The following is a 101935-nucleotide window of genomic DNA, read 5'->3' on the forward strand; positions in this document are numbered from 1 at the left end:
CTGATATTAAAAGATTAACATGTCCAAATGCCCTGTGTATTTTGTGTCCTACTGAGTTTATAAATAAATGCCTGTAGGACATAAAAAGCATAAGACATTTGGAGATATTCATTTTTTAATGTGACTTTAAATATTTTTTTTAGCTTTTTGTGACCCTTGTGGATCCTTTGAGTGCCTATAAGCCTATGTTATTGCTGTTCTTGAATGTCCGCTAAGCTGAGGGTCTGGGGCTGAAGCACATCACCACCTTTTTACTCAGTGTGTGCCTTAACGGCTCTGGCACACGGGGAGATTAGTCGCCCGCGACAAAACTCCCTGTTCGCGGGCGACTAATCTCCCCAGATTGCCATCCCACGGGTGAAAATTTAAATCGGCGGTGGGATGGCATACGCGGCGGCGCGATTTCACTAAAATCGCGCAAGTTTCCTCTCGAGGCAAACAGGGAGTTTTGTCGCGGGCGACTAATCTCCCCAAGTGCCAGAGCCCTTACAGTTGGTCCTTTATGTGCCCATTGTTTCTTTGGGTGATGCTTGACGCAACAACAGCTCTTTTGATGCAACCGGTGTTGCAGTGATGAAAAAATTTGCCAATGGCGAAATGTGGAACTTTGCTGCAAACATACACATGAAACGCATCAGGTTTTTTCATAAATAAAGCTTTTTGAACTTTTTAACTGCTGTCCCGGTGTCCGATGAGTGAGTGTTCAATTGTTTCTTGAGTTGGGATTCTCTATGTTGTGGTTCAGGGCATGGACACCAGAGCCTATAAGTCAATCCGGTGAGCTTGGCGTTTAACTCCGGAACAGTTAAATGGTGTGACAAATAGGCAATTAATATATGTTAAAATGAAAGTGGGTTAGACTGTGAGCCTCCAAAGTAACTGTAGTAGTGCAAATATGTAATCTTTGCCCAGGTCTAGTTGCCTTTGGTAAGAGATGCTCGATATTGATCGCTATAGCCCAGCAAAACTGGAACAAAACTTCGCACTTTGTACGTCAAAACCACCTTATTATTATACAATTTTGGTCGTCTGTCATTTAAATGTATTTGGGACTTTTCATAGGGACAGGGACCCGGGTCTTAGCTTTACATTTGGTACGACTTAACTTTGCCATTGTAACATTTAATATACCTTTGAGTTTTTCACATTCGTACTGCTGCATTTAGACTATTGCAGTATTTAATACACATTTGAGTCCTTTATTTTGTTCTAGTGCGGGTTTTCTTCTAACCGTTTTTGAACAGGTGGGAATGAGTCAAAATAAATGACAGCCCCTGGGAAGCAGAGGTAACAACAGAAGAGACGCTTCCAATGCACATTGACATTCAGATATATAACCATTGTATTTGTCACTTCAAAGCTAAACTTTCAGTATAGCAATTCCCACGCCACAGAACACACACTCCAACGAAAGCGAGCAACACACACACAGAGCGTTTCCTCCACAATATGGGCGGGGCGACAAATGAGGAACTCCACTCAGTTCGCTAAGCGCCGACGCGCTGCTACCTGGACCAATGGAAGTGAGCACTGTCACTTGCCGCCCAATCCGCAGCAAGCGGCTGTACGGGTAGAGGGCGGTGCCCCGGTGGCTGGTATAGTGTTTTCGGCAGAGAAGATGGCGATCCTCCGGGTTTGGGTATTCGTGTTCTGCGTGCTGTGGCCGTGGTTTCATGTGGCTTTAGCTTCACTTGGTTTCCTCAACCTGGAGGAGTTATCGGAAATGAAGTATGGCATCGAAATCCTCTCGGAACCTGTTATAAGAGGACAGGTAATAGGGCAGTGACTGGGGAACAGCTGTTGCCTTAGTACCTCTGTGGGGCATCCCTTGCTCACTTCTTATGTGATATTTCACTAAAGCATAATAGCTAACCTGAACATGATTTCCTAGACACTTGCCTGCTGGGAAGATTGAATGAGCCTAAATGGGAGCAGTTGCTTCCCAGCTGCATGCATGGCCAATTGGCTGGGGCTTTGCGCCCTTTTCATGGTTTTAGGATGGCCAGAGACAGTGTTTGACCTGGGGCCCACAATTAACCCTCTTCGAGCTGATGCTGATAGAAACACAAAGCGCTTAGGTTCTTATGTAATAACGGGTACAAAGTTTGATGCAGGTCTGCTCACCTACAGCAACCAATTAGCAAGTGGCAAGCCTGCTTATCTGCTTAAAAGCAGACATCTTAGTGTTATGTAACCTCAGTGGTTTATTGTATAAAAGTTAAATGTTAATATTATGTTTAAATATTAAGTACCAGGGCGGTCCAACCTTATGCCATCCAGCTGTGGAACTGCTGAAAAGTCACAGGTCCTCCTCACCATCTAATTATGTAGCCAGTGCATAGGGCCTGGGCATCAGGTCCCCCATTCTGGCACATACACAAGATTTTGGGGCGATACAAAGTTTGCCTTAACAGTGCCCTGTACGCAGCGCTGTACAGTAGAATACATTAATACAAACAGGGGGTTAATAAGATAATAGATAAATACAAAGTATAACAATAAATACAAATAAATACAAGATACAGTTACAGTTGCAATAAGTTAAGAGTCAAAGACACAAGAGGATGGAGGTCCCTGCCCCGTAGAGCTTACAATCTATATGGGAGGGTAACTTACAGATACAAATAGGCAAATATAAGTGCTGTAGGTCACAGTGGGTGACACTACAATATAAGTGCTAGTTCCCAGATCAGGTGCTGGGTGAGTGCTCCAAAAGGTAGTCTTTTAGTTTGGTTTTAAAAAGACTGAGGGAGGATTCTCTCCGGAGGAAATCAGGGAGGGCATTCCAAATGTAAAGGGGCAGCAAGGCAGAAGGGTTTAAGGCGGGACTCTTACCCAAAAAGACTGAGTGCTGTAAGAAAATCAAAAGGTGCTTCTACTAAGTATTAGTAGCGTGTGCACACTAATGCAACCAGGTTTTTATGTTTTTATATGATTTTTTCCCATATTTTTTTTGCTAAACTACTTATGATTAGTTTTCAACCTCTATGTTTAGATTGCATGTTAAGGTATTCTTCTGATTCTTTTAATTAAAATCAATGTTTTAAAATGTTTCCTATTTTTAAGCACATATTGGAAAATATTTAATTTTCCCACAACTTGCTTGCCTCTTCCCATGTCAGCAAGGTAATTTGTTTAAAAAGTCCTAATGAGCTCTGCGTAAACAAGCCCTAAGCTGCAGCCTTTATTAAGGTAATGTCACATCTGTCATTGAGCCAAAAATGCACTCTGTCTGTGACTTCTCTGCTATCATATTTTGTGAAGAAAACAATATACAGTCATTGCCCAAATTGTTGGCACCCCAGAATTTTTTCCACAAAATTAAGTATTTCTCACAGAAAAGTATTGCAGTAACACATGTTTTGCTATACACATGATTATTCCCTTTGTGTGTATTGGAACAGAACAAAAAAGGGAGGGAAAAAAAGCAAATTGGACATGTCACACAAAACTCCAAAAATGGGCTGGACAAAATTATTGGCACCCTTAACCCTTTGGAAAAAATAACTGAAATCAGTTGCTTCCTATAACCATCAATAAGCTTCTTACACCTATCACCGGGAATTTTGGACCACTCTTCCTTTGCAAACTGCTCCAGGTCTCTCTTATTGGAAGGGCGCCTTTTCCCAACAGCAATTTTAAGATCTCTCCACAGATGTTCAATGGGATTTGCCACTTGAGAACTCTCCAGCGCTTTGTTGCCATCCATTTCTGGGTGCTTTTTGACGTATGTTTGGGGTCATTGTCCTGCTGGAAGACCCAAGATCTCAGAAGTAAACCCAGCTTTCTGACACTGGGCTCTATACAGTGCAACCCAAAATCCTTTGGTAATACTCAGATTTCATGATGCCTTGCACACGTTCAAGGCATCCTGTGCCAGAGGCAGCAAAACAACCCCAAAACATCATTGAACCTCCACCATATTTCACTGTATGTACTGTGTTCTTTTCTTTTGTAGGCCTCATTCCATTTTCGGTAAACAGTAGAATGATGTGCTTTACCATTTTGGCAAACTGTAGTCTTGCTTTTTTTATGTCTCTGTGTCAGCAATGGGGTCCTCCTGGGTCTCCTGCAATAGTGTTTCATTTAAATGTCGACGCATAGTTTGCACTGACAATGATGCTCCCTGAACCTGCAGGATAGCTTGAATTTCTTTGGAACTTGTTTGGGGCTGCTTATCCACCATCAGGACTATCCTGCGTTGCAACCTTTCATCAATTTTTCTCTTCCGTCCATGACCAGGAAGATTAGTTACAGTGCCATGGGTTGCAAACTTCATGAAAATGTTGCGCACTGTGGACAAAGGTTTTGTGTGACATTATGTCCAATTTTGATTTTCTGGAAAAATTTCTGGGGTGCCAACAATTTTGGCCATGACTGTATGTAACATTAGCCTTAGGCCTATTTTTGGCCTGGTAATTTTGCTTTACTCATTTCTTTTCTGCAAACACGTGGCAGAACGTGAACGTGACTTTAATTTCTTTTTTTAGTGCAAGAAGAACCAAAACGGTTTCGGTATAAATTTAAGGGGAATGTATGGGTGTATGATTTGTCATCTATGGCAAATCTGCGACATTTCCAAAAAATGCCTTGCAATTGCATAACAGTATGATTGATGCAAGTAAGGCTGCTGGCACAAGGGGAGATTATTTGCCGTGATAAATCATTCTTACCGCGGTCAACTAATCTCCCTGGAATGCTTTCCCACTGGCAAAGTAAAGTAAATAGCCAGTGGGAAAACATATGCTGCCTAAGCTAAGTTGCTTTGCAAGAAAACTTCAGGTGACATTGGAAAAAAAAAAACAAAGCCCAAGGTATGTTTGATTTACTTTACTGCTGGTGGGTGAGCATTTTGGGGGGACAAGTCACCCACTGTAGTGAAGGTTTGTCATGGGCAACTAATCTCTCTCTGCCTGCCATGGCCCTAAAACATTACTTTCAGTGATCCGGCTTAACCATGAGGAATAGCCTCTTTTTGTCTTTACCTAGCAGTTCAGGGCACAGAATAGCAACGTTTCTAACCTGTTTGTCTTTATCATAGCTTAACAAAGAGCCATATTTTAAACATTGCAATTCTGTGCCCTGAACTGCTAAACAAAAAGTTTTTTATCTGTTTATTGGAGTGCTATAACTTGGACTGTTAATTTGTATGGGCATCGTTCACTGTAAATGAACTGGAATATGTACATAATTAAGTGCAGCTTTTATTTTTCTTCAGCCCCTGTTCTTTTTGTTGGATTTTCAAGAGACATGTACAAATGTAAATACTACATATAGTATGTGGCTCATATATTCACTGGAATATCTGCGGCATAACATGATTTACTACTTGCTATACTTTTTCATGCAGAGCAAGTCTGACAACATAGTGACCGTATCCTCAAAGTACAAGCAAAATTATGAGTGCAAACTCCCTGCTGTGGCAGTAAAGTTCCACCAAGACAGGGAGGAAGATCAGCAGACATACTCTGGACTTGGGATATCAGACCTTCTGCGACCAATGGAGGCAGCACCATGCCTTATAAAGGTAACCTTCACATTCAAATGGTGCTACATTCATCTCTGTTGTCATCTTGCTGCTCAAACACTTGCCTTCTGTGCTCTGCTTTTGGCCATCTCTTGTTCTTTTTTTACAATCTATGACCTATCATCCTCCTGCTTTCAAAAGGGAAAATAAAACGTTATTTATAAGTATCCATTAAACAAAAAATATACACTAAAAGGGTTGCATGTTCAATTGTTTTTGAATTTTTTGTCTCCTTCTGCATCTTTCTAACTTTCAAATGGGTTTTACTGGCCCTGACAGGCAAAAAAAATTGGTTTATCTAGGCTTCAGTTTACCAACACTGGGAACTACCCAAGCTAAGAAGAAGGGAGGGACACTGCTTAATAATTTATTACATAACATTCAGTGAATGACTCAAGAATCTTCCTCCCAAATCTCGCCTCTTGGGAATGTAACACATCCAGATTAGAGAGGCAGAATATTTAGTATTGCTTGGCTGTACAGAGGCCAGTATTCAACATATACATCTGTAAAACTGCATCTTTCATGCATATACTGAACTTTTCTGTTTATACCTAGGAAAAATGCCTTTTGCTCTGCTTGCTAGCGTTCCACTTTTGCTATCAGGCATTGGTTTGATTGAAGGACTGTGAGGGAGATAGAAGAGGGCTTAAACATAAGGGTCTTTTAAACATAAAGGTTGCTGGTCAAGCAGTTTGTTTTTTGTTTTTTTATACCTGGCTGATCAGCCCCTGGATCGATGTCACATGCTGGCCAGGGTAAGGCCCATAACGGGGTGGCGAGTGCGGCTCGAGCTGCGGGCCTGGGTTGGGCATGGGTCTGACCAACCAAATATGTGCAGCTCACAACCAAATAGCTTTTTCGATTTTAGGTTAAAGGCAATTAATTAAATACAAAAAACATTAAACATTATGACATGTAGATTGCCACTGTATCAATATCCATGTCTGCAGATATAGAAGCAATACTAGGGGGTACAGCAAGACCTGCCTGCAGTACTGCTTGGCCATGCTGACGCCAGCATTTTACATTGTATATATACATCAAGCTACTGTGCTCTTCTGTTGATACATATGAAATATGACTTTACATTGGCAAAGTTGTATTGCATTTCCTACTACTAAATTTAAATTTCTTCACTGAAGTGATTTTTATGAACAAAATAAGCTCTTCTTTGCACAGTGCAAGTGTAGTCCACACTTACTGCATGTCACCTGTTTTATGAAGGAAAGGGAAAAAATCAAATGCAAAGTAGATTGATGTATAAAATATGACAAAAAACATTTTTGGTTTTACCCTTTTGATTTTCAATGTGAGCATTTGCCACTGTAAATGGCATTTTCTTAACTGTTTATTATTGTTACAGTGCTGTGTTAAAGTATTCACCCCCTTGGCATTTTTCATGTTTTGTTACATTCCAACCTGTAATTTAAATGTTTCTTAATCTTATTTTATGTGATGGATGTGCACAAAATTGTCTAAGTTGGTGAAGTGAAATTAAATATATATATATATAAAAAAAAAAGAATTAAAAAAAAAACAAAAAAAAAAACTGAAAATTGGGATTCCCCCAGAGCACCATCAAATGCATCATCTTGAAATGGAAAAAACATGGTACCACAACAAACCTGCCAAGAGAGGGAGGGCCACCCACCAAAACTCACAGACCTGGCAAGGAGGGCATTAATCAGTAAGGCAGCATAGAGACCAAAGGTAACCCTGAAGGAGTTGCAGAGTTTCACAGCAGAGACTGGAGTATCTGTCCATAGGACCACAATAAGCTGTACACTCCATAGAGATGGTCTTTATAGAACAGTGGCCAGAAAAAAAGCCATTACTTAATGTTAAAAATAATAAGGCACGTTTTGAGTTTGCCAAAAGCCATGTGGGCGATTCCCGAAATGTGTGGAGGAAAGTGCTCTGGTCAGATGAGACTAAAAGGAAGATGCTATGTTTGGTGCAAACCCAACACAGCCCCTCACCCCAAGAACACCATCAGCATCATGCTGTGGGGATGTTTTTCAGCAGCAGGGACTGGGAAACTGGTCCGAGGGAAAGATGAATGGTGCTAAATACATCCTTGAGCAAAACCTGTGACAGTCTTTAAAGTTTATAGTGAATTCTTTAGCAAAGCACTGTATATGTTGGAAAAGGGATTAAATATTTAAAATCTGTTTACAAGCTTCTACTCTTTCATAGTAATTTCTTCTATATGTCTCAGTAGTTTTGCAGTAGCATCACAAGGGCATCTTCCTGGCTCTTGATACTACATTTACTTGTATCATGTTGTATTGTTTCATGTATATTTAAAAACCCATATGAGGAACTGAGAATCAGATACTGCATATAATATCTGTACTTGTATTTCAAAATCATTTTTTTGCAGACTAAAGACTGGTGGACCTATGAGTTCTGTTATGGAAAGCACATTCAACAGTATCACATTGAAGGTATGCTACAATTAAAATCTGCCTATGTATACTCATTAGGAATTATATTAACTGTTTGCACTTGATTAAAAATAAGATCATTTTTTAATAGAGTCTCAATTTTAATGGAAATAAGCATTGTTTTTTGTTTTTTTTACATTTTTATTTGTTTATACATTACAAATACATTTTGTAACTTCACTTTGTCATTGATATTTTTTTAATCCTGCAGAAGGGAATTTTTTTTTGTTTTTGTCCATTGGTGAATGGTGCTACTGCCTTGGCTAGAGCATCCACCAAATAAGAAGTTATAATGGGTTCATTTTGTATGTAAGATTGTATGTTCATAGAAAAAAAAATTTCTTCTTTGAAACACACATATGTATATATTTGCTAAAATATTTATGGATGGGTCACACAGGAAACCTTGCAGAGTTTATTCAGTTCTAATAATACATGCCACTGAATGATGGGAGGAGCATTAGTTAGATGAGTGACACACACACTTGGGGGTAGATTTATCAAATTTTGAAATTATAGCTTCCCACAGTATAATTCCCCCCCAGCACGCTCTTTATTCATATGGGAATATTTGAGGTGTATTTATCAAATGATTGAAAGTTAGAGTTCACCATTTGAAATATACGCCTCTAAAAATCCCGTAGGAATAAATGAAGAGTGGGGGAATTTTACTGTAGTGAGCTCCAATTTCACACTTTGAGAAACCTCCCCCTTTATTCCCAGGTTCAGTCTGGCAGAGTTAACCTTCCCCTAATATCAGAAATGTTGTGTGGAAGTCCCACAGTATGATGCAAGCATACTTCACTGTAAGTATAACATTTTTTAAGTTGTGGGCAGCATAAAATTAGTTCCACAAGTATTGCTTGAAGTTGGATACATTATTTAAAGAAGTATTGCTTTAGAACTGTTTGATAAATCCTGTTGTACCATGCCTCCTTTAAAGGACATGTAAAGCCTACATTTTGCTACAATTTATATCAGTTGGGCACATCTTCTCCACCTAAAGGTCATAATTTCTACTGCATAGATCCCCTCCGTTTGCCAGCACCACCACATTTTCCTAAAACAAATGGCAGCTTTCACCCAGCAGCCATTTTCTCTCTGACACACCATCAGTGACATTTCCGTCTACAAACAGCACATGTGCACTGTAAAGTTCACACAATGAAGAATGCAGGTTTTCATAGGCAGTACGTACTTTGATAAAATGTTCTTCTTGAATTGTGCACTGTAACAGTAAAGCTGAGCTCAGAGGAGATTAGGAAAAAAATTAGGAGCACACAACAAGAGCAAAGTGAAGAGATAGCAATGCTATCTCTTCATTGGCTGCTAGACTGGATGGGATGTTTAGTAATCTGAGAACTGAGCATGCTCAGTAGCCAAAGTAAATTCCTGAGGGAGGGGGTCAAGTGGGTTAAAGGAGGATAAGTAATTTCTAAAGAGGCTGTTAACTATTTTTATGGGGGCATGGGTTACTTGTCCACTTTGTGACACCCTCTTATAACAGCCCATTGTTATGCAGAGCACATAAGATAGTTGACGTATGCATACAAGGAGGTATGGTTAGGGCGACCAGATGTCCTGCTTTAGGCATGGCAGTCCTGCTTTTAAGCCCTTTGTTGTCCACCTCAAGCTGGACATTACATTTCTATAAGGAACTCTGTAAATTAACTTATTTATTCTAAAACTTAAACTTCATAAAAGTGCAACCAGCCATGTACTAAATATACCAGGCCATCATAAAACACTTGGAGATGGTAAGTACAGAAATACAAGAAATAATCATCAGTGGTTAAAAGGCCATTTCCCTTAGTTTGTGAAGTAAGTTAATTGGTTAGCATATGCAAAAGTAAAAATAATTATTACAACTCATTTTATTTAGGCTAAATCTTATGAATTACGAATTAGGTAATTAATTTATAATTGGTAATTTGTGTATTTTGGTTGCAAATTATCATTCCCACCAGACTGCAAGTTCATGCTTACCCAAGATGATGCAATTGTATATATATTTGTTAGAAAATACATATTACTTATGAAAGTAGCTTACAGATATGGGATCTCTTTTCCAAAAAACTGAATTTTGGTAATGCCGTCTCCCATAGTATAGTGGGGCTTAATTATAAAAATTGGGCAAATTTGCACCTGGGCATTAACCATGGCAACCAATCAGTGGTTAGATTTTTCCAGCCAGCTGCAGGTTGAACACTGAAAGCAATCATTTGACTGGTTGCCAGGTGCAAATTTGCACAGTGTTTATAAATGACCCGCTATAGTAGTGTATTTTAAGCAAATGTAAGACAATTTTTCAAAGTGATTTTTTTTTCTTTCTAATAGTAAACCAGTAGTTTATACTTGATGATAACTATGCTTGTATAAAGCCATATTAGTGACAAAACAACCATATTGGATTTTTGAAATGTTTAAATGTTTTTAATTAGACTTAAAAGGCACAGAAAAAACCTTGTCCAGAAGACCCCAGGTCTAGCATTCTGGATAATAAATCCCATACCTGCATTTCATTTCAATACATTTTATGTCATATTAATAACAAGTTTTTGTTTCTAATTACAGAGAACAAACTGTCAGTGTAGGATTTTGTTATTTAGAGAAATTGGAGAATTGGGCCAGGATCTGAATACATTTAAAATCACTGTATGTTGCAAAAGTGGAAATGTTTTTCTTGATAATCATCCAAAAAACAGCAGTTGTTTAAAGAAAGACTTTAGAGGCTTACAATTTTTTTCCCCAGAGTCTGAGGTAAAAGGAGATGTCTTATTCCTTGGATACTATCAATCAGAATTTGACTGGAATGATGAAAAGGCCAAGGTACAGTATATATATATTCTAATTTTTCCTTTACAATCTTCAATGTAAGAAACTAAATGAAACTTTCTGTTTTCTCAATAGCTGGATGAAGCAACATATTTTAGTATTGTTTTGTTTCCAGTCACCTCATAAAGAGGTTTTCCACACAAAACCTGTTTTGTTTTTTTAAGCATTTTCCGATATACATTAATCAAATATTTCAGTGGTGTATAATTAAACAATTGGCAAATAATTTGTTTAATTTTTTCTGTTCTCTTGGTCATTTCATTTTGCTTATTACAGCCACACAGAGCTGATTCTTGGGATCAACCCCTGCACCCCGCACATCAGCCTTTTTCCTTGACAGCACCGGAACCATTGCTTTAGCCCAGGTGCAGGCAAACATGACTGATATTGGATCTGAAATGCAAACTCTCTTGTTTCTTTGCTGATATCCGCCGACTCAATGTATCAAGGTGCAGGCAAGGAAGAAGGCTGCTGCCAGCCTAGGGGCTGATACTCAGCCTTTGTTTTTCCATGGGCCAAGAATCAGCATGAGCCTAATAGTCAGGTCTCTTTCAGCTCTGTTAGTGACTTTTTATCTACTGCCTTGCAACATTGTTTCAGAAGTCAGAGCCAGGAGTGCAGAAAATACATTTAGGTGAACAGATACTGCTTTTGCTAGCTTGTACATTTAACATACATAACTTTAAAGCCATTGGAAATGATAACATTTCCTTTAATTGTTCAAAATATCCTTTTCAATGAATGCACTTGTGTCTCTGCTTATGCTCCCTCCAGCTTCTCTGTTAATTCCACTTAAATTTATGTGTAAATGTATTATCCATGCATGACTTTTCACTACAGCTAAGGTACAGTTCTATAAACATGAATTCTTATATATGCTTTAGTTATACAGGTATAAGACCGGTTATCCAGAATGCTTGGGACTTGGGGTTTTCCGGATAAGGGATCTTTCCATAATTTGAATCTCCATACCTTAAGTCTACATAGAAATCATTTACACATTAAATAAACCCTATAGGATTGTTCTGCCTCAAATAAGGATTAATTATATCTTAGTTGGGATCAACTACATGGTACTGTTTTATTATTACAGACAAAAAGGAAATTGTTTTTATACATTAGAATTATTTGCTTATAATGGAGTCTATGGGAGCTGGCCTTCCTGTAATTTGGAACTTTCTGGATAATGGGTTTCCCAGACAACAGATCCCATACCTGTAATATATTCATATATATATATATATATATATATATATATATATATATATATATATATATATTCCATAAATACAAAAATGCTTAGAAGCTGCACACCATACAAGGTGATAATACCTGGGTGCCTGTGCAAAAAAGTGGTTAAACAGGCATAGAAGTGACGGCACACACAGGATTTACACACAAAATTGAAGAGTTTTGCAGAAAAAATAATCAGAGGTTTATTTGAACCAACGTTTCAGTTCCACACAGGAACTTTCATCAGGGATATATATATGGAAGGGTAGAATAATGTCAAGCTTATGACTGCATACTGGATATTGACCATAACTAAAATTAATTTTATCTGGGATCCTTAACCCATAAAATTGTCCAATAACTAGACTTTCTCTAAAAAAAAAAACCACTCAATTGTTTAAAGAGATTTGTTATTCCTAGAACAAACAAATCTCTGGAAGATTGGGGTTCTTCAGACTGATTCGGCAGCTTATCTGCCTGCGTATCATATAAGCTTAATACCCAAGGCTATTGTGATACTGAAATCTACAGTAAGTATCGATGTGAGTGTATGTGTGTGTGTATAGATAGGTCAGTATGGGTTTGTGTGTGCTGGGTTATCTTTGAAGGGTTGAACTTGATGGACTTAGGTCTTTTTTCAACCCAGCTTAACTATGTTACAATCTATGGGGCCCTCCCACCTAAGGTGGGCATATTGGGGGAAAGATTTGCTCATTTTTAAACAGGAGGTAATTTATTATAATACCCAAATTTAATTGAATCATGTGACTCACGTTATATATATTTCTTTGTATATTAAAATGTTTTTTGTTTTTTTTTTGTTTTTGTTTCAGATGAACAAATAAGGGTTTAAACATGCACATTCAGTTGACAAGTTTTGTGCCCAGCTTATTAACAGAAATATGCTTGCTAAAATTAGCATCTTATATTCCATAACCTGTTGGTACTAAAAATTGTGTTTACATTTATTTCTAGGCCTCCAAACATCACAGGCTAAAACGTTACCATAGCCAAATGTATGTGAACGGGTCAAAGTGTGACCTTAATGGAAAGTCCAGGGAAACAGAAGTCAGGGTAAGAGCATATTTTCGGGGAGTACTGTTTTCTCTATTTTATCACAAGGATGTTATATGGGTAGAGACAGTTTGCCACAAATTAGTATTTATAATCTGCATAAGTTCTATCTTGAATAGAGTGGAACGATAAAAGGGAGCCACAGTTAAAAACTTGTTATAGCAGTAGAAAATTAGTCATTTTTTTGTTAACACTTCCCTTTGAAACTGCATTTTTGTTTCTTTTTATGGACTATGTTTGGTTAAAAGTTAGTAAATTAGTGATAAATGTGTCCTTGTCAATAGAGACTAATTGTAAATATATTGTTTTTATGCTGCAGTTTATGTGTGAAGAGGGCACCGGAGATTACATAGCGCGTGTGGATGAACCTCAGTCTTGCTCATATGTTCTAACCGTGCACACCACTCGAATTTGCCACCATCCCTTCTTGCGGCCTCCTTCAACTGGTACCCCTCAGTCCATAAAGTGCCACCCTGCACTCAGTCCAGAGCAGTATGTTGAATATGTTAAAGCACAAGTCTGTAAGTATTTAAACACCTTTCTTTGTCTGAACCCTCTGAGATTCTGTACTAAGGAGAATTTCATACAATAATATTAAAAACAGAAGAAAAGTTGACCTAGTGACTCATCATTGTGGCATATTATGATCTAGGCATATATATTCAGTTTAGTTTTCCCTGGATACACATGGCTCATGAGATGGGGTATTCTAGCCATGGATACTTCTGTCAGAACTGGGCTGGTAGGGCATTGGGGAAAAAAACCTGGTGCCTAACTTAAGAATAAAGTATGCACGCTTGGGGTAGGGGGTTGTGCAGGTGGCAGGGGCCCCTTGGGGGGGTGGTGGCCATGGCGGGTGTCCCATGAGGGGTTGTGGGGGCCCTGCTCCCCCCCCTAGTCTGACCCTGGGGAGCATTACTATATTCTATAAATCATTCAGTGAGTCTTTCTTAAAGCTATGTATAAGCTTACTGTATCTAAACTGCAGATCAGGGCTTTTGACTAGTTTCCTTTTCCGCTTATGGTAACGCTGAGTAGCATGAACCAGAGCAGCTTTAATTAGCTATAATTAAAATAACATAAATTTGTTCCAGGAGCCAATTTTCAACCAATAAATACCATTTTAATTGTTTTATAATGGAGCTGGTTTGTTTGTCAAGGGTAGTTCTTATATGTAGTTTTGGGATGATTTTTCTAGCTGACACAAAACGTATAGTGGAAGAATTATCAGAGGAGCTGAAAACATTAAACCTTAAAACGCTGGGGTCCAAGCATTCACCGCCTCCCCATCAAGCTTTGCACAGAAATGACATAGAGTTACCATCACAGCCCGACCACACTGAGCAACAAAGTGAAGATTCTGGTAGGTTCATATGCTGACCAATAATGTATTTATACTCAGTATGCTGCTTCTGTAACTTGCTATTCTTTGCAACAGATTGCAAATGTTTAAAGGGGACCTTACATCCTAAGAAATTCCAATTCTTTTCTGTTGTGTTTGTCAAGCAAAACAAACTGTACTTACACTATTTGAATATTATAAATCTTGTTTAATTCAGTCTTGTAATTACACAATCACAGCAAGCAGGCAGGCAGGCACCATTTTGTGGACACTTATTAAGGCAAGCTTTGCATCATGCCAGAATGTGGGACCTAATGCACATGTCCATGCACTGGCTACACAATTATATGGTGAGGAGAGAGGGGGGGAAGTAAGTGCTGGATGGAAAGTGAAAGTAATTGTCTGCCCTGCCAAGGGCATAGATTTTTAAATGCATTTTTTATAATGGGCATGGGTGTGCTGAGAAAAAAGATTTTGGGTTTCATGTTTAATTTAAAAAGGGCTTTTTGTACAACCTTTGATGTCTAATCCTGTCTTTTCAAAGATGTACACAATATCATGGCCAAATGTTCACAGTTATAATGTTAATATCCTTATTCTTATGAAAAAAATCATAGCAAATAGTCTTGGAATGATTTCTTTAAAAAGCCCTAAATACCAGGTTTGCTACTACCAATATATCCAGTCAGATAAAATGCCTATTTTATACAACTGCAAATCACCCTGGCACTTTGTGAACAATGTCAAGTTTATTCCAGTTATAAATAAAGCTTGTTAAATGATATATTTAACAGGGATGTTCACCTGGGGAAGGGAAAGGAAATGTGCAAGTGAGCCTTTGATAGGCCAAAAAAGCCTGTTTACATTAATACTTTACATAAGTACCCCACAGGAATGTGTATATTGCCCTTGCAAGAAGCAAGAGATAGACAAGGCCTGCTTGTTTGTGAAACAAAAAATTGAAAAAAAAATATAATGGTAAACAAAATTCCTTTATTATCTAATGTATTAACGTCGCTATATCACTTTATGTATTAAAGTCTCTATATCACCTTCTAATTATGTTTTAACTAAGCACGATTCACTGTTCTTGCGTAGGTTCCCAAGATTCCATGAAACAGGAGAATCTTGAAGAGGAAGACCATGTAGTAGGGAATGAAGAGGAAGACCATGTAGTAGGGAATGAAGAGGAAGACCATGTAGTAGGGAACGAAGAGGAAGACCATGTAGGGAATGAAGAGGAAGACACAGAGGCAGATTTTTGGAATAAGGTGCTCAGGCCAGAGGACCGAGAAACTGATGTAACATCGGATTCCGGGGTAAAGTTTGCCTTTATGTTTTATACCACTCTCTGGCCATCCATCAATTTTCAGACTTAAGCTGGCTGTATTTTAACTTTTATTGTTTCTGTGTACAATTGTAACACTGTATAAAATATTTAAAGCAAAAAATAAGTTGAGAAAACAGCAATATGAAATACTTTATAAAGTAGTTGTGTGAATAAAATACATAAAATGTTGCGTATATTCCATATGTAAATGTTAGCATTCCCTCTATTAGTGTTCATATGCCAGACTAATGGCATATGAACACTTATAAACAGTTTTGGCCAATTTTTGCACATGGGAACTAGGTCTGTTGAAATCAGTGGGGCTAATTTATCTGTTTAATAATTTTGATCTAAGATTTATTGCACATCTACTAACAAACTACTTGCAAACTAATAAAATAATGTTCAGGATATTGTACAGTATCAATAAATGTACATATACAGTAATAGTGAAATTTTGTTTTATGTACCATGTTTCATTTATCATTTGTATATTTTTTTCAAAGGTTTTATTTGTCTTTTACAAGAACAACAAAAAAAACAAAACAAAAAAAAAATAATAAAGAAAGGGATTAAACAGATATGTTTGGGTACAACAGTTTAGATCATATCCACAGTGATATTTCCAAGGCAGGAGGCAATATGTAGCATTGAGTTATCAGGGTGTACACAGGGTTATACCTCCGTTTCACTCATCTGGTAGGGATATATGAGGATTGGCATCTAACCATGGTTCCCATATTTTCTCAAATTTCCCAGGTGTGCTCCACGCATTGTATGTCAGTTTGATTAGGGATAACGTACCATTTACTAGCTCACCTCACCGTTGAATTGGGAATTAGGGCTTATCCATTTCATGATTACTAACTTTTTTGCATTGAACATAATAGAGTGTAAAAGGGTGACTTCTGTCCAGTATGGTGCTACCCAACTCAGGTGTTGGAATCCTGCCTCTCCCGTACCTCAGTTCACACATGTATCTCCTTCTGCCCACGGCCTTCAGCCGGTGGGGTGTAAAATAAATTTGATGGATTACCTTAAATTTGATCATTCTGTCCCTGAGTGATTTTAGAAATGTATAAAAATTATCTGTGGCTTCCTTTCATTGGTCTTTGTCTAACTAGAGGATAACGGACAGCCATTTTTGTTTTGCTTTCTCAAATAGAGGGGGTTGGGAAGATTGGATTATGCTATACAATTGTGACAGTAATTTAGTGGAACCCAAACTCTTGCTTCCCATGCCGACATTGTGGGTATAAGTCAATAGGATCTAAACTGCGCATAGAAAGGTTGCCTCATCTGAAAAAAGCAACAGTTGAATATCTGAAAAGTTAAGTTTGGTCTTAAATTGTTCAATGGATGCAAGGATGCAATGAAAGCCTGAGCAGCTCATATCAAAATCTAATACCATATGAAAGCCCACATGACCCCAACCTAAAATGCTAAATTTGGCAAGATTTACATTGGTTTCGGTAAATTACCTTTCTTAAGTAACAGAATCTGTGAAAACGGTAGGCTAATCAGTTTGGGTTAGGGTCCAAGCAGGCTTTTCTTTTCACCTTTAGGTTTTTATGAAATATTGCAAGTGTTGGTCAGGTTTATGCAATAGGCATAAAAATGACCGGATGTAGGTAAAAAAAAATGACAAAAATGTGGTCAACTACCATATTTAAAGGTTAATATCGTTGGCTTTAAGGGTCATGTTGCAAGGAATAGAGCTAATCAAATAAAAAGGTGAAGTGCACCAAAAAAAATAGAGATGTTATTTCTTTTTATTGACTTAGATTAGACTTAGATTTAGAAATGTGTGAAAGAAATAGGACGGATACAGTGGTGCTCTATATTGTGTTCATCTCATAACCAGATTTTGCTTTTTTCACCCCTTTTTTGTACAGGAGGAACTGGCTTTGAACCAGCAGGCAATTGAGGGAAATCAAGGTTTGTGTAATAAAATATTATACTGTATGTTTTTGTACCAGTTTATCCTCTAGGTGGTGCTACATGCCAATAAGCTATCGTGGGCATTTCTGAATCTCTATTAAATACTCAATTCAGCTGCTTGCTGTACATTGTAATATTTAAAACTTTTCAATTTGCCTTCATTTTTTATAGTTCTTGAATTGTTTGCCTTCATCTTTTCAACTTTTAGTTGGCGGTCACTGATCCTGGAAGCCCAAAAAAACTGTTGCTCTGTGAAGCTACAATTTTATTATTGTTACTCTTTATTACTTCTCTTTCTATACATATCCCAATGTCTCTTTCAAACCAATGTGTGGTTACTAGGTTAAATTGGACCCTAACAACCAGATAGCTGCTGAAATTCCAAGCTGGAGAGCTAATGAACAAAAAAAACTAAATAATTCAAAAATGGCAAAAATTTAAAAAATGAAGACCAATTGCAATTTGCCTCAGAATAGCATTCTTTAAATCATACTAAAAGTTAATTTAAAGGTGAACAATCCCTTTAAAATAACTGTTAACCACTGAGTAGAATTCTAGTGGTTGAATTATAAAAAAAAGGGATAGGCGGACCATATTCTCGGAACAATTCATATTTAGTATGCTAATATTAAAGTTGTATTTAGGTTAATACCGAGCATTTTAAGTATGTGTAAAAACTGCTGACATGAAATCTAAACATTTTTTATAAATTTCAAAAGTGTTTGGAAATGCACTCTGAGCAACTGGACATTGTTATTAAGTAGAGGGTATATGTCCTTTTAGTGCATCATCTTTTTTTCACTTTTCTTTGAACAACACATTCTCTCATTACAGAATTGGGTAATTTATATCCCTTATTTTTTATTATTATTTCATCCAGGTATGCATAAGGGGCTTCGTTATAAAATAATAAGGAATCCAGAAGACCTGGTGAATTTTATTGCAGATCTAAAAAAGAAAAATAAGGTATGTGACTAACTGATAGATGGGATTTTTATGCCAATTAGCCACACACAACCCTGACATCGCCAGTGTTATATGGTCTAGGTCTAGGCCAAACTCAATCACATAAGGGGACCGAAAGTCGTGGGCTGAATTTTTTTATTAAGATACTTAGTCTTAGTTACTATGTAGCTACTATGTGAGAAAAATGGAAATTGCTCAGTGTACCTGACGGTCCAGCGTGATCAAGGGCCACATAAAACAGCCAGGCGGAGCGGATTCGGCCCACAGGCCTTGTGTTTGACATATGTCGACTAGGGCTTTGTTTTATGTTTTGTAGTAATGCCCCTGGCTGTAGTGTTACACTGTACATTAACTTTCTTGACATTTTTGTTGTAAGTAATGTGGAGCTGTCTCTACAGAACCAGTACACATTTGTAGCTGTTAAGTGTGGCTTGCCTGTGGGGGCTGGCTTTGGGGCAGTTTTGTATTAAATTAACAGTGCTGTCCTAAACCTTTACTAATACTGACTTGTTATAGCTGTAGGAACATATCAGTATTGCTTTACTTAAAGTAAACAGTTGCTTTCAGCCTTTTACTTCTTTGTGCTACCTTTTCCTTTTTGCAAAATAGTAAGAATTCTCAGGGACCTAGATATTACTTTGCAAGTATTGCATTAAATAAAAGATGAGGGCAGATATTGATATTTTAACACTTCCTATTTTGTAGCAGGAAGAAGAAAAGGTTGATGCAGAGCAAAAGGATTCACAGAGCTCTCACCCTGACAAAAACTTGGCTGGTACATCTGAAACACAAACAGAAGAGGAAAAAGATGAACAGGCACTTTTACAAGAATTTGAGAAAGAGCTAGAAAACATTCTATTGCCAAAGTCTGAGATGTCGGAGATTAAGGACAATGTAAAAACTGAAATGGAGAAAGAGTTCGATAATATTATTGACGAGGTAGAATCAATGCTGCAAGAGAGTTTCTTTTAATGCATTATTGTTTTTCACACACTGATGATGACTTCTTGTACATAAAATTTAGGCTCTAAGCTTTTGTGTGTGCAATTGCTTACCGTATATACTCGAGTATAAGCCGAGTTTTTCAGCACCAATAATGTGCTGAAAAAGGCACCCTCGGCTTATACTCGAGTATGTACGCTGGCTCGCACCACCCCGCCCCCCCACTTGGAACTATGTTCTGCCCCCGAGCGTGCCATCGCTCGCACCCCTCCTCCCCCTGGCAGTTCATTCTGCGCAAAAGAAAAATAAATGCAATATCACCTCGCATCATTGTCACCAGACGCATCCTTCTCCAACCGGCGCGACACGTCTGCATGCTGGGGCAGCGCACGGGGGAAGTGGTGCGCGTGGCGCGACAAGAGGATGCGCCGGATGGGGAGTCAAGGCTTGTGCCTATGTGACGTTCGTGCTGGGGCTGCGCACACACGTCGACGGTTGGAGACTGATGCATCGGGGGTGAGGTGCGAGCGATGCCCCCCTGGCATAACGGCCAGGGTGCGGGGGGAGGTGCGAGCGATGGCACGCTCTCACATACGCCCCACCAACAATGGTGTCTCTGCTAATGCCTTCAGCACTCACTTCACCTCCTGTCAGTGGGTTCTTCTGTCTGCCAATCAGAACTGTGCCCACCCCAGCTTGGCATGTACCTACCCCTACTGCTGGCCAAATGGCTAGTAAAACAGAGCCATGGCTTATTCTGCACAGAGAGCCTTATTGTGCCCATTGTGTACTGATCAATATGACTAGGAGCTGCCATACTGCTCTGTTGTCAGTGTCGATGCCCAGGGATGTACCCAGGGGCAGACAGGACAGCAAACAGCAGTCATTTACCCCAAATCCGACCCTCCCCATATCCAGTCTGATACCCACCCAGTGGTGCTAACCCCAGAACAGAAAATGTGTTTATTAATATGGTAGTCATGTAAGCACTTGTGAGTGTCCTTTTATTAAATAATTTGATTATTGAAACTTGGCAGTAGCGGCTGTATTTCCCACCCTAGGCTTATACTCGAGTCAATACGTTTTTCCAGTTTTCTTAGGTAAAATTATGTACCTCGGCTTATACTCGGATCGGCTTATACTCGAGTATATACGGTATTCCTTTTCTCAAGTAAATTACGGTGCTTGTAGAGTCTTCACAAAGAAGAAGCTATTTAGCATCTTGTAAAATGGGTAATAATTAGAGTACCAGTATACAAACCCCCCCCTGCCTTTCAGTTGTGTTGTGACTGTTTTGATAAAAGGAGTCCATCATTTGGAGTTGGGGGGTGTTATCTGTGCACTGGAAATCTAATTAGAGCTACCGTGCAAGAACCAAATATAAAGTAAATTCAGTTACCCAGCTTGCCTTGTTCAGCCCAAAAAATAACAAAAACCATACATGTCATGTGATTGAAACAATAGCCAAAAAGTACGTTTGGCATAAGTCCTAGTCAGTGAACTCATGTTGAAAAAGGGGTGTATACTGCACCTTTAAATGACCCAATGAATAATTAGCTCTATCGTGTAGCTTTATTGGTTATGTTGTAATGTACTACAACGTAAATCAATACATTTACCTGATCAACTGAAGAGGGAAAAATATAACTTTTATCTAAGGTAGAGCTGTGTATATTTAGTAATGATAGCATGATTTTTTTTTTTAAGAGGAAAATCTGGCAACCTTGAAGTATGTATACATGCTACCATTCTCCTTTAGGAAAATGGTATGTTAACTTAACAACCCAACTTCAATTTGTCCTGCTTAGTGCAAAACATAACAAAAACCATAATATTTCTTAACAATAGACAAGTAGTACATGTTATAAAGGCAGTATACTGCTCCTTTGACATGACCTGGGCAGAACTAATACTTAGGCTGTAACTTAGCAATATAGATTTCCAGCTAAGATATATTTTTGTTTCCTTGTGCTTAAATAAACTTTCTAAAATATGATATTTATTCTGCAGGCGCAAGAGGAACTTGAGACTGAAGGACTTAAAGGAGAATTTGACAGAAAACAAGCATCTAAGTCATTAGCTACCACCCTAAACAAATTAATAGACAAACTAGAGAATACTGCGGATGAAAAGGGAGAGGGAGCAGAACCTTTGGAAAGTGATGAAGGTGTGACTAAAAGCATTTCTGAACCCACTGCTAAAGAACCCTCTGGTATGTAAAGAACAGGAACAAAAACTGAAAGTAACAATCAGCAAGTAACGTGTTTAAGTGCTACTACTGAGTGGTTGTTGTAGGTGACTAGACCTGTAGCAAACTTTGCACCTTTTATTATAGAATTTCTTGTCTTTTGTGATTGCATTATTATTAATGCCTGTTGATAAACAGGATTGATGCCAGGGCCCAGGGCAAATGCTTTCTGTGCCCCTCCCAAAATATACCATGTAAAAGGGTCTTTCTGGTGTGCCATAGTGATTAAATCCATAGCCTTTTATTATATTACTAACTTATATTATATTACCCACTTTGTCTTTTGGGGTGACTATGTAGCAGTTTTGCACACTGTTTGCAATTAGTTTTGGACCATTATTTCAGTCAAATAAAAAAAAAAAAGTGGCAAAACATTTCCCGCATATGTAATAAAATGCACTATGTTTCTCCAGGAGCAGTAACCCATAGCAACCAATAAGATGTTTACTGTTAAACAGGTGACCAGTAGATGCTACCTGCTGATTGGTTGCTATAGGTTACTGCTCCTGGCCAAACTTAGTGCCTTTTATTACATATCCCCATTAGAGATGAAACATAGCATAAAATTATGTACCAGTCCCAGAGGGGGTGACCGATCACAACTTTTTCTCTAAAAAGAGACTGAATAAATTGAGAATCTTGGGACATAAACCCTTAAGAATCTTTAATGAGAATTGTTTTTATAGTTTTTTAGTTGTTGGTTAATATTATAAATAGACAGTGGGACCCCAATGCTTTGCTGTAGTGACAGCTCAGGGATGTTAACAACCCCTACCTGTAAGCAGATTTTAAAAACTTCATTAATTCAGATTGTTGGCACCCACCTTTTTTCAGGGGCACTTTATGTGTAAAACAGATTTCATTTGTTTGATTACATGCTTATGTGCCTTGCTCTGTATTGGAGAGATGAGACAATCTTTAGGGAATAGGATGAGTTGACATAAATCTACCATACTCGCAGGGAACTTGAAAATTCCTGGTTCCTTCCTATTGCCATGAACATAGACATTTCATTTGCTTCCCTCCCTTTTCTGGTTATAGAAGCAGTCCTTTCCCTCCATTGTGGTGTAGAGGCCACAGATTTTCTCTAGAAAAGGGAAAGACGCAATCTTAATGTTTTTGTATATATATATATATTGTACATTAAGGTTCTTTCATTGTATATTTGTACATTAAGGTTCTTTCATAGAGCTATCAGTGTGGCTTGGTACTTAGAGGTTATGCATACACATTTGTTAGTTGCAGTTAATAGTATAATAATGATAGTGATATCAGCTTTGGTAAGAGCCTTTTCTTAAAAAAGGTACAGGTATGAGATCCATTATCGGGAAACCATTTTATTCAGAAAGCTCCGAAATTAGGGGAAAGTCCATCTTAATCAAATAATTCAAATTTTTTAAAAAAAATATTTCTTTTTTTTCGGAAATATAACGGTAGCTTGTACTTGATGGTAACTAAGCTACATGAATCCATATTGGTGGCAAACAGTCCTATTGCATTTAATGTGTAAATTATTTTTTTTTTAAGGTATGGAGATCTAATTTAAAGAAAGACCCCTTAGCTGGAAAACCCTAGGCCCAGAGCATTTTGGATAACTGGCCCCATTCTCTTATTGTGTAACAGCCTTCGGTTGCTGCCTCAGTAAAGGGGTGGAAATCTCTGAAATGTTTCATGTTTAACCTTTGTTGTACTGATTAAATGTTTCTTTGCATATAGCTAGATTCTGCCGTAGTATTCTAAATGTGTATAATTTGTGTGTGTGAATATTATCTGTTGGTGCTGAGATGCAAAGTTCAAATCCTATAAATCCAGTTTATACTTGTGAAAGGAGCATTAGGACAGGGGCCACTCTGCTCTAAAGGTTTAGTTACAGGGAAGGTGGATGTTTGAGAATGGGACTGATTTGACTTATTTTGTGCATCTTCCTGTATAAACTTTTTTTTATTGATTGACTAACTGAAGATCTGTTTGAATAAAAGGGTATGGATTTGACAAATAGTATAGTTGTGTTTTTATATGGAAAAAATCCCCTCTTGTGGAATAGAGATAATGTATTTTTGAGCTCCAGGCCAATGAGATCCTTAATCCAGTGCTGTCTAGAAGGGCAAAAAAGGAATTAGACTTATTATTTTGATCTCGTCCATGTCTTGTGATTCTTGCTAATTATGTTCTCAAACATAACAAGTGGGAGTATAATACAAAAATAAAATAACTTGGGAAGAAGAGTAGAAAAAATGACGTTCCCTAATAGAAAGGATTAAGTGTACAAAGAGTTAGTGCCCTATAGTTTGGCATGGATATGTTTTGTTGTCGCAGAGAAATCAACTTACTGATATTGTCTGTCAGTGATCAATGGGATGTTTGATTCATTGGCACCAAAGAGCACCTGGTTGGTTGGGGGTATACAGAAAGAAATGTGTGATCAGCTAAGATCTGGCAATAAAAATTCTATATATTCCAAAACTTAATCGGATAATCTAGTCTACTTTCCACTAAAGATGAACTGTCTAAAAAAAACAGATTCAAGCCCAACAGAATAGCTATTGGCAGACATTAGCCCAACCTCACACCACAACACTCTATTAGAGCTGGCATATTCTGCTGATAAATGCGGGACTGACTTTCACTCTATTTTCTTGGAAAATACTAATTTGTTTGCTTTTTATATATTTCTTATTGGTGCACAAACCTGAAAAGGCTGTACACTACAGTATAAACTTCCAGTACTGAGATATGCATTAGTTGTTTGGCTAGAATATAACAATTGACTGTGACTATATCACAGGATTCTAACAGCTTATGTAGAATTTTACTTTATCCTGTCCCGTTCTTCATATTAGATGGTCGTGTTAAAGTCAGGGTCACTAAGATCCGTCGGGGAAGCTTTGAGCAGAAAGAAAGAAAGGTGAGAGAGATGAGCAACGAGAATCCCCAGCTAAGACACATTGAGAATGTTGTTAAGGACCTGCTTGAGAAGGAAGGACTGAAGGCAGAAGGTATGCCCGGTGTAGAGTATAAAGCCCTCTGCTTTCTGTTTTCCTGACGTTGTAGTTACATGCAAGAACCTTGGAAAGTTTTGGTGCCATTAATATGTTCAAGTTTAATGGTTATATGGTTTTCCCTTAGATTGTTATTTTCTCTTGGCTATGTTGTACCTCTCTTTGGCTTGTGTGTGGCATTATGCATGGTTGTGAGAAGTATGTGCTCTCAAGAATTATTATTAAGGGACTTTGTAGAATCTCTCCCTGGGAAGTAAAAATAGTGGCAGCAGATCCAGCAGCTGCTGGGTTTCCATTTGTGTTATATGTTTGTAAAATATTATGCTCATATAAGGCTTGGATTTGCTGTTGGGCACACTTCTGCCACTTATTTATCCCGCTGCTTTTGCTATGTAACTAATCTATGTAATTAGGTAGCTGTCGATTTTTTTTTTTTTTTTTGCTGGGGGGCCCGGCACACGCTACTTCCGCCACTGCCTAGATCTGTTAATCAGCTGGCTTCTAATGCATTGTTTCAGGACAAACAATGCATTCAAATGCAAGTGTATTCTTAAATATCTTTATTTGTAATTGGAAAGTTGTTTAGAATTAGCGTTTCTTTTATTATGCAAAATGAAATATTTTGAGTGGTTACCAAATGAACAGATCTTTGCCTGCTTTGGCAACCCACGCGTAGGACCAAAGCAGGTTTGATCCAGTGGTTGCCCCAAAGGGTAATGATCAGATCATTAGTCAGCTGATGAAATTTTCAAACCTGCCAGTTGGATATTTAGCCAAATATCAGATTGGACAGGCACAGGCCCATCCAACTGGCCTTATACTTAGTGAAGGACTTACTGCTGATTAAAATTAACGACCTGTTAATTTTAGGCTTAACTCTCATTATTCAATTTTAATTGTTAGTATTTTGCTTGTGCTGTAGGAAATATGTCTGTCAAAATGGACATAAAGTGTACTACAAGTGACGAACTAGCTGCAGTAATATATGTATGAGACTCTCTAATATACCTGCTCTGAGAAACACCATATATGCTAACTAGGTCTGGCTTTTGCTTTATTCTAGGTAAAATAGAAATTAAGATTCTAACAACTGGAGACTTTGGTGATGAAGAATCCTTTTCAGAAGAGGACACCAAGAACCTGCAAGATATTATTTTCAACATCCTGGTAAGTCACAGTATGGAAAGAATAATTAACCTAGTTTATAGCGGGCTTAGGGCAAACTACACGGGAGACTTTGTAGGATGGCATCGAATCGTCAGAACGCATCCTGCAAGTTGAATGTAGTTGCATGAATTAAAAAATAATGGAACTGTTGGAAAAATCTGATGTGTAAACTACATGTGACATGATGCTTCTGTCAGAAGGGAACGCTGCATGCTGCATCCAACAAGGTAAAATCTCATGGTGTCCGAAAGACTTTTTCTTCTCGTTGAAATACATTGACTATTGGATGCAGATGTGGGAACAAAACCCCCACATCCGACTTTATCTGATCCGACATTACATTACAGCAGTGGGAATCAGATTTTTAGTCTTGTGCAGTTGCATGCTGCTGCTGTTTGCATCTGCACTTTATATGACCCACAGAATCTCTTGTGTAGTTTAACCCTTAGGGTAATGGCACACAGGGAAATTTGCTGAGTTTATTGCTTTGTGGGAGGAGAACAAACAGCTGCAGGTCTTCTAGGTATGGACTGGGATTCAAAATAGGCCTTGTAGTTAAAGTACACAGAGGCCCAAACAGCCCCCTCTGGAATTTGCCAGAATTTGCAGATTATCTTTAAATATAAATGGTAAACACATGGATATTGGTAGACAATCAAGCATATTATGTAGATTTACCTTGTGAATCATTACAAGTTTTATACTTGAATTTGTGATCTGATTAAAGCAGCACAATTGTCAGGGCTCATGGTTCAGCTTAAAACTCCATGTCCAGTTTAGGATGATTCATCTATACTTTGAAAACTGACCCCTATCTCTGATGCTTGAATACAGTGCAGCTTATCAACAACTCTAAAATCAATATTTAAAGTCACTTTTGGGTTGTGGTTGTTTAATATCCTATTATAGAAAGCATAGGAATAGGCCTCTAGTGAGGTCCATGATTCGAGGATTCGTTTTTTTTAATTTTTTGCAAGCATTTTCAGAGCACGTTCTGAGCGCTCTTCAGCATCTATTGCGGCCGCCATGTTGGATATTTAAATTTGTCCAACATAGCGCCACGTAAGTAAACGCGCAGTAAAAGGCATGTATGCCCCTTCATATGCAATACAGTCAGCCCTGCAGGCTCTGTAAATGATTTCCCATGATTTTCCTGTAGGTTCAAGGAACAGAAGAAGTTCACAAAGAAAGGAAACGGCAGCAGCAGCTAGAGGACAACTACCGCTTTGTCTGGAACCAAAACCAGGACGACTCCAAAAATACAAGGACTGCTGGAGATACGGATGATGTTGATTTTTAACCTAAGCTAACTGGATATCTCCCAATAAAAACTTGAATGAACTATACGATAAACTTGAGCTTTGTATCAAATTTTTAGACAAACAGAACTGGATTACGGCAATAGTAACCCAACACCCTTCTGGAGCGTAGTTTTGCCTGCACTATACAGATGTCTATAGGGGGTTTACTGAATATTGCAAAGCATAGCTAGCAGTCATTTCTCTAGCTTTCGGCAGTTTGGTGCGATTACTTTGAGAATCCTGGGGAAATTACTGCTTAAAACTGCACTATGGGAAATAAATATGTGCTATTTATGGCTCCATTCTCCATTGCTTGCTATGGGTAATGCACATGGGGCGGTTTCTTACCTCTGCAGAGAAATTCCCAAAACTGCACTTGCTGTCTACCTTCCATTTCAGTAAGATTTTCTAGAAACCACAAGTTGTATTAGTGTTGGTATCCTGAAAATGCGCATAAGGCTAATGCCGAGAATACGCTGTACCTGTGCCTACCTGTGTTTGTGTGGCATAAGGCTTAGATTGGTTCCCATTAAAGTTAGAGGGAAATGGCAGGGGCAGTTTTTATGCTTTTGAAGGCTCTCATTCATCCAGGTCATGGTATATCTGTAGTAATAAGTCAGATCAACTGGAATTGCTGTGTTTGTTATGAAGATGTTTCAGAATTGAATTTAGGGTGACTGGCAAAACGTCTTCAAGAAAAATGCAGTCCAGTTGATTTGACTTATTGTTATAGCAGTTTCTAGGAATTTCTCTGCTGGATGAAAGCGCCATGATCATTCATGTTTTTGCCTTTTACTGAAAGGTTCAGGTTTTTCCTTTTAGAAGAACCTTTTTATATTATTTATGGTGTATTGATTCCTCACTTTAGCATTAGAACATGATGAATTCTAAGTGAGTGATTTTCTGGATAAGATTGGATTCAATCAAAAACTTGGAAAAATGGTCACAAGACCATTAGTTATATATTTTTTTTTTTTCAAAAATATTAAGTCCTAAATATGTCAAAATTCCCTTTTATTCAGAGAGGGGATAATTCATTAAAAGGATATACAATATATGAAACTGTGGTATAATGTAACTCAGGAACATTTGGCTAATGTTATGGAGCATTTGCAGTCCAGCTATACACAAAGGCTTTGAAATGTTCAGTTGAAAACGCAATAAATATCGGACTATTCACGTGGATGCAAAACAGAGAAACCAGGACCTTAATATTTATCTACATGTTCCTTTATTTTAGGACAATCACATGTAATGGAAAGGGACAGCTCTTGTACCTCTAGGGGTATATTTATCATGCTGTGTAAAAAGTGGAGTGAAACATTACTGGTGATGTTGCTCATAGCCAATCAGATGCTTTGCTTTCATTTTCTAACTGTTGAAATCTAATTGCTGATTGGTTGCCCTGGGCATCATCACTGGTAATGCTTCACTCCACTTTTTACACAGCATGATAAATATACCCCTAAATGTTGTTTTTCAATGACATTTTACTGGAATCATGCTACAGATATTGTTGGTAAATGAAAAAAAAAATAGGTGGGGAGTAATTTTATTTAAAGGGGTTGTTCACCTTTAAATTCCATTTTAGAATGATGTATAAAGTTCTATTCTGAGACAGTATGCAGTTGGTCTTCAGTTTTTACTTGTGGTTTTTGAAATTAGCTTTTTGTTCAGGAATGTTGCAGTTGGGAATTTTAGCAGCTATCTGGTTGGTTGGTAGGATCCGAATTACCCTAGCAACCAGGCAGTAGTTTAAATTAGAAATTGGAGCATGAATAGGAGAGAGATTAAATATAAAGACAAGAAGTAAAAAAGAAACTAAAATTGTAGCCTCACAGGGCAATGTTTTTTTTCAACTGGCAGTCCCAGTGATCCCGTTTGAAAGCTGGAAAGAGTCAGAAGCAGGGACTAGGGATAGGCAGAAGAGACTCCTGCTGATGTTATTCCATTAAAAAGCCCTGTGTACTGTAGCAGAATATCTTTATTAAGATCCATTTTCTCAAAGTTTTCAGAGCCCAACCCGCAGCTGCACAAGAGATGGGCCTTTAGACCTGCATTAAGTTCTCTTCATACTTGCTTTTGTCTATGGTAGGATACACTGGGGAGCAATGGCTGATCATTATTACAGAATACACACAAATGCCTTTATTTTCATGTGCTGATCTATTGTGTAGGATCCACGCAGCGTATATTTTAGTATTTAGTATCTCATAAAATGAGCCCGTATTCTGTGCTGTACACATGGGCAGAGAAATGATGGAAGTACCTTTCACATGGAAAATGTGCTGTAAAGAAAGCATCAGGATATTGAATGAGGCCATAAAGCTAATAGAATAAAAGGATGTCTATATTGCATACTTCTATGTTTACCTGGTTAATGTAATTTATTTTTTAAAGTGTTTTTACAGGTGATTAAACAAAAGCTGTCATTTTTTTGTAACTGTTCAGGTTTTTCTTATACTTTTCTTCTGCGTTGAATAAAGCAATGTTTTTCAACCTGTGAGACTACCTTGACATAAAATGCTATATAATTTAACATGTCTTCTGCTTTGTGCTTCATACTTCTCTTACTGCAACCCAATCCCACTGTTTTATTCCCCTTTTGCTTTATTTGCATTTCTCTTTCCTCCCCCATTTTACAGACCTGTTGACCACTTTATTCTGTCACCCCTTTCTCTAATTTTGTATTTCTCCCTACATCTGTCTGCTCGCTGTTGGCCTGCCACCACAAACACCCCTATGCACACAACCAATGCCATGTACTACACTGCCAAAAACCCAGCCCACTGCACACATATCTACTGCCCAATGGACCTGGGGCAAAATGGATTTCTTCCTTCTGTACCCTAGTGGGTCAAAGGAACATGTTTCCCACTGTGTTGCATCACCTCTTCTTTTAATAACCCTCTGTAACCATTTGGGAACTGATCTCTTTAGCCCAGTGGATGTTGCGTCTGTGATTTCCAAGAAGAATTTCACATTTTGGTTTGTCACACCACAGGACAGTTTTTCACTTTGCCTCAGTCCATCCTAAATAAGCTTGAGCCCAGAGAAGGGAGTGGTGTTTCTGGATCATGTTTATATATGGTTTCTTCTTCGCATGGTAGAGTCTAACCTGCATTTGTGGAGGCAGTGATGAACTGAGTTCACAGACAATGGTTTTAGGAGTTGTCCCTGAGCCCATGCAGTGATTTCCACTACAGAATCATGTCTGTATTTACTGCCACCTGAGGCCACGCAATATTGGTCTTGTCGCTTGCATACAAATATTTCTTCAGATTCTCAATCTTTTTGAAATCTTTCAATTTCTTTGCAATTTTTACTTTGGGGATTGTTAAATTGTTGTAATTTATGCCCCCGTGCAGTATATCACTGAGTGGGGTACTTCTCCCTATCTGTAATTCTGAGACCCCACCTCTGTGGGATCCGCTCTTTTTAGCATTACACTACTTTTTCAGTCCTTAGTTGCCCCTCTCCCAATTTTTTTTTTTTTTTTTTTTTTTAAATGTGCTGCTGGCATTAAATTCACACTAAGGGGCTGATTTACTAACCCACGAACGGGTCGAAATGAGTCCGATTGCGTTTTTTTTTCGTAAAGATCGGTATTTTGCGATTTTTTCGTATTTTTTGCGATTTTTTCGGCGTCTTTACGAATTTTTCGTTACTAATACGATTTTTGCGTAAAAACGCGAGTTTTTCGTAGCCATTACGAAAGTTGCGTAAAATCTTGCGATTTTTCGTAGCGTTAAAACTTGCGCAAAAAGTTGCGCTTTTTTAGTAGCGTTAAAACTTACGCGAAACTTCGCACCTTTTAAGTTTTAACGCTACGAAAAAGGCGCAACTTTTCGCGTAAGTTTTAACGCTACGGAAAAATCGCAAGATTTTACGCAACTTTCGTAAAGGCTACGAAAAACTCGCGTTTTTACGCAAAAATCGTATTGGTAATGAAAAATTCGTAAAGACGCCGAAAAAATCGCAAAACATACGAAAAAGTCGCAAAATGTTCGTTTTCAAGTCGGAACTTTTCCAATTCGGGTCGGATTCGTGGGTTAGTAAATCAGCCCCTATGTGTATATTTTTCAAAAAACAATAGCAATTCTCAGTTTCAACATCTAATCTGTTGTCTTTGTACTATTTGAAATTTAATATCTGTTTTAAATGATTTGCAAATCCCATTCTTTTATTTACATTTTCAATATAGAAATCTCAATGAAGAGAAATAGGTTGAAAAGATTCAGGTTCACACAGTAGATAATAGATAAGCTCTGTAGAATACGACGGGTAAAACACACAGTTATCAGTAAATGATCAGCATTGTCTATTTTAGTAGCCATGACAAGTAGCTGCTACTAGTAGCTCTGTGTGTCTTTGCCCTAAAACCTTCCATGCTGATTTGCAGAAAGTGTGCTGTTCGGATGAAAAAACAACGCAAGAGTTTGGGAACGCTCACTTGGCTTTAGTATCTTGCATATGCCCCTTAATGCTAAATTGCCTATTTTCCTAGATGCAAAACATTTCCCTTTGTGGCTTGCTACCCCATAAACTCTATGGTTTCTCCAAATCCTGGTGAGGTTCTGTAGTGAGTGCTTTGGACACCTGTGTATAAACAATTGCAGCTTTCTCACTTTGCTGTTCCAATTCTATATGACTCTCCTTACAGCTGTTTCTTTCCCTAAACTCCCTGTCTCTTTTAAGGTCTGTAAAAGGTTAAATTGAAAAACACAAGATATCTTCTGCCTGAAACATACATCTTTCATTATTTACAGACCTTTCTGCAAAACAAGCAGCACCTGGTTCATTCATGTCTAGCTGTAACCACTCATCAATAGGATGGAAAGCTGCACTGAACCTCTACATTTGATCCTTTGCAGCATTAGCGAATCCTGGAAATACTGGCTGGGGTCTCATCACCTTGCTGTGAATAAGCCCATGGGGACATATTTAACAAATAGTGAAAACAGGTCAGAGGAAATTCCTAGCTCTCTAATTACTTGTATAGGATTTGTAGGAGATTAGTTGTCAAAGAGTTAAAATTGGCCATAGTTAGTTCTATGGCTAGCACTCTTGATTCTCTGATAAATAGTTGTAGACTATAGAGAATATATGAGGCATGCATGTCAGTACTTTGGCTACAGTGTGTCTGTTTGTGCCACCTGGGGCCCAATGGAAAGTCCTAATCCCTGTGTCTCAGAACAAACCTATTGTAATACTGTTCTTCTCTTCTTTTGTTTTATGAATCATTGAGTTCATATCTTGCTTGACTGAAATTTGACATGAGCCTGGAAGAAACTGGGCTTTCATCACTCTTCCACACTTATATGTACCACGTCCAACCTTTAAAATGCCTATATTTGCAAATCTTGTGTTTAATTTCTTGTCGCTTGATGATATATTGGATGTATCTGGCTCAAAACATGATGAATGAGTCGTTTCACAGTGGTGTTGAGCTAAGCTGCATTTTATATGATGCAATATGAGCTGATCTAGAAATGCAAATACAATGAACCAAAATGCTTTGCTATGCCCGCCTTACAAACCTTTGGAAAATACAGTGATTCCACTAAAGGAAACATCCTGAACATTGCAGGTCTTTATAGAATTATTTCACATTAATCAGTATATATAGTAATACAGTATATCTTAATACTATATTTTTCTAGTAGTACGAGGCCTCTATTAAAATTCATATTGTGTAATTTTCACATTTTTTTCCCAATTGGAATTACCTTAAGTTTTAAAAACATGAATGTTACCTTATTTATTAAAAAATCTGAATAAAAAATGCTTTTAAATAATAAAAAAAACTCAAATTCGCTTTTTACTCATTTTTAATGGGCCAACAAAGCACAAAAATATTTGAAAAACTCATATTGAATAAATAGTTTCAATTTTACCTAGAACAGGTAAATTTTACCTAGAACAGCACTCCATGGCATGTAGCTAATTGACCCGGGTGCTACCACTTAAGCATTTAGAACAGCTGCCATTGATTTCTACAAGCTGTTAAGTTTTACATTGGAGTTTTGTTTCAAGTCCATAGGTGTATTGGTGCACACCGGGAGTTTTTTAAAAAAATAACTTTTATTGATTGATTAAAATTAATACATGATAGAACAATCAATAAAAGTTTTTTTTTTAAAGGACTCCCGGTATGCACCAATACACCTATTGACTTGAAACAAAACTCCAATGTAAAACTTAACAGCTTGTAGAAATCAATGGCAGCTGATCTAAATGCTTAAGTGGTAGCACCCGGGTCAATTAGCTACATGCCATGGAGTGCTGATTTCCTTTGTTTTTCTTTTATATATATATATATATATATATATATATATTAGCATTTATTATATCATCCTGTTATTATTCTGCTGTTGGATATAACTTCCCCTTTAATTGAAGGGGAGGAGGAGGGAGTGTTGGTTGGACACGCCCAGTGGTATGGGAGTATTTATACAGACACATGTTTGTGGCCATTTGTATCTTGATAAAGGCTCTAGGCCAGAGCCGAAACGTCGATCTGATGGCAATGTGAAAATAAAGATTTTTTATTTTTTATGAAAGACCTTGGAGTGCGCCTTCTATATGTTTCATATTATGTAATATTTCCCTGGCAGCACCCGGGCACTTAGAAACCGAATGGAGAGTTTGGAGTGTGGATCGTTATGTGGCTTTATATATCTATATATATATATATATATAACTGATATATAAAACCGAAAAAAACACGAAAATTTCTCAAACGAATTTAATAAAGATTGTTATAGTTTGGCTAGGACAGCTCCCGTTGACTTTTATATGACGTATCAGCTTTTAGATGCTGTATTTTTACATTTGTGCTTTTCATAGTTTTGAGGAATTATGGCGAAAAATTTGTTTTTTTACATGAAAATTTTGATTTAGCTCAAAAAAACATGAATTTCTGAAAAAAAAATACAAATGTTTGTAAAAATTCCCACTAGCTGTCAGTAATTGTCACTTGCTGTCATTAACCTTTTTTTTTCACTGTCATCAATTTTTTATCATTAGCTGATATTAACTGTCAGTTACTTTCACTAAATGTCAATAAAGGAGAAATACTTCCCCCAGGTATAAAAGCCCCCTTAACTGGCCTGCATTGACCTGGGCGCCATCTTCTGTCCAATAGAAAATGCTTCGGGTCTCACCGCCGATACAGACCCTGCTTGAGCAGTTGGGGTTAACCGGAAATCCAGTCCGTGTTGGCGATGAGACCCAAAACATTTTCTATTGAACGGAAGATGGTGCCTAGGTACGCTGCTGCGCTGCTTTTTTAGGTTGGGTTTTTCTATAGGGCCTTTTTTTTAAAGTGATAGGCTATGCGAGAAGGAAGAGGTGAGGGGGGTCGAGGAAGGCCAGTTAAGGGGATTTTGTACTTGGGGGGGGGGGTGTAGTTCTTCTTTAACTATATTTCTGTCACTAACAAATATTTAAGTGCAGTCACTATCAGAACTCAGAATTAAGAACTGATCATTTGGAATTTAGAATTTGGAACACAATTAAGATTCTGATTTAGAATTTAAAACCAGTAACACCAAAAGGTAAAGACACTACCACATGGGGCAGATTCTCCGTCCCCCAACTGATGTGCCTGCACCTGGAGCCATTGCGTCAGCCTATGTGGTACACAGAGCAGATTTTAGCTCGAAACTGCATACTTCCACTTTTTAAATAGTCTGAAACACAACAAATCTTTCTGCATTTGTATTTTAACTTACTACAGGTATGGGATCCCTTATCCGGAATCCTGTTATCCAGAAAGCTCAGAATTACGGAAAGCCTGTCTCCCATAGACTCCATTTTAATCAAATAATTCAGAATTTTAAAACTGATTTCCTTTTTCTCTGTAGAAATAAAACAGTACCTTGTAATTGATCCCAACTAAGATATAAATAATCCTTATTGCTGTACTATGAGATAGGCCATCTGCACCTACAGATAACTCAACTTGCATATTTATTCTCTTAATAAGGGGATGAACAAACGTTGCACTGCCCTCAGCTCAGAAAGCAATACAAACACAAAGGTGTGCATGAGCATGACACATGTCCCAAATGAGAGACACATACCAATGATGGACAAATATTGCACAGAATGGAACATACAAACCCTTGCTGAAAAGAAAAATAACTTTAATGAAAGGGATAGTTAAACTTTGATCCTATGCCATCAAAGTGACATGCACAAACTTTGTGTTTCACAACAAAATCCTGGAAACATAAAGGAACATTTGCAAATCCTACGCACACTTATAAACCCTCTTGCCAAGAGACATAAGAAAACATTACATCTTATGAACAAACATGTAACTGTATGATCTCATAGAAAGACATACAATTTGAGCTTACTTGTTACTTGTAGAATAGATTTGTTACTTGTGGAATAGATCTGGTACTCATAGAATAGATCTGGTACTCATAGAATAGATCTGTTACTCATAGAAGAGATCAGTTACTGGTAGAATAGATCTGTTACTTGTAGAATAGATTTGTTACTTGTGGAATAGATCTGGTACTCATAGAATAGATCAGTTACTGGTAGAATAGATCTGTTACTCGTAGAATAAATCTGTTACTCAAAGAATAGATCAGTTACTGGTAGAATAGATCTGTTACTTGTAGAATAGATTTGTTACTTGTGGAATAGATCTGGTACTCATAGAATAGATCAGTTACTGGTAGAATACATCTGTTACTCGTAGAATAGATCTGTTACTCAAAGAATAGATCAGTTACTGGTAGAATAGATCTGGTACTCATAGAATAGATCTGGTACTCATAGAAGAGATCAGTTACTGGTAGAATAGATCTGTTACTCGTAGAATAAATCTGTTACTCAAAGAATAGATCAGTTACTGGTAGAATAGATCTGTTACTTGTAGAATAGATTTGTTACTTGTGGAATAGATCTGGTACTCATAGAATAGATCTGGTACTCATAGAATAGATCAGTTACTGGTAGAATAGATCTGTTACTCGTAGAATAGATCTGTTACTCAAAGAATAGATCAGTTACTGGTAGAATAGATCTGTTACTTGTAGAATAGATTTGTTACTTGTGGAATAGATCTGGTACTCATAGAATAGATCTGGTACTGGTAGAATAGATCTGTTACTCATAGAATAGATCTGTTATTCAAAGAATAGATCAGTTACTGGTAAAAATAGGTTTGTTACTGGTAGAATAGATCTGTTACTTGTAGAATAGGTCTGGTACTCGTAGAATAGATTTGAAATTATACCCATATGGGCTCATGTCCGAATAAGCAGTGAGCAAAGTCAGATTGCTAAGTACTGAATAGTGTGCGTATAGGCACAAGGTGTGACCACCATATAAAGGGTGGGACAGGGACATGTACCAGCTACATGCTTCTAACCTGCATACTACTGCCTAGGTGCAAAGTAAATGCTGTAAGGTGAAATGTGTTTAGGGAAAACTATACTTAACACTTGCCATAATAAATATAAGGGTGGTCAAAAATTACAGACAGAAATGATTTACTTTGAGTTTTTACACATAAGTATTTGTGATGCCAAATTAATACCTCATGTAAAAACTTTTGGCTAATTTCCAGGGTGCCATCAGGCATATCTGACTGACTGAAACCTCTGCCACTGTGCTCTTCCTTCCAACATTGTGTAGCTTAAAATTTTTCCGAAGCTGAGGGCCCCTCATTGTCCCTTTCTTCTTATGGAGACTTCAAAAGGAATTGCACTGCAGCACTCTGAAATGGTGAAGAAAAAGGTGTTTATTTGTGCCAAAAACTTGCAACATTTCAACATACTTGTGTAACACTCCCTTAAATCAGTGTAACAAGGGGAGGGGCATACTAGCTCCAGCCATTCACACAAAGATCAATTCTGTGTTGAAAATAGTGAAATAGTGTTGCATTTGTAATTAATACACAATGATGCGAATAAAATACACAATTGCTAAAGTGTTAATTCAAGGCTCCCTTTAGGGTGATAAATCTCAGCTACTGCGGGAAACTAATCTCCCCTAAATGCCTTCCCACCGGCAATAAAGTGAATCACTGGTGGGAAGGCATAAGTGACACTTCATTTTCTGAAGCCCCCCAAAGTTACCTGTACAATTCCAGCTATCTGGAAAAGGTCATGGTTTCATATGCTTCCCTAATTCTGAAGCTTTGTAAAATTTTGACATTTAATTTGCTAAATTACTTGGGAAGTATCCTTGACTATGGGGGTCGTCTATAGATATAGATATTTTCTCAATATCAACTGGCCCTGGAAGAGGGCACTACAATCGCGAGGCCAGAGGGGAGCTGTGTTGAGTCTGGGCTGATGGACTTGCCACAGAGGGACAAAAAAGAAAGGTGGCTGTGGGAGCTGCCCCAGTGATTGAGCTTACTGATCAGCTTTACTCCAGGTGCCTTTTGCCTATTGCATCTGGAACCACAGTGCTTGTCACACCTACTTTTCCTTTGGTTAGCTATTTTAACCCATTGTGGCCCATGTTGGGTGCCAAATGTAATGCTTCTTTGGACCTATGAGTTAACCCCCTTCTTTATTACTTCCAGATGGGTTACCTTAGACTTCGATGAATCTGTCACAACTCGGTGTATCTCCTGGTAGAGCATACATTATATGGGACTCAAAATAACTTAGGCTCCAGTGGTTCTTACATTATTAACTCAGAAATCCTCTATTCCTGAGCCTATACTTCTGGGTGGCACTATGGGGATACTAACCATCATTGGAGCCTTTGGCTGTTCTACTAACTACCTTGATCCTTTCACTCCTAAAACAAGATATTACAGATCATTACTTACACTGACTTCTCCTACTAAGGGGTGCCTCTGCCTCAGGCTCTTCTGGAATCAATCACCCCTGCCTGCAAGTGGGGATCCAAAGATACAAATAGCCCAGAATAGCGTAAGACCAGGGCAGAGACTTAGTACGGTCTTCTCTGCTTAGATAATGAGATAATTGGAAAAACATATCCTGTAGGAGTTGATGACTCACCCTGAGGGTCTGTAATTGTTTATTATTCCTGTTAGGCCCGGACTGGCAATCTGTGGATTCTGGTAAATGCCAGAGGGACTGCTGTAAGATGCCATAGTCACTATTTATTGGGTTGGTGGGAAGGGTGGGATCTGTTGCCCCATAGTGGTGTCCATCGTACCATACCTGTTATAGACCCTTGGCATACTTGAGGGCTTTAGGACAAGGTGTTTATCATTGCAACCAATAAATTATTGCTTCTATTCTCCCTCAAATTGCCTCCCAGATCTCGTTTGTCAGGATCACCAATTTTACCCCTTGTGTGTGCAATATAAACAGCTGATGTTACTCTATAATAAGCAGTTCATATAAGGAGTTCCATTGATTAATGTGCTAAATGTGCTAATAAGTCATTCAGTTGGAGGTCAGTGGGGTCTGCCCTAAGTTTAACCCCTTCCCATCTACCTGCCCCTGCTCTGCGCTGTCATTGCTTGATATGTGCTAAAAAGTCCATATTTTAAATCAGAAGTCAGTGGAGTTCGTATGTAAGTTACGTAAGTTTCATTAAAAATAAGTTTTTTAAGTTGTAAGTAGTTGTAATGTAAACTGCGTAAGTTTAGGGGCCCAAAGATATTACTGTGAGGCAAAATAACTAGTCAGTTATAGTTCATAAAAATAATAATTATAATGTTCTAATAGGTCAGTATTTTGATTGGGGGGGTCAGTGGAGTTTATACTTATGTTACTTTCACAGAAACTAATGTATCCTAAGTTTTTGCAAAATTTATATAAATTGCGTATTGTAGCGACCCAGTTAAGTTGCTGTGGAGCCCAATAACCAGTCATTACCCTGCTGGAAAGTTCATGGAGAATATGCTGATTTAATTCAGTATATAGATCCCAATATAAACAGCTGAAAATACTCAATAATAGGCAGTTCATATAAATAGTTAAAATGTGTAAATAATTAATGTGCTAATAAGTGAGCCAGTTCATTGGGGCAGTGAAATTTACCTTAAATAATTCATTGGGGGTCAGTGGAGTTTGTCCCAGCAAAGCTTCTCTGCATTGTCTTTTGTTTGATACACAAGTTACTTACGTTTCTAGGCAGTTTTTGCAGAAGTTACATAGATTGCATACCTTTTGCGACGCGACTAGGCCCCCTTACAGAGGAGGATTTCACAGGGTCACAACTGTACCTTCTCTCCCCCCTGATGGGGCCCTGTGTTTGGTGTGAGCACTGAGCGGCAGCCCAAGGAAGTGTGTGCAGGAAATATAGAGTATTATTGGCTAACTTAGAAGATTAAAAAATGCAAGTTATTGGGACTATTTGCTTCAGGCATGGCATACACAGAAACTGAAAAATCATGACATTTATACACACTAACAGAGTAAGAAATTATCATCTGACAAGTATGTGTAAAATCATTTCCGTACAGCAGAAAGTGTCGCATCAAGGTGTAAAACCTGCACCTAGAGCTGCCACCTGGCCAGTATTTCACTGCTCTACACAACAGGAGCAATAGGAATGGGAATATAAATTCATGCAGAAATTCAGTTCTATACAGTGCAAACTTTACAGGGACAGAAGTTTTATGGCTAGATATATATACTGTATGGTTAGTAATACCCTGATACTACTATGGGGTTGTGAGTTCTGCACCCAGTGGACATACTTCAAAAGCCTTTCTTACACCCAGCACTTACATCACCTCACAATTGGGTGTTAATTCTATTAACCTCTACAGAGGACCCTGGCTGGGGGATATTGATCAATATCTGTATGGGAATGATTTTACACATACGGTATATACTCGAGTATAAGCCTAGTTTTTCAGCACCCAAAATGTGCTGAAAAAGTCACCCTCGGCTTATACTCGAGTCGGGTGCCATGGGTCCCTCTAGAATAGCACCGTCTCTCCTTTGTGTACAAATTAGGCCACCTGCAACCAGACCCTCCAGTGCCCTGGCCTAGGCTCCCACTAGCAATACTTATTTCCCCTTACATCCCTCCGGGACTGGGTCTGCTGCCAGTTTGCCAATGTGCAATGAGCGTGGGGTAGTACTCATATTGTTTTTGTTGACCCTCTTCTCCACAGAGCTAGTTTACTGTTTTTCTTTGAAATAAATATTTAAAAATATATACCCCACTGATGCCTCAATTAATGTAATTTTATTGGTATTTATTTTGATTATTAAAACTTAGCAGTAGCGGCTGCATTTCCCACCCTAGGCTTATACTCGAGTCAATAAGTTTTTCCAGTTTTCTTAGGTAAAATTAGGTACCGCAGCTTATATTCGGATCGGCTTATACTCGAGTATATATGGTACTTGTCAGAATGAAAACACTTCTACTTAGTACTACTGTGTATAAATATCTTGACTTTTTTTTTCATGATTTTAAGTTTCTGTGTATAGCGTGCCTAAACCGGGGACCCAAGTAATTTTTTAAATCTACTTAAACAATAAAAGACATCACCTACTCTATATTTTCAGGTTTTGTTCTATGGATAACATGGTACAACACTCTGTTATGAAGTGTATGCAGACTTGAAACATGGTGGGCCAATTTCAATATAGTGTAATGTTTTAAAAAAAGAAAATAAATACAGGTATAGGACCCGTTATCCAGAATGCTCGGGACCAAGGGTATTCTGGATAAGGGGTCTTTCTGTAATTTGGATCTCCATACCTTAAGTCTACTAAAAAATCAATAAAACATTAATTAAACCCAATAGGATTGTTTTGCATCCAATAAGGATTCTTTATATCTTAGTTTGGATCAATTACAAGGTTCTGTTTTATTACTACAGAGAAAAAGGAAATCAGTTTTTCACTATTCTTATCAGTGCTGATCTTCCTATTTGGTTATTGCTAGCCAGTGTCAGCCATACCCTCCCATTCTGCTATGTCATTTCCCTTTTTGTAACCACCAGTGGAAAGTAAACTAGAGTCTTGCAGCAGGTGGGTACCCATTGGTTGCAGATACCCACTGGGTTGGGGGTCTTATCTATACTTCCTATATTATACTATATACTGTAATCTATATTTTACTCCTTTAAACATTTTTTTAAAGGTTTTTCCCACCCCCACCTACTTTTGATAATTTCACTTTCAGTTTGCAGTAACAGTAATGGTGGTCAGCGGTTCACGGATCAGTTGTGGGTCGGGTCAGGTAGTGGGTCCAAGTGAGTAGAAATTCAGGTTCGGACTTCAAAAATTGGTTCCACAGAATTCTAAAGTGAAACTTATTACAGAAGCATTTGGCCTATTAGTTAATGACCATAATAAGTTATATTTCACTATTGCATATTTCCAGAGGTAGGGTTGCCATGTTTCAGATGGTAAAAGTCTTGGCAGGGTGAAGGTCAGGTGATGTAAGTGGGTAGGGTGACAATATTTAGGTGGGCAGTATGATGATATTTAGTGGGCTGGCTTGTGGCATCAGGGGTGGGGTCATGATATGGCGGCCAATGATTGGCTGACCACCATGTTATTCATTGCAGAGTCCTGTCTTGTTTTCTGACTTTGGAAGTCTGGACAGGCAGTTTTAAACACGACAACCCTTGTGAAACCAGTTTATAAAAGATTTTAGTCACAATACTTTCCTGGTTAAATATTTGTAAATGTGTAAATAAAGCAGGCCAAGTCTACTTGATCATGCCCCAAGGAGTTAGATTTCAGGATACAATAAATTGACAATGAAGGTTTTTTTTACCTCACTATAGTAAACAGTATGACAGCTGCCTTACAGATCTGAACATTTGTATTGTACAGCTATGTGAGGCTTTTCACCAAAGTCACATAATAAATAATTAAAGCCTCACATAGCTATACATATCTTCCATATACTGTCTGTACTCACATGAAATGCATAACTATAGAGTAAGCAGTCCCTGCTACTGCTATGGGGCCCAGTGGGGAACTTAGCAGCTTTATATCAATTTCTTTTCCCCAAAATGTAAGTGATTAATTATTTTTCTGGGGCGATATAAACTACTACTATACACTACTACCTTACCATTCCAGCCTTTTATCAGTGCTCCTCTCTTTACTTAACCCATTCAGATATGCCCTTTTGCCTTTTTCCATATACTGTACCTTGCATTAGTCCCCTCCTATAGCCCAGAGGGACAGAGGCCCAAGAGAATGAATACATCTTATCCCAGCCTTTTGCATTGTAGTAATATCTTGTTATGGTGACAGTCCAGACAAGCTTAGTGCCTGTAGGGATGAAGTTGGAGTCTAATGCATGTGTAATGCATGCCCAGTTAATGCCCAGTTCATTCTGGGCACTTATTTCCCATTTTAGTAGCGGCTGTTCTGGTATATGTTTAGTTTATTATAGTGGTTCTGCTTTTTTCCCAGGGGAACCAAATACTGGTTTAGAACCAATATTGGCCTTGTCTTAATTATTGGAAAAAGATCTAGGCTAATTTGGTTACTCCTATTCTGACAATTATTACTTTTTTACAAGGTAAAGATGTATTCAATCTAGAAATAAAACATATCCGGGGATAATCATTTACTAAAGCATCTTTATTAGGTTGAGAAACATGTTTCTTGTGTTCATTCACGTGCCAGTTTTACTCACTTGCCATTACAGGAACTTTTTTTTTTTTTTATATATTATGCATGTCAATGCTGTGAGTATGTTTGCCTTGTACTTGATAAAAAGATAGCAGAAATTCATACATGAGGTGAAACAATACTTTGGGTTTGTATATCCTAGTTAACACCCCCATTTAGCATTTTTTGTAATCTACTAAAGATATACTATATAAACTACAAAAGAAAAGAGCACCATAAAGGTGATCTTTAAGAAGACTCCAAACATATGCACCATTCTTAAATGATAACCCTTTAAATATCAGATTGACTCGAAACCCACAGCTACAAACTTGATTTTGCACTATGAGAGCCATCACTTAGTTTCAACTAAGAGGGCAATTCCCTTTGGTGAATTTGTATGACTGAAACTAAATTGTTCGAAGTGGGAGACATTTTTACTAAGGGCCAAAGAACTGATGGATAGACTTGTGGAGAGGGGATACAGTTAAAGAATTGTTAAACTAGCCTTCCATAAAGCCTGTCGAGTTACATGGGACAACCACTTACTAACAGGAAGGAAGGAGTCACGAATGAAGGATGACTGTATCCGCTTCATCAGCACTTATAATAATCATTGGCCCTCCATTATTACAATTTTGAGAAAACATTGGCATATTCTGGGTACAGACGTAACTTTGCATAAATATGTGGGAGATTTTCCGAAAACGTGCTGCAGAAGATTCCCAAATTTACGAGACAAATTGGTCTCTAGCCATTACCATCTAATGTTCGGGCAGGTAACAGTAAGGTGAAAGGAACCTATATGTGTGGTAAATGTAAAGCCTGTGGATATATGAACAATCTACAGTCTATAAGGGACAGAGGTTTACTTTGATAAAGCCGTTTTACAAAAAGAGAGTGAGTGGATTTTTTTGCTTAACTCTCAATTTCCACAGGGATTAAATAAGAATATTTATCTAAGTACTTTTCTGGACTGAATTACTGTAACAATTCATGTATTGGCCAATTTGGTGGTTAGCTCATATGTATCTTATTCCCGGAATTTGCCTCTACTTCCCCATGCCCTCCCATCTTTACATTATTGTTTTTAGATTTTTATTTTATTTGGGACTCCGTGTTCCCCACCTTTTGGGCTCCTTATTTGTAGTATTGGGTGCTTGAAACCCACTGTAAGCAGGCTGTTCTTCTCGCCAATGGTGTCAGGATACCGGCAAGAATATGCCCGGACTCCTGCATGGCATAATACATGTGTGGGCGGACTGGCCAAGCAACCCTAAGCGAGTTGATACTTTTACTAATTATTTAGGTGGTGACAATAGTAGCATTAATTCCCTGTAACGCTTTGATGTGTTTGATCAACTGTTACAATTCTTCCTATTTCCGTGTAACCAGACAGTCGCCTCCTTGCATCTTTGTTGCTTTTTGTTTTTAGGCAGACAGGGCTGAAATTGCTGTTTTCCTCATTTGCCGTGACCATTCTGGATTGCCCTTTATGATCAATTGCTCTAACCCATGAGTTTTTAATTGCACAAGGAGTTTACGTTGTAATTTTTGTATGCTGTATAAATAAAGGTTAAGTTTTAACAATTGGTCTCTGTGGATCTATTTACTTGGTTCATGTGGAGGGAATGGTGCATATGTTCGGAGTCTTCTTAAAAGATTACCTATATGGTGCTCTTTTCTTTTGTTATTTATACTTACCTATTACTCTGCATGGACATTACCCTCTAATCCTCTTCATACCTGATACTATATCATTGAGTTTAATATTTGTATGTGGTGGGTGCAACCTCTTAGTATTACATACTAAATAAACTAACTGGCTGTAACATGGGCCAGTATTGTCTGACGGCGCTTCTGGTTCAGTCAGCAGTTAACTGACTCCATGTCTCCATGTATATATGGCTACAAACATGGTCATCCTGACCAATATCTGCTTGGGAATTTGGGATTATTGGTATGTGCATGGTGACCCACCGAGCCTGACTTAAATCCATGTACTATGGATACTCGCCAGTTTAGCCAGTAGCTCTTCTTTACTACCTGAACAAGGTATTGGATACATCCACTCAGTAGAGCATGTTTATCAACATATGTGCTAAACCAGTGCAGTTGCACATAGCAATTCATTTTGATCAGACTACAGAGTTGATGATGGAACTGTGCTGCTGAAATTTAGCACCTAGCTGTGTAAATCAGCCTCAGTATTGCAGTAAGAGAAGGGAAGGGGCTTAGCAGTGAAAGACGACATTTTCATAGAAATAAACTTATTTAGAAGAATGTTTCATTGGGTAATCCTAAATAGGAAATTGCAATTTTAAGAATTAAGGGCCGCCCCCTGGGATGATAGGATTCACAGTGCACACAAACAAGCCAAGACACACATACAGGTTAGGTCACATATGCTGGCTGATATATGTCAGTTCTGCCTTTTACTCCCACACTTCTTCCTGTTACAGTTAGAGCTGCATTATATTCATGTGATCTCTGAGGGAGCACACAGCCCATCACTAAATGGTGGATCAAGGGAAAGGATGTAAAAGGGCAATATTTACTGATATATATATTTCAGTTTGGTAAGATTTTTTTGTATAGGCCACTTAATATAATATAAACTATCTGCTGATTAAGCATTCATTCTGGGGGTATAGCTCTCCTTTAACACCAGTTTTAAGCAATTGAGTTAATTATAGTACCAGGAGAAAATAGATAATGCTCTGGTATAGTACAGGCAACAGTTTCCAGTATGATAGTTGTAGCAATTTGACTCTCAGCATCCACAGGTAAAGACGCAGTTAGAGATTGTAGTTTGCAGCAACTAAAGTGTTAAACATTATGGTTTACAATACGCATACTTAGATGTCAATGGCTGCCAGAGAGGTGTGTATTTGGAATTGGCGTAGTTTAACACGAACAAGACAAACGCACCTGTTAAAGTGTTTATTTTGTGCAGGAAACCATACAGTCCAGTCCCTGTTTGTGGCTTTACAGTGGGATGGATAGGATAAGTGCTGGGTTTGGCAATGCATTGTACCCTGTGCAGTTAGGGTTACCTATTAGATCTACCTTTTGGGGAACACTTGATAATGTTGCAGCCAGAATTCCCTCTAATTCCTTCTTGGTTATATGCACAAAACATGCCTTTTGTTTGTACATTTTAAACTCTTGTGCACATTTTTAAGAACTGTGTGCCCAGGTCATAATAAATTCAAAACCAAGTGTTTTTACACAAAGTTCTTTGTGTACACCACAATGTGCGCTGGCCTCAAAATTTGTGTCCGCGTGCATCAGCACACAGCTTAGAGGAAACATTGGTGGCAGCTGTATAGCTGTCCCCTGTACAGATTTAGGCTAGATACCTTGTCACGTGGTCACTATGAGAGCAGTCTCGCCTATGGATAAGATGTTAGTGAGAGGGGCATTTTGTGGAGGCCCTTTGTCTAACAACTGTTATGAATGGGGTCCCTCTGATCTGGGGACCCAGGACCAAGTGTCTCTTTGCCCTTCCCTAAGGAACATCCATTCAGCTGCTTTATAAAGTGTCCTCCTTTTGTAACTGATATTTTCAGTATATACATTTGTGATATCCAAGTTGCAGCCCTTCCTATATTGTTGGATTGCATGTTATTTTATAACTTTTTATTAAATATATATTGTAAAGAAACATTGCATAGAAACATCATAGGAATGATTTTATAAATGGGGGGGAGGGGATACAAGGAGGGAGGAAATTTATTGAAGGGACATGGGAGAGGAAAAAGAGAAAAAGAAAAATTAAAAGGGGGGGGGGTGGAGATATAGTGCAGGTTGAACTGCATGTTAGGTAGAGAGGACATGTTTGCTTTACGTATTCTTCCCCCTGAGATAAGCACCACAGATTTGCTGCATTGCCTGGGTTTGCCTCCTCTCTTGACTCTGGAGTAGAAAGGAACTTACACAGGAACCCTGGTTGGGTGGGGATTGAGGGAGGCGGGAAGTAAATAAAAGTAGAATATCTCATGAGCTTTAATGTTTAGAAGCCTTCCAAAAGCCAAAGGCTGGGACTACAAGATGATGGGGAGGCAGTCTCTCCTCTTAACCGACAGCATTGATATTTCGATTCTTTTTTTTTTATGCTCCCTAAAGAGTAACTCTGTGAAGGCAGAGTATCCTAACAGCTAAAGAGACTTTGCACAGTTCTCCCCTTCAATTCCAACAACTGAAGAAGTAACCAGGTAACTCTAGCTGGGTAAAATCATTTTAGCATGGCAGGAATCTGTTTGTGTGGTCAGAGGGTACCAGATCTCATGACAAGAATGCATTGCACATTCATTTTATCACACACAGTAATTTTGTCACCATAATCTTCTCGGAGGAAGCAGGGAACCCACTCTGACAGATTTGAATCTGGCCGATCCAATGAATAATATATCATTTGAGGAGGTGAGCATTGTTGGCCTATACTCAGACCAATAGGCTAATGACTTCTTCAACCTATTACTGAGTAAAAGCTGTGTGTTCATTATTATGCACCTCTTTAGCTCTGTCTTCCTTAATGCAGCAAGAGAGTTTCCCTCTGCAAATGTTATTTTTAGAGAAATAAACCCATTTGAAATATTAACCAGTTGTATGTAATGGGACATTCTGTAAATTAGGGATTCTCCAAATGCTAGCACTTCTGGGTAATTAAAGATACTTTGATATCATTTTTTTTAAGGTGACAATGTTTTTTTGGGGATTAGGCATCCAGTTCAGTATTCTACTGAAGCTTTGTAGAATGTGGGATTTAGGCAAAGCCAAAACGTATGCAAACAGGGGTGTAACTATAGACAAAGCAGGCCTTGTTGTCACTGTTGGGTGGCGCTAGAAGTTTAAAGGGCCTAGTAGGGACTTATAAGCAGTTTCAATGTACATTAAGAAAACTGTCTTATTTGCAAATGGGCTAAAATTAGATCGATTTGGGGCCCCATAACACAGCACGACTGGTAGCCAAAAAATCCGGTTTAGATGGCATGGCTTGTGGCATCACTCATTGCATCAGGCTGTGCATTTGCTGTATTAGCAGTCTTACAAAAGATGTGTCATAGTGTACACATTGCTGCTTTACAGCTTAATCCTCTTCACAAACACAGGAACATATGCAGTTAAAAAAAAAGATTTTCTGTATTTATTTCCTTTAAAGTTACTGTAACACATAAGCATTTGAAATGTGTAAACTGGTTGGTTCTACTGTAATTATACATCACTTGGTTACCCTAGTGCTAAGACAGAGAACTTTTATTCCTTTTAACTATTTAAGTACACATAAAATAATGTGAATGTTTGTGATTTCTGAGATAACTTGTAGTATATACAAATTCTAGTCAGTAGGTTAAATTTCTTTTGGTTTTGTGAGAATCAGTAGCTCCAGACAATGAGGATTTGGTACTAGACATTCATAGGAATTACCTGCCTATACTGATAGCCGGATCTATTGCATTTGCTGAACTAACATGCCTGACCTGTGACCCTCCAAATAGTATTGTTCCAACAGCATACCAGGATGTTGGGGCATGATTGGAGACACGTACTGCTGAATTAACCCTTTAAGTACCAATTGATCATCATAATCATCTTTTATTTTTATAGCGCCAGCAAATTACGCAGCGCTTCACAATAAATTTAAACAAACAGGGACATTAAAAGTTTAACAAACAAAGGTATACAGAGTAACAATAGGATCAGAGGGCCCTGCTTGCAAGACTGGTCTTTAGATGATGCCCCTGATATACTGTATAAAGTCATATAACTATTTAGCCACCAAACAGCCCTAACTACTAAAGAGACCCACAGACTGGCTAATGATGCTGACTCCTGACTGTCCAGAAATGTAATTTGTTAGTACAAAGTAATAAAAACAGTTAAATTCATTGTAATATCTTCAAATAAAGCATAAAAACATATGTCTGGCCCACTTAGTAAAGTGCATTCGCTTACAAACATGTCTTCAATGGCTTTACTAACATTAATTGTAGTATAACTACCAAAAAGTATTTAGAAATTATCTGCACACACAGACATTGCTCATTATCCACCTATAACTGTATCTTCATGGGACAGATGCTGTAGTTACATTACCAAACTCCAAAAGGGTTCCTTGCTTTATGTATTTGCCCTTCACACTTCATGCAATACCTGGGTTTTACCACCTCTCTGACTGTAGACCTGAAGTAGAAAGACATTTGCACAAGAACCCAGGGTGGGTGGGGATTGAGAGAGGAGGGATGGAAAGTAGATAAAAGTAGGATATCTACTGCATAACACACATTTTGCTCATTGCTGCCCTTCACTCCCAACAGCTGAAGAATAACCAGGTATCTCTAATTGGGTAAAAGTGTCTTAGCATGGCAGGAATGCCATTTCTTTGTGTGGTTAGGGAGTGCCAGAGATTTTTATAACAGGACTGTACTCACTGCTCTTTAATTGCATAAAATGAATTTGTTACCATAACCTTCTTAGGAGAAACAAAGCTATCATACATGGTAGTGTTCCCATTTCTGGGGAGCTGGCGGAATGTATAAATGGCTCAGTAGGGTACTGATTGAAAAGCAGTTTCAGTGTATATTAAGACAAATGTTGTGTTCCCAATGTGGATGTTGTAGTTAAGACTAGAAAGATGGTGTGTATAAGAACACCATCAAATAATGTAAATGTTTTGTGGTTATTTTTTTAAACAAACCCTTCCTTGTAGTATTTTATTATGCCTGACCTGTGACTGACATGTGCAGCTGAATTAACCCTTTTCATGACAAGGTGATTTTACTTTTTTATACAATTTGCATAAAAATCCAAGATATTTTTTTTAACAATTGGTTTTTATAAGTTTCATAAGCTTAACCCTTATATAATTAAAGCTCACTTGTGGGGTTTACCAAGGTAGATGGAAGATATTCTGCCCTGAGCCTTTACCTGGGGGAGTGGATTAGCACTTGCCAAACTCATTGAAGACATACTAACCAGGCTTGTGAAAGCAGAAAAGTTATTTATTGGTTATAACAGTATAACATAGGCTGAGGTGTTTTGTGTTGTCCTTATCATATGTTTCATGCCAGCCCACAGATTTTAAAGAACTACAAGCCAATCACATTAAAGAAGACAGTGGGCAACCACATGAAGCCACATCACTTTGTGGCTTAGCATAGGCTTTAGTGATATATCACCAGTAACTTAAAAAAAACAGGCAACACCTTTGTAAAACTCATACAAACCAGGCTTGTGAATGTAATTTATTGGTGAAGAAGAAAGCAGCTGGGGGTCACCCTTACAATTCTCTACACTCATACACCAAATATTTCAGCAAAAGTGAATTCATTTAAATCTCTAATTTTTCATACTGAATTAGAAACTTCAGTCTCGGATACATTTGCAAGGAAGGTGTTAAACAAAATATATGCAGTATAAAAATGTCAGAACATCAGTCTCTTTAGATGCTTCCAGTGGAACAGTGATCACATAACCAGGTTTTAGAATGTTTGTTCCATTGTTAGAGACTTCCATGAGCTGAGCTAATTGTGGATAACCTGTAGTATAGCTCAATAGATGCAGTTCCCAGGGTGCCCTCCCTTACACAGATTGTCTAGTCTAGTTTAGCTCGCAATAGTTTTCTAAATGTGGAACAGTTCTCTCTGAATATAAAAGATACAGTTGAACAGTGATATTTTGTTTTCCCAGGGCTGCAAAGAAACAGCATTGTTTCCTGGTAGCATAATATCCAGGGTGGTAAAAATTGAGGTTCCACTGTATTATTAAGGCTATACAGGTATTGTAATATAGTATTTACATATTAGTGTGTCCTAAGGATACAGATTATTCGCACAGTGCTGTCACAGAATAAACCAATAGCATAATACTACCACTGAACCTAGATACTAAATGAGTTACATTTAGCCAAAAGTGTTTTCATAAGGAAGGGGGCATAAATTACCTTTTACAGAGCCTTAAAAATAACACTAAATAAAATGCAATAAACCATTAATCTTGCCTTTCCATGCAACCTAGGGTACCGATCACCAAAATAAAGTTTCCACCATGATCTAACAGAACCCAACAATGGTATTTCCCCCACTGTGTGCTGTGACCCTGGCAACGGAAGCCCACTCCTGGTGCCAAAGCAACCATACTGGGTCTCACACATGCACATAATAAGCAAGTGTTGGCTCACACACTACACAAATATGTAAAGCTTAAGATTAAACTAACCAAATACATAAGGTACATGCATATTCCTGAGGATGGATTGGTCTCCAGGTGGGTGGGAGGAGTAGAGAACATGGTGGGGGATATTAGAATTTTATTGTTTCCCAAATCTAAAATGTAGGCTCTGCTAGGCTGCACCGCTAGTGGGTAAAACATCATTTCGGTGATAGTTGTCCTTAAAGTAATAAACCAATCATTTGCAGGAATGATGCACAGTCGACAAGGATATAATTTATGTATTATTCCTAAAAGCAGGTAGCAGAGGCTTAGTGAGCTTTATTGGCTAAATAATAATAATAATAGTTCATCAAAAGTATTATTCCTAAAAGCAGGTAGCAGAGGCTTAGTGAGCTTTATTGGCTAAATAATAATAATAATAGTTCATCAAAAGTATTATTCCTAAAAGCAGGTAGCAGAGGCTTAGTGAGCTTTATTGGCTAAATAATAATAATAATAGTTCATCAAAAGTATTATTCCTGGAAGTCCTCGACCCCACCAACGTTAATGGAAATCAAGCGCAGAGTGGAAAGCAATAAACTCTTTGAATCCAGCATCGCCCGATTGCAAAACAGAACTCCACACTTCCTACAAACATGGGCCCCATGGGAAATGCTAGCCTCAACCCCCCCAGACCAATAAGACCACTGGTGCTACCAATCTAGTAATATTATAGAAACGGAACCTCAAAGGGATACAAATGTTAAACTGATCTCCTACTTACCTCCTCTCCTACTTCTTCTCTTTAACTTTCTACTACCTACTTTTTTAAGAATGTATGTAAACCATTGAAATGTTTCTTCAATAAAAAATTCAAGTTACAAAAAAAGTATTATTCCTAAAAGCAGGTAGCAGAGGCTTAGTGAGCTTTATTGGCTAAATAATAATAATAATAATAGTTCATCAAAAGTATTATTCCTAAAAGCAGGTAGCAGAGGCTTAGTAAGCTTTATTGGCTAAATAATGAGATTAGCCGCAGGGTTAAGATATTATAGCAGAAAATGTCAGAAGCAATCGGGAAACAGCTTGCGCAGACCTCTGTGGGTGATAAATAAGGTAAGGAAGGTAATGAAACCTCTTCCACAGGGGCTGCTGTTGGCCAGACATCTTATTCCAGGATGTTTGGAAGGTTCTATTAGCACAGAACCTCTCTTCTGCTGTGTATCTACCCTCTGCCTCCGCAGTGGAAATACCTGCTAGCCATGGGGAAACATTTCACTTTTGCAGACCTCCATGCTGTAGGTGATAAACAAGATGGATGCTGTTGCCTGAGACTTCACCCCCTTCTCTCATCTTCCTTCTCAGCAGTAGGATCTATCTTTGGAGCAGTCAGTCTCCTGCAAGTACAGCTTTGCTGTAATACTTTCTCAAGACACTTTCCCTGGGCTTATTTTCCTGGACACACCTACCCTGCACATGTAATCTTTCTGACTGGCAGCACATACATTGCTCAGCCCTGGCACTGGTGACATTAATGTATACACCTTTCCAGCTTTCTGTCAGGCACCTTGGTAAGAATATAAAGAGAATGAGAAAAAAGTGAGTACCCCTAAATATCTGCTAAACCTAAAAGCTGTTCCACAAATAAGCACATAACCCAGTCTATTTTACTGAAACAATGTCTGTAGATACCTTTTGCTTTGCCTACAATATTTGAAAGGATAGCATCTAGTTTTTGGTCACATGAATACAAACAGCGCTGTATCTGATTCCATGGAGAAGGTGGGTTAAGTTGTAAGGGTTAAAGAAAACAATAATAAATTAGTATTTAGCATTTTAGCAATTACAAAAATACACAGAACATATTTTCAGTAAAAGCCCTATTAGTCTGGCTCTTGTTGAATATAATTGTAATAATAATATTACTACTGGTGAGCATGTAACTGAACTATGTTCTGGCTGATGTGTATCTGAAAAAAGAGGACTATTTACTGGCCTTTATATGTGGCCATGGTTCTTTTGGCTTATCTGTCAATTTCTACATATATGAGCCTGAAAACAATAGCAGTGGGGAACTGAACTGAAAACATTTTTACCTCCCAGCAGCCGATCAGCAGAACAATGGGAAAGTAGCAAGATAGCAGCTCCCAGTAGATATCAGAATAGCACTCAATAGTAAGAAATCCAAGTCCGGCTTGGGACTCCTCCAGTTACATGGGAGTAGGAGAAACAATAGCTTATCTGAAAGCAGTCCTAATGTGTAGCGCTGGCGCCTTCTGAAAGCTCACACTCACAATGCACTGAGATGGTGACTACACACCAATATTCCAAGTAAAAAATATACAACCTATAGTTGTAAATGGTAGAGTGATTTATTTGCTATGTAAACAGTGTAAGTTAGAATCCCTTTAATGGGTTAAAAGAAAGAAAAAGATGTATTCAATATTAGAGATAAAGCAGAGGTACAATAATAATAGTAATAAAAATCACAACAATACTGTGTAAATAACTCAATACATTGCTAAGAAATGAATCGCAGTCAGAGAAGGAACATTTTAAAAGAGTAACGCCCAGATTTGTGTTTCATTTTTGTTATTGTAACTGTTTCCTGAATATTGTAATTTCTACAAGTCTGACAAGTTTCTGACTGCCAAGCACTATAGACTTAGATTTCTGGGGGTGGGAACTGAAAATTTTCTCCAAAGCAGAGCAAAGGGCACAAGTCTCAGTGATAGCATTTGGCATTCAAAGGGTCAAAGCCATTGCTGAGTCACTAGCTGATAACATTACAGCATTTTCCTACCAGGCAGCAAACAGACTGATTCTTGTTATAGTTCCTTTTTATCCAGAGAGTGAGCGACACCCGAGGGTGTGTGGGAGACAGAGAGAGACTGGGATTCTGCTTCAGTGTGGATGAAAAAGACTGAATCTATTGGTTTGTACATGTGGTTTTGAGAATGAGAGGGAAGTAGAAATCTGCATGTGTGAGTGACTGTGTAGTAAGTGGGGAGCATGGCTACCTGTTGCTTCTGAACCAAGGGAACACATCAAATATAAATCTGAAAGTGCTGTGCATATTCTGTAAGAAGGTAGGTTTTGTTGTTTTGAATATCACTTCACACAGAGCTTGTTATATTTCGGGTCTAATTTGGATCGTCCTACTGACTGGCAACTCTTAACAGTCCGGCATGTAAAGTAATATTAGTAGTGACTGGGCAGCCCCCTACACACTTTCTCATATAATCCATAGAATGGACTCTATGTTAGTTTCAGCTAGACGCAAACAGAAAAGACTGACTAGAGCGTAAAACAGGTGCTGACATTTTATAAGATGTCTATGTTGTATTTCTGTTCTTTAGCTATTCTGTGTGTACAATTATGTGTGTGTTGGACGTCATAGTAATTAGTGAGCTAGTCAGCCTCTATTCTCTGTATATCAGATAACCAATACATTTTATATTGCCTGAAACATATATGTGTGTATTTTTGAATAATTTTTTATTTGCTTTAACCTGTTTTTCCTGCTTGTAACAACTAAAATAGAAATGTTTCAGTTGATCAGTGATATCATTCGCAGGTTCTTCTGGTTTTCTGTCATTTGCATTATTATTTTTAGGCCGTGCTGTTTTAAACATCCCTTTTCTAGATCAGTGAGTTACACCTACAACACTCTAATGGGGGCATGCAAAGGTTCATTTCAGGTCAGGTCCCATAACAATCAACCCACTGGTAGCATTTACCGGGCATTTGATTGAAAGCAAATCTTTAATTGGTTGCTATGGGTTACTACACCTGGAACAAATTTGCAAATTTCTCCGCCTAAAAACGCCGCACAACCCACACAGCCCCTGACTATGGCGTTTTTCAGCCTAGTACTGGTGACGTAGCAAATCCCGTTTCCCATGGTGCTAATAGTGCGAAATAGCAAAAAACGCTGCGTATTTCCGCAAGGTCTGGCAGCTGCCTTTGTGTATACATAGGAATAGGTTGCTGTGCAAATAACGGCGTATTTTGGCAAACGCATGAAAAGTCCGTGGTAACGCCTTTCTAGCGTATTTACGCCTAGTGTGTTTTCCATCGAGACTGTTTAAGTTATTTCTATGGATGGTGATATCGTGCGTTTTTCAGCCGCCGAGAGAATTAGAAAATACGCAGCGTAAAAACGCCTCGTCTGCCATCAGCCATAAGAGCTGTTGCCAGAAGTACAAGAAAATTAGATGAGTTCCCAAGGACCCCAAGGACAGTTATCTGGAAAACCATTATTTAGAAAGTTTCGAATTATGGGAAGGTCATCTCCCATGGACTCCATTTTAATCAAATAATTCAAAATGTTAGAAATGATCTCTTTTTTTTCTGTAGTAATAAAACAGCATCCTGTACTTGATCCCAACTAAGATATAATTAATCCTTATTGGAGACAAAACAGTCCTATTGGGTCCCATTTCCTGGTATTTATATAGCACTGAAACATTTCTGTAGCACTTCACAGAGATTATACATCATTCCCTGCCCCAGTGAATCTCACAATCCCTATTATATTCATACACAGTAGGGCATTTTTTCAGGAGCCAGTTAACCTGCCTGTATGTTTTTTGGAGTGTGGAAAGAAACCCACACAGAGACAGGGAGAACATACAACAGTGCTGCAAAACTGCCATGTTACCCACTGAGCCACTCTACAACTCTTTTATATGATTTACTTGCTTTAAATGGGATATTTGCAGAGCTTTGTCAAGCTTTAATTTCCTACTAAATATCTCTATGGAAGGGATAATTTGGCACACCCATAATGCTGATAGGTGCCAGTATTACAAGGAATTGAAATTAGTTCTCAAAGCACTGACACTGCTAGGATTTGGCAAGAAATTAATTTTCTGTAAAACATCTCTCAGTCCTGGCATTACTTTATTACTTTATTATTACCTTACTTTATTACTGTTATTATCTACAGTAGTTTTTGGTTTTTGACACCCTTATTAGTAAAGCACCGAAGGGCTTAATTACCCTGGCAGAGTTACATAAACAGTGAGTCTCTTTTTGAGCCCTATTCTAGGAGGGCAAAATTTGTGTCTGTGGGCACAAGAAGCAAAGTAGTGTGCCAGAAATAGCGTGTGCCTGTTGCACTTTTCTGGTTGCCTCACCCTTACTAAATTAGGCTAATAGTGATTGAGGCAGGGCTGTACCTATAAGGGTGGAGTATTTGTTAAAAAATAAAACACTTATCTGTTATTAGAACAAGCTGACCTGATTCTAGGGGGCTGATTTACTAATCCACGAATCCGAATCCCGAATGGGAAAAAATCGGATTGGAAATGAACATTTTGCGACTTTTTCGTATTTTTTGTGATTTTTTCGTCACCATCGCGACTTTTTCGTAGCCGTTACGACTTGCGCGACTTGTCGCGACTTTTTCATAGCCATTATGACTTTAATGAATTGTCGCGACTTTTGCATAGCCATTACGACTTTCGCGATTGTCGCGACTTTTTTGTATAGAGTGCTCGAAAAATTCGCGACAATTAGCGAAAAAGTCGCAAAATACCGATCATTACGAAAAAAACGCATTCGGACGCTTTTCTGACGTTCGTGGATTAGTAAATGATGATTGTTAGAGTAACTGTATCCTTATATCAAGTGATACTGTCATGATTTTTATGGTTATTCTTTTTGCTTCTAAATTACACTGTTTACATTGCAAATAATTCACTCTACTGTAACCCTTTCTTGGCACACTCACTTAATTTGGGCTGTATATAGGCTTTAGTACAGGAGATTTTCGTTCTCTTTGAATTATAACATACTGGGAACTGGGATTATGAGAAACAGGGGACAGAGTTCTCTGATCCCCTACACTACTATTTAACATTTTATTCTTGAACCAATAAATTTATTTTTTTTAGTTATAATATTGGTGTGTAGGCGCCATCTCAGTGCATTGTGCCTGAGTCTGAGATTTCAGAAAGAGCCAGCGCTACACGTTAGAACTGCTTTCACGTAACCTATTGTTTCTCCTACTCCCATGGAACTGGAGGAGTCCCAAGCTGGACTTGGATTTCTTACTATTTAGTGCTATTCTGATACCTACTGGGAGCTGCTATCTTGCTACTTTCCCATTGTTCTGTTGATCAGCTGCTGGGAGAGGGGTGATATCACTCCAACTTGCAGCTCAGCAGTGGCTGAAGTTTATGAGAGCACAGGTCACATGGCTGTGGCACCCTGGGAAATGAAGAATATGGCTACCCCCCTTTGAAATTTCGAAATTAAACATTAAAATATCTGTTTATGATTTTAAAAAATGGATTTCAATGCAGGATTCTGCTGGAGAAGCTCTATTAACTGATGTGTTTTATAAAAAAAAAAACATGTTTTCCCATGATAGTATTCCGTTATATCAGCATAAGGTACACCTTCAAGTATTAATTGGGGACCCTTGCAAAATATTTCTGCCTTCTGTTGCAAGACTTTTTTTAGGGATCCCCACAGAATATTTATACAGTGACTTGCAGGAACGGCAACTGCCAGCACAAACATGGATCAGTTGTTCAACATAAATACAAAATGGAATCCAGTGTTTCATACAGAGGTGCATTTCATGTGCCTCTTTGTGTCTCTTTCAATTTTTCTCTCAGGTCCTGTACCCAAGGACCCTATGGGTTTTTCCCACCTGTGTGAAAAAATCCCAACACAGGCTTGTATGGATTCATAAATACAAAGCTACACCATGCTAGACTGGCAAGCAATACTACTCCACAGTTCCACTGGAACCTTTGAATTCTATTCCCATCCTTACTAATAGGTCCATTCTCTTGATGTTGTACCCCCAGCATAAGGAGCAGAGATTTGCATCTGATAGCAGGAGGTACATTTATGGTGTAATGATGGAAAATAAAAATGCATGGTGGGTAACAATCTAGTAACCAACTGTGTCTGGCTGTTGTGGGTCTGCCATAAAAAATTGGCTTTCTAGCAAAAAGGCACACCCTAGACAGAAGTCACACTTCTGATGTTTACACTGCATCTAGTAACCCATAGCAACCAACAATATGTTTATATTCAAAGTGGTAACCAACTAATGTTACCTTCTGATTTGCTGATATGGGTTACTAAACCTGGCACAAACTATGTAACTTTTATTGCACTACCCTTCTAGTGTCTGTAAAGATGGCCACTGTGCTTTCTAGGCCCACTTCCACATTATTACTGAATGTGCTGGGTGTTTACTTAAGCAGAGAGAACAATCAAATCAATAAATATGAAGGTCACAAAGTAGGCACCCTGTCCACTGGCTATGAGCACAAGAAAAATGATTGTGTGTCTGGAGCCAAGCGGCACTTTGAAGCCTAGATAGGGCGTGTGTATTCTGACTGTTGGCAAGAAGGGCAAATTAATACAATGGGTTTGTCATGATGATAAAGGTATTTTGAGACCTGTTTTCCTGGGTACATCTAAATCAAGTTATTTAATACCCTCAGTCTGACTCATAACCTGACACAGAACTGAGCCTGTGGAACATTCAACACATTATGTTATATAAAGAATTTCAAGCCTAGGGAAGACTCTTCATGGAATATTCTGGCTATAGATTGGGTAATATGTAATTTGTAATTTCAGACTTTGGGTTTAACCCGGGGGGGGGGGGGGGGTATTAATCTTTAAGAAAGAATGTTCCATTGGGTAAAGTATAGGGTATCATGATGAAGCATGGTCACCTTAAAAGGTGATTTTTAAAGCTGACTTAGTCTACCTTTAATATATTTATTAAACACTAGAGGGGTCATTAATTAATATCCCAGGCACAAGTGAAAGAACACTAAAGTTTTTAAAATTGCTCCCCTTAGTTCTTTTTTGCACCGTGGCGCTCTATAACTTGCATGTCTATGAGCCTACCACCCCCTAATGTATGCCTTAAAGGACAACTAAAACCTAACTAAAAAAGTAAGGCAGAAATGTTGTACATTATGTTTTGGGTTCTCTACCAGCCCAAGGCACCCCAGCCCTTTAGCAGCAGTAGCCCCCCATCTTCTTTCTGCTGATTCCCTGCACATGCTCTGTGCTGCTGTCACTTACTGAGCTTAGGGACCCACTCACAATATACTGTATATATATGTACTGTATATGTGTGTGTGTTACAATATAAGGCTGACTAGTAATAAATACAAATAACTGCTACATGGCAGCTCTGAACCCAGTGCAATTAGCATGAGAATTTGATTGCATGGATCATAGCTGCTTAAACTTTAGGCTGGTGTAGTAAATACAGTATATAAAATGTGCCATATTTTAGCCATATTCATTTTTAGGCTTTAGTTCCCCTTTATTGGCCAGGAAAGATATGTCAAAGTATTGGTGTGAAAGTCGCATATGTTCCAGCTTTGCTAAAGTGCCTTGTGCAGGGTGCTTTACCACTTTGCACTTTATAACCTATGAGGACCGTATGTAACTCAGGCAGGCAAATGTCCCGGGCCTTGATTTACCTAAAAACTTTGAACACCTCATTTTGAGGATGATATGATTTCAGATGGGCAAATGGTATCCTGCAGGCTCATCCTTTTAGAATAACAAGGGTGGTTTAGAAAAACTACCTTAAAGGGGTGGTTCACGTTTAAGTTATCTTTTAGTATATTATAGAATGGCCTGTTCTTAGCAGTTTTGTATTATATTGTAGATTGTAAGCTCTTTTGGGCAGGGCCCTCTTCACCTCTTGTATCGGTTATTGATTGCTTTATATGTTACTCTGTATGTCCAATGTATGAAACCCACTTATTGTACAGCGCTGCGGGATATGTTGGCGCTTTATAAATAAATGTTAATAATAATAATAATAATATTTCTTATCGTTTTGTAATTACTTGCCTTTTTCTTCCATCTCTCAAATGGAGGTCACTGTCCCCAGCAGGCAAAAACTATTGCTCTGTGAGGCTACAATTTTATTATTATTGTTACTTTGTATTACTAATCTATTACTAATCTACCTATTCAGTCCCTCTACAGTACTATTTCCAGTCACTTTTTCAAACCACTGCCCGGCTGATAGGGCAAATAAGACCCATATACTTGCTGAAATACCACACCAGAGAGCTGCTGGCATTGTTGTATTTAATTTCTTTTTATGTCTGAATAGAGTATAACATAGTCTGTTGCCTCATACATTATGCTCTGAGTATAAAGATGCTTAGTAGGGATGGACAAAATGTTTCACCAGGCATGGATTCGTGGCAAATTTCCACTACTTTTTTTGCAAAACGGATGAAAAAAATTGTAGCAAGCGGAAACATTCAAAATTGTTGTCCGGTGACAAAAAAAATGTTTTTTTGCTGCGCGACATTTTCGCCGCTTCGCAAATTTTTCACCATGCTAATTTTATGGCAAAGCGAAACAGGGCAGATTCGCTTATCACTAATGCTTAGCTCAATTAAATCCAAATATAGAGGAGAGCACCATAAAGCAGAATTCTGCTAAAATGCTATTTATTTCAGACCTTAGCTTAGCTCAATTAGCCTTGCAACTAGTTGATATCCAAAACCTTTTCTTTACAGCAATGTCAATTACATGTGCCAAGGTGGCATGGCTACCGTTGACTTTGGGAACTGCCATTGGCTTCTTAATGACTTTCTACTTGGTTCAAATAATTTTGGAGAGAAATTCACTGCCTCCATTAGTTATTCGTTCATGGAAGAATAATGAACTACTACCAGAGGATGGAATCTCCCATTTTCATCTTCCAGGTAATTAATTAATTAAGTAATAATAATACTTAGAAATATATCAAAGATGCTCTTCTTTCTTAATTTTGTATTAAAAAGTTTGGGCATTGCTAGTCTAATTGTATATAATTGTGTATTTTGTAGATCAGTGCTGTCCAACTTTTCTGGTAGAGGGCCGATAATGGAAGCCAGTTTTGATCCCTTCCTATTTTAAACCACACTTATGTTTTTACAAGAGCAGTACATAATTAAACACCTTAGGGAGCATATAATTACTATTTCCAAATGCTAACAAACTTCCAGAACAAACCCCTGCCAGGTTCACCTCCCACAGGCAACATAGGGCAGGCAGAGTATGGCACACACAGTCAGCATTGGGCAGGTATAGTATGGCACACACAGGCAGCATAGTGCAGGCAGAGTATGGCACACACAGGCAGGGTAGGGCAGGCAGAGTATGGCACACACAGGCAGGGTAGGGCAGGGAGAGTATGGCACACACAGGCAGTATAGGGCAGCCAGAGTAAAGCACACACAGGCAGCATAGGGTAGGCATAGTATGACACATGCAGGCAGGCACTTTGCCGGCGCTCCCACTTCTGACTGTTCCTCCCCTGACACGTTCAATTTATACGCGCTCGGGGAGGATGTCAGGTGGGGGCCCTGCGGGGGTGTTAGGGGGGCCCCTGGGGGGGGTAGGGGATAGCCGGTGGGGGCACCTGCAGGGACCCTGGGGTGGGAGCCCCGGTGGGCCCTGCATCCCCCAGTCCGACCCTGCAGGCAGGGTAGGGCAGGCAGAGTATGGCACACACAGGCAGCATAGGGCAGGCAGAGTATGGCATATGCAGGCAGGGTAGGGTAGGCAGAGTACTGCCTGTGTGCCATACTCTCCCTGCCCTACCCTGTCAATGTGTGCAATACTATGCCTGCCCTATGCTGCATGTGTGTGCCATACTCTGTCTGCCCTATACTGCCTGTGTGTGCCATATTCTGCCTGCCCTATGTTGCCTGTGTGCCGTACTCTGTCTGTCCTATGCTGCTTGTGTGTAATGTATCCAAAATTGCACAAAATACCGGCACAACAGGATTTGTTTTAGCGGGATAAACCCTGCTGATTTTAATAGTAGCAAACCATTACATGGTTTGCTACTATTAAAATCAGCAGGGTTTATCCCGCTAAAACAAATCCTGTTGTGCCGGTATTTTGTGCAATTTTGGATCGTGGTGGAGAGTACCGACGTCTCTAAAAGTTCTGTGCACCAGGTGGAACAGAGTGGAAAGGCCAGGGTGTGCTGGTGAGTGTTTATTGTGTGTAATGTATGACACACACGCAGCATAGGGCAGGCAGAGTATGGCAAACACAGGCAGCCTAAAGTGACACTGCTCCTACAGTCTGCCTGAGGTGTGAACAAGTGAACAATGTGGGTGCTTACAATCTGAACCTGAGGTGTGAACAATGCAGTGGGTAAACAGTTCAGGGATTAAAACATGTTTAAACAATACAGGGGGATTACAGCCTGAATCTGAGGTGTGAGCCAGTTAATCTCAGTACTGATACCATTTAATGCTTACACAAAGGTAAGCAGTCACAGCAGCCAGACAGGTGGAAGGCCACACAAAAGGGGGACAGCACTGTTGTAGATCTTGTAAGTCAGTACTGTCTAACTGGAGGCTCACGGGTGAGATGTGGCCCTCCAAATTTTTATCTAGCCCTGGTCACAAGGAATCTATTGACTATATTGCATGACATCATCATTTTTATTCAATCTGGCCCTCAAATGTGCGGTATTAGAAATAATTGCATGGCTGCATATAATAATTTGGATAGCACTGTTTTAAGCAAAAGATGTGTGGTGTAAATGGTATTCCATTTATCTGATGAATCTAACAGACTGATAGTAATAAGCAAGTTGCAAGTCAATCAGTGTTTTTTCGAGCAACATTTTCTTATCATTTTCTTAACTTTTTTTTACTGCACAACTTTTTTTTTATCCATTGAGGTCTATTGGCATTTTTTTTGCAGTGAAACCTCATTACTACAAACTGGTAAAAACTAAATCTAGTCTCTGCACTGCTGGCGCTTTATTTAATTGGGTAACAACTGCTTAAAAAACCTGATTTACAAATAGAAGTTTAGTAGCGACCCCATGTGGAGGTTACATGAAGTAAAGATCAGTAGAGATGGAGTGGCACAGCCATCATGGTTTGGTTTATTCACAAACATGGTATACTGGAGTTTTACACCCAGCAGCCTGAAGAAAGTAGTGTAACATAATATTACCTTACAGATTATTTTAAAAAAGCACTTTGCCCATTTTTGTTATAAATTGTGGCAATAACATCCAATATATCAAATATTTATGGACAATTTTTTTAACAGAAATGTATTTTTCATTAAATGTAGTGGCGAGTATAAACACGAGAACATCTCCTTCATCTCCTTATCTGAGCTTTCACAAATTAGGAAAAATGCTACTCAAAGGTTTTTATATGTATGAATGGATAGACCAGGAGCTAATATATTCAGAATATCCTATTTCAAGGCACTGAGGCCCAGAGGTGTCAGAAGGCACTCTGGGGATAAGAGTGGCAGTAGTTATTGTGTTTTTTGATAGATGGTGACAGGCCTGGACAGGGATTCAAAATAGGCCTTGTTATAGTACACAGAGGCCCAACACAGTCCCCCACAGGCTCAATAGTATGACATCTTACAACAGTATGATCCTTTACACAAGGTCATATGGCAACCAGTTTTAGTAGTGAAAATTCAAATACAGAGCTGCTTTTAAATAGTCGGTGAGAAGTTAAAGTGGATGTGCTGTAATGTTTGGTATTGAGAAAAACCTAAATCATTTTCAAAGTGTGCAGTGTCCCAACCATGTATATTCAATATTTTGTGATAATGACTTACTGTTTAACATTACTATGCAAATGTTGTAGATATTAATGATTTCTTATTACTAAATATGTCTTTACTTGTACACCACAGAAGATACCAGTGCAAGCGAGGAACTCTACAATAAGGTCAGAGTGCTTTGTTGGATCATGACTGGACCATCAAACCTACAGACCAAAGCAATTCATGTGAAGAATACATGGACCCGTCACTGCAATGTAGCACTATTCATGAGCTCCGTCACCGATAAAGAATTCCCTACAATTGGCCTTGGAACTGGGGAAGGCAGAGACAAACTTTACTGGAAAACAATACGTGCCTTCCATTACGCACACAAGTACTACCTGAATGAGACAGACTGGTTCTTCAAGGGAGATGATGATACATTTGTCATTTTGGAAAATATGCGATGGATGCTTTCAAATTATACCGCTGACCAACCCATTTACTTTGGGAAGCGCTTCAAACCATATATCAAGCAGGGCTACATGAGTGGAGGAGCTGGATATGTTCTTAGCAGGGAAGCCCTTATTCGCTTTGTAGAAGGTTTCCGTACTGGTATCTGCACACACACAACCTCAACAGAAGATGTTGCAATAGGTAACTGCATGCAGCTAATGGGAGTGATAGCTGGGGACTCAAGGGACACAGAGAAACGAGAGACCTTCCATCCTTTTTCCCCTGAAGGCCATATCACCATGAAGTTTGTTGATTCCAAGTCATTCTGGTACTGGAGCTACTGTGTCTATCCTATAGTAGAGGTTAGTGTTCAAAGTACATATGAGTTTAAGACATATTTTTTATATATAAAATGTTACATTATTTATCGACATGTTTCTGCCTGTTTTACAATAATGGGGCTACAAGTGATAAACTGGAATATTGCTCATCTCATGCACATAGCTATAGCTAGCATTATATACTATACATATTATCCCTTCATGCCAACGAGATACTAATCTTATACACATATTGAAGGTAAAAAGATCTGGTAAAAAGATAAACTGTCTGGGTACATAGTTTGTATAAAGCATGTATAAGCTGCAACACTATCAGGGCAGTTCCCTTGCACCAGTGCCAACTAAGTGAAATTGTTTTATTTAGGAAATGTGTATGTATGCTTGTTATTATTTCTTCTGCTAAACAAGGCAACATTGAAAATTGAAAGTAAAGTCATATTCATACTTTCTGATTCCTGCAAGCACAATAGAAACATATTAGCAATCCATTGAGAAGCACTGTAGATAATGAGCTGCTCTTTATCTAAAAGCTTAGCAGGTTGCAGCTTATTGAAGAATGGGTTTGTTTATACAGAGGGCTTCTCAGTGGACTGCTTATTTTTATAAATTTATAATTTTCTACATAGTAAAGGATGGCTTGGCTGTGGATTTGGTAAGTATAGGAGCTAGGGAGAGGAGAAAGGGGCAGATTAGCGGCAGGCCAGGGGTAGATGGAGTAGTTTTTTTCCGGAATTTGTAATACCGGCCCAGCCTCGGTTGGTTTTTTACCAGCTAGGTCAGTGAAATACCGGCCAGGTGGCAACCCTAATCCCTAAGGTACCATTTTAGCAACCAGCCACAGACTGTGTATTTTCTTTAGAACCCCATATTTAAGGTTAGTGTTCATGACAGCTATAAAAAGGTTAAATAAAATCCTTGGACCCTGTTGCTTTTTCTATTTTTTTTAACTTATACCCACAAGTCATTCCCCATGATAGATTATACTATATATCATTTAAACTCTAGTGTTATTGTCTCTTTACATTTATCTATAGTACATTGAGCAACATCTCCATGTTCTTATGTCTTTTCCAGCTATTCATATTAACATGGAAGCAAGAAAAATGAAAAGCACTGGAGTAAAAAAATAGTTACATAGTTAATTTGTGTTAAAAAAAGACCAAAGTCCATCAAGTTCAAACCTTTCAAACATATCCCAGTGCACATATACACACATACTTATAACAATCTATCTGTACACTCACATATATAAACTATATATATACCAATATCTATACTAATTATAGATTTTAGTATCACATTAGCCTTGTTTACTTAGTACAGAACAAGCCCAATGGCTACACTATACTGTGATATGTTAGTATATGTACCAAACAGGACATCTTTTACATTGAATGGGGAGCCCTAAAAACATTCCTTAATGGGGTCAAATAACATCTAGTTATTGTATATGATTGACCCAGTTATTGGTAAGGTACAGTTGCCACCATCCCCTATCTCAAGTGGATTAAATATACTTTGTGGTGAAAGCGCCCATGAATCTATGTTTATTAGGCTAAATATATCAGAACAGGGACGGGCCGAGCCGACCGGGCGCCCTAGGCAACCCGGTCGGCCAACTCGCCCCCGTAACCTGCGCTATTGCAGGGCTGCAATGCATATCGATAGTTCATTGCCCCCACTGCATAATGACAAGCGGCGGGGGCAATGAAAACGGAGCACAGACCAATCATTGCGCCCTAGGCAGCTGCCTCTTCTGCCTACCCCTAGTTCCGGCCCTGCATCAGAACACCTGTTCACCTTTGTTTTAGTGTTTTTCTTCCAATATAATAAGTACTTTTGTTTTTTTGTTTGCAGGGCCCTCAGTGCTGCTCAGATCTGGCCATATCCTTTCATTATATTAGTCCTGAACACATGTACACTTTGGAATATTTAACATACCATCTCCGGGCATATGGATACCATTATCGTTATCAACCGTCATTACCAAAGAATGCAGATAAGCTCCCTGTTTACATTCAGAATGAAGCTGTGATACCTAATAGAACCGTATCTGACTTCTTAGAACCACCAATGGGTTCATAAAGAATCAAGGCAATTAGGACCTACAATTAACTCTTAGTATGACATCCTTCATGACTGTCATCACTTTTTTATGGTTTATTATTTACATTTTTGTTTTGCAACTCCCCACTTTGGAATTGTAGTTATCCATTTTATTGATGGGCTGACAGTTTGATTTGCTTGTTTGGTGTTGCAGCCAAGTGAGACCTTAAGCCAATTTGGCCAGCAACATGCTGGGCCAAATTGAGATGATCTGATCATATGGTCCCCAGGCCAATGCTTGGAATAAAATGAAGGCATACAAAGACCTGTCTGGAGAAGACTGCATCAAGATGCTAATGCATTTCTTGCCTAAAAGGTATTTTCAAACCTGCCTGACAGATATAATTTAAACAGGCTCTCAGAACGGCCAGTACTTGGCCCAATAACCTGTGTGTTTAACCTGGAGGGACCAAGTTGGCAACTTTTATTGACCTGTAAATAGACTGCTTTAAACTCAATTAACTTTGAAACCAAGCTTTTATTTGAATGTCAGATTAAAAAAATATAGGCACAAAAGCAAAAGCAAAGAAAAGAAACTAAAACTGTAATAATCAACATCCAACCACACTAAAGTCCTGCCGTAGGTCAGGTACCCCTGGGTTACAAACAAAAGTGTTCATAACCTGTGTTGTGGAAAGGACTTGAGATGTAGTTATGTGTGCAGGTTGGTGAGTTGCATTACAGGTCTCGTGTAGAGATTTTTTCCACTAAAACATGGAATAATTCAGCCTATGAAGATGGACTTGTAATATAATGTTTAGCTGGTTCTTTCTGGATTAGACTGATATGTTAAGCAAATGCATAATATTTCACTAAAGGGTTAAGGCTGATGCCACACGAGGCGTAGGGCTGATATTTTCGGCAAGCGGAAAACGCTTGGCGAAAATTCAGCCCTACGCCTGCTACTTGTGCCTGCACCCGAATGAATGAGATACGCTCGGGTGCAGGCACATGTAGCCGATATATGCATGAAAACGCGAGACTTTGCATTCTCATGCGTTTTCGTGCGTATATCGGCTACATGTGCCTGCACTCAAGCATATCTCATTCATTCGGGTGCAGGCACAAGTAGCAGGCGTAGGGCTGAATTTTCGCCAAGCGTTTTTCCGCTTGCTGAAAATATCAGCCCTACGCCTCGTGTGGCATCAGCCTAAAAGACCAGAGTCATGCTATAATTGCTGGTGAAGCAAAGACATAATAGGGCCCTGGCTGTACCAGACTAGTGAGGCACCATGGGCATAGACATACAGGTGAAAGTAACATAAGTCAAGCATATGGCACACTTACAGGTATGCTGAAGGTGCTTGATCTCCCCCCAAGCTCCTAACCTGCACTGACCGTTCAGGAAGTTGGAATCCCAAGAGAGAGGCAGATCATTTGTTATCTTCCCCTTTTATAGAACAGAACAGTGACATCTCCTGTGCAGTTACTTGACTACCAGGAAAATACTTTAACCTAGATAGGAAAAAAGCATCCCCTACTAACTGTAAATTAGGACCCACTTAGCAGGCCAAGAACTTAGGGGGACTGCTTGGATAAAGGGTAACTAAACCCTAAGTCCTCTACATAATCATTTTCTGGTATGTGTAGTGGTGCAGTTTTATGAAGAATCAGAGGGAGATGGAATATGAGGAACTGCAGGGCTGTTTTTGTGTTGTCTGAAAAGTAAACTCTTCATATTAAAGGGTAAGTTGAACACCACACCTCTCAAATGCTATTAATTTTCTGGTTTTAAAATTGAGGATAGCTTGTGTGTTTTCAGTAAAGATGGGAGATTAAGGCATCAGATCTAAGTTTCAATGGACATGTATCTGCATGGGGTCAATCCCTCCCTGGTAACGGTATGGGATCCCTTATCCAGAAACCTGTTATCCAGAAAGTTCCAAATAACGGAAAGGTCATCTCCCATAGACTCCATTTTAAGCAAATAATTCTAATTTTTACAAATTATTTCCTTTTTCTCTATTATGAAACAGTACCATGTACTTGATCCCAACTAAGATATAATTAATCCTTTTTGGAGGCAAAATAATCCTATTGGGTTTATTCAATATTTAAATGATTTTTAGCAGAGATCCAGATTACAGAATGATCCCTTATCTGGAAAACCCCAGGTCCCGAGCATTCTGGATAACAGGTCCCATACCTGTAATATGGTACTTATTGAGGTGTATAAATGTGGAATACTGTTTTTTTCTATACATAAATTGTTAAACACAAACCCATTGTAAAATGTTACTATTTGGTCTATTATGCTTTTATTAAAATAACAATAACACAACAACTTTATTCATTAAATTCTCTTTATTAAATAACAAGGCAACCAATAGAATGTAAGCACTATTTAAAAGAGTAAACAACATGAAACAGACATAAAATGTAATAGAAATTCAGTAAATCTTCACTATTGCGGGCGACTAATCACCGCCACATGCCATCGCATCGGCAAGAATGTAAATCACCAGTGGGATGGCATACGCATCGCTTAGGTTTTCCAAAGACGCCTGAAGTTTCCTTGTGAGGCAACTTCAAGCAACTGAAGAGACGGGTATACCATACCTTAATGCCGTGGCCTGTCTGGTGTCCTAAATAACGAACCATTATGATATCTGCTGTGGCTCAAGGTACTTTGTGCTTTTTTTATTCCAAGTTCTAAAGCCTGTAAATTGTAAAATACATGTATATGCATATGTGCCCTCTGCTGGTAACACAATATCTAAACTGGTTTCCATTTGTGTTCCTGCAATACTTCTTTGTTTGGCAGGTGGAGCATTTTCCTATGTGCTCTGTGTAACAGACTGTTTAGGCACATACCTGTAATGATCCATTACAAGCCTTTTGTGATAATGGTTTTGATTTAATGGGCCCCAATCCAGGGAACTGAGGGTTGCATGATAGTTGTGGTTGAAATCCAACCTTGATGTGGCACGTGAGCTTACATAGATTGGCCAAAGTGTGGTACTAACACTTCATTTTTTCACTTCACTTCACTTCAAGTGATTTCTAAGCAACTTATTTTTTTGTTACGGTGCTACTTTATGCATTTTTATTTAACGTTTGCACCTTGCTACCCCTTAGTAAATGAGTCCTGCAGTCTAGCAGTGAGACTGGTAAAACGTAAAAATATCATTTTTTGTGGAAATCGATTTTAGAAAGGGACAGAGAATCTTAACATTCAAAAAGATTTAAAAAAGAGTGCAAAAGAGACCATGCAATGTACATTGAATTGAAATTTAATTTGTATCTATTTGTATCTAATATCCTTCTTTTGACAATAGGTGGCAGCAACCCCTAAGGTTGGAAAAAGGTTAGGCTTGTCTTGAAAGTCATTACACGAGGAAGCCTAAAGCTGGCCATATACGCACCAATATAATCGTACACAACTATGTTTCTTACACTTTTCGGACCGTGTGTGGACTCCGACTTATACTTCCAATAATTTTCAAACAATCACGATCGATCATTTAGGTTAGAAAATCTTAGAAGGAAAATGAAACAATCTATGCATGTATTGTGTATCTGACAATATCCTTGGGGGACCTACAGTGCTTTTCCAGGAAGTCACTTTTGTCCAATTGGTGTCTGCCAACTATTTCATGTTCAGAACATCCTCCAATTTGTTATTTTTAGGGCTTTATCCTACAATTTCAGTATGAATGCTAGTTTTAGATATTTGCTTTAAACGTACAATTGATACCTGAACGTTTGTCGAAAGAAGACTAAAATCTGAACGTGTATGGCTTACGGGCTTAGGGCCTATGTGAGAGGAATGGTAAAAAGAAATAGATTCTCTTGAATCAGTGGGCATGTGGCATAGGGACTAGCTAATGAAAGGTTAGGAGAAGTTGAGCTTACATAGTTACATAGGGTTGAAAAAAGACCAGAGTCAATCAAGTTCAACCCTTCCAGGTAAACCCAGCACCCACAAACCTATACTGACCTATCTATACACTCGCATACATAAACCCATACTGACCTATCTATCCACTCACATACAGACCCATACTGACCGATCTATACACTCACATACAGACCCATACTTACCTATCCACTCACATACAGACCCATACTGACCTATCTATACACTCACATACAGACCCATACTGACCTATCTATCCACTCACATACAGACCCATACTGACCTATCTACAGTATACACTCACATACAGACCCATACTGACCTATCTATCCACTCACATACAGACCCATACTGACCTATCTATACACTCACATACAGACCCATACTTACCTATCTATCCACTCACATACAGACCCATACTGACCTATCTATACACTCACATACAGACCCATACTGACCTATCTATCCACTCACATACAGACCCATACTGACCTATCTATACACTCACATACAGACCCATACTGACCTATCTATACACTCACATACAGACCCATACTGACCTATCTATCCACTCACATACAGACCCATACTGACCTATCTATCCACTCACATACAGACCCACACTGACCTATCTATACACTCACATACAGACCCATACTGACCTATCTATACACTCATATACAGACCCATACTGACCCATCTATACACTCACATACAGACCCATACTGACCTATCTATACACTCATATACAGACCCATACTGACCTATCTATACACTCACATACAGACCCATACTGACCTATCTATACACTCACATACAGACCCATACTGACCTATCTATACACTCACATACAGACCCATACTGACCTATCTATACACTCACATACAGACCCATACTGACCTATCTATACACTCACATACAGACCCATACTGACCTATCTATACACTCACATACAGACCCATACTGACCTATCTATACACTCACATACAGACCCATACTGACCTATCTATACACTCACATACAGACCCACACTGACCTATCTATACACTCACATACAGACCCATACTGACCTATCTATACACTCACATACATAAACTATATATACAAACATTAATACTAACTGTAGATTTTAGTATCCCAATAGCCTTGGGTACTATGCTTGTTCAAGAACTCATCCAAGCCCCTCTTAAAGGCATTAACAGAATCTGCCATTACCACATCACTAGGAAGGGCATTCCCCAACCTCACTGCCCTGCTGCTTCAAATGGAAGCTCCATTACTCCAATCTGAAGGGGGGTCTCTGGTGCACTGATCATTTTTATGGGAAAAAACAACACCCCCTATCTGCTTCTAATCCCCTCTAATGTACTTGTACAGAGTAATCATGTCCCCTCCAAGCAACTTTTTTTTAAGACAAAACAACCCCAACCCTGACAGTCTAACCTCATAGCTTAAAGCTTCCATCCCCTTAACCAGTTTAGTTGCACGTCTCTGCACTTTCTCCAGCTCATTAATATCCTTCTTAAGGACTGGAGCCCAAAACTGCCCTGCATACTCAAGGTGAGGCCTTACCAGGGACCTATAAAGGGGCAAAATTATGTTTTCATCCCTTGAGTCAATGTCCTTTTTTATACAAGACAGCACTTTATTTGCTTTAGTAGCCACAGAATGACACTGCCTGGAATTAGACAACTTGTTATCTACAAAAAACCCCAGATCCTTCTCCATTAAGGATCCCCCCAACACACTACCATTTAGTAGATAGCTCACGTTTATATTATTTCTACCAAAATGCATAACTTTGCACTTGTCCACACTGAACTTCATTTTCCAGTTTGCTGCCCAGTTTTGTCAAATCGCTCTGCAAAGTGGCAGCATCCTGCATGGAACTTATAGTTTTGCACAATTAGCAAAATTAGAAACAGTACTGTCTATGCCCACCTCCAGGTCATTAATAAACAAGTTAAAAAACAAAGGACCAAGGACTGACCCCTGCGGTACTCCACTAACAACATTGGCCCAATTAGAAAATGTTCCATTTACCACCACTCTTTGTAATCTATCCTTCAGCCAGTTCTCTATCCAATTACAAATATTATGTTCTAGGCAAATATTCCTTAATTTGATTATTAACCTTCTGTGAGGTACTGTATCAAACGCTTTAACAAAATCTAAGTAGATTACATCAATTGCCATTCCAGCATCAAGGTTTCTGCTCACCTCCTCATAAAAGGCGACTAAATTAGTCTGGCAAGATCTGTTACGGATAAAACCATGCTGGCACAAACTAATAGTATTGTAAACTGCAATGTATTCAAGTACCCTATCCCTTATTACCCCTTCCAAAAGCTTTCCTACTACTGATGTCAGACTAACAGGCCTATATTCAGACTGAGAACGGGATCCCTTTTTAAATAACGGCACCACATTAGCAATTGGACAGTCTCTCGGCACCATGCCAGACCTCAATGAATCCTGAAAAATTAAGTGAAATGGTTTGGCAATCAGATCGTTAAGCTCATTTAATATCCTGGGATGAATCCCATCCGGCCCTGGACCTTTGTTTACCTTTACATGTTCAAGTCTCTTTTGAATTTCCTCTGGAGTGACCCATGCGTCAGTAGCTAAATTACTACTTACCTCTGAGCTTTCTTCAGAGGTAAGACATTCCAGGATAGTGAACATGGACATCCCTGGTCCCTAACATGGAGTTTAGTGGGGGCAGTTGAACCCATGGTGAAGCTACAGTGTGTAGCAGTTAGTGTGGAGACTGTGAGGTATTGCTACTGTGTGCAGGGTGTTGGACCCCAGCTTACACATAGGAGAAAATCTGTTTCAGCAGGGCAGAGGGTGGGGCTGGAACCCTATAATAGGGCACAGGGGGTGCTCCTACTGAAACTCAGTGCTACTTTGCTGTGAGACTAATTTGGACAGTTGTGCTGGACCTGAGGATACACTAATGCAGGTGAGAGAGAAGTGTGCTCTGAAGTGTATTCCTTTGGGGAAAAACAGTTGAACATGGATTTGAGCCATCGCTGCAATAATGTTAATGACTTTTGTTCACTGCTAAATATATCCAACTATCTATGTACAGCGTAAGGCATGAAATATCTGCTTGTACAGCGCAGTTCACCAGCCGTGCTTACATACAGGATGTCAATCATACAGACAGAAGTGTGCAAACATTGCACTCATAGAGCCACCGGAAAAGAGACATTGGGAACATTTGTTTTTTCACGGTGAGACCAAGCCAAACCTTAGGCTGTCAAATCTCGAACCATGAAAGTTACATCAGCAAACTTTGTATACTCTTAACAAATCCTGGAAACTCAGAAGAACATACATCTTGAGCTTTGTCAGGTACAATATCTCTTACATCATGTACTTACCAAAAGGCATCAAAAAACATCTCCAGAGGGACATGTTACGTTATGAACTCACAGAAAGACATGTAAATCTTGTTTGTAGAAGCATAAAGCATAACTACACCCTTCCGCCCATACAGAAGGCTCTGAACTCATGAGACAGAACTAAAAATTACCAGTTGTTCCTTCCTCCTTTTTTTTTTTTTTTTTTTTAAACTTAGGTAAGGTTATTAAGGTTATTTCAAAGAAAGTCAGCAGTCAATAACAATATAGGGAAAATGTATTATTCCGGAAATAAGAACTAAAGCACAAATGGTTGTGAAAACACTTGCATCCAGGTTCTGGCTATGCTCGCTCTGCATATACAATCCATTATCTTGTGCATCTAAATGACAGACAAGTTATAGAACAGGTGGGGGGGAGTGGGGGTAAAGGACGTGTATGCAATGTGCCATAGGCCACCAAACCAGCCAGCCGCCCACAAGAGTGCAAAAGAGTGCGCACACACTGAAGACAGGGTGAGGAAAATAATGTGAGTGGTGAGGAGGGCATGGGGGCATTGAGAGGACAAGGTTCCCCACTAGGGGTAGGCAAAGGATAACGTGCTTGGTGCCCCCCCCCATCAATGCACCCTAGGCACGTGCCTCTTCTGCCTACCCCAAGTTCCAGCTGTGCGTGTATGTGCCTCCCTCACCCACCCCTCAGTAATACAATACAGCAGTGCAAAAAACATGGCAATTTGCACTAGCTTTGCACCCTGTCTCACACTTTATAAATGATTCCTTATATGTCACTTAAATAAACAAGTACATAGACTAGAAAGTATAATCCAGTACAGGCAATGTTAATTAGTCATACTGCTATCATTTTTTGTTTTATTTTCCCATATACCTCAAAGCATTGTTGATTACCTGTTTTAGCACATGTATTTTTTTCTGTAAGGTTACAATCTGACATGATCTGTATCCAGGTTCTGGTAGGATTTTTACAATTCACAGTTATAAGCTGCCTAAAACAAAGCATAAAACAAGGCTTTGGAGACTATTATATCTCCCCATAAATTCCTATTCTTCTTCCACATTCTGTATTTGCTGCTTTCTCTTTTCTCTGTCCCCCATGGCTATTCTTTGCCCCATTTGTGCCATTATCTTCCCTACCCCACATGTGCTATTCATTTCAATTTTTCCTTTCTCTGTTCCTATTCTCTCCTCCATCTTCCCTCTCCCTTGAAACGAATGTTACTGCTCAATGCCAGTGCATCGGAGCACTGAAGTGATTCTGTTGCCTTTTTCTTTTTAGGCAATATATGTAATCAACATGTTCCTGTAAGACAAGTATGCCGTTTTAAAAATACATAGTAAAATAGGCCGCAGTTACAGTTGATATGAGCAATATAAATAAAAAGTTATTATCAAATACCCCTATAGCCAGACCCCAGAGCCATAGCAGAGTGCGGACAGGATTTAGTACATCATTTAGATTTGAATCATTTCATTGTAAGCCATTTTATGGGAAGAACTTTTTACCTCTTGTATTTGGTTATTGTTATGTTTTTCTGGTATGTTTAATGTATGCACCCATTTATTGTACAACACTGCAGAATATATTGGTGTTTCGTTATTATGTGTTAATAATAATAATAATAATAATAAAGCAGACACATTATCAAGCCATAGAGCTTCAATTGCAATTAGTGAATTACATTTGGTTGGCTGCTGCATCTAAACTATAGCATTAAATCCATGAAGTATGTAGCACATATTTACAGCTTGGCTCTTGTATCAAAACACATTTTGGCTGTTGCATTTAAGCAAATGTATAATACATATATATATATATCTTGAATGTGGCATTTAAGTCCTGAAATCACTGCAGTGTGGAATCCATACATTACAGAACTGTTCATTTTAAACAGGCCTCATGTGTAATGTGTCCCATGTGTAATGTAATTCTTGCAAAATGTTGCTTAACACAAACAGCACACAGGGCTTCTGGATCAATGAAGAGCATTATATATACTTAGGGCTAAACTCCATGGGAGCTTTTGTCGAATGGTGTTGGATCGACAGAACGCATCCTAGAAGTTGGGTGTAGTTGCATGAGTCAAAATATGATGGGACTGAAATATGATGTGTAAACTACATGGAAGTGTTCTTATCCGACATGATGCACCAGACGGATGCGAATGCGGCATGCTGCGTTGCATCTGACATGATAAAGTCGGATTCAGACGGAGTGACTTTTTTTTCGCATTGGATTACATTGATTGTCACATGTAAATGCAGGAAAAAACCACTTTATCCAGCTTTATCTAATCTGACTTTACATTACAGCTGTGGGGATCAGATTTTGTAGGATCCTACAAAATCTAATGCTGTTGCATGGCAAAATCAGATAAAATCTGACCCACAAAATCTGACAAATTTCTCCCATGGAGCTTAGCTCTTACATACAGTACATACTTTGAAGCTGTATAAGCAAACCAGAGAATACTCAAACAAAAACTCAGTGCCCCAAGTCCACTGAAGTGTTATCATATATATTCAGTTCATTATGGTTGTTACATTAAGCCAGCCCTTGAACCATTAAAATATTTAGTATAGACATTCAGTGTGGTTGTTTGGTTCCATAGCAAGCCCCAGAATCACTTAAAGCTTATGCATTCTGAACCATCTGTTTGTTACGTTAAAAGAGTAGTTCACCTTTATGTTAACTTTTGGAATGTTATAGAGTTGGCAATTCTAAGTAACTTTTCAATTGGCCTTCATTATTTATTTTTTATAGTTTTTGAATTATCTGCCTTCTTTTCTCAGTTTTCACATAGGGGTCACTGACTCCAAAAGCCAAAAAACGATTGCTCTGCAAGGCTACAGTGTTGTTATTATTACATTTTATAACTGATTATTCTATTCAGCCCCTCTTCCTTTCACATATAAGTCTCATTCAAACCACTCCCTGGTTGCTAAGGAAATTTGGACCCTAATGACCAGATAGCTGCTGAAAAAACAAATGAACCAGTACTGCGGAAAAAAGAGGCCACAACCTAACTAACTAACCTCACTACAGAGATGTCCGCTAGTCCAAAGCCACCAGGTCAAATAAAATCCAGGTACTCCAAAAACCAGGAATTGATCCCCATAACCTTAATGTGTAGGGTCAGCTAAAACATCTAAAACTAATAAAAGAACCTAAACGAACAGACACTGCCCTCTCCCATATTTAAAAATCAAAAGGGGTATAGGGGCTTCATATACCCCTGCTACCGGATGCTTTGCAGGCAGGCCAATATGGCACACAGCATGCTGTACCTGAATCAAGGACAAACAAGTGATATCCTACATAGAACAAAAGTGGCCTATCTGAATCAGGAGATGAAGCAATTAGGCTGGAGGGGGATAAAAAATACCAAGGGCCAAACCTCCAGTCCCTAGGCTGCCTTGTTGGACAAAAAAGGACCAATATAGATGGTGCAGTGGAGACTACTTCTGCTTTAGCGCCAGTATCACTTTAAGATTTGCAACACTGGCTGATACGTAACTTGCTTAATTGTTATTTTTTTCCAAAAATCTATAATATAATATTAGAATTACTACTAGAGTTAGGGTAGGGAGTCCTGATTAACAATGGAGAAGGACTGACAAACAATGGAGGAAGGAGGATATGTTGTGAGAAAGACAGATGAAAAAATGTGGCACGGCCAAAAAACTGATTAAATCATTTGTGTAGTATAATGCTTTGGGAAGAGGATGTCATAATTTGTACATTATTGTATATACAGTATAACGTGTAGACTTTTGAGCTAACAAATAAAACTATATATATGACTGGTTGTCTTTTAGATTGGAACAACTGTGAATCTCTCTTTTAAGTTCCCAGTTAATGCTAAGCTTAAACTACTCCCTTTCCACCTCTTTAATGAACTTCAGAATGCCCTTCTGAACTTAGATGCCCTTTTACTGTGGTTTATAGGAAATTTGCACCTATTGGTGTTCTTTATTAAAATCCACCTATGCACAAATATAGGAATGAAGTTAGGTAACAGGGCCAACTTTGGCAAAACAGAAAAGCCGCTACGCCATTATGAGAGCCCTCGGATGAATGACCTGCAGTCCTGAAGCTCAATCAACTAACTCCATGCCATGACAGCAGTCATCAACTTGGCCATTTTTTAGTTCTTATTTCATGTTACCATTTAGTGTGAAGAGAAATTAGGTTTGAAAAAACTCCAGAAATAGGACTTAATTGCCCATGATGTGATGTAAGTTAACATTGTCTTCCAACATCCCAGGGCAGTCTTTGGCTGCTGGTAGGATGCTAAGAGTTGCATCCTAGTGGGCTGAAGGTTAGACATGCCTGGTAAGTAAAACAGAGGTAATGGATTGTTATACATTAATAAATCTACCCCCCACCCCCAAAGGGTCCCTGACATACTTAAAGCAGAACCAGTGCATATGTCCTCTCTTTTCTACCCCCAAACTATCTGTGTGCTGATCCTTTGGCATTTGAAACTACAGTGTATAACCACTTATAGCACAAGGAGAGATTAAACAAACTAAAATACTGACTCTAATGTGATGTTATTTTTGGCTGCTTGAATGGAATAACACATACCAACCCAATGTAAAGTAAATTCTATTTAACTATAACGTGTGCTCATTATGCCCCTCTCCTGACTGCATCTTCCCAGCAGTGTTTCAGATTTGAGCAGCTATTCCTTACCAATGCCAGCTTTGACTTTACCACTAGGATAGAAAAATCTTTTTGGTCTCGGTGCTGCAAATCTGTGGTTGAAAGATATGTGACTCTCTTGCTTTGTTTGACCATAACAAAGTAAACACTGCTACTCAACTGTTTATTTTCTGTAGGAAATCTTACATTGTGCTGTGAGGAACTGATTTCAGTCCAAGACACGAGTGGCGAATGCATAGGATGAGTCAATGTGCTGGGGTTGGAATCACATTATTCTCTGATAAGGTAGGGTCACTTATAAGATGTTCCTTGCTTTTTTATGTTTATATTATATATTTAGACCTGTTGTTGTTCCACTTGTGAGCTATATTGATGGTGGCATTCTGGTTCATATTGTCATCTTTCTCATTTTATGCAATCTACTTCTCTTTGAAAATAGAATTCAATTAAATAAAACTAAAATAAAAATATCTGACTCTTGGAGGACATTTCATACATCTGGAGTTGGGACAGACTGTGGCGTAGTGAGAATCTGCCCTGGGCTCCCTCCATTAGGAGGATCCCTTGTGTAATTTATGGTAGGACAGAGGGAGGGCACTTATAGCATTATCCCAGAATCAGAGTGGCCCCTTGCTTACCAGCTGTTGCAAAAAGGGCCCATCTGATGCTGAGGGCAATGAAAACTGGGGAGAAAAGACCTGTTGATTTGACATGCAGAATATTTAGCACCAACAATTCTACATCTAGATCCTCAAGAATGTGTCCTAAATATTCTATCAATGAAGATGACAATATGTTATTTGTAAAATGGTTCACAAATCAAGAAATTCTTGAATGAGTTAGAATTATATTTGAAAAATTAAGGAGGAAAGTCAGCTTTCTGCATGCCAGGTAAGCCTACATACAAAACAAAGCTGGGCTCTTACGAATTCCCCTGGTGGATCTTTCATGCATAATTGAGATATAATGTACTGTTGCCTTGTGGTGGTAAAACCAGTGTGTTTGCCTGAGGAACACTACTATAGTTTATATAAATAAGCTGCTGTGTAGCTATGGGAGAAGCCATTTAAGCTGGAAAGAAAGTAGAATAGGCACGGTTACATAGCAGATAATAAATAAAACATCATTGTATTCTACAGAGTTTATCTGTTATCTGCTATGGAACCTGTGCCTTTTCTAATTTTGAATGGCTGCCCCCATGGCTACATACCAGGGTATTTATATAAACTATAGTAGTCTTTCTGAAGCAAACACACTCCTTTTACCAGTGCAGGGCGGCATTATATTATAGTTTAATTACTTTGATACTTTTTTTATACATTAGGCATGCATAGTAGGCACCTTTTTGAGGTCATCATAATTGGAAAGAGGAGTGCTCAGAAAGCTAAAAGGCAAAAAGGCTTCACCCTAGAAAAGGAAGTCAGTAAAAGAGATGCAGTTCAGCTGTTTGTAATAGAGAAACATAATACTGCATGCAGGGAGAAAGGTATGTTAGTCTCGACTCTGTACAGAGTAATTTTAAAGACTTTTTTTTGTAAAAAAAAAAAAAGGTTTACTTATTCTTTAAGGGCCCCCATCACAGCCCCATTGGCATCACTCAGCTCCCCCAAGTAAGGGAAACCAGTCTTTCTGAATTGCAAGAAATGGCCTCTTTTCAAACTCTAGTTGTAGGGCAAAAGAGTGTTTGCAACAAGACTCAAGCATCCGATGGACCATGGGTAGGAAGGAAAAAGATAAGGAAGGAAGGGAAAAGATAAGAAAGTTGAAGGTACAAAGACATCAACTGTGTGACAGTTCCAGACAATTCCAGATTTCTAGCATATACTATATTTCAGAGGGGTGCAACATGCAGCCAAACATCTACTCTAATTACACACTGATATACTGATATTTTGAATCTTTATTCTCTTATAGGAAACCCTGTTAGTATCCTATTGGATGCTCTGATTTCTCAAAGCATAGAGAAACTTTGCCCAGTGCTTCCTTAGACATCCAGCAGTCAAAAGAACAACATGGTAGTTGGGTTAAATGTGTTACTATGGCAGGAATGTCTGTATATTTGTACCAGATCACCTCATGACAGTGTTCACTGCACATTCATTTTCTTATATATGATCATTTTGTCATAACAATCTTCCCATAGAAATCACAGTTATTAAGCAACTTTCAACAATGCTGTAAAGATCGGCACTTACTGTTACTGTAGCCAGGTTTCCCTGCCAAATAGTGGCTCTTCTAATCTTCTAATCCATCACCCCCAGCCATCATATCAACAATCAGCTGATAGAATGTAGTTTCTTGTCTTATCAATAACAGTAAGATCATCCATGAGATATCATTTTGGGCATATGCTCAGGTTAGCAGTTTTTATGCTTGCCGGCTGGCTAGGAAAACTGTTTTCAGATTTTTCTCTGCAGTTTCCTCTCTCCTACATTAAAGGAGAAGGAAAGGCAAAGTCACTTGGGGGTGCCAAAATGTTTAGCACCCCCAAGTGACTTTAACCGCTTACCTTGTACCCCGGGCTGGTGCCCCTGTTCGGAGAAAATAGCACCAGCCCGGGGTACCTGGAGCGCAGCACTTCCTCCTTCCGCCTTCAGCTTCCTAAACTGCCGGTGGCCGGGCATGCACAGTAGAGCGAAAAAGCCGACTTAAATGTTTAAGTTCGGCTTTTCACTCTACTGCGCATGCGCGCGCAGCGAAGCCGGATGGAGGAAGTGCCGACAGCTACCCCGGGCTGGTGCTGTTTTCTCCTGACAGCGGCACCAGCCCGGGGTAAAAGGTAGGCGGTTAAAGTCACTTGGGGGTGCCTAACATTTTGGCACCCCCAAGTGACTTTACCTTTCTTTTTCCTTTAAGGGGCACATTCATCAAATCACGAGTTCAAATCCCGAAATGAGTAAAATTCGCATTGGATACTATAATTTCTAAAGAAAATGCTTACGAAAAAATTGTAACAGTCACGATAATATCGTATTGGCGCTCCGAATGTTACGAAATTTTCGTACCAAACAATTGTAAACAGCGGGAAAACCTTTCCGAATTTGATCCTTCTGTGCATGATTTTGGAAGCCTCCCATAGGACTCAATGGCACTCTGCAGCTCCAACCTGGCCCAAGGAAAGTCTCCCATAGGGCTCAATGGCACTCTGCAGCTCCAACCCAGCCCAAGGAAAGTCTCCCATAGGACTCAATGGCACTCTGCAGCTCCAACCCAGCCCAAGGAAAGTCTCCCATAGGGCTCAATGGCACTCTGCAGCTCCAACCTGGCCCAAGGAAAGTCTCCCATAGGGCTCAATGGCACTCTGCAGCTCCAACCTGGCCCAAGGAAAGTCTCCCATAGGGCTCAATGGCACTCTGCAGCTCCAACCTGGCCCAAGGATAGTCTCCCATAGGGCTCAATGGCACTCTGCAGCTCCAACCTGGCCCAAGGAAAGTCTCCCATAAGAATCAATGGCACTCTGCAGCTCCAACCTGGCCCAAGGAAAGTCTCCCATAGGGCTCAATGGCACTCTGCAGCTCCAACCTGGCCCAAGGAAAGTCTCCCATAGGGCTCAATGGCACTCTGCAGCTCCAACCTGGCCCAAGGAAAGTCTCCCATAGGGCTCAATGGCACTCTGCAGCTCCAACCCGGCCCAAGGAAAGTCTCCCATAGGGCTCAATGGCACTCTGCAGCTCTAACCCGGCCCAAGGAAAGTCTCCCATAGGGCTCAATGGCACTCTGCAGCTCCAACCTGGCCCAAGGAAAGTCTCCCATAGGGCTCAATGGCACTCTGCAGCTCCAACCTGGCCCACGGAAAGTCTCCCATAGGGCTCAATGGCACTCTGCAGCTCCAACCCGGCCCAAGGAAAGTCTCCCATAGGGCTCAATGGCACTCTGCAGCTCCAACCCGGCCCAAGGAAACTCTCCCATAGGACTCAATGGCACTCTGCAGCTCCAACCCGGCCCAAGGAGAGTCTCCCATAGGGCTCAATGGCACTCTGCAGCTCCAACCCGGCCCAAGGAAAGTCTCCCATAGGGCTCAATGGCACTCTGCAGCTCCAACCCGGCCCAAGGAAAGTCTCCCATAGGGCTCAATGGCACTCTGCAGCTCCAACCTGGCCCAAGGAAAGTCTCCCATAGGGCTCAATGGCACTCTGCAGCTCCAACCCGGCCCAAGGAAAGTCTCCCATAGGGCTCAATGGCACTCTGCAGCTCCAACCTGGCCCAAGGAAAGTCTCCCATAGGGCTCAATGGCACTCTGCAGCTCCAACCTGGGCCAAGGAAAGTCTCCCATAGGACTCAATGGCACTCTGCAGCTCCAACCCGGCCCAAGGAAAGTCTCCCATAGGGCTCAATGGCACTCTGCAGCTCCAAAGTCACTATAACGAAGCTTGAATGAATCCAAAACTTTTGTACTCGACGCAACAGTACGATTTTGTTGCACAAATTTTGTCGCAAGGTACGAAATTGTTGCGCAAGGTACAAAAATGTTGCAGAAAATACGCTCGGAGCGTTCGTACATTAATAAATGTCCCCCTAAGTGTTAAGCTTTAACCCTTTACCCTGTAGTCAATGTCACTAAAAACTTTGGGCTGTTGCACAGAAAATTCTCCTGTCTGCCTGTAATCACTTCCTCTCTTTGCGTGAAACCACATTTTCCCACAGAGATTTTAATTCAGGAATATGAGTAACAGCCTTTAGACATGCTGCTCCATACAATGTCAAGACCCTTTATTTAAAAAACAAAGAATGCTAAGTAATAGATCCTATACCTGTACCTTTTTAATGCATATTTGCCCTTGCAAATATTACTTCAGAGGAAAATGTTAACGACTTGCATATATTGTATAATGGAAAGTCTGGTCAATTTGCTGCAAATCATGCATTGAGGTAGGCTGTGTATCTGATGTAAAAGCAGTGTTGTGTAATATATTCTAGTGTACACAATACTGCTGTACAGCATAATCCTTTTTCCCAAACACAAAAAAGCATGGAATTTCTAAGAAAGACAACTAACAGTGTTAAGAAAAAAGACCAAAGTCCATCAAGTTCAACCCTTTCAAAGGAGCCCAAGTTCACATATATACACTTATTCAGACCTATCTATACACTCACATATATAAACTATATATACCAATATCTATACAAATTGTAGATCTTATGATCACAATAGCTTTATATACTATGCTTGTTCAAGAACTCATCCAAGCCCCTCTTAAAGGCATTAACAGAATCTGCCATTACCACATCACTAGGAAGGGCATTCCCCAACCTCACTGCCCTCACCGTGAAAACCACCTGCGCTGCTTCAAATGGAAGCTCCATTCCTTTAATCTAAAGGGGGTGACCTGTGACCTCTGGTGCATTGCGTTTTTATGGGAAAAAAGAACATCCCCTATCTGCCTATAATCCCCTCTAATGTACTTGTAATCATGTCTCTTTTGCAAGCATCTTTTTTCCAGAGAAAACAACCCCAACCACAATGTCTTTTATCACACAGCCAGTGCTGGACTGGCCCACCAGGATACCAGGAGAACTCCTAATGGGCCCAGGTGTCAGTGGGCCCTCCTTCTCCTAACCATTTGGCCTAAACATTATTTAGTTCTTATCTGCAAGTTTTCTCCATGACTGAACCAGATTGTTAATAATATTATCTTGTTGTCTCACATTATGAAATGAATATTTATACCGTGTTAATATCTAAAATTTTTCTTTACAGCAATGCTCTTTATGTTTCGCAAAATGGCAGGATTGCCATTGACACTGGGAGCTTCCATAGGCTTCTTTATTGCTTACTTCATGGTTCACACATTTTGGGAACTAAAACCACATCTACCATTAGCTATTCGTTCAAGTCATAATAGTGAACACATGCCAGCGGATGGAATCTCCCATTTTCATCTTCCAGGTAATTTGGCAACACTAATTTTCAAAATATATATATATGATATAGGACACTTTTAACTTATAATTATGTTCAGAAATTTGGGAATCCCTTTTCTAATTACTTTGTTGAATTATCGAGGGAAAGAAGTTAGCACAACTTTTGGCAAACACATTTAAACTTCCCATATTTCTGCAGTTACTAATTACTATATCTTTGCTTAACTTAATTTCCTTTATCTGTACAATTTAACTTTGTATGTGGATGTCATTGTGGCCACGACTGGAAGCAGGGGCCAATACAGGTGTACCAGGAACTTGTCAGTGCAGATGGAGCTCATGGGCTGATGTCAGCATGGGGAGGGAGCTGCATTTGGCAAAACTTCAGCTATTCAACAAACCCCAATGCTAAATCCTTGATCGGACGCCCTTGTTCCCAGTACCTAATGCTGTTGATTTGTCTTGTCCTAAGACAAGACAAAGGCCCCCCTAATACATGGTAGCCAGCAGGGCCCCCCTAATGCATTGGTAGCCAGCAGTGCCCCCCCTAGTTCATTGGTAGCCAGCAGTGCCCCCCTAGTACATTGGTAGCCAGCTGGGCCCCCCCCTAGTTCATTGGTAGCCAGCAGTGCCCCCCTAGTACATTGGTAGCCAGCTGGGCCCCCCTAATGCATTGGTAGCCAGCAGTGCCCCCCTAGTACATTGGTAGCAAGCAGTGCCCCCCTAGTTCATTGGTAGCCAGCAGTGCCCCCCTAGTTCATTGGTAGCCAGCAGTGCCCCCCTAGTACATTGGTAGCCAGCAGTGCCCCCCTAGTACATTGGTAGCCAGCAGTGCCCCCCTAGTTCATTGGTAGCCAACAGTGCCCCCCCTAGTTCATTGGTAGCCAGCTAGGTCCCCCTAATGCATTGGTAGCCAGCAGGGCCCCCCCTAGTACATTGGTAGCCAGCAGGGCCCCCCTAGTTCATTGGTAGCCAGCAGGGCCCCCCCTAATGCATTGGTAGCCAGCAGGGCCCCCCTAATGCATTGGTAGCCAGCAGGGCCCCCCTAATGCATTAGTAGCCAGCAGTGCCCCCTCTAGTAGCCAGCAGTGCCCCCTCTAGTAGCCAGTGCCCCCTCTAGTAGCCAGCAGTGCCCCCTCTAGTAGCCAGCAGTGCCCCCTCTAGTAGCCAGCAGTGCCCCCTCTAGTAGCCAGCAGTGCCCCTCTAGTAGCCAGCTGTACCCCCCCCCCAGTACATTGGTAGCCAGCACAGCACGGCTCCTCCGGCGTCTTCTTCTTCAGCGGCGGCATTGTCTTCTTTCTTCAGCGGCGGCGTCTCCTTCTTCAGCGGCAGTGGCGGCGTCTTCTGCGGCGGTGGACTCTGACTCCCCCGGCGAGGTCCTTCCTGGACGATACCTCTGCACTTCTGAGTGCCGAACTAAGACAGGCCCTTTTATAAGGTTGCGCCCCGTGCGTACTGACGTGCATGTACGCACTGGGCGCGACCAATAGGATCCCCCGTTGACCACCAATGACAGGGCCCGGAACTGATTAAAGTTAAAATCGTCCGGGCCCAGGACGATTGTACCCCCTGTGCCCCCCTGATGGCGGCCCTGACTGAATGGGACATCATATCTTCTTTAGGAGTGTCAGCAACAGTAATAAATATCTTAATACATAGCAGGAAACACATTACAAACTAAATGTATGTAGGGATCCATAGGGTTAACTAGTCCCTATGGCTTTAAACCCTGCAGCTTCCTGGTTTTGTGCTGTTTCTGGGCAAAGACCCCTGTATCAGTTTTGAGTTCAGATGTGTGATTATTGGTTCACAGGGAGACCACTCCCTTGGCACTCTGATATAGTGTTTAGCAGGGGGGTGGGTCTGCCTCTTTGGCTGCCTGTGTTCACAGGGGAAGGAGCACTGTGCTGGAGGCAAGGAACTAGGCCCCAGTAAAAGCCATGTGCCCCAGAGTGTTATCATCCACTCTGGTGAAGTCGGGGACAGGGACCCTGTGAATGAGGACCAGTTAGATAGCAAGTTTTGTGGAGCACTTTCTAGGAAAGTGAGATAGTGAGGGAAGAGAGCACGAGCAGTTTGGCTCAGAGGAAAGTAGCTGTGGGAGTACCCTTCCAGACAGGCACTGTAGCCTTAGTGTAGGGCCACGGTTTAGACCTAGGAGGCAGGTAGATTGAACCCTGATCCAAAGTTGCCGTGGGGCCTGAGGAGTGTGGTATCCAGCTAGCTGTTCCACAGAGTGAGCAACTGAACCGGTGGCACTGATCCTGCCCAGGCTCAAGGGGAGTTGGGGGGAGCGGGTGTGCACCCTCTCTGTGCTGTCCTCAGAGAAAGCTATGCTAACTGATGTGTGAGTATATTGCATAACCCTGCAAGTTGCTTGTTGCTGAAAATAAACCAGTTCTACTGTTAAACTGCAAGAACCTTCTGGCGCCCATTTGTTATTCTGCACTGCACACAGCTACAGTGGGTTGTAGTTGCACTACACCATAGCTCCGTTTGGTTACTTCCACATAGCGAAGGCCCATCCTGAAGGATTGAGTCACGTGTACCCCATGCTCAAGGCCTATCTAGCCGTGCTGTTGGCTTGTTACAGCCAAGAAAGGGTTACATTTATGGCGCCCAACGTGGGGCGGAGCCATCCTTGAACAGGGCGGAGCATTATCCTGAGGGTGCTGAGCTGGTGTGCATGTACTTTTAAATTTTGCTGACAGGCTGCCGGACTCTATAAGAAAAGGCGCCTGTGGATGCTGATCGTGAATTCTACGTTGTGTTTGGCCGTGGGTTCGGGCTTGAAGGTTCCCCGAGAGTACCCATTGGCTGTTGAAGCCGTCAATCAATCGCTGTGGATTTTGGCGCGCTTCTGTGAGATCCCGCGGGAAGTCACGCTTGTTGACGAGACTTCGCGGAGCGTCGGCCATTTTGTGACAGACCTCGGACCCAGATGCAAGCGCAACATGCTGCCTGAATGGGAGTTGGTAAGCGGTTGCTACCACTGAGGACTGCAACCAGATTATTTCCAGATGACCGCGGCTGCGGACTGGATTGCTGTGAGAGGGGGGGTAAGCAAGCCATTTCCCCCGGGTGTTACTGCGGCGGCAGAACACCCCAACTATAGTGACTTTCCATAGACCCTACTTTATCGTCTGGAGAGATGGAGGATAAAGGCTGGGAGGGTGGGAGAAATCTAAGGTGCGAGGGTATGCCCGGATTTCCCACTGTTTGGTCACCCCTATGGACTCCCAAGGACAGAGACACTTAGGGGAATGATCATGTTCTGTTACCCATAAAGGTGGGAAAGAAGTGGACTAAATAAAGTTGATGTTGGGTGGGGTGTGTTTTTAACAGTTGCATGCACCCACTGACTTTTTCTCCTTTACAGCCAAGCACACGAAGGGGTTGTAAGTGGTTGAGAAATGGTAACATGTTTTTTTTCCGCAGGAACCATTGTACCTGGTATGCCTCAGGAGAGGGTACCTGAAGAGGATGTTTGGTACTATGTGTTGTATATGATTTTTGCACTGATTTGAAATGTGTATGTTTGAACCATTGCCGGGACGGAATGGGTTTTCCCCCGGGTGAATGTAGGGATCCATAGGGTTAACTAGTCCCTATGGCTTTAAACCCTGCAGCTTCCTGGTTTTGTGCTGTTTCTGGGCAAAGACCCCTGTATCAGTTTTGAGTTCAGATGTGTGATTATTGGTTCACAGGGAGACCACTCCCTTGGCACTCTGATATAGTGTTTAGCAGGGGGGTGGGTCTGCCTCTTTGGCTGCCTGTGTTCACAGGGGAAGGAGCACTGTGCTGGAGGCAAGGAACTAGGCCCCAGTAAAAGCCATGTGCCCCAGAGTGTTATCATCCACTCTGGTGAAGTCGGGGACAGGGACCCCGTGAATGAGGACCAGTTAGATAGCAAGTTTTGTGGAGCACTTTCTAGGAAAGTGAGATAGTGAGGGAAGAGAGCACGAGCAGTTTGGCTCAGAGGAAAGTAGCTGTGGGAGTACCCTTCCAGACAGGCACTGTAGCCTTAGTGTAGGGCCACGGTTTAGACCTAGGAGGCAGGTAGATTGAACCCTGATCCAAAGTTGCCGTGGGGCCTGAGGAGTGTGGTATCCAGCTAGCTGTTCCACAGAGTGAGCAACTGAACCGGTGGCACTGATCCTGCCTGGCTCAAGGGGAGTTGGGGGGAGCGGGTGTGCCCCCTCTCTGTGCTGTCCTCAGAGAAAGCTATGCTAACTGATGTGTGTGAGTATATTGCATAACCCTGCAAGTTGCTTGTTGCTGAAAATAAACCAGTTCTACTGTTAAACTGCAAGAACCTTCTGGCGCCCATTTGTTATTCTGCACTGCACACAGCTACAGTGGGTTGTAGTTGCACTACACCATAGCTCCGTTTGGTTACTTCCACATAGCGAAGGCCCATCCTGAAGGATTGAGTCACGTGTACCCCATGCTCAAGGCCTATCTAGCCGTGCTGTTGGCTTGTTACAGCCAAGAAAGGGTTACATTTATGGCGCCCAACGTGGGGCGGAGCCATCCTTGAACAGGGCGGAGCATTATCCTGAGGGTGCTGAGCTGGTGTGCATGTACTTTTAAATTTTGCTGACAGGCTGCCGGACTCTATAAGAAAAGGCGCCTGTGGATGCTGATCGTGAATTCTACGTTGTGTTTGGCCGTGGGTTCGGGCTTGAAGGTTCCCCGAGAGTACCCATTGGCTGTTGAAGCCGTCAATCAATCGCTGTGGATTTTGGCGCGCTTCTGTGAGATCCCGCGGGAAGTCACGCTTGTTGACGAGACTTCGCGGAGCGTCGGCCATTTTGTGACAGACCTCGGACCCAGATGCAAGCGCAACATGCTGCCTGAATGGGAGTTGGTAAGCGGTTGCTACCACTGAGGACTGCAACCAGATTATTTCCAGATGACCGCGGCTGCGGACTGGATTGCTGTGAGAGGGGGGGTAAGCAAGCCATTTCCCCCGGGTGTTACTGCGGCGGCAGAACACCCCAACTATAGTGACTTTCCATAGACCCTACTTTATCGTCTGGAGAGATGGAGGATAAAGGCTGGGAGGGTGGGAGAAATCTAAGGTGCGAGGGTATGCCCGGATTTCCCACTGTTTGGTCACCCCTATGGACTCCCAAGGACAGAGACACTTAGGGGAATGATCATGTTCTGTTACCCATAAAGGTGGGAAAGAAGTGGACTAAATAAAGTTGATGTTGGGTGGGGTGTGTTTTTAACAGTTGCATGCACCCACTGACTTTTTCTCCTTTACAGCCAAGCACACGAAGGGGTTGTAAGTGGTTGAGAAATGGTAACATGTTTTTTTTCCGCAGGAACCATTGTACCTGGTATGCCTCAGGAGAGGGTACCTGAAGAGGATGTTTGGTACTATGTGTTGTATATGATTTTTGCACTGATTTGAAATGTGTATGTTTGAACCATTGCCGGGACGGAATGGGTTTTCCCCCGGGTGAATGTAGGGATCCATAGGGTTAACTAGTCCCTATGGCTTTAAACCCTGCAGCTTCCTGGTTTTGTGCTGTTTCTGGGCAAAGACCCCTGTATCAGTTTTGAGTTCAGATGTGTGATTATTGGTTCACAGGGAGACCACTCCCTTGGCACTCTGATATAGTGTTTAGCAGGGGGGTGGGTCTGCCTCTTTGGCTGCCTGTGTTCACAGGGGAAGGAGCACTGTGCTGGAGGCAAGGAACTAGGCCCCAGTAAAAGCCATGTGCCCCAGAGTGTTATCATCCACTCTGGTGAAGTCGGGGACAGGGACCCCGTGAATGAGGACCAGTTAGATAGCAAGTTTTGTGGAGCACTTTCTAGGAAAGTGAGATAGTGAGGGAAGAGAGCACGAGCAGTTTGGCTCAGAGGAAAGTAGCTGTGGGAGTACCCTTCCAGACAGGCACTGTAGCCTTAGTGTAGGGCCACGGTTTAGACCTAGGAGGCAGGTAGATTGAACCCTGATCCAAAGTTGCCGTGGGGCCTGAGGAGTGTGGTATCCAGCTAGCTGTTCCACAGAGTGAGCAACTGAACCGGTGGCACTGATCCTGCCCAGGCTCAAGGGGAGTTGGGGGGAGCGGGTGTGCACCCTCTCTGTGCTGTCCTCAGAGAAAGCTATGCTAACTGATGTGTGTGAGTATATTGCATAACCCTGCAAGTTGCTTGTTGCTGAAAATAAACCAGTTCTACTGTTAAACTGCAAGAACCTTCTGGCGCCCATTTGTTATTCTGCACTGCACACAGCTACAGTGGGTTGTAGTTGCATTACACCATAGCTCCGTTTGGTTACTTCCACATAGCGAAGGCCCATCCTGAAGGATTGAGTCACGTGTACCCCATGCTCAAGGCCTATCTAGTCGTGCTGTTGGCTTGTTACAGCCAAGAAAGGGTTACATGTATCAGAGGATAGGGTTTCTCTTTAGAAGATGGCATGCTCAGTAAAATGTTCCTTCTAAAAATTCTTCAATCTCAAACATTTTGGTTCTTTTACAAATTGGGTTCTCTAAGAATCTAGCATCAAATATATTGAAGGGACACATTGCTGCATTGGGACCCTTAAGGTGTGAGCCATTTGCTTTTGTAAAGCTGTTGCAAATCTCAAGCCAAAAATCAGGTGTCTTTCTCCTAAATGGGATTTGGGTTTAGTTTAAAAAGCACTTGCACATTTACCATTTATGCTTCTGTCTTTAGCCTCTCTCCCCCATCTATCAGTAAAGACAGCTTTCTGCACATTGTACTGGGGAATTACAAGCTCTCTTCTATTAAAATCCATGTATACAGATTTTTCCCAAAACATTACTTTAAAGCCTAAACCTACTTTTATTCCAAAAGTTAACAAATCCTTTTAAAGAAATGCTGAAATCTCACTACCCTGTTTCCCTTAGAGCCAAGAACTCTAAATGAAATAACACACTTTGGATGTGAAGCAATGACTTTTCATATACCTTTCAAGGGTTAAACCCTTACGTATTTTAGTTTCACTTTTTATTCCACACTGTGGTAAAAGGAAAGGTAAGGCAGCTTCAAATGCTACCCTAGCACAATGGGTTAAACAAGGAATTAAAATGGCATATCAGTCAGCTAACAAATATGTACCCAAAGGTACTAAAGCTCACTCAACCAGGGCAATGGCAACATCACGGGCAGAATTGTGGACCAAATGTGTTGCACAGCTTTGTGGCCAAGGTACTCTACATTTGCAAGCACTACAAGCTGGATATGGTGGTACCCCAGAAAGCAGCTTTTGTGCTTTAACTAATTATAGCCTTCCCTGATACTGTGTTTTAATCTCTCTATGGTTAGTGCTGCCTAATGGGACATGAGGGAAAGAAAAGGATTTACACTTACCATAAATACCTTTTCTCTCAGTCCCAACGGCAGCACAATTCTTCTCTCCTTTGTACATGATTAAAATTAGGTCAGCATTGTTTTCTTCAGTACTCCTTTTTCTACTTAGTCCCTTTGTTAAATGTATATTGAAGCAGGAGAATTCTTAATGAATCAAATAAAAGTGAGTGTAGGACTGGCCAGACCGGGGATGACTGACATAGTTGGCCAGCTTGAAGTATATTGCAATATATGGACAAACAATGCCTGTTTTGCTTAAAAGCTTGGTAGCTTAATGCACAGAATGTCTTAATATCCTATAAATATTGATAATGGGACAGTGCAGAGGACCTCTTGTTACCTTATGAATTTTGTGGTCACAGCCTCATTGCACCCCTAACTAATGGTTAAAATGAGCAAAACTTCCCCTTGTTTACATCTTTTTTAATCTGTAGATTGATGGGCGTAGCTCCCTTTATAGGGAGGGACAAATTTGTGGGTGGCGACTTCCTACCTGAGGGGTGGAATCTCTCTATTGCTAGTGCTTTGCCTTTGGGACTGAAGGAAAAGGGCAGGTTGCTTAATATAATCACCTCTTCTCACATCTCCATGGATAAGTACAGAAGGTCCTTGACCACAGTCAACAGAAATGTTTGGATTATCAGCCCAAATGGGGCAGGAGGTGATTCATTTTCTGTTCTTGACTCAAAGGAAGGTCTGGTGTGTTTGTCAGTATGACCCAAATTATGGAGGAGCATCAGTTTTCTGTACTACTCATCAGTTTTCTGTCTGACACGTTTCCTGCAGCTCCGTAGCAGCTACAGGCAGTGCAGTCAGGGGAGTTCCCTCTCTTGGATGAAGAAACTTAATGAAAGCTTCCTCAACATCTTGATCATTTAACAGTATTGTGTATTAACAAGGAAATGAATCTACTGCCTGCCCTTCCACCAAAGACACCAGTGGGGGATACCACATGCACATCTCACACTGCTAAAACATTTGCTAGGCCATACCTAGTTTTGAAGGCCACATCAATTTAATTCAAAACTTCCAGTTTTTAATACATGCTTGCCTTTAGATAGAACAGCTCTCCCTCCGTCACAGTGGCGTTAGCCTTTCATGATACGATGGCTCTAGCAATATATCTCACAGTGACTCCAGCATTTCATAACACAGTGGTCCCAGCAATTTATGACAGAATTTTCCATTCTGAACGCTACCTTTCTCTAACCTATGACAGAGAAGCCACACAAAGGAAGCTCTGGAATGGAATAAACTATGCGTGGGGATGCAAAGTTAAAATGAAGTTATGGATGCAAAGCCATTGAATCATCTACTTTTAGGGACTGGAAACCCATTATCAATAAAGCATCAAATTACGGAAAGACCATCTCTCATTGACTCCATTATAATCAAATAATTCACATTTTATAAAATGGTTTTCTTTTTCTCTGTAACAATAACACAGTACCTTGTACTTGATCCTAAGATATAATGAATCCATACTAGAGACAAAGTATTTCTATTGGGTTTATTTAATGTTTAAATGTTTTATTACTAGACTTACGGTATGAAGATCCAAATTATGGAAATACCCCTTATCTGGAAACCCCCAGGTCCCGAGCATTCTGGATAACAGGTCCCATACCTGTATAATGGAAAGTTGCTAAGAATTACATTTACATTATACAACATTTTATATTTGGGTTTATAAGCACTGTAATGGAGTTGATTACCTGGTGATCAGTATATGTGGTGTTATAATATGGGATCAATGTACAAGGATTTTGCCTTCTGCATGAGTGATAAGCCTACTGTGAGTTAATACAGATGCACGGTGAATTTACTAGTTTGTAAACTCAGTCTGAAAAGTGCACAATGCCAAGACTTAAGGCAAAAAAGTAATCTAACAATCAGTACTGACTGCTGTGATAAATATAATATCTGCTTAACACCATCTATAGAGAATACCATCAGAAGGGCAACTGCTATCTGTCAGGGTTCATAAAAAAATGTAATCATTTCTAGTAATAAATTAAATATGAAATTGTGGATGTGCACTACTTTTTTCTAACACATTTTTAAGATATACAGTATCCTGATACAATTCTGTTTAACATTACTACGCAAATGTTGTAGTTAATGATTTCCTATAACTAAATATGTTATTATATTTATTACTAAATATGTTACCTGTACACCACAGAAGATACCAGTGCAAGCGAGGAACTCTACAGTAAGGTCAGAGTGCTTTGTTGGATCATGACTGGACCATCAAACCTACAGACCAAAGCAATTCATGTGAAGAATACATGGACCCGTCACTGCAATGTAGCACTATTCATGAGCTCCGTCACCGATAAAGAATTCCCTACAATTGGCCTTGGAACTGGGGAAGGCAGAGACAAACTTTACTGGAAAACAATACGTGCCTTCCATTATGCACACAAGTACTACCTGAATGAGACAGACTGGTTCCTCAAGGCAGATGATGATTCATATGCAATAGTGGACAATTTGCGATGGATGCTTTCAAATTATACCCCTGACCAGCCCATTTACTTTGGGAAGCGCTTCAAACCTTTTTTCAAGCAGGGCTACATGAGTGGAGGAGCTGGCTATGTTCTTAGCAGGGAAGCCCTTATTCGCTTTGTAGAAGGTTTCCGTACTGGTATCTGCACACACACAACCCCAAAAGAAGATGTTGCAATGGGTAACTGCATGCAGCTAATGGGAGTGACAGCTGGGGACTCAAGGGACACGGAGAAAAGAGAGACTTTCAATCCATTTTCCCCTGAAAGCCACCTTACTGTGAAATATAGTGAGCATAAGGAAAACTGGTACTGGAGCTACAGTTTCTATCCTATTGTGGAGGTTAGTGTTCAAAATACAGATATCCTAGTTCCAAGTAATATTCTGTATATGTGTATGTATATCTTTATTTATAAAGTGCTACTTATGTACATTAATACAAACGGGGTTATTAAAATAATAATAGATAAATACAAATAAATACAAAGTACAGTTGCAATAAGTTAAGAGTCAAAGAGACAAAAGGATATATGAACTGTTACATTTTTTACAGAGTTATGCATAAATTACAGTAATGAGGCTCAACGATGCTCCTCACGACCTTCAGGAGCGCTTGAGTCTGAAAATGGGTGCAGCACAGAAAGTAGTCAGTACAGTATCTTAATCTTAACCATATCACACAGTCCCCATTCAGCAGCTGCCACTTACCACCAGATAAAGAATTATTAAGAATATGGATAGCACCCAAACTTTCTATTAAAAATAAAAATTGGCTTTATTTGGCATCTTATTTTAAAGAGAAAATTAGACTTTGGCTCTCTTGGCTAACTGAGCATGCTCAGTTCTTCTAAACTCAGGTTACCAAACACACCCTCCAAGTCTAGCAGCCAAAGCTATGACACTGCTGATTTCCTTGGAAACCCTGCTCTAGCTGTGCATTCTGCTGAAGAAACATGTTTTTTTCCCCTAACCTTCTTCCCGAGCACTGTTTAACCATTGCAGTGCCCAATCCATGCAAACGTTTTAGCAAAGTAAGTTCTGCCTGTGTAAGTTTGCATGGACTTTACAGGGCATATGTGCTCTTTGCAGATGTAAATGTCAATGAAGATGTGTGACCGCCACCGGGTAAAAGCTGCTACTTGTTTTAGAAAAATGTGATGTTGCTGGCAAACATTATAGTTGTATAGTAACTATTGTTTCTATTAGATTTAAGGACAAATGTTTTGTATTTTGCTTTGCAGGGCCCCCAGTGCTGCTCAGATCTGGCCATATCCTATCATTACATTTATCCTGAACTCATGTACACTTTGGAATATTTTACATACCATTTCCGGCCATATGGATACCAATATCGTTACCAGCCGCCGTTACCAGAGAATGCGCACAACCTCCCTGTTCATGTTCAGAATGAAGCTATAAAACCTAATGGAACCATAGCTGACTTTCATAACACGCCTTGAATTCCAGAGACTTAATGGGAATTTAGACCTACTGTAGTATGATGTAGAACAAAGCATCCTGTGATATTTTATATTTTGTTTTCACACTTTTTATGGTTTACTATGTATCATTTTTGGTCTGCAATAAAACCTAGATGCACACAATTGAAAGGCAATAGCAAAATAATTTGTATTATTTGCAATATGCCCATTTAAAACTTCAGATTTAATGCCTATGTAATGTAATAAAAGACATTCCCCCATATATAATAGTAAAGTTTGCCCAGGAACTGTAACCCATAGCAACCAATAAGAAGTTTTCTTTTAAACAGTAAATTCTACCTACTTATTGGTTGCTATGGGTTACTGCTCCTGGTTAAACCCTGTGCCTTTTATTACATAACCCCAATTATGTTTGTCCAGATGCAGTAACCTCTGTCATCAAATCAGCAGGTAGCATTACTGGTCACCTGTTTAAAAGTAAACATTGTATTGGTTACTATGGGTACCATATTACACATGGGTGTTATTTAAAGCTATGGAACATATATATGTGTGATTGCCACCCTCCACTGGCAAAATTAATTGTCTCCCATTGACTTCATTATAATCAAATAATACAGGTACGGGATCCCTTATCCAGAAACCCATTATCCAGAAAGTCCCAAATTACGGAAATGCCATCTCCCATAGACTCCATTATAAGCAAATAATTCTAATTTTTATAAATGATTTCCTTTTCCTCTGTAATAATAAAACAGTACCTTGTATTTGATCCCAACTAAGATATAATTACCCCTTATTGGAGGCAAAACAAGCCTATTGGGTTTATTCAATATTTAAATGATGTTTAGCAGATTTAAGTTATGGAGATCCAAATTACAGAAAGATCCCTTATCCGGAAGACCTTAAGTCCCGTGCATTCTGGATAACAGGTCCCATATTTGTACCTTGTAATTGATCCTAAGATACAAGGAATCCTTACTAGAGGCAAAATAATCCTATTGGGTTTATTTAATGTTTAAATGATGTATTACAAGACTTGAGGTATGAAGACCCAAATTATGGAAAGACCTTTTATCTGGAAACTCCGAGATCCCGAGCATTCTGGATAACAGGTCCCATACCTGTGTAATGGAAAGTTGCCAAGAATTACATTTACATTATACAACAGTTTATATTTGGGTTTATAAGCATTTTAATGGAATTGATAACAAAAACTACCTGGTGGTCAGTATATGTGGGATCAGTGTGTAAGCATTTTGCCTTCTGCATGAGTGATAAGCCTACTGTGAGTTAATACAGATGCACGGTGAATTTACTAGTTTGTAAGCTCAGTTTGAAAAGTGCACAATGCCAAGACTTAAGGCAAAAAAGAAGTCTAACAATCAGTACTGACTGCTGTGATAAATATAATATCTGCTTAACACCATCTATAGAGAATACCATCAGAAGGGCAACTGCTATCTGTCAGGGTTCATAAAAAACTGTAATTTGACTATCATTTCTAGTAATAATTCAAATATGAAATTGTGGATGTGCACTACTGTTTTCTAACACATTTTTAAAATTTACAGTACCCTAATAAAATACTGTTTAACATTACTATGTAAATGTTGTAGATATTAATGATTTCCTATTACTAAATATGTCTTTACTTGTACACCACAGAAGATACCAGTGCAAGCGAGGAACTCTACAGTAAGGTCAGAGTGCTTTGTTGGATCATGACTGGACCATCAAACCTACAGACCAAAGCAATTCATGTGAAGAATACATGGACCCGTCACTGCAATGTAGCACTATTCATGAGCTCCGTCACCGATAAAGAATTCCCTACAATTGGCCTTGGAACTGGGGAAGGCAGAGACAAACTTTACTGGAAAACAATACGTGCCTTCCATTATGCACACAAGTACTACCTGAATGAGACAGACTGGTTCCTCAAGGCAGATGATGATACATATGCAATAGTGGACAATTTGAGATGGATGCTTTCAAATTATACCCCTGACCAGCCCATTTACTTTGGGAAGCGCTTCAAACCTTTTTTCAAGCAGGGCTACATGAGTGGAGGAGCTGGCTATGTTCTTAGCAGGGAAGCCCTTATTCGCTTTGTAGAAGGTTTCCGTACTGGTATTTGCAGACACATAACCCCAACAGAAGATGTTGCAATGGGTAACTGCATGCAGCTAATGGGAGTGATAGCTGGGGACTCAAGGGACACAGAGAAAAGAGAGACCTTCAACCCATTTGCCCCTGAAAGCCAACTTACTGTGAAATATAGTGAGCATAAAGAAAACTGGTACTGGGTCTACTGTTTCTACCCTATTGTGGAGGTTAGTGTTCAAAATACAAATATCCTAGAGTTATGCATAAATGACAGCACAGAAAGTAGTCAGTACAGTATCTTAATCTTAACCATATCACAGTCCCCATTTACCAGCTGCCACTTATCACCAGATAAAGAATTATTAAGACTATGGACAGCACCCAAACTTTCTATTAAAAATTGGCTTTATTTAGCATCTTATTTTTAAGAGAATATTAGACTTTGGCTCTCTTGGCATGCTCAGTCCTTCTAAACTCAGGTTACCAAACACACCCCCCAAGTCTAGCAGCCAATGAAGAGATGGAACTCTTGATTTCTTTAGAAACTCTGCTCTAGCTCTGCTGAAGTGTCCAATCCATGCAAAACTTTTTAGCAAAGTAAGTTCTGCCCATGTAAGGTTGCATTCTTCATTGCTTGGACTTTACAGGGCACACGTGCTCTTTGCAGATGTAAATGTCAATGAAGATGTGTGACCGCCACCGGGTAAAAGCTGCAACTTGTTTTAGAAAAATGTGATGTTGCTGGCAAACATTATAGTTGTATAGTAACTATTGTTTCTATTAGATTTTAATGACAAATGTTTTGTATTTTGCTTTGCAGGGCCCCCAGTGCTGCTCAGATCTGGCCATATCCTATCATTATATTAGTCCTGAACTCATGTACACTTTGGAATATTTTACATACCATTTCCGGCCATATGGATACCAATATCGTTACCAGCCACCGTTACCAGAGAATGCGCACAACCTCCCTGTTCACGTTCAGAATGAAGCTATAAAACCTAATGGAACCATAGCTGACTTTCATAACACGCCTTGAATTCCAGAGACTTAATGGGAATTCGGACCTACTGTAGTATGATGTAGAACAAAGCATCCTGTGATATTTTATATTTTGTTCTTACACTTTTTGTGGTTTACTATGTATCATTTTTGGTCTGCAACTCTCCCCAGTTTGGAATTGTAACTAATAATTTGCTGGTTAACTGGTTTTAGAAATGAAGCACTTGTCAGAATGAAGAATGTTTAGAGGAGTCCTCAACATCTACAAAAGCAGTAAAAAAAATAGTTCTAACAATAAAACCTAGATGCACACAATTGAAAGGCAATAGCCAAATTATTTGTATTATTTGCAATATGCCCATTTAAAACTTCAGATTTAATGCCTATGTAATGTGATAAAAGACATTACCCCATGTATAATAAGTTTGCCCAGGAACTGTAACCCATGGCAACCAATACATTTTCTTTTAAACAATAACTTCTACCTACTTATTGGTTGCTATGGGTTATTGCTCCTGGGGAACCTAGTGCCTTTTATTACATAAACCCAATTATGTTTGTCCAGATACAGTAACCTATAGCAACAAATCAGCAGGCAGCATTATTGGTCACCTGTTTAAAAGTAAACATTGTATTGGTTACTATGGGTTACTGCCCCTGCACAATATTACATATTGGCGTTATTTAAAGCTATGGAACATATATATATAAATATGTGTTTGCCACCCTCCACTGGCAAAATGAATTGTCGCTTTAAACAAAGTAGGCCACAGGTGGACCTTTAGTCCCAATGGAATTTGCTCTGTTTAAATATATTCAGCCAAAGTTCTTAAATGCAAATCATAGGGTATTTCTGCCTCAGGCAGTCAAGCTCCCTAATTGCTTGTATTTAATTGTTGGTATGAAGAAACTCATTCTGCTTACATCAGAAATAGTAATTTGTGCTTTGTCAAGTCAAGCAGTCTGAAGCAAATTTGCACTTATCCATATAAAAATGGGGCTTCTGAAAGGTCAGGATCAAGCACAATGCCCTTAGATGATCTGACAGAATCCCTTTAAGGAGAACTAAACCCTAAAAGTTTATATGGCTAGAAATGCTATATTTTATGTACTGAACTTATTGCACCATCCCAAAAGGTCAGCATCTCTATAGTAATAATGATCAAGGCCTTAAAGTTGTCACAGGAGCTGTCATGTTGGAATTTGTTAGGAGTGTCAGTGACACTCACATGCTCAGTGGGCTCTGGGCAGCTGCTGAGAAGCTGAGCTTAGGGGCTGTTGCAAATTATTAAGCAGAAAATGAGGTTCCACTGTCATAGAAGTTGATGCTAAGTATAGGGCTATTTGTTAAACTTTAATTGTGCTGGTTTCAGAGCTGCAATTTACTAATAATCTGTATTATTACTTAATCATCCTTATATTGTGACATTTATATTCTATATATACAGTATATTGTGACATTTATATTCTATATATACAGTATATTGTGACATTTATATTCTATATATACAGTATATTGTGACATTTATATTCTATATATACAGTATATTGTGACATTTATATTCTATATATACAGTATATTGTGACATTTATATTCTATATATACAGTATATTGTGACATTTATATTCTATATATACAGTATATTGTGACATTTATATTCTATATACACAGTATTTTGTGACATTTATATTCTATATATACAGTATATTGTGACATTTATATTCTATATATACAGTATATTGTGACATTTATAGTCTATATATACAGTATATTGTTACATTTATATTCTATATATACAGTATTTTGTGACATTTATAGTCTATATATACAGTATATTGTTACATTTATAGTCTATATATACAGTATATTGTTACATTTATATTCTATATATACAGTATATTGTGACATTTATAGTCTATATATACAGTATATTGTGACATTTATATTCTATATATACAGTATATTGTTACATTTATAGTCTATATATACAGTATATTGTTACATTTATATTCTATATATACAGTATATTGTGACATTTATATTCTATATATACAGTGTGAGTGGGTCCCTAAGCTCATTAAGTGACAGCAGCACAGAGCATGTGCAGGGAATCAGCAGAAAAGAAGATGGGGGGCTACTGGGGCATCTTTGGGGGCACAGATCTGCTAAAGGGCTAGGGGTGCCTTGGGCTGGTACAGGAGCCCAAAACAAAGTGTACAACATTTTTGCCCTAAGTGTATAGGTAAGCTTCATTTCTCCTATAAAAGGGTTTTCTTGATGACCTAACTACGTACAGCGACTATTCTTGCGACAATTTTTGGACGCACGGCAAATTCTTTCATCCATTTCGCGAAACAATCGGCCAATGGCGAAATGCAGAAATTCGCCACGAATCCTAGCCTGCTGAAACATTTCGCCCATCACTACCCCTCAGTCATGCTATGGCTGATAATGAAGCAGAGCCAAAATATGCAAATAGGTCATCACTAGGGGGCAGATTTACTAATCCACAAATCCGAAAATCGCGGGACATACGAAAAAGTCGCGACACTGATGAAAAAGTCACAAAAATACAGATCATTACGAAAAAACGCATTCGGACGCCTTCGGACCATTCGTGGATTAGTAAATCTCCCCCTAGGGCTATGGCTTCTAGAACTAACAGGGCACCCTCACCAATGTTGGACTGGGACCCCAGGGTCCCCTTAAAAAAACTTTAGGTCATAGGCCCACTCTCCAAAATATTTTTCCTCCTCTCCTCACTTAACCTAGTCTCTTATCTAAAAATTCTGCAATGTATTTTTCCATCTAGTTAGGCTCTTTGTTCCCATATGAAACAGCCAATGGTACAGGCTGGCTATATCATACAATGGGTCCCATTTATGGACATATTTATATTATTGAGTGTTGCTACCTGTCTTGCTCTAAACATGAGATTCCCATTTATCGGTCTTATAGTTTGAATCCAGGATAAAACTCTGCCAATATGATTCCTGCCATCCTATCATTACCCCACCCCTAAACATAATCACCCCACCCCTAAATATTATCACACTTACCCCCCAAAGTCATCCTCACATTTTACCACAAGGGAACATTATTTTTATAATAAACAAGTTTCAGTGAGTCATGTGACACAAATTACTAAAGCACCTTTAAGCAAGATATATTTTAAAGAATATTTGTGGCTCTGCTATATTATAAGGATTTATTCTATTTGACAGATTATTTAGAGA

General features: G+C 39.6%; 4 protein-coding genes across 7 annotated transcripts; all 4 read left to right on the plus strand.

The window, feature by feature from the left end:
- The first annotated feature begins 1450 nt into the window (after nucleotides 1-1450).
- Nucleotides 1451-29860, plus strand: os9 (osteosarcoma amplified 9, endoplasmic reticulum lectin). 2 transcript variants are annotated; one of them, XM_002933686.4, is made up of 15 exons: nucleotides 1451-1771; nucleotides 5351-5527; nucleotides 7914-7977; nucleotides 10730-10806; nucleotides 13021-13119; nucleotides 13439-13640; nucleotides 14318-14482; nucleotides 15560-15780; nucleotides 17687-17729; nucleotides 18613-18698; nucleotides 19404-19637; nucleotides 21651-21852; nucleotides 24729-24884; nucleotides 25951-26054; nucleotides 27214-29860. In XM_002933686.4, exons 1-15 carry the CDS (start codon nucleotides 1466-1468, stop codon nucleotides 27352-27354), a joined length of 2277 nt encoding a protein of 758 aa, XP_002933732.2. In that variant the 5' UTR covers nucleotides 1451-1465; the 3' UTR covers nucleotides 27355-29860. The 2 variants fall into 2 exon arrangements, with proteins under 2 accessions (XP_002933732.2, XP_004911958.1); XM_004911901.3 differs by lacking the exon at nucleotides 24729-24884.
- A 19303-nt stretch (nucleotides 29861-49163) lies between these two features.
- On the plus strand, nucleotides 49164-67376 carry LOC100496837 (glycoprotein-N-acetylgalactosamine 3-beta-galactosyltransferase 1). Of its 2 annotated transcripts, none has more exons than XM_031897178.1 (4): nucleotides 49164-49241; nucleotides 60597-60785; nucleotides 63754-64421; nucleotides 66258-67376. In XM_031897178.1, the coding sequence occupies exons 2-4, from the start codon at nucleotides 60599-60601 to the stop codon at nucleotides 66483-66485; spliced, it is 1083 nt and encodes a 360-aa protein (XP_031753038.1). In that variant the 5' UTR covers nucleotides 49164-49241; nucleotides 60597-60598; the 3' UTR covers nucleotides 66486-67376. The 2 variants fall into 2 exon arrangements, with proteins under 2 accessions (XP_031753038.1, XP_031753037.1); XM_031897177.1 differs by lacking the exon at nucleotides 49164-49241 and adding an exon at nucleotides 53761-54149.
- Nucleotides 67377-78621: 11245 nt separating this feature from the next.
- On the plus strand, nucleotides 78622-95749 carry LOC100485879 (glycoprotein-N-acetylgalactosamine 3-beta-galactosyltransferase 1). Of its 2 annotated transcripts, XM_031897179.1 has the most exons (5): nucleotides 78622-78704; nucleotides 80334-80434; nucleotides 84118-84306; nucleotides 93820-94487; nucleotides 95387-95749. In XM_031897179.1, exons 3-5 carry the CDS (start codon nucleotides 84120-84122, stop codon nucleotides 95603-95605), a joined length of 1074 nt encoding a protein of 357 aa, XP_031753039.1. In that variant the 5' UTR covers nucleotides 78622-78704; nucleotides 80334-80434; nucleotides 84118-84119; the 3' UTR covers nucleotides 95606-95749. The 2 variants fall into 2 exon arrangements, with proteins under 2 accessions (XP_031753039.1, XP_002933746.3); XM_002933700.3 differs by lacking the exon at nucleotides 80334-80434 and having other exon boundaries at nucleotides 78639-78704.
- Nucleotides 95750-96734: 985 nt separating this feature from the next.
- LOC100486030 (glycoprotein-N-acetylgalactosamine 3-beta-galactosyltransferase 1) lies at nucleotides 96735-99167 on the plus strand. Its single transcript, XM_002933701.5, has 2 exons — nucleotides 96735-97923; nucleotides 98517-99167. The coding sequence occupies exons 1-2, from the start codon at nucleotides 97312-97314 to the stop codon at nucleotides 98733-98735; spliced, it is 831 nt and encodes a 276-aa protein (XP_002933747.2). The 5' UTR covers nucleotides 96735-97311; the 3' UTR covers nucleotides 98736-99167.
- The last annotated feature ends 2768 nt before the right edge of the window (nucleotides 99168-101935 follow it).

This window comes from Xenopus tropicalis, chromosome 2, assembly GCF_000004195.4.
Source record: "Xenopus tropicalis strain Nigerian chromosome 2, UCB_Xtro_10.0, whole genome shotgun sequence".
Classification (NCBI taxonomy): Eukaryota; Metazoa; Chordata; class Amphibia; order Anura; family Pipidae; genus Xenopus; species Xenopus tropicalis.

Excerpts from the sequence above, each read along its gene's own strand:
- LOC100496837 (XM_031897178.1), top strand. The coding sequence starts at position 60,599 with ATGTCAATTACATGTGCCAAGGTGGCATGGCTACCGTTGACTTTGGGA. Across the intron at positions 60,786-63,753 it reads CTCCCATTTTCATCTTCCAG|AAGATACCAGTGCAAGCGAG; the intron begins GTAATTAATTAA and ends TGTACACCACAG. Across the intron at positions 64,422-66,257 it reads GTGTCTATCCTATAGTAGAG|GGCCCTCAGTGCTGCTCAGA; the intron begins GTTAGTGTTCAA and ends TTTTGTTTGCAG.
- os9 (XM_002933686.4), top strand. The coding sequence starts at position 1,466 with ATGAGGAACTCCACTCAGTTCGCTAAGCGCCGACGCGCTGCTACCTGG. Across the intron at positions 13,641-14,317 it reads ATATGTTAAAGCACAAGTCT|CTGACACAAAACGTATAGTG; the intron begins GTAAGTATTTAA and ends TGATTTTTCTAG. Across the intron at positions 15,781-17,686 it reads ATGTAACATCGGATTCCGGG|GAGGAACTGGCTTTGAACCA; the intron begins GTAAAGTTTGCC and ends TTTTTTGTACAG.
- LOC100486030 (XM_002933701.5), top strand. The coding sequence starts at position 97,312 with ATGACTGGACCATCAAACCTACAGACCAAAGCAATTCATGTGAAGAAT. Across the intron at positions 97,924-98,516 it reads GTTTCTACCCTATTGTGGAG|GGCCCCCAGTGCTGCTCAGA; the intron begins GTTAGTGTTCAA and ends TTTGCTTTGCAG.
- LOC100485879 (XM_031897179.1), top strand. The coding sequence starts at position 84,120 with ATGCTCTTTATGTTTCGCAAAATGGCAGGATTGCCATTGACACTGGGA. Across the intron at positions 84,307-93,819 it reads CTCCCATTTTCATCTTCCAG|AAGATACCAGTGCAAGCGAG; the intron begins GTAATTTGGCAA and ends TGTACACCACAG. Across the intron at positions 94,488-95,386 it reads GTTTCTATCCTATTGTGGAG|GGCCCCCAGTGCTGCTCAGA; the intron begins GTTAGTGTTCAA and ends TTTGCTTTGCAG.